The sequence below is a fragment of the Carassius carassius genome, chromosome 35 (assembly GCF_963082965.1).
Source record: "Carassius carassius chromosome 35, fCarCar2.1, whole genome shotgun sequence".
Taxonomy (NCBI): Eukaryota; Metazoa; Chordata; class Actinopteri; order Cypriniformes; family Cyprinidae; genus Carassius; species Carassius carassius.
Genome location: NC_081789.1, coordinates 16,092,922 through 16,237,100, shown reverse-complemented (window position 1 = coordinate 16,237,100; position 144,179 = coordinate 16,092,922). Strand labels below are relative to the sequence as shown.

Genomic DNA, 144,179 nt, shown 5'->3' with positions numbered 1-144,179 from the left:
CTGCAGCGTGGCCATGGTGTGTAGCGCAGACGCAGCCTGCCCAGCAGCAGAAAAGATCCGTGCGAGCAGAGATGACGTCATGCGGCAGGCTTTCGATGGCAACGGCGCTTTCGGAACGAGAGGGAACGAGAGCGGGGCGCTGGTGCAGACCACTCGAGGCCGAGGCTCGCCGCGGCCAGCGTGAGCACTCACATCAGCTCCTTCTCGATATCAGCCCGTCTGCCGGGCCTCTGAGCAGAAGGCGCGAGATCCCCGGAGCTCGCCCAACCCTCACTGCCCGAGGCTAGCAGAGAGCACGTGTCCTCTTCCTCCGACGCGGCCCTGAGATCCACTTCCTCGGATGACGCGGCAGCAGACAGCGGGCGCTGACCATCGGGAAGCGATGCAGGGGAGGCCGGTGAAGCAGGAAGAACCGGCGAGCTCGGCAGAGCTGGAGGCGGTTCCGGTAATCGCTGGGAGCGGTGCTTTTTACGGCGCTGCGGCGCAGCGGAGGATGCAAGCTCGGAGAAGAATGCCAGGCGAGTCCTCACAGTCACCATCGGCATTAGCTCGCAATGAGGGCAGCCGCCGTCAGCGAGCGCGAGCGCTGCCTGATCTTCACCCAGGCAGGAGACACAGATGACGAGACGGTCTCATTCGCTGAGCGGGGCTCTGCACGAGCCGCACGAGGGAATCTTCCCCCGCCTTTGTTTACGATCTCGACGCCGCCTGCGAGCACTTCCGCCCGGCCGGGTAGAGTGCATAGCCTCGGGTGTTCTAGCGATCTCAGGGATGAGTCGAAGATTGGTGATAAAACTGTTGGACAAGTCCTCACCGATATCCAAAAGCTCCTGTCGGGTGTATGATGTTAAAGCAAAGCTTTCGATAGGCTTGTGCAGTTGCCGCAGAGCAGCCAATGAGCGAGCGAGCCGTCTCGCCTATGGCTGTGTGCTGCTGCAAATGCGCTTTACAACAATACAAAATTAAGGATAATTTTTTGCTTCAGTATTTCGTGAAAAGAGACTTTTCCCGTAGCGTCTTAGCTAAGACGCAGTACGAGAGAACTCTCGTAAGAGAACCATGATATTGCAGTCCAAAAGTCTCTTACTGTGGGTGATGCGGAGTCGTAACTCATCCATTTTGTTCACCAGTGACCGCACATTAGCGAGGAAAATGCTGGGTAAAGAGAGCCGGAGCGGTTCCCCCGCCTTTGTTTACGATCTCGACGCCGCCTGCGAGCACTTCCGCCCGGCCGGGTAGAGTGCGTAGCCTCGGGTGTTCTAGCGATCTCAGGGATGAGTCGAAGATTGGTGATAAAACTGTTGGACAAGTCCTCACCGATATCCAAAAGCTCCTGTCGGGTGTATGATGTTAAAGCAAAGCTGTTCAGTACGAACAGACCCGAGATGAGCAGGAATAATACTGCAAAATTGCAAAAACTGGAGAGACGCTGAGCCTCGCGATGTGTTCGCGCCGCCATCTTGGTCTATTGTCATAGACAATAGTCCAATAGTCCAAAATAGTCCATGTAACATCAGTGGTTAAACCTTAGTTTTTCAAAGCCACAAGATTCCTTTGTACACAATGAAAACAAAGGATTTGGAATGGCATGAGGGTGAGTAATTAAATGACAACACTTTCTTTTTTGGGTAAACTGTCCCTTTAATCCTTTCCCTGAGAAAAAGAAGAGTAGGAATCAGAATGTGATGCCCGAGTCAAATAAAAAGAAAAGAAAATGATTAGAAAAACTACAGAAGCCTGGTCCCACTCATGCACAGAACAAGGCAATAGGATGGCCAAGAGAAGACTATGCTATAAAAGGCATAAATTACAGCCCAGTCATGTTTCTCCTTAAACTAGTCATTAAGATTTGTGTCCATGTTAAGTGTTACACTGCTAGTCTGGCACATCAGCACCTTCTTTCTTCATACAAGCTGCGCGGCTCCCTTAAAACATCTGGATATCTACCAGTTGGGCTGAAATTCAGTCTTTGGCCTCCTTTCAGGTGGCTAATCATGAGATCATCATTGAGGGATCCTGCTGCACCTTGTGAATACATGAATCACATGAAACATTTGATCCATGTGTACTTTGACTCGGTCAAACATCTCTCAGGACATTTCCTTCAAAAAGACCTCACCCAATCAAATTCGCTCAGTTCCATCCCACAAACTTGGAACTAGGTGGCCTTCGAGTCTCAGATGACCTCCTGAACACTGAGGAAGTTGACTGAGGCAAGCCCATTATGGTTACTGTGCTTCACGCATGAATAAATCAAAGAAAAAAAGGCTAAACACGCCTCTGGCTGGCCTCAAGAGGAGAGAATCAGTTAGGACACATGTTTTTGACATTCAGTCTGATTTCATTTAGGGGAAATGAAGAGACAGGAAAACCTCAGCACACCCAAAGTACAGCCATTTTTATTATTTGGTTGGACAGTTTGCTTCATAAGAACAGTGAGCAACACGCCTAAACCCCATTGTTACGACATCTCAGAAGCAAAAAAGGCACAATAAATGAGTCCGTCTGACAGAATCGTTTGCGAATCTGTCAGTAAAGTCTTAGCCAGTTTCATCCAAGTGATATTGAATAAGCTTGAAGACGGATTTGAAAAAAGGTTTCCACATCGCTCACAAGAAACTGAGGTCATGTCTTTCTTGCCAACATCCACTAAATTGCACATTAAAGCTTTGAAACTCTGCAGGTGCTGGCCAGCTGAAAGCTCTTTTCCACCAGGAAGCTGTAAAAGTCAACTACACCCCTGTTGTGTACTGTGGTGTTATGGTTTTGGTGAGTGGAACCACTTGTGGTTAGTAAACAAGCCTATTGATGGAGTTTGTGTTCAGCCACCTCATCGGCGTCAAGACACTGGGCCACTCCATGATCATGTCTGGAGTTACAACTCCATCAAACTGTTGGAAAAAGATATTCAGGTAACTTGATCTGATCTTACCTAAAAATGTGTTTTCAAGTAATTGCAATTTCATACCAGTCTGTACAATAAAAAAGTACTGTGCACTGCCACACAACTGATAAGACTAATGTTACCAAAGGGTCAGCAAAAGGCATTTAGACAAATAATCAAACCCGACACATTATCCTGTCCACTATTATTTCTGGCAATTACACAAAAGTATAACTTCCAAGATATTATCTTAAATGAATAGTACTGTAAAATATTAACTAAACTTCACTTAAACTATAACTAAAATAGATAAATACATAATTTAACTTATTTTATTTCAGACAGGACCACTTTGGCAAGTTACTTGAGTTTATTGAACACAATTTATCTTTGGCGGTATGGTTCCTTATGGGGGATCTTGCTCCCAAATTAATTGAACATACAAGAGCTTAAATATTAACCCCCGGAACCATCAGCTTGGAAATACAAGAGTTTTCAGTGGTGAGTTTAAAATGTTCTAGCGGTCCTCCCAGAGTGAGTATTTTTAAGGCGACCGTTATTTTAGAATAGGGTTGCCTCCTTCAATACAAAAAAATTAAGGATGGCTGGGGGGCACTATGACCAAAGGTCAGATGACGTGCCAGTGGTTGTAAAGTACAACTTAAAACAAGTTTTCATAAAAATATTTATTGCTATTGAACTTTAGTAATTGTATAAGGTGGCGTGAACACAGATTTATAAAGGATAAAATATTTGTCATTGTTTGCAGACAGTAACACCATCCAAACAGTAAAACCACAAAATAAATAACCAATCTACAAACATTTCTAAATTCATGTAAACACACAATTTATCTGGAGCAGCCTCCGCCATTCTTTCAAATCGACTCTCTGCCAAGAGACCCGCCCTCCTCTGACTCTGATTGGCCGTGAACCTGAAACAAACCAATCAATCCAACGATGGCAGCAAGTATTACCCAATCAGGGGCAGAATAGGACGAGTCTTCACAGAATGACGGAGGGATGATCTGCATGAGATGCTGCATTGAAGACAACTCTGAAAATATGGGACAACCCCCGTCCCGTATTGATTCCAGTGACTTCTAAAAAATAAAATAAAAACATTCTAAAAGAGATGGCTTTATTTCAAATGCCACGCTGTTATCACGGTTCATGCAGGTCTCCCCTGTACACAGATGACGGCAACAGTGAGTGTTTTTCCTGCTTGGGGAAATCCTACATGGAAGCCACGCTCGCGGGGACAGACTGTTCTCATTTTGAGAACATCAGTCTTGCCTCTCTGTGCTCTTGGATGGCATTCTTATCATGGTGCACCCCGACTCCACTCGCCTCCATACTTCCCCTTCATCCGCCCTCACTACAAAACGGCACTGAAGAAAATGGGTACAATAAGATGCCTCCCCTGGACGACTCAGTGGCTGTGCATCTTTGCCCACCCACAGCCATCGGCTGGAAGGCAAAGGCTGCTCACCCGTCCAAACCATCTAGGACCACTTCAGCACTCACTGGACGCTCCTACTCTTTGAATGGAAAGGCGGCTTCATCCCTCCATACTATGGCGGTCCTCCAGGTCTTTCAGGCCAAGCTCCTCTCTTCCATGGACAAGTCTGACTCAGACCCTGCTACTTTCAGGGAGCTGAGAAGTGCAACGAACCTGGCTTTGTACGCTAACAAAGACCACCGCTCAGTCCAATCGGAAAGTCCATGGCCAGCGTTGGACCTGGCACCTCAGGTGTTTTCCTAATCTGCAGGACAGGATGACGAGGGGCCAAGTCTTGCTATTGCTAGACCACCTCCCAAGCAGTCTCTTTTAAGCCTCCTATTACCCTATTCAACATCTGGTGCAGAAGGAAATTAGTTTGTTAAATTCTGTGACTGTTCACGTGTCAAAGCAACCAACCGCTGTTATAGTAGGGCTGTCACTTTTGTGAAAAAATCATTTTCGATTTAAGACATAAGTGTTCATTGAATCGTTTGTAAAATCGATTTTCCATGTCTAAAAAAAAAAAGACGTTTCCTTTTTCAACGTCAAAAACGGACAAACGTAAAGAGAGCGCTGGAAACGCACAAGTCAGAAATATTTCTTATTTATTGGCATGAAGTTTCGTGCAGAATAACAAACAGCAACAGGAGTGCAACGTTCTCTAAAAAATATATATGCAGAGGGGACGGCTGCCATAACAAAAGAAAAACATCACTGCGGGCATCAACCCGGCTGCATTTATGATTTAGGCAATTCAGAAATCTCCAAGATTATTTTAAATAATGATTCAATCCATTTCAAACAACTGTTAAAAAAAATGAAACTTATGTCCAGCTGTTGAGAAGACGTGCTCCAACAGCACTGATGTCCCAGGGACACTCACGTGCAGCTGCGCAAGGTGGGGGTATTACTGCAATTTTTCCATCACAAAAGCCGGTCGCTGTCATCTTGCAATGGTCCTTTTCATAACTCAGAATCTCCTGTAACTAGATGCGCGAATGAGGCGAATTTGCGTCTCCCGTGCCGCGAGACCTCCAGACGCGCGTAAGCGCATCTTTACATTGACTTAATCATTCGCGTTTGGTGTGAACACAGCATAAGAGGTCGCTTTCGACGTCACTGGGTCTTATAGGCGTGTAAAATTGCTGGTATTTTCTGTCTAGCTTTGGCAAGGCATTCTGCACTTTCGGAATTCTTTATTTTCTTTTTCTGCTTGTTTGTGAGTTTTGTTACATCTATATTTCTTAATTGTTTAATTATTTTAAAATTAATAGTGTACATATTTGATTAAAATCGATTCCCTATTTTCATTTTCGAAACTTTTTTTGGTTGGTCCGATCGATTGTGCAATCGATTTTCGAACTAAAAGTGACAGACCTATGTTATAGTGGGAATGTTATAGCGTTTCAGCAGCGTGGTCTCCACCTTAGTGCAAAGCAAGGACTTTCATGGTCTGCGCACAGAGGTGATGAATCTGCTGGCAAGGGAACCATAGAAATGGTTCCTCCAGCTCAGAGGTAGTCAGGCTTCTACAGCTGTTACTTTCTAATTCCCAAAAAGGATGGTGGCCTCCAGCCCATCCTCGATCTCAGACACCTGAATCACACCCTAGTGATTCAGTGATATAGCGCTTTATGTATTGCTATACACCCAAAGTGCTTTAAAATCATATGGGGGGGGGGTCTCTCCTCAAACACCACCAGTGTGCAACATCCACAATGGTGCCAGTCCGCTCACTACACACCACCTACAGGTGGAGAGGAGAGAGACTAATAGAGCCAATCAAGTGGATGGGGATAATTAGGAGGCCATGATTGACAAGGGCCAGTGGAGGTAATTTGGCCAGACGGGACCCGACGGGTTTGGTCGGGTTCGGGCTTAATTTATATCATCTTACGTGGGCTCGGGCTCGCGTTCTGGTTTGCGAGGTAAACGAGTGGTCATGTGATGTGTTTCGATTAGCGCAAGAAAGATGCGAAAATGGATGCTGAGTAGGTGTAACGGAGGCTTGCCTCTGCTTTAGTTGCTGGTGCAACCAAAACGTAATCACCAAAGTCTGAGGTGTGGAAAAGTTTTGACCATATTTTTAATGAGAATAATGAGTGAATAATGATGCACCATCAGTGAGCGCAGGAATGCGCTGAAGCCATCTACAGTGGATTCTATCATTTTCATACAAAAAAACATGTAGGCTAGTCTAATCTCTGTAAGTAAAGGTTTTTCAAATGATAACTAAATATTCATTGAGTAAATGCATAATGTGGACAGAGTATTTACGCTAATGTTGGCATTATTCTTTTATTAAATGTCAGCTGCTAGTGGCGAAGCAATCCAACGGAGCCTTTATCTTAATTTCGTTATTGCCGTTATTTTTATATATAAAATCTTAATTTAAAATTTATCTTAATTTAATTTGTTTTAAAAACTCGTTTTTATTGGCGCGTTGGCCTATTTATATTTAGAGTGCTGAGATGTTACGATGTTACAGAGGACATATTTTATTTCTTTATTCCAACTTCCAAGTGGCCTAATCTACGTTAGTTATGAATAAATTATGTTAAAACATGTATAAATGACTCATTCTTGACACAAGAAAAAAGAGCTGTGTGCGTGCGCACATTTGAATAATGTCAGGCCGTAAACGGGTTCGGGCTTTTAAAAAGCTGTCAATCAAAATGTACTTGTCGGGTTCGGGCCAAAACCTGTTGGGCTCGGGTCCTGTGGGGCCTAACTTTTAAGGCCCGATTACAGCTCTAGTCAGGACCTCAGCTTAAGGTCTCATTCGAAGGAAAGTGCTTTTTACATTATAGTGTCCCCATCACTATTCTGGGGCATTAGGACCCACACCGACCACAGGGATAGCACCCCCTGCTGGTCTCACTAACACCTCTTCCAACAGCAGCCTAATTTTCCCAGGAGGTCTCCCATCTAGGTACTGACCAGGCTTAACTCTGCTTAGCTTCAGTGGGCAAACAGTTTGGGCTGCAGGGTATTATGGCTGTGGAGGATGTCTACACTGAAGCAAATCCTCTCACGAATTCGCACAGGGGACCGGTTCTTTTCTCGGAGCCTGAAAAAGGCATACTTTCACATAAAGATAGCCCCCAGTCACAGATAATTCTGGAGAATCGCCTTCAAGGGAGTGGCTTATCAGTACACGGCCCTTCCCTTCGGACTGTCTCTGGCTCCCCACATACAGAAATGGCCACACTCTGGCCATACAGAAATTTGTGGGCTCCTTCAAGACCGGTGCCACTAACCCTCTCAAAATGTTTCAGAAGATGCAGAGCCTCATGGCTGCAGCGTCACCAGCACTAGAGCAGGGCCTGCTTCATATGCGGCCCCTTCAGTGCTTGCTGAAACTGCAGGTTCCATTTCATGCATGGAGTCATGGACGCCTGCATAGGTGAGCCTGGACCACAAAACCAGTCTTAAGTCACTGGGGTATATTTTTTGCAAAAGCCAAAAAACTGTTTGGGTCAAAATTATTGATTTTTCTTTAATGCCAAAATCATTAGAAAATTAAGTTCATGTTCCATGAAAATATTTTGAACATTTCCTACCGTAAATATATCAAAACTTAATTTTTGATTTGTAATATGCACGGCTAATAATTCATTTGTACAACTTCAAAGGCGATTTTCTCAGTATTTAGATTTTTTTGCACCCCCAGATCCCAGATTTTTTAAAAATAATTGTATGTCAACCAAATATTGTCTTATCCTAATAAACCGTACATCAATGGAAAGATTATGTAGCTTTCAGCTGATGTATAAATCTCAATTTCAAAAAATGTACACTTAAAACTGGTTTTGTGGTCCAGGGTCACATATTAGGGTGTATCAGGCCCGTGTAACAGCCCTGGCCCCTTGGAAGAACTCTAGCTGGATGGTCCAGGGCATGACCATGGTAATGGTTAGCAGGAGAAAGGTTGTCATGACAGATGCCTACAAAACAGGTTGGGGGGCCCTGTGCGAGGGCAAGCTGACTTTTGGCCATTGGTTGAAAGCGGAAAAAGAGCTTCACATCAACTGCTTGTAAATGCTAGCAGTGTATTCCTCCTGTGCTAATCCGCTTGGACAACATGTCTGTGGTGTCTGTGATTGTACTGGTTTCCCATAGTGTCTTTTAAGCAAGACGCAGTACAAGTGAAGTACTGACAGGGAATGTACTCAGTCACTAACGTAACCTTGGTTCCCTGAGATTCGGAAACGAGTACTGCGTTGCTGGCTGTGCTATGTAGCGGTTGTCGCTTCAGTCGAAGGAACCCGAGGATCCTGTGGCAAAACGCTTGCTTATATAGCCAGATTGCCCCACTAATTCTGGTGGGCTTTGTCACCATTCTTTAGTTTTTTAATACACTGCATGAGCCAATGGCAGTGCAGTTTCACCATGTGATTGAAAAAAAAAGGCTTCAGGAGAAAAAATATATATTTTTCCCCATAGTGTCTTTTAAGCAAGACACAGTACTCGTTCCCGTATCTCAGGGAATAGAGTTTACATTAGTAACAGTGTATGATATTTTTAATGATACTATTCATACAGGACTGATTGCCCTTTAGATGTACACATCATTAAATGACACTATGTTGATGTGATTATATTTAGCCTAGGCTATATAACAAAAGTTTAATTAAAAAAAACAAACATCAATGGCTTTTCAATATAGCCTGATATGTAGGCTATATCATGAAGTGAATGAGGCACCACTACATTGGTGTGCTTTGATTTCAAGCTTATTGATAGTTTTCGCTATAGAGATGCAGAGAAAGGAGGTGTTCCCTCCATTCACCCGTCACTGAAAACTATCAATAGAAGCATAGCCTACTATCCCATCCTGCTTTTAGTTTGTCATCACAGTAACATTAATGTGAAGATGTAGGCCTTAGCCTATGCTGGCCATCAGCCCTGCAGACATAAGCTTTTCTGTTGAATCTTTAATTTTTTAAGTTTGTTGCGTGATATAAATGTAATATAATTTAGTAAATTCCATTTTAATCTATAATATATAAATAGAAATATAACCCCGAACTACAATATATGAGCACATTATATTTAAAAAAAAGTTTTAATTTTTGGTTGAACTTTCCCTTTAACAATCACTTCTCAAATATGTCCTAATCATGGATAATCTAAAAGCCCCCGCAAGCCAGTATGACTAAAAACAAGGAGTCTTTGTTTATTCCAGTTAGCATGACAGAAAGATGCCAACTCACAGCAATAGCATCTAGATGAAGCCAATTAAAAATGTGTACTGGCCCGAGTTTGTCTTCAGAGAGTACATAGGCAAAGAAAACAACTCCAGCTTTCAAAGTATCATTGCCCTTTAAAACCGCCTGTTCATCTGTGGACAGATTGACTGCGAGCAAGCGAACAAACGAACGGCATGGCAAGCTGCAACACGAGGGTAAACGAGTAGTGTAAAATGTAGAGGCCTCAATCCCTAGAAGCCGACTAAAACATCTAAACCCATTTCACAAAGAACGGTTTAATAAAAATCCAGATGTGCACTTTATGTTCAAGGATATCTTTATAAAATGACCATGAAATAGAACTCAAAGGCAGATTTTCATCCAGATCTGTCAAGGCTTGCAATATAACGCCAAATTGTGGTAAAGGGAATACTACCTACAGTATGGGTTTCAGCTTAAGCTTGAAACGCTACTGCCTAGAGGGCTTTTAATGTGTGTGCGCCTGAGAAATGATGATTCCCTCATCAGTCCTCGATATTTTACAGTCAATAGAAACATCACCACATTGACCAAGTGTGCTGCATTTTGGCATAATGTATCATTTAAAAGCCATACAAATGAGGTAAGAAAAAATAACAAAACAGCTCAGTGACATGGAGGGCTGCACAAATAATCCTTAATCTTTCTACTTGAACGAAAAGCACAATTGTTCCCCTGCCTGCTGGATGAAGTGCAGTTGGTATATTTCTAGTAATTGTAAAAAAAAAATATATATATATATATATATATATAGCCTATATATATTTTGGTATGGTTCAAAATTATAGATTTTTTTAAATGCCAAAAATCATTAGGACATTAAGTAAAGATCATGTTCCATTAAGATATTTTGTAAAGTCCTACCCTAAATACATAAAAACTTAATTTTTGATTAGTAAAATGCATTGCTAAGAACTTAATTTGGACAACTTAATTTCAGTATTTTGATTTTTTGGCACCATTTAGATTTCAGATATTCAAATAGTTGTATCTCGGCCAAATATTGCCCGATTCTAATAAACTAAACATTAATGGAAAGCTTAAAGCTTATTTATATATGATGTATAACTCTTCATTTAGAAAAATTGACATTTAAGACTGGTTTTGTGGTCCAGGGTCACATATATTGCATGTTGAAGAGACCAACACGTTGTGTTACGGACAGTCTGAAGTTTTACGAATTGGTGATTTTCATATGAATTTGTATGAAAACATACAGTTTCTAGGAAAACTGCCATGATGCTTCATGCTTAACTTCCCCCCTTAACTTAAGTGGAGCAAGAGCAGATTGTAGTCAAAGTTCCATTCTGCAGAAATTAATGAAGTAGTTGAAAAATTTATCTTTTCATTTTCCATATTAGCAGTCAATATAAGCTACTATTACTCAAACTAGTAGTCACTTTGGAAGATTAACAAAATACCTTGAAAGATACAGTTTATGACTTATTTAGCTCAAAAATAGCTCTCATACTAAAATAGAAAGAAATCCCCATTGTTACTGAAATATGACTCACCTTCAGACATTTAGAGCAGCACCTCAAACAATCATCTAGGCAGCTGTGTTTGGTCAATACTTCCAGTAAATCAGTTCGCCTGAGGGTTAGCTCTCCACGATGCTTCTTCAGCCAAAAGACCTTCTGTTAAAAGCTTGATAAACTTCCTCCACTTTTCCAAATAATGGCCCAATTAGAGTGGAAAACCTCAGGATTCTTTGATTATCTGTTCTGTATGCCTTAAGGCAGGTGGACTGCATGCCCCATCTCTGCTACACAAACCATTAATGACGCTGCTCCTCTCAGTGGATTGTTAGCTTGAAGCTAATTAAGTGAATGGCAGCCATTTTGAAAGCTCCAATATAAAAGCTATCTGGTTTGTATCCTTCGTGAAAAAATGAAAACTAATTGCAGAAAGAGTTGCAAAATTATTGTTCACAAATTGTGGAGACCAGCGACATGTTAAAAAAAGACTATAGACTAACAAACTGAAGTAAACTTTTTCTACCAGAAGTTTAGATAGATAGATAGATAGATAGATTTTTTATATGTTATTTTAATGGTTTTGTTAATGTTGGCACACATATGTTGCTTATACCAAAAGATAGCAGGTTGATTTGTTGAGGTCTGAGAGTTATGAGGGTAAATGTGAAAAATTGTGATTTTGTTGACTTTAGTTCAGAACCCTAAATTGACAGCACATGTGAAGCCAAAGGCTGTGTCCCTACCTGTTCTGCTGCTTGTTTTCGGGGTTTGTCCCAAGGAAATACCATCAGAGCAGACCCTGCCACATAATGCTTCACTCATGCTTCTCTATGGTCTGACATTCTGAGAATAAAGAACCAAGCAATGTTTTTAATTTATCGAAAGGTCAGATGAAACCTGTTCTCTGAAAGGTCGCATTGATACAAATCAAGCATTGAAAAAAAAAAAAGAGAGAACTCATTAAAAAACAGACTGACATCCTCTTTTGACTAGCTGAATTATTTGTTTTGTATGGGGATAACAGCAAAGACTTTCAAGCAAGACTTTCTTCAGAAGGAACAGCTGGCTCTCCAAAAAGATGCCATTCAAATGCAGACATTGGATGACTTCCTAATGAACAGAAGTTCCACAGTTATGAGAGCTCCTTGGCCTGGCTTTGAAAACAGTTTCACTGCATTTACACACACAATGGAAACAGAAGGAGAAGAAGCTGTCTTGCATAGTGCTTCAAAGCATGCTTGTACCGACCATAGATTTATTTGTGCTTTATGTCGGGATTAATTTGTCTTAGTTCAGTCGTAAATAAAAGGAGCGGAGGCCAATCAGCTGACCACTGGTGGTGGTCCAAAACCTTCAGGAGAGGGAGAGATGGGAAAAAGAGTGAAACTACATAATGTTCTTGGGTGGCCTGGAGACTCTGACAGTATATCTGCTCATGGGAAATTCAGCTGCAATTCAGTGATGGTAGAATGATTATATATAATTTTTTTGTTTAAATATTAAAATTATTTATAATATGTATTATTATTATTACTATTATTATATTCTTAATGAACCTTTTTAGACCTGGATATATCAGTTTAATGCAACACTAATGCAATATATATATCTCCAGGTTCGACACTTTATTCAGACCCATTGCTCTGTGTTTTCCTCAAATGCCCTCTGAATCATGTTTGTATATGTTTCTTAACCCCTTACCCCTACACACCTCAAGGGCCTAATTTCCAAAATGTAAACTGTAACTTTATAGTTTAACTTAATACCAAAATAGATCACTAGAGAAAATCAAAACAGAATGGATAGGAGAGTTGGGAATTGATATATCTGAAGACACTTGGGACAAAGCTGTTGACAGAATAAATAGGACTTCATCTTTTGCACGATATGATCTGATTCAGATGAAAGTTCTCTGTACTGTATTCTGTACTGTATTAACTATAGTAAAACCAAACTGGCTAAACTATACCCAAATATAGATGATACGTAATTGTTACAATGCATTTAAGGCAAATCTAACCCATATGTTCTAGTCATGTACTAAGCCAATTACTAGACCAATTTTGGTCTTCAATATTTGAAAGTTTAAACTCTGCATTTAATTTAAGAATTCAGCCTAACCCAATAATGGCTTTTTTTGGAGTTGCAGGTAACAGCATTCACATAACTAAAGATAAAGAAAATGCCTTTGCATTTGCAATATTTATAGCTAGAAGAAGAATTATTTTAGAGTGGAAATCACCAATGCCACCTAAATTGTCACTATGACTTAGTGATGTAATGATTTTTCTAAAAAAAAAAAAAAAAAAAAAAAAAAGATTTATATACTTTCTCAGAGGATCAACCAGAACTTTTTACAACACATGGGATCCTTTAATAATCTATACTGAGAAGAATGTACTACTCCAACTTTGCCAATACTTTTATCCATATGGGGAAGTCGTGGCCTTATGGTTAAAGATTTGGACTTGTAATCCAAAGGTTGTGTGTTTGAGTCTTGGGCCGGCAGGAATTGTAGGTGGGGGGAGTGCCCACTGCTATGGGTGTGTGTGCACTTTGGATGGGTTAAATGCGGAGCACAAATTCCAAGGATGGGTTATGTCCCTTTCATATAGTGTAGATAGACAGACAGACAGACAAAATATGATGACATGCATGGGAGAGTCTCTTGGGTAAATGGCACACATTCAAAATTGTACATATGCTCTCAATCCCCTTCCTTTTTTACTCTTTTGTTATGGCAAGTTTGAGTCATGATTCCATTCAAGCACTTCCCATCTTCTTGACTCCCATTGTGAGAATATATCAGAATGGAATGGCAGACATACTGTAGTCAGTGAAATATTTAATTGTACACAGGGAACAGATGAAGATTTGTTCATAGTGCTTTTACTGGAATCACTCATTTTGTAGCACTAGACCGAGACAAACTCCTTTGACTAATCACGTCCTGTTTGAGAGTGGAGTGTGCAAAAAGAGTTTGAGGTTTGGCAGAGGCTGAAGACCCCAGGAATCAGATTCTTGATCTGGGTGTGGCTGCTTTGACTATATCTTATAGTCCATGAAGAAATTTAAATCCAGTGTTGACATTTATATAATCCCTTGAGCCACCAGCATATCATTTCCTGACCCTCATGTGTTACCCAAAAATAATTTGTATACTGCAGAATCTGCACACTGTAAAAAAAAAAAAAATAATAATAATAATTGCAATAATTTTTCACAGTTCCTTTTTCTAGCAATTCTGTGTTTATATCTCACAATTAATTATTTCTTGCAAATCTAAGAAAAAAAGGTACTTTCTCACAATTCTTTTATTAATATACCACTTTTTTCTGTCCACCCAAATTAAGAAAAAGGCAATTGCAACTTTTTATCTCACAGTTAGCAGTGTTTATTCATTAATAAAATAATATTATAAAGTAGCAAATCATCTAAAAGTTCATGCAAACTGATAATTCAGACTTTTTTTCTGGCAAATCTGAGAAAAAAAAAGTCAGTATTGCAAGATATAAACTGATTTCTGACTTTCTTTCTTGAGTGTATATCTCACTTTTTTCAGTCCACCATAAAATGAAATAAAAAAGCAATTGCAACTAACTTTTTATCATACAATAATGTATGAAAATAAATAATATAAAACAGGAAATCATTTAAGTTAAGGCAGATTAAAATATAACTATAGTGTACAGACAGACAGACAGACATACTGTATAGACAGATAGATAGATAGATAGATAGATAGATAGATAGATAGATAGATAGATAGATAGATAGATAGATAGATAGATAGATAGATAGATAGATAGATAGATAGATAGATAGATAGATAGATAGATAGAATGTGAAAACAAGATTCCATAGAAAACTGTTTGCTGGATTATTTACCCTGTCGTTGATTTTGTTGCATCCTTTCTGGCTTGTGATGTCAGGATGTGTTTTCAAATGATCAGTTTATCGATTGTTACTTCCTATGTTCCATCTACATCTACATCCACGTAACCACAGGAACCAGGGTTATTGGGTTATGGAACATGGGGTTATTTTAATAATTTCAGCTATTTTGTATTTATTTATTTTTTGTCTTGTGGACTAAATGTAAACATATTTCATGTAAAATATCTTACTCAGAACAGTACTAAATAAAAAAATAACGTATTTTGTATGATCTCTCTTATTTTGTTAAAATTATTCACATTTTCACAGATCCCCCAAGGGGTTGCCGAACTTGCGCATGTCATGCAATTTTTCTTTTGTGATGTTCTAAAACTTTAAGATAACAAGATGTTTTGATTTGAACATTTAAGAAATTGAACTCAAAATAAGACATTTAAACTATAACTTTTATTTTGAATTGTACAAACACTTAACTCAGTGTCTGGAAGACATGCCCATCACCAACACCAACTTGAAACACTTGAAGCATGAACCACAAAATGAGGGATGAGGATTTCTCAGTAGTCTCAGCTTTGAAAACAACATTTGTCACGCTGATGGGGAAAATGTGAAGTGTAATCAACCGTAAGCGGGAAAAGATTTCCAGAGATTACAGAAATTGTCAAACAAGTGCAGTTGTTTTGAAATATATCACCATCGAGTCACATCTTAAACACAGTTGGGTCTGGGTTTAAATCCAGTGAGATTTGAAGGAGATCTGGGTCTTTTCCACTGAAATTTATGGCCAGAAACAAAACAGATGGAGTCTGCCATATCTTACTGTGTAGTAGCGTAACTGCTTCTTAGTGAAATTTCTTCAGTCTATCTCAGAATTCATCAGACAGAAAGACTAGAAGATGAATAGAAGATGTCCCATTTTATGTCTGAGTCAACCTGATTCATTTTGCTCTGCATTACATTATCCATGCCTGTTACACAACAGGTTGTGACATAAATACATGAAATAATGACCTGAGTTGTTTTTTATAATATGACATGTATATTATTTAAAGTTCAACTAAGTAAAAAATAGTCTATTACAATGTACCATACATTAAGCCTTGCGACATCATGAACTCTGCAGTAAGATGCAAGATGTAACCCGTTGCGTTTAGGTGTGATATATTGAATTGCACTGAACAACAGCAAATATACAGTGCAACAGTCATGTTCCCTTTCGAAAGGGAACTCTACACTACGTCAGAATGACGCTTTGGGGAACGCCTCAGGCGTGACAGGTGTCTGAAATCACTATCAAATCACGGCAATCATAATGACCGGCGACAGCCCGTGAATCATTAACGTGAATGATTAACGTGCGACCTGCAAGTATAAAAGGGAGCCTTGCAAACATGACAAACTTCTTTTCGTCTTCAGGGACTGTCTGTTTGATATCGCTGGAAAAGTCGGCAAAGAAAATGAAACGCACGGAGAAGGCTGAAAGCTTCAGGAAGTGTGCGGATCCGTGCCCAAGGCATTTGACGCCGGGTGATTCACACGAACTGTGCGTTCTCTGTCTGGGCAAAGAGCATGCACAGGCGGCTCTTGAGGGAGCTGTCTGTGCAAACTGTGAGCGTTTTGCTTTGAAAACGCTCCGCTCTCGTCTAGCCTTCTTCTCGAGTGAGGAGGGCTCACCATCTGTACCTCGTGGCTCAGGTCCCGCTCGCGCTGAGGCAGAGCGGCGACTCGCGTCATGGGGTTCCCAGAGGGATCTCGCCGATCGTCTTGAGAGGGGTGTTAACCTCTCAGATGATTCGGCGGATGACGAGGGTGAGTTGCAGGTGGATGACGAAGAGGATTTTTCTCCTACTGTTCCTGCAACAGATGCTCTTCAGGACGGGCAGGTGATGGATGATGAGGAGGTCATTCAGGTGGACCCTGAACCCTCTCAGCCACCCTGCCCCGTGTATGCTGAGCTGCTGGATGTAATGGAACGCGCCACTGACAGGTTGCAACTGCCATGGCGGCGCGTTAGGGAAGAAGTTGTTCGTGGCAGGCTGGACGATCGATTTCTCCCCGGCCATAGACCACCAGCTCAGGCGAGCCTTCCATTTCTTCCTGATCTCCATACTGAGATCGAGAGGGCATGGAAGAACCCATACTTTGCTCGGATCCACCAACATCAGCGGGCTAGTTTCGCTGATGTTGAGGGGATCGGCGAGTATGGGTATGTGTCGATGCCGCCCATTGACGAGACATTTGCGAACCATCTCGTGTCTGGGCGGGCGTCGACACTGAGTGCTCCAGCCCTGCCATCCAAACCGCTCAAGACCACAGCGCGTTTGAATGGCAGAGCATACACGGCAGCGGGTCAGGCCGGTGCTGCCCTGCACACTATGGCGGTGTTGCAGGCGTACCAGGCCGACCTGCTGGGGGATCTCGACCAGGGGGCAGGGCTGTCCCCTGAGGCGGTGGCTGAGCTGCGCCGCACCACAGATCTTGCTCTCCGGGCCACTAAACAGACTGCCGCTTCGATCGGTCGATCGATGGCGGCAATGGTGGCCACGGAGAGGCATCTGTGGTTGAACCTGGCTGGCATCGGGGAGAAAGAGAAGGCCTTTCTCCTTGATGCACCGGTTTCGCCCTCTGAACTTTTTGGCACCTCCGTGGAGGCGGTGGTTGGAAAGTTCAGGGAGGCGAAGGCGCGCTCAGCGGCGTTTAAGACCTGTATACCGCTGAGATCCGGATCCGAGCCCAGACAGGCGGGAGAGCCTGGCCCTTCACGACCTGAGGGCCGTAGACAGGGCCAGAGAGCTAGTGTCGCCTCTCGTGCACCCCCTCCATGTAGGAGCAGGTCACAGAGGAGGCGTGACTCCCGCAGGAAAAAGAAGGATCTGAGGGAGGTGATCCAGTACAAACGATCACAGCGTTAGTGATGGATCATCTCCTGGAGGGCTGTTACTATCCTAGCCCTCTCCTCTTTTTCCCACTCCCCAGGCGTTTCTTACACCAGGCCTGGGGCTGGGTCTATGATAAGAACAAGGTTCTGATGGCCCGCCTCGGCTTGGTTGGTGAGAGCGCCTCTTTCAGGCATGTAAGGTGATGGCCCCCAGGTTCATAGAGAACTCTCTGGCGAGTCTTCACTCTGCACGCCGCAGGTGAACTGGTTGGTTTTTAATATAATTTCTGTGTGTATACTAACACTGATTTGTATTTCTCTACAGACCTTGTTCCCTGTATAGACCTAGGGAGTCATTCTTAGAGGAGCAATGAGGTAAGGTATTGGAACTTCAGGGCCCTGAAGCCCCCCCCCCCCCCCCAGCTTGTGGCTAGAACGATTTAGGGAGAAGCTCAAAAAAAAAGATTTGACTCCCGTGTGAGTAGGTGATGGCCTTCCTGTCATGACATTTTTATGCGTGGTGGGCCACCACTCATTTCTATGTTAGCCTCAGGGCTTTAAGCCGCCTAGGGGTAGAGTAGTTGGTCTTCCTAAAAAAAAAAAAAAAAACTTTTTTACTTTAGGTTTAGACTGACGCTGGCGCTTCAGATAGATCTTATGTCCTACCTTTCGGTTTGTGACATTGGTATCCTGAGTACTTCGCTCCCCTGGCAGTAGGTTGAGTGTTTCACAGCCTCTCAATCAAGTAGGCTGTGGCTCCTCCGAGCCCTCAGGTAGATCTATGCTTGTAGGTCGGCCCTAACCCGGGCCGCCTCTGTAGCTGGCCTAGGCTATGTTTGGGATGTTGGAGGCGTTTTGCTAAGTATAGCTGCCGCATTTTATTATGTGTAGGCTTCCTCCCCGAGATTTCAGCCTCCTCCCTTAAATGGGAGTTGTTGGCCAAAGCCCGCCCCTTTCACTGCATTCAGGGGTGATAGAGTAATGCAGGGTGGTAGTTGAGGTATGATCCTTCAGGCGGGTCAGGCTGTCTTTCGCTCTGCGATGTGATAGTTTGCCAGACCCTGCCGAACAGAGCTACTTGTTTTTAGGCCTCTAGAGCTGGCTCCACTCAGCCCGTTGAGCTGAACCGCTCGGACGATGGGTGAAAGTTGGTTGGCTTGCAAGCAAGCTCCGCTCCCCCAGGCTGGGCACAGGACAAATCCCTGTCACCCTTTGGAGCCACTTGCAGGCCCGCTCCCTGTCTAACATTTCAGGGGCATATGGTGTTACTCCCCCGCTAACGCAGGGTAGTTTTGAGTAATCCATTCTCAGCTCTGTATTATCTACCTCACACCATGATGGCTCCGGTTGAGCAGGGAGTTCTAACTACATTTCATTCCGGTATTTGAACTCCGCTCCCTTGAAGCCAGAGCATTGCCATGAGCTGATGCCCTTGCATTTAGTAGGTAGGCCCTTAAAATGGGGCCTCCACTAGGCAGAGTGGCGTATGTTGTACTCCCCTGCTATGAGGGTATTGCTTTTTGCTGAGTACACTGCCTTTGGCAATGTGATTAGGTACCAGGATGCTGTAAGCGCTGTAGTAACAGTTTTTCTGCCTTGAAGGCTGCACAGTTAGGTAGTAGGCCCCAGCAGGCCTCCTTGACTGGGTAACCCCTAAGATAGGGCTCCTAGGCCAGCTCACCTTTGGTGGTTGGCCCTGGTAGTTTGGGCAGAAGACTCACTACCGAGTAGTAGGTCTTAACAGGCCTCCTCGGAGGTGGGTCACAACATTGTGGAGCATACACTAGGTCAAAACTTTAGGAAAGTTTTTTATTAGTATGGTTCCAGCAGTGTTCATTAAAGTAGCAGAAAGACTCGCTATCAGCTAGTAGGCTCGACCGGGCCTCCCTGTTAGGCGAGTCCCCAGCAGCAGTACACATCCAGCTGATTAGACCGTTTCAGAAAGTAGGCCTCTTCAGGCCTCCCTGAAGATGGGCTCCCACATTTTTTGTGGAGATCAGGTAGTAGGCTTTACTAGGCCTCCCTGAGGGCTGAATCCCTCATACTGTGGTACTAAGTGGCCCTGAGGTTGAACTATCAGGTAGTAGGCCTCATAAGGCCTCCCTGAAGGCAAAGCCCCATAGACAGTCAACTGGACTGCCAGTCTGGCCCACTGTCAGCTGTGGTTTTCAGGTAGTAGGCCTCTCCAGGCCTCCCTGAAAGTAAGCTCCTTCATGTCATGGTTCTCTGGTAGTAGGCCTCACCAGGCCTCCCTGGAGTTGAGTTCCAACATACTTTGAGTTTCCACTTAATGTGGGTTTTCTGGTAATGGGTAGTAGGCCTCTCTAGGCCTCTCTGTAAGCGAACTCCTATGTACTGTGGTAGGCTTCACTAGGCCTCCCTTAAGTTGAGCTCCCAGGTTTTGTGGTTGTCATGTAGCAGGCCTCTCCAGGCCTCTCTGTAAGTGAACTCCCATGCGCTGTGGTTATCAGGTAGTAGGCCTCACTAGGCCTCCCTGAAGTTGAGCCCCCGCATACTGTGGTTGTCATGTAGTAGGCCTCTCCAGGCCTCTCTGTAAGTGAACTCCCATGCGCTGTGGTTATCAGGTAGTAGGCCTCACTAGGCCTCCCTGAAGTTGAGCTCCCACATACTGTGGTTATCATGTAGTAGGCCTCTCCAGGCCTCCTTGGAAGGTTAGCTCCCACTTACTATGTGTTCCACTGAGCATGGTTTTTCAGGTAGTAGGCCTCTCCAGGCCTCTCTGGAAGTGAGCTCTCACGTTTTATGGTTATCAGATAGTAGGCTGCACCAGGCCTCTCTGATGGTGAGCTCCCACATACTGTGGTTGTCAGGTAGTAGGCCTCTCCAGGTCTCCCTGAGTAGTTTCACAGTGGTGCTGGGTTTTGTAAGCTAGTGGCCGCTTACTTTCAGTTTAGCAGACCTTATCAGGCAGCTACCAAAGGTGAGCTTGCGCCCTGGCTCGACTCAAGTTTTTATTCTCTGCTACGGGTTCCCTCCTGGAACCTCTTTATCTTGCTACAGCCTGGTTGCCTACCAGGTAGATCTAATGCTCCCCTCACTGAGGGTCAGTATGAGTATGTGGTCTCCTGAGTCTGATCAGTCGGTCGTAGGCCTCTCATGAGGCCTCCCAGTTAGATCAGTCCTTAGGCCCTCACAGGCCTCCTTAGTGTTTTGAAACACAAACACTGGGTTGATCCGTGGATCGAGTAGAGAAACTCCCCTCGCTGGCAAGGGTTGTAATGCACTATGCTGAGTCATACTCTCCAGGATATCCCGTCTCTGAGATCTGGTCCGAGTGGTTCACTGCCTGCTTCGCAGTCCCTCGGGTTGGATGCCTTCCTAAAGGCAAGTGTCCAGAGGCTCTGTCTTCGGACAGACAGGAAGTGGCCAGACTATAGTGTCTTGTATGGTGACACCAGGTCAGGCCTGCCTGGTGGCATTTCAGGTGGCACGTTCCCCTGAATAGTGACTGGCTGGGGTTCCCTCAGGTTCCCTAGCCACATTCCCTAGAAGGGACCCCTTCTAAGAAGTTGAAGTTGTGGTCCTAGGCCCTTGAGCAGGCCCAGGTAGACCTTTCACTAAAACTATGTTTATGGAGGTTTTTCTGTGGTATCATATAGCTTGGGCTATGACCGTAGGGAGTGCTGTCACTGACAGCCCAGTGTGACCTGAGGGTGAGTGGTTCTAGCGTTTCATTTGAATTTGCTAGTTCTGTCAGTTGTCACTACCGCTTGGCAGGCACGCCCCTTAGCATGGTGGCATTGGTATATCGTTCCCCAAAGCGTCATTCTGACGTAGTGTAGAGTTCCCTTTCGAAAGGGAACGTCTCAGGTTACGACTGTAACCTATGTTCCCTGAGAACAGGGAACGAGACACTACGTCTTCCTGCCATGCCTCGGGGCCTGCCTGCAACAGTCCCTTCAGACGATAGGATGTTTGTCATGTTTGCAAGGCTCCCTTTTATACTTGCAGGTCGCACGTTAATCATTCACGTTAATGATTCACGGGCTGTCGCCGGTCATTATGATTGCCGTGATTTGATAGTGATTTCAGACACCTGTCACGCCTGAGGCGTTCCCCAAAGCGTCATTCTGACGTAGTGTCTCGTTCCCTGTTCTCAGGGAACATAGGTTACAGTCGTAACCTGAGACGTTTCCAAAGTAAAAATCATATTCATTTTCTCGAATGGTAAGAATTTATTTTTTATTTAAGATAACTTAAAAAATTTTTAAAGACAAACCTGAGCTATGAGGTATTAAATCAATGCCACATGCCTTTGTTGAATCCATCAGTCCACAATATTTCAACATAGTTTATATATATATATATATATATATATATATATATATATATTCATGTTTAACTGTGGAATTCCTGATGAAAAAACACCTACACTTACTTTACCCATGACTCTTATGCATAGAAATCACCAAACTGAGAAACACCCCCACTCCTATGAAGCATTTGAGTCAGTATAAATATTTCTATATACAGTGAAGAATAAAATTAAAGAACATCCTATAATTTCCTAAATTTCAAGGTCACTGCTTAGTCCTATTTGAAGTTATTTGAACGGGAGCAGAAGGGCAGTTTTTTAAGCAAATTATAAATTAACTGTATTCTGAAGCACAGTATAAAAAACTAAATTAGTCATTTGAAAAAGAACACTGATCAAAATTAGAGAACACTTACAGATACATTCAAGTTATTGACGTTAATCTGGCATAATTTCCTTAATTATCTGGCAAACCCTATTTGACTGGCAGCATTCCTCTAATTTTGACTTGAATTGCAAGATTGCGGGCCACTGAAACCCTGCAACAGGAGGCGGTCCACATAAAGGCCAAAGGGATGACCCTTACAGCCACTGCACGAAAAGCTGGTCTTCCAAATGTGATTTCGCGAATATAGCAGCTTTGCAATGACACTAATTCATTCAAGTCGCCCAAAACAGCAGGTTGTCCACATAAGACACATGCACTAGAAGACAGGATAATGTGGAGACTCTCAATAGGGAATCGTTTCAACACTGCAGCTGGAATTGCTCACTAGTTCAGCAATGAACAAGGCAAGGATCTGTTTCAGTATGTTTAAGAGAAGTCAGAATGAAAACGCACTCTGCTGTGAGTCTCTCATCAGCAGAAAGAATAAAAAGATTAGTTCACCTTTGCTGAAGAGCATGTTGTGTGGAAAGAGGAGAACTGGTCCAAAATTCGATTAGGGATTAGGGCAAGTTTAATTTATTTGAGTCCAATGTGAAAAATTTTGTTCGGTGAAAAAATTGGGGAAGACTGAACCCAAAGTTTGTAAAGACGTCAATGAGAGGAAAAGGAGGAAGTGTCATTGCAATTTTGAGTGATTAAGATTAACAATATTTCCATAAAATCAAATATTTATTGATTGTTCTCTAATTTTGATCTCATTCATATAAAATAAATTTGATTATATCTTCGTTTGATTCTTTCCCTCTCATCAAGTACACAATCTTATTTCTTTATCTTTTCATCTGATTTACAAATACATTTTGTTTCAACTCCAAGTTTGTGATGTTGTGTTTCATGTCGTAGCTGGCTGATTTAGTACATGGCTTAGAACTCTTTTGAAAAATCCATATGGGAAAATGAATAAAGAAAATACTTTGGGAACCAATGATGCAAAAAATGAAACTTATTTTGCAACTGATGAAAATACATGAAAACCTTTACAAATGTAGACAAATTGTATTTTATACAAAACATTTTATTTGGCATTATATAAGGATATAACAGGTGTAACAGGCTACATATATTTCTGTGGGTATAAAAGTCAAAGTAAGTTCTATAGAAATGTGTCGTCTTCAGGTATAGACACACAATGCTGTTGGGAATGACAGAGTGTCATGCTGAGGTCAGCAGGGGCAGTGCTGTGCATGTCCAACATTATACATACATTTCTAACATTCTTATTCTCTGCCAATGCCATAACATGTCCATTATAGTTGATTGTTATTGAAAAGAATTATCAAAAATCCCTTTATCAACCATTGATTTGGCACATCATGTGATAAATTGTGTTTATTAATGCAAGGCAGCAATAAATACTTTTAAGAACCAACAACTAAGCATGCTGACAGACATAAAAGTTCAAGTGCAGGCTTATCTTTTTCTGATAAACACATTACATTCTAGAATTTCAAATGGTCGTAACATTTTTATTTCTAAGAAATATTGGCCTCTGTGGAAAAAAGTACACAATCTTTCTTCTGGTCAAAATTAAAAAAATAAGAGTCTCTTGCTGACTCACAATATTCAAATGCCCCTTTAAATTGCATAAATGTTTGAATGGCTCGGTGTCTGCTGAACACACCATTACAAGCCTGTAGAAAGCAAAGACAAAAACATCAGTTGCCTGGAGACGAACGTCAGTTCCATACAAACCCCTAATAATCATAACAACCTCAGTAATTACCATAAAAACAGCCTTTAATATTTGAACATGTCAAAGATCAATGTGAGAATGGAAAAATGAGCCGATCCATGTCATGCTGCACATTCACAGGCGTGTGTATGGATGAGGTCAGAGGAATCGGCACCCAGCTTTGGGTCGGTTAGTCCAGTTCCACCACAAAGCTTAACTGGCTGCATGTGACTATACTAGCTTGTCTGCCCTCTTCAACTGTAAAACCTCGGCTGGGCACGGGAAGTCAAACCACAGAGGAGACACTTTCGTCATGACTCTCAGCTGTCACATGCTCGAGTGGCACCCAGCTAAGTCAACAGAAACAAACATTGGACGGCCTCTTTCCAAAACACTGGGACCTCAAGTAGTGTCAAAGTGATCTCACAGTGCATTGTGGGTGCTATATATTTACAATAAGTCATTCAATTGGGCCTGAGTCACTTTGATGATCTTAATGTGAAGGAATGCTAAATTCTGTCAAAAAAAGCATCATCGTCATTTTAAGTGAATGTCTCTAATTTTGTCTCTTAGGGAGAATTCATACGGCAAGACTACGACCCAAATCTTCTGTCAGACTTTTTTCAGAGGGTAAGATTTATAAGATTCATTCACAGGCAATTAGTTGGCCATCTGTGAGCATGATGGACTGATGTGTTGGAATGTTTACCTGAGAACACCGATCTCTTGCTGGCATCTCTCACTCCACTTGGATTACCTAAAAAGAGCCAAAATACAGAAGAAAAGCTTGTAAATGGTTTCATGCTGAGAATTTTCAAACATATAATTCAATATAATAGAATGAGACACCTAAACCGAAACCTAAAAACCACATCGAAAATCAGCAAAGGCAGGCAAGATTTTTGAATGTTTTTTTTAAGAAGACTTTTATGCTTACCAAAGCTGCATTCATTTAATTAAACACAGTAAAAACTTTAACATTGTGAAATATTATTACAAATTAAAACAACTGTTATGTATTATAATATATTTCAAAATATAATTTAATCCTGTGAGGGAATACAATATTCTGTCTTCAGTGTCAGATGATGCAGATTTGGTGCTCAAGAAAGATGAATTTCAGTGTTATTAATAATAATAACACTGAAAACAGTTGTGATGCTTGAAATTTTGGTGCAAACTGTAACAAAACTAGGAAGCTCATAAGAACAACATTTATTTGAAGTAGACATCTTTTCTAACAATGTAAAAGTCTCTTTTAAAAACTTGCTGAATAAAAGTATTAATTCTTATAAATAAAGAAATACACAAGCAAACATGCAAGCTTACTGGGCCCAAACTTTTTTAATAGCAGGACAAGCTAAAGCCAAATTTCCAAATTAGGTCTGCAATCATTTGGGCAGGAAATCTGCACCATACACTGTAAAAAATTGCTGTAGTTTCTACAGCAAAATTGTGCATAATTTTACTGTATAAACATTATACAAGATGCAGCTGTAATTCGCAATGCATTATGGGTCAAATAAGGTTTTACAGTTGTTAACAGTATATTTCCACGTAAACTGTAATTCATTTACAAGAAGCAGGTGTTGTCACTGTAGTTCCTGCTTTTTACACTAATTTACTGTAGTGTGGCATTATGGGATTGCGCGCGCATCATTCAAATCTGAAACCCAGCCAACTGGAGCAGCATGAGAAGACTGAAGATAAGAGGCTTTATTCATAATTCCTGGTAAGTTCACTTAATTATACTTGAGAAATATATCCTTTTTATATTTATTTGAGTATATACTTATAATGTATAAGCGATATCATGTCACAATAGCCTCCTATCCTGACATTTAGAGAAGTGGCCTTGGTAACTTCTGTGCAGTAAACTGGGAATTGCTATCATAGCATAGTTAGGCCAAATTTTCGATTTTTGGAAGTTACATTTTCTTATTGAGAGCATTTAAAGTAGTGTTTACCTAACTTTTATCATTAAGCCCAATGCGAACGATTGTCATAGTAACTATACTAACGTTATCTGTCGAAATAACTGACAAACAGCAAAATATGTGAAATTTCATTTGTTTATATGTGTTCATTTGTTTATATGTGTTCAACTGTCCCATGTTGACGTGACGCCTTACTATAATAAGTGAAAGACATCTTTATGTGCCCGACTGGACAAGTTAGCCTGATTAAAAAAAAAAAAAAAAAAAACGGAAAACAGAAAAAAAAAGACTGAGGAAGCATCGAAACGCGAGACTGATTCTGATTATATTAACGTTTCATTCAACATCAAAACAAGCTTAACGGCACACATAAACTCACGGAAAATACATGAGGTAAATGTTCAACTGTTGAGTTTATTTATAACATATGATATAAGTTGCATCACAAGTGAGCTGTTTGCGTGAGTATCACGATTGCAAATACATATTTCAATAAACAATTAGTTAACAAGTTACTTACTTTTTTAGACACAATATTAACTGTTGTTCTATTTCACCAACGAAAATAGTTCCAAACAACGATCCAATCAAAAGCGGTATTTTTGCTGAATGATTCATCTTTTTGAACGGATCGGTTCAATGAATGACTCAGTTGATTCACTCATTAAGTTATTTGCTGCCACCTAATGGCGGTTTAGTTTCACGTTTAAAAAGTATCATTGCATTTTTCCAACATTTATTAATTGAATTTTCAAAAATTAATGTAAAACATTAATGTCATTACACAGTTGTAATTTTGCACTGTAAATTATTTAATTTGATTGGTGGTACAGTTCTACAATGTAATATTATAATTTATAATTATAATTTATATAATTTATAACAGTTTGTTTATTCTAAAATATATGCCATTTTCGGTGTTAATTTTGGTCTCATTTATGTAAATGCTTTAAAGAAATCACAAGATTATTTTCTTTATGTCTTGTAGGTGCAAAGAATAGCAGCTGATGTGGAGAAATGTTCGATGCTTCAAGACTCTGAAGCTGATTTTATTAGGTAATGTATTAATTCTTTAAATAATTTGATAAACTTGTAATTTAGATTACATTTTATATTGAAATACTGCATTGTAGGTTACATTATTGCTTATATTTCTTAATTTCAGGTCCACCCAGTGGCTTTTGACTATTTGAGGCTCAGATGGTTGTGAATTCATACCTCATGCAAAAGAAAACAAAAAGAACAACTTTATTCAACAAAGACGTTATTTTTGTTTTCGTTCAAATCAAAGCGTAAATAAACATAGAAAGCGTGTCCATGTGACCCAGCTGACACAGAACAGCAGCTGCAGTTTGTGTCCAACAGATACTCTCCAAAATGGTGCTACACTGATGCGTAGAGGAGGCAAATTGTTGAATAAATCGTTATTTTTGTTTTCTTTTCATACAAAAAGCATTGTCGTCGCTTCATAACGTTACGGTTGAACCACTGATGGACTATTCTGATGATGTCTTTCATACTTTTCTGGGCCTTGACAGTGGTATTTACTTGGCAGTCAGTGGGACAGTCACAATCCTCCCAGTTGCATCCAAAATATCTTCAATTGTGTTCCGAAGACGAATGAAGCTTTTACGGGTTTGGAATGACATTGAGGTAAGTGATTAACGGCAAGATTTTCATTTTGGGGTGGAGTAACCTTTTAAGTACTGGTAAATGCTGATTGTATTGTATAAGTGGCATTTTGACATTTATTTTATTGAGCTAGTTTCATTCAATACTTAACTTTATCCTGATGCTTTTGCTTGTTTTTATGTGCAGATTTTTTCTTGGAATCACAACACTCACTGGATACAAGACGGACACATAGAGGCAAAACAAGTGGAAAAGTCTCAGTGAAGAGGGACAACCCTCATGTGTGTGCTCATCTCAGAAAGTTGATGGACTTTCAGTATGTATTTATTAAATTGTCTTTTGCAGGAATATTCTTAATTTAATAGAACATAAGCTCAAACAACATAATTTGTGATTTAATGTTGATTCCAGCATTTTATTTTAATCATTTTCTCTTTTTTTTCTTTTTTTTTTTTTACAAAAATTATACAAATTCTGTTGATTGACCTTCATTTTTATAGAGAGTTAATCTTCTACTCTGAATATGGCTTATTTTTTTTTTTTTTTACATGTATTTGTAGTTATTTGTGATGCTATGTTATTTTCATAAGATTTTAACTGTTGAAAGACTGAAATTTTTATTTTACCAGTAAAAGCTTTCCAATGTCTTCCTGCCAGTTTTAATAAATACTTATTTGCAACATCATTGACTTTATTCATTTTTATTCATTTGTAAATGTATTAAGATAGAGCTCATGATAATGCATTTATATCAGTATTTTATAGTTTACTGTTAAAATTATTCTTTAAAGCAGTTTCATTGTTAAATTATTACAACATCATATTGTATTTAGGGGTATTTACAGGATTTTATTGGCAACTTTAGTTGCCAGTTAAATACTGTAATTTAATGAAATCACAAATAAATGCTGTAAAATATATTTACAGGATTTTATTGGCAACTTTTTTGCCAGGTAAATACTGTACTTTAGTGAAATTACAAAATATTGCTGTAAAATAAACTACAAGTTAAATTCAATGTTACTGTAAAAAATACTACAAACTACTGTATTCCCCATACAGCAATTAACTTTAATTTGCTTTGCAGTAATTTCCTGTAATCCATTTTACAGCAATTAACATCATTTTAACAGGATTTTATTGGCAACTTTTTTGCCAGTAAAATCCTGTAAATTCTACAGTACATTTTTTACAGTGTACATTCAGAACAGATTTAAACATAATGCTTAAAATAGTGCTATGCTTAATTGTACTCGCAGCTGTAAACATTACCAAATGTACAAAAATATATAATAAATGAATATACAAATATCAGAGGGTTTGAATAACAGGTCTTCCAGTTCTGTGGATTTCTACATGGAGATTTTGTGCAGTCCTGCCGATCAGTGATAGTAAAATACACAAACATTTTTATACTGACATTAAACAACTAAAATATAACATTTGAGAAATCAAACTTCCCTACAGATCATAAGCCAGAGTTATCAGTTCGCATTAGGAAAGGGAGTTATTATATTTAAGGCATGAAATTCGAAATGAATGGAGCAGTGGCTGAAATGTTTTAAGGGTTAGTGGTTACCCCATTGTGGGCGTTCCTGCAATAACAGGAAATTGTTATGGAACTTGTTCTTTGCCATGCACTTGATGACTATTCAGAAACCTGTGTTGGCACAGGCTAAACTCCAACAGACAGCATCAACAGTCACTGTGGCAGCCAATCAGCAAATGTCCTGAATGCCAAATGGCATTTTGTCATGTCCTGCGGTTGGCAGTGCCAGGCGTTCTCACTAACAGACTGTGCCTCATGTTCCTTTAAATAACTGGGCTGGCATGACAGTTCCAGCAAGCATGCCTGTAGAGGCTGTTAGCACAATATACTTATTTTACGCAAGATATGTTTTTGGCAAAATGGAGCCTGTCATGTGTAGTTACATTTCATTTGATAGCAGGGCTTGGATTGTTTGTATAATATTTTGCTTGACTAGAAATCTTTGGACGTTTCTCTGGCAGTGTGATTGTTTGCTCCAAACATATGTCGAAATCATTTGTTTACCAAATAAATATTATACCAGATCTATAGCAAATATTTGCCTAGAAGTGCTTCTGAGCTTAAGTTGAAAAGGTAGAGAATCCACTGTAACATTTTCTCTGAACTTTGCATTTTGTTTTGCATCTGGCATTTTGTTATTATGACTGTAATGTATATCACAGACAATTGTCTTAATTATGATAAAAATCACAATCATTCTTGCATAATCCATGAACTCAAAGACTCTCTCAGGTCTACAGTTTTGATATGCTACAATACTGAGGTCATTAACAGACTAATGGCTCATGAGGGACATGGAGATTCTGGCCATGTCATGTTCAAAGAGTGAAAAATGAGGCCAGCAGTATTTATTAGCGATGACGGACCGTGATTTGGACAAATAATAATCCTCTTATGACTCCAAGCATGCTTAAATCTTTCAGAGATCCACTGGAATGGAGATCTAAGATATGTTCATGAGACTATATCAACATATTTAAAGTGTCCGGCGTTTTTCAACCTCAAAGCCACACATACTGCAGTCTTGCGTATGTGGAGACTAAGGGAAGCTGTAAAAGTGCTGCTTGGAACCGGCTCCCTCAAACTGACTCATTTATTTCCAAGGGACTAGAGCTCAGATATCATCATTAAAGGCCTTTACAGAATTTAAACCATAATGCACTGTAGAGAGATATTCACTAAATTCATAAGAATTACCATTTAATTCAATCTGTGTATCATCTGTAACTGTAAAATATATTTTAAACGGGCAAAAATAGTAATATGATACCTCCAAAGTAAATTTTTTTTCCATTAATGTTGAATATGAAATGGTACACTTAAGGCCTGTTCACACCAATAATGATAACTATAAAGGGATAAGTATATTAGTATCCACACCAACACATGATAACACGATTCTATTTATTATAAGTGTGCACCGTTTTGTCATCTGACGCTTTAAATGTTCAGTCTCTTTAAACTGGATTCTGATTGGCTGTTAATGCCTGTATCATTCATTAGCTGGAAAAAAGGAATCCAAAGTTTTTGAATTTCATTCTTCTGTGTCGTTATCATTATAGCTGTGGTGTGAACATTCCTATTCTCAGAATTAGAACAAATTTTAAAACTGTAACAATAATCGTTCTAACTCTATGAGAAGAGTGACGTCTGAGCCACAACTACAATGATAATGACACAACTGCATTGACAGCCAATCAGAATCTACCTGAATTTAAAGAAGCCGAGCATTTAGGTAGATGATAAACCTGCATAATAAACATAAAATCATTGTATGCTAATGTGGATGTTCATACAGATTTCATTGTAGTTAGAGTTATGTAGCCTTATTGCAAATGAGGTAACAACATACACACACTCACAAAAGCTAGATTTATATAGAAAGGAGGTATGTCTGCACTGAAAAGAATGACAGTTGCTTTTTTAGATTTATTTATGGATTGATTAAACTGGATGGTGGCTGCACTAAAATGCATTTTACATCAAAGTGGTGCATTTTCCCCCAAAATTTTGATGTCATGATCTGGTCAGTGGATGGGACGGGGTCAGAGATGTAATACTCACACTTGTCTTGCTCGGGTGGGTCCAGACAGTCACTCTCCGTGTCACTAGGGATGCGCCAGGGCTTCCTGACCGCCTGCAACTGCTGGTAAAACTCATCCTAGTAACACATATGATGGGAACAGAGAAATACTTTGGTTTGATGGTTTGATACTTTGCTATATAATGTAATTAATTTAATTCATTTTTTTGGCCTGAATTTAATTGTCCAGAAGTGTCTAAATGCTTTCAGGGTCTTGCTGAAGCCTAAGCCTGTGCCTGCTTGTATCACTACTTCAACAGACTAGTCTTTTGGCTGGTTTTGATGGGGTGAGGGTACTTTTTAGATGGTGAAGTTGGGAAATCAGCTAGCCGCCTAGCTTGACTCCAGTTTGGCCAGGCTGGGTTAGGGTTAGGAGTGTAAGAGTACAACAGCATATATATATATATATATATATATATATATATATATATATATTTTACAGATTACGTACAGATTCTTTTTTCCAAATTCTTTTTTTTAATTGAAATTGGGTAATATACACATTTTATAAAAAAAATTAATAAAACAGTTTTAACATTTTTAAAATGTTAATAATCAAAAAGCATGTTTAATCTATTTTAATTTATAAAAATGTAACAATTTAATACTTCATTAAAATTTAACAATAATAAAGAAAACATTTCCAATAAGTCAACAAATATAAGAATAAATGTATATATATATATATATATATAGCCTTAGTCATGTTCCAGACATGTTCCTTGATCAACTTCTTTTAATGATCCTGGATCAACATTATTGTCCATAAATATAGACTTAACCCAATACCCCTTAACCTAAGCCTACCCATAATTTATTCCTAAAATCAGTGTGAAATGTTAGCTGATTATTAACAAGGATGTAGAAGCACCTAACCCTGATTGTGAGCCTAAAACAGATATTTCCTGAAAAGTTATATCTCAATTCTGATTGGTTTATTGAAATGTTGTTCAAGGATGTTGATCCAGAAACAAGTTGTACTTGGTGAAATCACACTCCTCATATAGCCTAACAGCTACTATCAACTAAATAATACAACACTCCAATTTTGATTCCAAGAGTTCTTAGAGGAAATGATTTGCTTCAATATTCAGGGAGTGTAATGATGGATCAGCGAAAACTGTGCAGAAAGGTGGTGATTTGAAAAGCAACAAAATCCCATGTGAACTGGAAACCCAAGATGTAGAGGGCCGGTGAATGTGCATGTCAGACCCATTCGTTCTACAGATGTTTTTATATTCTTTTGAAATAAGTACACCTCTGAGTCGAATCCTCTGAGCCAACCTCTAATACATAAATTGCCCCCTGTTCGCTTCTCAAGACTTTTATGTGTTCTTAATTTTCAGAGTTAAAGGTATCGCTGGCACAGGCCTGACAGGAAGCATTCATACATCTACGTTGCATTTCAGTGCTAAATATGAAAACAGATGAAAAGGACAAATCATCTGATCTCTTCCTGTAGATCCCATTCTGAACTGAATGAGATGTACAGGTGAATATTTCTTTTTCATATTCAGGAGCTGAAATACTACAACAGCTGTGGGACCAGGTGGGTGCATTCAGAACATGATCAATGCATTTATGTTTTCATATTCTCATCAGTCATAAGAATATTAACTAACAATATGATTCCTTTTGTGGCTATAAAATACCTCAAAAGGAGCTTTGGATTTATTAACAAGCCCTAATACCAAAAAAAAAAAAAAACAAATGATAAAGAGAGTGGGAACCCCAAAATACCAGAATCCTTTCTTTTTCATACCAAGAGGAGTCATGTGTAAATCTGTTTGTTTTCCGTGGATCCTTTTATATTATATTGCTTAATCTCAATAGAGCATGAGATGAATGGGTCATAGTGAGACATGGACAATAGAATATAAGACAGCTTTTACAAACTTACCAGTACAATAACAGTGAGCGTGTGTGATTCTAAACCCACTGACCTAGAGGTTTACAGGGTTATTAAATGTGAGCTTTATTTTTTCTCAAGGCATGCATAAAATTGGACCTTAGTTTCCAAGCAGTAAGAGGCTTGTTAGATTAAAGACCTTTTATGACCAATTTTGAATATTTGGCACAAAAAAAGCTCAAAATATTGTACTGCATATATGTGTTTGCACATGTGTGTGTCCAAAAATATTTCTGAGATTGACAAATACTGTTCTTTAGACTTTGTGAGAACAGCTTTTGCAAGACAATTTATTTATATTTAAAAAGAAAAAAAGTTTGATGTTAAATATACTGTATAATGTATGATTTTACTGTGATAAAAAAAAATCCTACTTTTATTTAGCAGGAATGCATTACATTGATCAAAAGTGAAAGTAAAGACAGTTATAATGTTGCTAAAAATGTCTAATTTAGATAATCAGTTCTTCAAAGATAAAAAAAAAACCTTGAAATAGACACAGTATCATGGTTTTCACACTTAAGCAGCACAGTCTGTGTCAATATTGATAAAAGAAACCAAAAAAAAAAAACCTTTTATAATATTCTTTACATTTTAGATATGATCTTAAAATGTTATTTTAAGTTGTAATAACATTTTACAATATTACTTTGTTTATTACTGTATATAATAATGTTGATGTGATTATATGTGTATGTGGGTGTGTTAATGTGTACCTCTGTCAATGTGCTCCACAGTCCTCCATATAAATCGGTCGTGCTCAGGCCTGGCGGTGTGAGAATCGGTCTGGTTATCTGTCCCGTCGGCGTGACTGGTCTGCTTCTAGAACGCCCGTACACACGTTCTTTGTTCCCATGGCTTCCAGCAGTCAACGAGTGCATCATTAGACTATTGGGGGTCAAAGGTCTGTTGGGCGTCCGTGCTCCACTAGGGGTTTGGGCACGGCTGCTGGGGTTGCTGGGAGATGTCCGGCCCATGACTAGGCTTGTGGGTTTAGTGTTGTGAAGTGGCAGGCCTGTGGTCTTTGTGGAAAGGCTGCAGGGAGACTGTGGTCTGGACGTCTGTCCGAGCACAGGCAGAGTGTTAGTGGTGTGGAAAAGGGGGGTTAAAAGCAAACTCCTATGAGGGCTGTTTGGACTTCGGTTCAGCTTCCCTTGCTCTGCCAGCTTGGCCAAGTCCTTCTCCACCTCTGAAGAAATCAAGACAATAAAAGCGAAGAATCACCATCTAGGGGACAATAACAGTTATGGTTTGTAAACATTTCGGTCAAGGTTATGTGGGACATGACCAGTGTTGGGGTAATGCTCTTTCAATCACTTTTTTCAAGTAACTAGTAATGCCTTATTTGTAAATTTACAAGACATTTCTGAGTTACTTTTTAAATAAATAATGTCAGTTACCTTGTTTCCAAATTTATTCATTGACATCTCTTCTGTTCCTGTTGAGAGAAACTGTTCCTTCAGCCTGAGGCTTTTTAAATTCACTTTTGATATGAAAATGCCTTTACAGTTGCCAAAAATACAACTTTCGGGCTTTTTAGTTATTAAAAATAAACAAGCAAGCCCAGCTCAGTTGACAAAAAGTAATGCAAAAGTAACGTAATGCATTATTTTCCATTAAAGGTAACTAAGTAATGGAGTAAATTTATACTATGCATATGAGAAAGAGTGGACATTTAAGCCAAGTAGGTTTGACTTTTGTATTCTCAGCTATAAATCTATGTGCACAATAATTAATAAAAAATATAAATATTTGTTATTCTCAGAAATATTTGCAAAATTCATTTTTTTCTTTTCAGCACGACTCTGATTCAACACACCTACAGCCTTAAAACTCATCAGTGTATTGACATGGAGTACTGACTCACCACTCATAGATTCCCATTAACAAACCACCAAAACAATTTCCTGAAGTTTTGCCGAGGTCTTTTAACAGTCATGGCAGCAGTATTTATTGTCATCTGTAAAGTGTAAATTGGATGGCATGTTTACTTTGTACGAGTACAAGAGCGGTTTAATACGGCCTGCTTCATGCCAATATATTTGTTTGCTTGGTAGCAAGTCAAATATTTTTGTTTATGCAAGTCTGTTGCACATTTTCAGATGGAACATCTGGACGCGTCAACCAGTGTTCAGTCTGAGAGGAACTGATGATTCAGAGGAAACAACATCTGACATATTATAAATAGTATGTACAAGTTTGATTTGTGTTTTCAGAAACCTTGACTACTTGACTTGTAAGCAAACAGTTCTTTCTCTGGAGAAACATCATGATACTTTTCAATATGAAACACATGCACATTGTCCAGATTACTAATGTTATAGTGCAAACGCTCAGCTCTTGTAATTATTTCCCTGTACGGAAACTATTCCAGATTGTTGTGATATATGATAGAGTTAATTGTGTGAATGGATATTTAGAATGTTTTGTCTGTAGTCAATCAGAAGTAATCTCAAACACCTGTCGTCCCATTTAAAAAGCATACAGGAACTTATTCCAGCCATTTCTCTCCTAAACACATATGTGGCGGAAGGGATTTGCTGTGAAATTATTACACAGACATAAATCATTTGGGATGATGGCAACCCCTACCAAATAAAGACATGGATAAAAAATGTCTTTTTGTGTCCGTGTTTAAAATTTCCCACATGAAATTCAAAAGAGTTGCAGTTGAGCTCATGAGTCCTAATGAGTCGATGCAGGAGGCTGAGAACCCAGGAGTCAAAATTATGTTCACTGTAAACATTACACACACATAAACAATCATTAATCATGAACAGGAGATAGCAACATGTATGCTAATAAGCAACTTGTTAAAGGGATAGTTCATCCAAAAGTGAAAATTCGTCATTGTTTACTCACCCTCATTTCGTTCCAAACCTATATGATTTTCATTTAATGTTGAACATGAAGATATTTTGAAGAATGCTGGGAATCAAAAAGAAGATGGTCCCCATAGTATTTCTTTCTTCTCAACTGTTTGGTTCTTCAAAATATCTTTTGTGTTCACTCAACTCAGAACAACATGAGGGTTAGTAAACGATTACCAAATTTTCATTTTGGGGATAACTATTCCTTTAATAGTGAGAATTGTGTCACGGCAGGGATCCAATGAGGCACGGAGATAGAACCAATTGCAGGTAAGTCATTTATTAAAGGGTAAACCAAAGGGGTAAACAGTCCAGGCAGGGTCAAAACCAGAATATCGAACATAAACAAGACACGAAGACAAGGCAAAGCAAGGCAAGAAGCGACGGACATGAATAACTATAGGACATTAAACAAGGACTCCGTAACACAGACTCAGACAGACCGGGTATAAATACACAGAAGGATAATGAGGGAACAGGAGACAGGTGGGGAACAATCAATTACTAACAAGGAGGAAGGTGACCAAATAAGGGAACAGGAAGTGATAAGGTGACAGACACCGTGAGAAAGGGGGACATCTAGTGGAAACCCAGGGACACAACCCAGACACTGTGACAGTACCTGTGACAGGCTCCCAGACGCTCCACGACAGACACAAAACAGAGACCAGGAGGGAGGCGGACAGGTGGAGGCTCAGGGGGAGGGACGGAGGGCCAGAAAAAAAAAAGCCTCCCAGGGCGGAGCAGAAGACCACCACAACCGTGAGGTCAGGACGGAAGCCCCCCAGGGCGGAGCAGAAGACCACCACGTCCTTGTGGACGAAGCCAGAGTCCTCCAGGGCGGAGCGGAAGACCCCCACAACCGTGTGGTCAGGGCGGAAGGCCCCCAGGGCAGAGCAGAAGACCACCACAGCCATGTGGTCAGGACCAGAGCCCCCCAAGGCGGAGCAGACCTCCGTGCGGCTGGATCAATGGGACAACGAAACTCTGGTAATCCCCTGGTGTCCTTACTGGACTCCAGAAGATTGGTGCTGGCCTGACACTGCTCATGAAGATCATTGGTGACTTGCATTTGCTCATGAAGATCATTGGTGACTTGCCTTTGTTCATGAAGATCAGAGGTGACTTGACTCAGTCCTTGAAGATCAGAGGTGACTTGACTCAGTCCTTGAAGATCAGAGGTGACTTGACTCAGTCCTTGAAGATCAGAGGTGACTTGACTCAGTCCTTGAAGACCACCGGTGACTTGACTCAGTCCTTGAAGACCACCGGTGACTTGACTCAGTCCTTGAAGACCACCGGTGACTTGACTCAGTCCTTGAAGACCACCGGTGACTTGACTCAGTCCTTGAAGACCACCGGTGACTTGACTCAGTCCTTGAAGACCACCGGTGACTTGACTCAGTCCTTGAAGACCACCGGTGACTTGACTCAGTCCTTGAAGACCACCGGTGACTTGACTCAGTCCTTGAAGACCACCGGTGACTTGACTCAGTCCTTGAAGACCACCGGTGACTTGACTCAGTCCTTGAAGATCACCGGTGACTTGACTCAGTCCTTGAAGATCACCGGTGACTTGACTCAGTCCTTGAAGATCACCGGTGACTTGACTCAGTCCTTGAAGATCACCGGTGACTTGACTTGACTCTGAAAGGTCAACGGTGACCAGCCTAGTCTCTGGAGGATCCGCGGTGACTAGCCCTGACTCAGGAGGATCCGCGGTGACTAGCCCTGACTCAGGAGGATCCGCGGTGACTAGCCCTAACTCAGGAGGATCCGCGGTGACTAGCCCTGACTCAGGAGGATCCGCGGTGACTAGCCCTGACTCAGGAGGATCAGCGGTGACTAGCCCTGACTCTGGAGGATCCGCGGTGACTAGCCCTGACTCTGGAGGATCCGCGGTGACTAGCCCTGACTCTGGAGGATCAGCGGTGACTAGCCCTGACTCTGGAGGATCAGCGGTGACTAGCCCTGACTCTGGAGGATCCGCGGTGACTAGCCCTGACTCTGGAGGATCCGCGGTGACTAGCCCTGACTCTGGAGGATCAGCGGTGACTAGCCCTGACTCTGGAGGATCAGCGGTGACTAGCCCTGACTCTGGAGGATCAGCGGTGACTAGCCCTGACTCTGGAGGATCAGCGGTGACTAGCCCTGACTCTGGAGGATCAGCGGTGACTAGCCCTGACTCTGGAGGATCAGCGGTGACTAGCCCTGACTCTGGAGAGTTCACTGGCACCTGACTCGACTCTGGAGAGTTCACTGGCACCTGACTCGATTCCGGAGGGTCAACTGGCACCTGACTCGATTCCGGAGGGTCAACTGGCACCTGACTCGATTCCGGAGGGTCAACTGGCACCTGACTCGACTCCGGAGGGTCAACTGGCACCTGACTCGACTCCGGAGGGTCAACTGGCACCTGACTCGACTCCGGAGGGTCAACTGGCACCTGACTCGACTCCGGAGGGTCAACTGGCACCTGACTCGACTCCGGAGGGTCAACTGGCACCTGACTCGACTCCGGAGGGTCAACTGGCACCTGACTCGACTCCGGAGGGTCAACTGAGACTCTCATCCTGTGCAACGGCGCTGGGCAAGCAGCCATCTTGGGCCATGACTCTGGACAGGCGGCCCTCTTGTACTGTGGCGCTGAACCGGTGGCCAATTTGGGCATTAGCGCTGGGCTGGCGGCCATCCTGTACTGTGGCGCTGGACCGGTGGCCAATCTGGGCATTGGCGCTGGGTTAGCGGCCATCTTGTGCTGTGGCGCTGGACTGACGGCCATCTTGTGCTGTGGCGCTAGGCTGACGGCCATCTGGTGCTGTGGCGCTAGGCTGACGGCCATCTTGGGTTGTGGAGCTGAACCGGTGGCCAATTTGGGTATTGGCGCTGGGCTGGCGGCCATCTTGGGCTGTGGTGCTGGAACGGTGGCCAATTTGGGCATTGGCGCTGGGTTAGCGGCCACCTTGTGCTGTGGTGCTGGACCGGTGGCCAATTTGGGCTGTGGCGCTGAACCGGTGGCCAATTTGGGCATTGGCGCTGGGCTGGCGGCCATCTTGGGCTGTGGCGCTGGAAAAGTGGCCAATTTGGGCATTGGCGCTGGGTTAGCGGCCATCTTGTGCTGTGGCGCTTGGCTGTTAGCCATCCTGGGCAGTGGTGCTGGACTGGTGGCCATCTTGGGTTGTGGCACTTGGCTGGTTGCCATCCTGGGCAGTGGTGCTGGGCTGACGACCATCCCGCCGGAAGAGACCGAAGTGGCTGGGGCATCCCACCGAAGCCGATGCTGCAGGTAGCGCATGAATTCCCAGAATTCCAGTGTCTCTAACTGCGCCATCTCCTCATGAGACACTGGATCATCCAGCCCGCCATTGAAATAGTCCTTGAGGGCCGCATCGTTGTAGCCCATGCCCTCGGCCAGGGACCAGAACACCTGAGCCAGGGCACCCACTTCATTGCCCTCTTGGCGGAGGGCGATCAACCGAAGGTACTTGGTTCGCCGCTCCGCCATCTTGGCTGGGGAACGGAAAAATGACATACCGCTGGTTCCTAGTGTGACGGAGTCCTTCTGTCACGGCAGGGATCCAATGAGGCACGGAGATAGAACCAATTGCAGGTAAGTCATTTATTAAAGGGTAAACCAAAGGGGTAAACAGTCCAGGCAGGGTCAAAACCAGAATATCGAACATAAACAAGACACGAAGACAAGGCAAAGCAAGGCAAGAAGCGACGGACATGAATAACTATAGGACATTAAACAAGGACTCCGTAACACAGACTCAGACAGACCGGGTATAAATACACAGAAGGATAATGAGGGAACAGGAGACAGGTGGGGAACAATCAATTACTAACAAGGAGGAAGGTGACCAAATAAGGGAACAGGAAGTGATAAGGTGACAGACACCGTGAGAAAGGGGGACATCTAGTGGAAACCCAGGGACACAACCCAGACACTGTGACAAATTGGTCCTTAAAATAAAGTGTTACTGAAGCTACTGTAGTGGTGAAGGACAACAGCATATGAATAGTGACCCTAAGACTAAAAAAAGACAAGCTAACAAGTTAACAAGCAGCACATCTAATCTATTATAAATAGCTTGTGATAAAAAAAAAGCAAATGCACTTCCCACAAGGCTACAATCCTCAAGCACGCAAACCCATCATTTAGAAAATATGCAACCTTATTGATTCCCGACTTTCTCCCTACATATCTACACGTTCAAAACGTTCATCTCTGCAGAGGAAGAGAGAGAGAGATCTGAGGAATTCCAGCTAGCTAAAAGTGATGTTTTATTTATCCAAAAGTGGCTTTTCTCTGCCAAAAAAAAAAAAAAACTAAAAAAAACAGGCAATAACATTGTCCTTTGGGCACAAGTCAAATATCAAGCTCTTAAATTCCTAAAACAAAAACAACGCAGCCTGATCGTAAATTAAAAGGAGTCTTGAGGATTTAGTTGACCACATAATTGAGGTAATAATGAGATAAAAGAAGAAGCCTGGCTTTCAACACAGAGAACATTAACAGCTAATAAAAGCATGAAAGGGGTAAATTAGGCTGTTGAATGAGGCTAATGCCTGGTCCTATGGGGATGACTTTGTTCAGATATAATGCAACAGACAAACGGCTTTAAATCAATGCCATCTGAAAGCAGGGATGAATTTTCCCGCAAAGTGATGTCAGAATAAGCTTCTCACTGACTGAGTCACGGAATAACAAGCACACTAGATAAACACTTCCCACATACATGTTCATGTTGCCCTTTATTGTTTATAGCGGGAAATGTGAGAAAGAATTTACATTACAACAGGCAATTCAAGATAGCCTATATATATATATATATATATATATATATATATATGTGTGTGTGTGTGTGTGTGTGTGTGTGTGTGTGTGTGTGTGTGTATTAAAAAAAACTGGCTTTAACAAAACATTTTATTGTTAATAGACAAAAGGTCTGGGTAATTTATATTTACATTTATAATTTAGCATTTTTATACAATATTTAAAGGGATAGTTCAGCCAAAAATGAAAATGTGATGTTTATCTGCTTACCCCCAGGGCATTCAAGCTGTTGGTGACTTTGTTTCTTCAGTGGAACACAAACTGAGATTTTTAAAACAAACCGTTGCAGTCTGTTAGTCATTTAATGCAAGTGGATGGGAATCACAGCTAAAACACACAGTTTTCAACCTTTAAACAAGTCAGTTAACCATATGCCTTTTAATTTTAAAATGATAAAAATGATAAAATTATGTCATTTAATTTAATTGTGTGTGTGTGTGTCTGTGTGTATTTTATGAAAATTCTTTATATATAAAGAGTTATATATATAGAGAGAGAATTATACATATACAGTACAGACCAAAAGTTTGGAAACATTACTATTTTTAATGTTTTTGAAAGAAGTTTCTTCTGCTCATCAAGCCTGCATTTATTTGATCAAAAATACAGAAAAAACAGTAATATTGTGAAATATTATTACAACTTAAAATAATAGTTTTCTATTTGAATATACTTTAAAAAAATAATTTATTCCTGTGATGCAAAGCTGAATTTTCAGCATCATTACTCCAGCCTTCAGTGTCACATGTAACATCCAGTCTATCACATGATCATTTAGAAATCATTCTAATATTCTGATTTATTATGAGTGTTGGAAACAGTTCTGCTGTCTAATATATTTGATGAATAAAAGGTTAAAAAGAACTGCATTTATTCAAAATAAAAAAAAAATTCTAATAATATATATTCTAATAATATATTTTCTTTACTATCACTTTTTATCAATTTAACACATCCTTGCTGAATAAAAGTATTGGTTCTCTTACGAAAGCTCTCTCGTACTGCGTCTTAGCTAAGACGCTACGGGAAAAGTCTCTTTTCACGAAATACTGAAGCAAAAAATTATCCTTAATTTTGTATTTTTGTAAAGCGCATTTGCAGCAGTACACAGCCATAGGCGAGACGGCTCGCTCGCTCATTGGCTTGTTCTGCGGCAACTGCACAGCCTATCGAGCACAGGCTGATGCAACATCAGACCAATAAGGGCGCTTCGCGCCCTTCTTGCCACTTCCCGCCGAAACGGGTGTGGCCCAACCTATAAAAGGAGCTCGAAAAGGCTGACTCACCTGATTTTTCATCTCTTCAGCGAAGCTCACGCATCGCTGGATCACGAGGAAGCAAGCGCCGTCTGGAAGAGCATATCAGCAGGACGAGCCATCCTGAAGCCGCTGGCACTGCCGCCTTCCACTGCCGTTCCTGCTGCGCTATCCGGCGCCCATATCCTTTATAATCCTTGTTCTGTGATATTCTGTGTGTGTGTTCGCCCTGCGACGCACATTCACAAAAGAGCTGCGTCTTTTTAAAGATGCCTTCGTGCGGCTCGTGCAGAACCCCGCTCAGCGAAGGAGATCGTCATGTCATCTGCGTCTCCTGTCTGGGTGAAGACCATGCAGCGCTCGCGCTCGCTGATGGCGGATGTCCTCATTGCGAGTTGATGCCTATGGTGACTCTGAGGACTCGCCTGGCATCCTTCTCGAAGCCTGCATCATCTGCTGGGCCGCAGCGCCGTCAGAAGCGCCGCTCGCAGCGCCTACCAGAACCGCCTCCAGCTCGGCCGAGCTCGCCGGTTCCCGCCGCTTCGCCGGTCTCCCCTGCATCGCTTCCCGATGCTCAGCGTCCGCTGCTTGCCGACGCGTCATCGGAGGAAGTGGATCTCAGGCCCGCGACGGAGGAAGAAGACACTTGCTCTCTGCTTGCTTCGGGCAGTGAGGGTTGGGCGAGCTCCGTGGATCTCGCGCCCGCTGCTCAGAGGCCCAGCAGACGGGGGGATATCGATAAGGAGCTGATGCGTGTACTCTCGTTGGCCGCGGCGAGCCTCGGCCTCGAGTGGTCTGCACCAGCGCCCCCTTCACGTTCCCGGCTGGATGGTAGCTATCTTCCGGATGAGCGCTCTTCCTCAAGCTCAAAACAAGCCCCTTTTCTTCCTGAGCTTCACGAAGAAGTGGCGAAGGCTTGGGACGCTCCATTCTCGGCGAGAATCCGCTCATCTGTTTCGTCAGCATTCTCCACACTGGACGGTGCTAAGAACAGAGGCTACCTGTCACTTCGGCCGGTGGAACAGGCTATAGCAGCGCACCTTTACCCGCCCTCTGCTGGACGGCGGACTAAGGCGGCGTTGCCATCCAAAGCCTGCCGCATGACGTCATCGCTGCTCGCACGGATATTCTCTGCTGCTGGGCAGGCTGCGTCTGCGTTACACACCATGGCGACGCTACAGATTTTCCAGGGCGATCTTCTCCGGAAGCTGGATGAGATGGGACCTGAAGCGATCTGTCTCGCGGATCTGAGGAGTGCTTCGGATCTCTCCCTCCGCGCTACTAAGTCCGCTGCACAGGCCATGGGACGGGTTATGGCTTCCGCTACGGTGGCTGAGAGGCATTTGTGGCTGACACTTTCTGACATCAAGGAGTCTGAGCGCGCTGCGTTTCTTGTCGCTCCGCTAACTCCTGCCGGCCTCTTTGGATCTTCCGTCAACGAGTTTGTGGAGAGATTTGCCGAGGACCAGAAAGCTTCACAGGCGTTCAAGCACTTCTTGCCGAAGCGCTCCAGTACTGCAGCTAGTCGCTCTAGACCGGCCCCACAGAGCTCTCAGTCACGCCCACCGCCTCCTGCTGCGCCATCACGACATCACGAACGCAGCTCGGGACCCCGTTCTCGCTCTTCGAGCCGTCGCCCCGCGCCGCGGGAGCCGCGGCAGAGGATTGCGGTGAAGCCAGAAGCCCCGAAAGCATCCTAGCACTGCTGGGAAAGCGCCGGTGTTCGAGTTCCGCTGCGGCCGAGCTCTCACCCAAGCGCGCCGCTGTTGCAGTTCCAAGAGTTGCGACTGCCTCAGTGTCTTCTGCAATGCGCAAGCCTGCACGAGTGCCCGCTTGCCTGCACACAAAAGCCGTTATCACGGCTACCCAGATGTTTCACAAAAACAGTGTTTTTTCTGGTGTTCAGGCCCATACTGGATCTAAGACAGCTGAACAAGGCATTGATGAAACGCAGTTTCAAAATGCTCACGACCAGGAAGCTCCTCGCGCAGATTCGCGGAGGGGACTGGTTCATGTCAATAGATCTGAAGGACGCGTATTTTCAAATACAGATAGCGTCAAACCACAGGCGGTTTTTGAGATTCGCCTTCGGGGGCCAGGCATAACAGTTTGCAGTCCTGCCATTCGGCTTGTCCGTAGCTCCTCGTACGTTTACGAGGTGCATGGATGCAGCGCTCGCTCCTCTCAGACTCAGAGGCATACGAGTGCTGAATTATTTGGACGACTGGCTGGTTCTGGCCCAATCACGAGCGGAGCTCGTGGACCACAGGGCCGTTTTACTCGATCACCTCGAGAAGCTCGGCCTCAGTGTCAATTCGGCGAAGAGTTCGCTGATCCCCAGTCAGACGATCCTGTTTCTGGGTATAGTTCTGAACTCGTGTTCCATGACGGCGCGACTGTCACCACAGCGCACGATGGGCATTCAGCGCGCAGCGAGTTCTTTCCGCTGCGGCGCGACTGTGTCGCTCAAACACTGTCAAAAGATGCTGGGTCTCATGGCCTCAGCATCTCCGGTTCTGCGGCTGGGCCTGCTCCGCATGCGCCCCCTGCAGTTCTGGCTGAAGGCTCGGGTGCCGCGCAGAGCGTGTCCTACATAAATCGCCGGGGCGGTCTCGGGTCCCGAAACCTGTACAGGCTGACGGAACGCCTCCTGATTTGGGCTCAACGCAACGTGCGCTCGCTGAGAGCAGTGCATGTGCCTGGACTGCAGAATCTGGGTCCAGACAGGCTGTCCAGAGGCAATGTCCCTACGGGCGAATGGTCTCTACACCCGCAAACAGTTCGGCTGTTGTGGGAGAGACTTGGCATGGCGGAGGTGGACCTCTTTGCGTCCCACGAAAACGCTCACTGCCCCGCGTTCTTTTCCAAGAACGAAAGCGCGCTGTCACGGAAATGGCCGTGCTGCCCGCTTTATGCGTTCCCTCCCGTCTCCCTCCTTCCGCAGGTGATAGAACGGGTGAGAGAAACGAGATGTTCAATGCTGCTTGTGGCACCTCTTTGGAAGAACCAACCATGGTTCCCAGATTTGATGCAATTAGCAGATGTCGCCCCATGGCCAGTACCGTTGAGGAGAGATCTCCTCTCGCAGGCCAGGGGCTCGATTTGGCACCCTCAACCGGAGTTGTGGTCCCTCCATGTATGGGCACTCAACGGTTACCCGCTGATCTCGCAGTGGGAGTGCTAAATACCATCACTCAGGCTAGAGCTCCGTCGACACGATGTCTGTATGCCTCGAAGTGGTCGGTGTTCTCCAGCTGGTGCACAGCTCGAGGTTATTCACCCCTTAGTTGTGAGGTGACGGAGGTCCTCTCCTTCCTACAGGAGCTGTTGGATAAGGGCAGAGCCCCATCCACGCTCAAAGTTTATGTGGCGGCCATCGCGGCGTTTTCTGAAACGGCGTCCGGTCAGTCAATAGGAAGGAACGATTTAGTCATCCGGTTCCTCAGAGGAGCTAGCAGGCTGAATCCTCCCAGACCTCCGTCAGTCCCTATGTGGGACCTCGCGGCGGTTTTGGAGGCCTTGAAGGGTCCCCCTTTTGAGCCTATCCAATCGGTTAGCCTTCAGCATCTGTCGTTCAAGACAGTATTCTTGTTGGCTCTCGCTTCTGTGAAGCGTGTGGGTGATTTGCACGCGCTCTCGGTGAGCCAGTCGTGCTTGGAGTTTGGGCCCAATGACTCAAGGGTCATACTCAAACCTAGGCACGGTTATGTGCCGAAATCCCTCAATACACCGTTTCGGGCTCAGGTTATTGCCCTGTCTGCCCTGCCGGTGTCAGGGGAGGATGGAGACTCGAGTCTTCTTTGCCCTGTCAGGGTTTTAAGAGCTTATGTGTCTCGCTCTGCTGCCTTTCGGCAGACGGAGCAGCTATTTGTCTCGTTCGGTGGACGTTCCAAAGGAATGGCTGTTTCGAGACAGACTCTATCCAGATGGATAGTTGACGCCATAGCGTTAGCTTACGCTTCCAGGGGCCTTCAGTGCCCGTTGGGCGTCAGAGCACACTCCACAAGAGGCGTCGCCTCGTCGTGGGCGTGGTCTACTGGGATCTCCTTGCAGGATATATGTATGGCGGCGGGTTGGGCCTCGCCGTCTACATTTATCAGGTTCTATAACCTGGAGGTTCCCGCCTTGCAAGCAAGGCTGCTGTCGGTATAGAAGAATCAGGGCCCTGAGGGGAATTCTGAATTCATGAGCGCTATGCGCTGCCGACTGTTATATGGGCAGTATTGCGTAAGACCCGCATTGCCACATTGGTCAGGCCTTGCCTCGGCTGTGTGATGTCATATTGCCGCATCTACGGATGCTGCTAGATATGGGACGGAGGGCTTTCCCCCTTTTCTGTCCCGGACTCTCTGTGAGTCCCTCAGGTGACTGTGCACTGTAAATCCTGGGCGTTGCTTCAGGTTTATTGGTGTGTGATCCCTGCGCGCACGGCGTTTTACATCGGGTTCCCGTAGCGTCTTAGCTAAGACGCAGTACGAGAGAGCTCTCGTAAGATTACTAAACGTAACCTCGGTTACTAAACGTAACCTCGGTTCTCTCTAGAAGAGCGAACGAATACTGCGTTCTCTGCCGTGCGTACGATTCACTCTGGTTCGCTTCGGCGATGAAATAAATCAGGTGAGTCAGCCTTTTCGAGCTCCTTTTATAGGTTGGGCCACACCCGTTTCGGCGGGAAGTGGCAAGAAGGGCGCGAAGCGCCCTTATTGGTCTGATGTTGCATCAGCCTGCGCTCGATAGGCTGTGCAGTTGCCGCAGAACAAGCCAGTGAGCGAGCGAGCCGTCTCGCCTATGGCTGTGTACTGCTGCAAATGCGCTTTACAAAAATACAAAATTAAGGATAATTTTTTGCTTCAGTATTTCGTGAAAAGAGACTTTTCCCGTAGCGTCTTAGCTAAGACGCAGTACTCGTTCGCTCTTCTAGAGAGAACCGAGGTTACGTTTAGTAACCGAGTACGTTTTATTAAGAAAAAAAAAGATTACTGACTGATTTTTTTTACAAAAATTACTGACTGATTACAAAAATTACTGACTGATTTTTTTTTTTTTTACTTTTTTTTTTTACTTTTTATTCATCAAAGTATCCTAAAAAGTATCACATGTTCTGAAAAAATATTAAGCAGCAGAACTGTTTCCAACTTTGATAATGAATCATCATATTAGAATAATTTCTAAAGGATCATGTGATAATGATCCTAAAAATTCAGCATTGCATCACAGAAATAAATTATAATTTAAAGTATAATACATTTAAAAACAGTAATTTTAAATTGTAATAATATTTCACAATATTATATTTTTTGTCTGTATTTTTGATCAAATAAATGCAGGCTTGATGAGCAGAAGAAACTTCTTTCAAAAACATTAAAAATAGTAATGTTTCCAAACGTTTGGTCTGTACTGTATATATGTGTGTGTGTGTGTGTGTGTGTGTGTGTGTGTGTGTGTGTGTGTGTGTGTGAAACCTTGTACCACAAAACCAGTCTTAAGTCACTGTGGTATATTTTATATAAAATTATATTATATTATATTATATTACAAAATTATATATTTTTCTTTTATGTCAAAAATCATTAGGATATTAAGTAAAGATCATGTTCCATGAAGATATTTTGTAAATTTCCTTCCTTAAATATATCAAAACTTAATTTTTGATTAGTAATATGCATTGCTTAGAATTCATTTGGACATTTTCAAAGGCGATTTCCGTAGAATTTTGATTTTTTTGGCACCCTCAGATTCCAGATTTTAAAAAATGTCTATCTCGTCCAAATATTGTCCAATCCTAATAAACCATAAATAAATGGAAAGCATACTTATTCAGCTTTCAGATGAAGTATAAATCTCACATAACACTACACATAAGTGTGTGTGTGTGTGTGTGTGTGTGTGTGTGTGTGTGTGTGTGTGTGTGAAACCTTGTACCACAAAACCAGTCTTAAGTCACTGGGGTATATTTTATATAAAATTATATTATATTATATTACAAAATTATATATTTTTCTTTTATGTCAAAAATCATTAGGATATTAAGTAAAGATCATGTTCCATGAAGATATTTTGTAAATTTCCTTCCTTAAATATATCAAAACTTAATTTTTGATTAGTAATATACATTGCTAAGAATTCATTTGGACATTTTCAAAGGCGATTTCCTTAGAATTTTGATTTTTTTGGCACCCTCAGATTCCAGATTTTAAAAAATGTCTATCTCGTCCAAATATTGTCCAATCCTAATAAACCATAAATAAATGGAAAGCATACTTATTCAGCTTTCAGATGAAGTATAAATCTCACATAACACTACACATAAGACTGGTTTTGTGGTCCATGGTTACATATACAGTATATATGTATATATATATATATATGTATATATATATATATATATATGTATATATATATATATATATATATATATATATATATATATATATATATATATATATATATATATATATATATGTATATATATATATATCAGTGGTTTTCAACCTGTGGGCCGCGGCCCACTAATTACTAATAAAATAAATAATAATATATTTCATATATATAATTAAATAACAAAAAATAAATATTAAACTCTAACTATGCTTCCACTATTGGAGCTTGCTGATTGGTTTAAGAATAAACCGCCAATTTATCTTAGATATTTTTGCTGCATATGCTACAGAACAACAAATTCAAACATGCATAAATGCTTTCAACATGTTCCCTGACTGCTTGCTCCGCTGACTGTCTACCCGCTGCCGAGCTCTGCCTGAATCTGGTTTTCCCGTTTTGCTGAGCGGTGCCAGTCCGAGTTATTTTCTGTTCATTGCCAGTTCATTCTAGGGCTGTGCGATTAATAGAAATCGTCATAAAAAAACGATTTGAGCCTGCGCGATTTCTAAATCGCTTTATAGCAAGATTTTCCGCGGCTCTGACCTCCCGCATTATGCTATCTGATCCAATCAGAATGCAGCGCCTACTGCGAGAACAGAACAGACTGGGCATATGCCTAATTCCAGGTTCACACACTGTCTGCGATGCGCCTTTTTTTCCGAGCCCATGTTGACGGATCAGAGCGTTCACACTGCACGAGGTAAAAGGCTTTAAATAAAAACGTGCGAAAATTAATATCTAGCACATGAGCATAGAGAGAGTTGTGAGTGCACAGGACACAGTTTAAGTGTGATGAGAAACGTTTTAAGTGCGCACACTCTCTCCGGGTGAGAGCAGCGTGTATCTGAGCAATCTCGTCTGGTTTTGTGACAGAGCAAAAGGAAATCTGCGTGCGAGCGGAGAGATTCGCTCTCGTGCATTATTTTAATGTGCTTTCGCGTTACAATAATGCACTCTCTCTGCTGCTTCTGCACCGCACACATAACTGTATATATTTATAGGCCTATTTTATTTATTTTTTGCCATAAGTCTATAAATGTTGTTACACCTTTAGTGATTATTTTGACTTATGTCTGTTCTAGAGACGTTACAACTTTTTGATAAAGCTCTAATTGGTTTTCTTTTGGAAATATGTTTCAAATTCATCCTGAATGCATTTATGACTGTAAAGCATATAGGCCTATGTGTGCGTCAAAATTGTGATTAAAATCTAAATATCAAAATTGATCAAAGAAATCGCGATGTTTTTTCCCCATATCGCACAGCCCTAGTTCATTCAATAAATACAGTTAACAATCTAGCTTCTGAGTACTAAGTTATTAACCGTACAATAGCGGGGTCAGTTATTATTATTTATTTTTTTTGCAGTGGGCCGCGCAAACATATATGTTTGGATGTGTGGGCCGCGAGTTGAAAAAGGTTGGGAACCACTGATATATATATATATATATATATATATATATATATATATATATATATATGTGTGTGTGTGTGTTTATATGAAACATCAACAACAATTATAGTGTTTTCTGATTAGCTAAGTATGCGTGCAAAAGCTACATATTAGAGTCTACTTTGCTAAAGTTGTTAACTTTTCTGGTTTAAATGTCAACCTCCCACATCCACACACACATACACACAGCTGTTGCCCTGATGACTTAGTGAGAGTGCCCTTCTTAAATACTTAATGCGTTTTAAATGTATTTGGTGTGCGACAGCGAATAGAAATAAAAAGCAGTACATGTATAAACAAACAACTGTGCGACACATGTTGGAATGCTTGATGCTGTTTGAGCCTTTGGTTTTGCCCAATGCTTTCAAGCGGTTACCAAACTAAATGAACGTCGCTCACACACACAACGTCTAACAAAGGTCTGCGAGATCAAACCATCATCTGAGTTTGATCAACTACAGACAGAGATTTGTCACTTCACAGTGACGCTAACAAGCTTGTGTGGTGGTGGCATTATTAAATGAATCAAAGATGGTCACCGTTTTTTAACCACATTTTTGAATAGGTGGATCAGCTTTTAATTAGCCAATCAGACACCTTCATCCCTGTGTTCGCAGACAGACTTTTACATGTGTGGCCTTTGACAGTGTCAGACTGTATGGAAAGGTGGCCTGTTTTATATGCATGTGGGTGTCTGTGTTAAAAACCTACCAGCAAGATGTTTGCCCATATTCTCCAGTTCTTTGGAGAAAAGCGAGTCCTGGAGTTGCAGAGCACGTCTGGGCGTCTGGGGGCTCGTGCCTCTAATCGGCTTCACATCCGATGCCCAGACAGGGTGACGCTATGGCACACACACACACACACACACACACACACACACACACACACACACACACACACACACACACACACACACACACACACACACACACACACACACACACACACACACACACACACACACACACACAAAACAGAGTCACATTAGCTTTGAATTTCACTCCTTTTTACATACGACTTATGGTTACAACACTGTGCCATATCTGTTATAATGAGGGCCAATTATTTTTTAAGAGAAATAAGAAAAACACTGAAACCACAGTTCTTTGGGATGAAAGTCTGGATGGCGGCAAGGACTGAAATTTTATTTGTGAACACTGTGATAGATGTTCAGTAGTGGTTACAGGATTTTGAAGTAACAATCAATAAACTCCGAGATCCGAGAATGGATAACAGGCAGCGTAGAGATCCTGCTATTTTGCGATAATAAACTTGTGGTTTGGGGATCAAGAATACAGCCTTTCAATTCAAGATTAAGGAGAATAAACCTTAACAACAGATGAATCAAAATCATATTGGTGTGTAATGATTTTGCTTATTGCTAACATGCATACTTGCCGGGCAACGCAAGAAACACTGTTTTTATAACAAATCTAGTCTTATTACTGGACTGGCACTGGTTTGTGGGATGCAAATGCTAAATGTTGTAACAGCAGGGCACTGAACATTACACATCAAAAAGAATTATATACAAATATTCGGTCACGCTTTATTTTAAGGTCAAATTCTTGCTATTAACAAACCGTTAACTATGACTTTTGCATCAATAAACTCCTAATTCGCTGATTATTAAAAATTAGGTAGTTGTTAAGTTTAGGATTGAGGATGTAGAATATGGTCATGCAGAATATGTGCTTTATAAGTACTCATAAACAGCCAATATTTTAATAATAGGCATGCTAATAGTGAGAATTGGTCCCTTTACTAAACAGTTACCAAATATTTAATAAATTAGCATTTCCACCTTCTCCGCTGGTTCTTGTTTGGTCTTGATTGCAGTATCATACTAAATCTAGGCAGATCTGTGGTATATTATTCAAACACATCCTTAATGCCCCAAGGAGAACAGATGGACTTGAGAAGTCACAATTAAAAGAAAGGGTAGGTAATCAGTTTTTGTATCCATAACATTTTAAATAGCAATCTGGAGCTGTTATACGTACTGTACACATCATGCGTGTAGACTTGGGAAAGAAGTAATAAATAAACACTCAATATTTCTAGTCAATGCAGTTATAATGTAAAGTAATGTCAGTATTGAATGCAATAATTATTGTGTATAATAGTTTTATTTGCTCAAAATTAAGCATTTTAATTCTGGAGGTGGAAAATAACGAATTACATTTACCCACGTTACTGTAATTGAGTAGCTTTTTTGTGTACTTCTACTTTTTAAAGTAGTTTGTAAAATCTGTAATTTTACTTTTACTTAACCATATTTAGTTTGAAGTATTGTCCTTTGCTACATTTCAAAACACATTAATTACGGAGTTAAAAAAAACAAAAAACAAAAACAAAAAAAACAAACGCTCTCTGGAAACTACTTAAGCAAATATAGGAGATCAAACTGGCGCTAAAATCACACGAAAGATGCAGACGGACAAGACAGGCGTTAAGGTGCAGACCCAGCTGAAGTTGAACTCGAAGGAAATTAAGTGAAGCCCTGAGCTGGCCATATTTAAGCTCTATTATGCAATGTAAGTTGTGTTTGCCTAGAAAGACTAAACTAGCAGCTTATAAAATCTCAACATCAACCCTTTGCAAGAATGTAGAGGTAAGGAAAATACTTGCAATCACTGCATTGGTGGTTAAAATTAAGCTTTGACAGTTTAGCAAAAGGTTTTGCACAAATTAGCCAAAAACACAGTGGTGCAAGGTGTGTGATATCGTCTGTGATAATATCGTAATTGCTATTTTAACGATGTGCAATTTGACATTATCAGTATTTTGCCAAAAACCAAACAAATCTCCTACAGTGCCATGAAGTCTAGTAGATTAGACTAGTGCGCATGCATTTAGAGTGCGTTCTTTCACTGCGTGATTTAGTCTGTTAAAATGCATTTAGAATGATCACAAAACTGAAGATATAGGGGCAGAAAATTTATATAATTTTATATAGTAAATCAATATCACACGAAGAGTGACGTTTTTTCCTTCAAAAATCAGCATGATTGCATACAGATTTTTTTTTTTACAACAGTTCAATAAACAACAAGTTAATAAAGAGATTTTAGACACCATATTGCCTTTTTTTGGTCTATTTCGACAATAAAAACTATTCCAAACACAGCCACCATAACACAGTTTTGCATCTCTCCGCAATGACGGTGTTTCGTTCATGAATGAGTCACCAGTTAAATGATTCAGTTTAATTGCAATGCCTCACTTATCAACAGTGACTTTCTGAATTTTCCTACTGGCTGTTTTAATTTTACATTTAAAGTATCTACTGTACTGATTTTATTACTATTATTTTTAAATTTTTTATTTCAAATGATTATTTAACATTTTATGTATCTTTTATATCAAAACATTATTTCTGCATTTGTAACTGCAGGTTAAATGCATTCATGTCCTGCATTAAACAGTGGGTAAATACATCAAAATCCCACTTCAGATGAAGCTTCTGTGTTTTAATATAATGAATAATTTATATAGTGAATATATATTTATATATATAGTGAATAATTTTTTTTTATTCTAAATAACTGATTCCTTTAATTAAAAACAACTGGTTTGAGATTTATAGGCCTATCCCAGGGGTGTCAAACTCAGTTCCTGGAGGGCCACAGTCCTGCAGATTTTAGTTCCAACCCTGCTCCAACACACATACCATGTAGTTTTCGAATAAGCCTGATTGATTAGATTAACTGGATCAGATGTGCTTAATTATCGCTCTTGGTCTATCCCATTTTTGCCTCCCTCTCACTGTTAAAATGTGATGGTACTTATACTTGAGTATTATATTTTCTTACCTTAATGAACGCTGCCCAAAAAGTGTCATTTTTTGTTCACAATACCGTTTTTTTTTAAGCTGTTTATGCATCCTGACATGTTTATACTACTGCAACTTTCCATTGCACAAGTGCTGAAAAGTATCTATAAATAATATAATCTAGGAAGAAACAGCTAAACAATGAATTGTTTGTTGGTAATTGTGGCGGACAAATCAAGAAGATAAACATATGACAGCAGTATTGGCTGAACGTCTGCTTCTAAACGGTTTATTTTGAAGTTTGATGCCACAAGATATTGATCTATGAATAAAACAAATTAATAATCTAATAATTTTTTTAGAATTTTTTTACTTTCTCTACATCAAAAAATCATGATTTCAAAAAAAATCTAAACCCTTTAAAATGTGGTAGCAATAAATTAATATTTCACAATATTACTGTTTTTATTATATTTTAAGATCAAATGATGCCTTTGTGAACAACTTTTAAGAGATAGACAGACAGACACATAGGTGGAGAGACACACATTTTACACCCAACACACTAACAACATAAACAACGAAGGAAGAGTATATTAGCCCAATAACCCAAGATACATTCATATAAACAAAAACATATCTGTGATTCCGGCATCCTGGCCCATAATGCACTTATAACTTAAACAGAGCAAGGTCAGATCATGTCCATACATACAGATAGAGGACGATAATACAAACAAACACTAATTTTAACTCTGAAGAGATTCTCCGAACCTCACGAAACAACGAAAGCGCCATCCATCCAAACATGCTGGAAAGAAAACTCTTCCCTCGCAAATATTTTGACATTTCTCTATAGACATGCGTCTACATTTACAGTAACAACAAATAAATATGAATGACAGTTAACAGAAACTGTTTCATAAACGATGAGGCTGCTGTTAAGAGATGCATGTCAGTGTTAATATTCGCGGATGATTTATTTCTGATTCCGCCGTACTGGCCAATCCGTTCTCTTGAGGTTTATTGGATCCACTTAGAACCGTCATTGACTATACAAACCCATAATAGATCTTAGATACTTACGAACTGAAGAAATATTTGGGAAGCACACTGCCGTTCCCTTCAGCACGCCTGTGGTTTACAGCGACATTTGTCTTTATTGATTGTGATGTGTGCGTGCGACTCGGAAGAGAATGAGTCAAACTAGTTTCAACAATTCAGTTTCGTGTGCGTCCATCAGAGACAAGCTGTTTACCGGCCAAAAAAAGCAGCTGTTTTACGTTTTCTTTGAGAAATTGTGGATTAAGAGCAAGCTGACTGGTCCACCAAAGCTTGCAACCACTTTTAAAGGGGCTTCTGTCCACTCACAAGCATGGTTCCAATTGCTTAAGAAATTAAATGCAGATTGAGAATAAATATGAGACCACTCAACAACCGTTCGCATTTTATGTACTCACGTTGTGTTTGTGTGCCCATATTTAGGTCGTGCCACTGGCGACCGATCCACCATTCACCTCAATCCTCACAGGAAAAGCACAACACTTCACTCTCAAAGGCTATTAAACAGGCTAGTAAAGCTGCGGCGTTTCTCTTACGCACATCAAATGGCATTATAATTGTTCAGAAATGTCCAACTCATTGGAAGCAGGTTCAAAAACCACAAGGAAAGTCAAGGATTTAACATTTGCCATTGCTGCTGGCCTGTGCATATTTACCGCACAGGGACAAAATTGCCTTGGCTCATTGCCTGCTGTCACATCTGCATGTGCAGGCTCTTTACGGACATGTTGGAGGCCGCAGGCTTAAGCCACAGTGATGTTAAGCATGTACACAGATCGCTGAGGCTTGTGTTCTGCCCACACCAACCTGCCACAAGGGAAGAGAGTCACTACAAAGAGCGGTGTCCCACCCTGGCACAAGGAAGCAAACATCACTGACCGCATTGCATCAGTCCCTTTGGGCTGGGCTGCTAAAACCAGTTGAAAGCCTCTTCCACTGTTTGTTTGCTAAATGTGAGAGATAAAAATGGCCACAAAACAGTCCAGTATATAATTTATCTTTTTTTTTTTTTTTTTTTGCTTTGTCTTTGAGTTCAAAGTCTGACAGATGAAGATAATGATGTAATGCTTAGTAGTGACTTTCATATATATATATATATTAACATTTTTCGGATCATCAGTCATCAAAGCTCTGTATCAGTCACTGTATGCTGGATTGTCCATTATTGGACAATATTTGTATAGACAAACAAATTATTTATACTTTTTAAAGTTATATTTGATAATATATGCATTGTTTTTTTTTTTTTTTTTTTTGGTGGTGGTGGTGGTGTTTTTTTCATTGATTTATTTTCAGTGTCTTAATATTTCATTTAGTTGACAAAGCAACATTGGTGCATTTTTCATCTAATATTTATATATATTTTATTATCTTTATTTCTATAATCAAATATTTTTAGTTTTAGCTTACAAAGTACAGTATAAAACCCTGAATAACATTTGGTAATGGAAAAACTCATAAATTGAAAACATAAGAGACAACTCTTATGTTTTTAATTGATGTGTTTTTTCATATCTATTAAGAGCCAATTGAAACATCTGCGCACATCCATTTTACCCAACGTCCATTAACAAAATCAAATATAATTTCAGTGCTAACAGATTTAAATCGTACACAAAGACACAAGCAAACCTCCCCTCTGGTGCTATAATAGAGCGCATAGTAAACGGAAATGAAGTCTAACACAAAGGTTTATTAAATCTACTTGTGCTGGCAGCATGTAAACCCACATAATGCATGTTCATGGGCGCTGTGCCAAAATCAAAAGGGAAATGGACAATAACAAATTTATTATATGATTAAACTCTAAACCTCTAAACCACAGAGCCCTGCAGCATGACATACTGTGTGCACCTGGATTATACATGAAAAAAAAACACAAACCCGCAGAACTCACACAAACCACACGTTACCTGTTGAAATAACTTCATTCAACCAGATCACTTCTGAATATTTAGTTTATAACAAAGTCAAACATGTGAATCACACTGAAAACATCCATCTAGGCAGTGAGCATCGTATATAACAGGCTTCAGGCAGGTGTGTGACATTTAAGAGTGTGTTTCTCTGCATCTTGCCTGACAATAGTCTTGGTTCTAGAGGACCACTGAACAATTTGTTAATGCTATCGCTATATTATGTTAGCTGGACAACATTTCAGAGATTTGTAATGAGTGAAAAACATGAACCAGATGGCTCGCCGGAATATATGGGAGAGTCTGTCAGCTCCTCTGGCATATATCTTATAAATTGCCTGAATTACATTCAGTGTTTGAATTGAGGGGGAGCTGCAGGGTCCCAGACCCCCATAAGAGCTCAGGGACCCCATACAGAAGAAGAAATTGAGGCCACCCCTGCTGTTTCACTCAAGAAAGCAATAATACAATGCTATTTTCTTCAACGTGGAGTTCTGAAAAACGTTTTACAGACAAATGAAACAGGATCCTCATTATCACCTGTCAATTAAAAGTTAAAATAAAAGTAACTCATGACTCTTCCTAAAGTAAGAGCAGATGGTTTACAGTATAGACTGCTACAAAAGCAGATGCCAAGAGAATGAGCGTATCCATACTTACCTAATTAAAGAAACATCATCAATTTCCTGCTGAACGCTAAAGTAAATGTTTAAGAAATGTCTTTCCAATACTGATAGCAAGGATTGCAAAAAGTGCATTTGTGAGCAGTTAATAACCAACCAATGCACTAAGAATAAATATCTAGCTATAGTAATAGATAAGACAGGGGCCAAAAACAAAAGAGCGCACTAAATGCTTCTGAAATGCTTTGTGAGAATCAGATTTGTGTGCAATTTGAGAAGTATGCTTTATTTCTCCACTGATTTCATGTTCCAGGATGTCTTATCCAAAAAATATATACTTTAGTTTGGGAATTCTCACTATTAAGTAACTATAACATTCGTATCTAAAAACTCCTAATTTGCTGCTTATTAATAGTTAGTAAAGTAGTTGTTACAGTATGTTTAGGTATGGGGTAGGATTAAGGATTCTAAAATGGAAGGAAGGCTAAAATGTGTTTATTTTCGGGATTGAATTAGATTTTTGAATCCTTGATTTTCAATGTGGATTCAGACTTTAGGGCCCCACTGTGTATTAGAGGTGTAGAGGTAAATTCAGACTGCAGTAGAGGACTGAAACGTACTCGGTTACTAAACGTAACCTCGGTTCTCTCTAGAAGAGCGAACGAGTACTGCGTCTTAGCTAAGACGCTACGGGAAAAGTCTCTTTTCACGAAATACTGAAGCAAAAAATTATCCTTAATTTTGTATTTTTGTAAAGCGCATTTGCAGCAGTACATACGCGAGACGGCTCGTTCGCTCATTGGCTTGTTCTGCGGCAACTGCACAGCCTATCGAGCGCAGGCTGATGCTTCGCGCCCTTCTTGCCACTTCCCGCCGAAAAGGGTGTGGCCCAACCTACAAAAGGAGCTCGAAAAGGCTGACTCACCTGATTTATTTCATTGCCAAAGCGAACCAGAGTGAATCGTGCGCACGGCAGAGAATGCAGTACTCGTTCGCTCTTCTAGAGAGAACCGAGGTTACGTTTAGTAACCGAGTACGTTCTCTTATGAGAGCTCTCTCGTACTACGTCTTAGCTAAGATGCTACGGGAACCCAATGTAAAACGCCGTGCGCGCAGGGATCACACACCAATAAACCTGAAGCAACGCCCAGGATTTACAGTGCACAGTCACCTGAGGGACTCACAGAGAGTCCAGGACAGAAAAGGGGGAAAGCCCTCCGTCCCATATCTAGCAGCATCCGTAGATGCGGCAATATGACATCACACAGCTGAGGCAAGGCCTGACCAATGTGGCAATGCGGGTCTTACGCAATACTGCCCATATAACAGTCGGCAGCGCATGGCGCTCATGAACTCAGAATTCCCTCAGGGCCCTGATTCGACTATACCGACAGCAGCCTTGCTTGCAAGGCGGGAACCTCCAGGTTATAGAACCTGATAAATGTAGATGGCGAGGCCCAACCTGCCGCCATACATATATCCTGCAAGGAGATCCCAGTAGACCACGCCCACGACGAGGCGACGCCTCTTGTGGAGTGTGCTCTGACGCCCAACGGGCACTGCAGGCCCCTGTAAGCGTAAGCTAACGCTATGGCATCAACTATCCATCTGGATAGAGTCTGTCTCGAAACAGCCATTCCCTTGGAACGTCCACCGAACGAGACAAACAGCTAATCCGTCTGCCGAAAGGCAGCAGAGTGAGACACATAAGCTCTTAAAACCCTGACAGGGCAAAGAAGACTCGAGTCTCTATCCTCTCCTGACACCGGCAGGGCAGACAAGGCAATAACCTGAGCCCAAAACGGCGTGTTGAGGGATTTCGGCACATAACCGTGCCTAGGTTTGAGTATGACCCTTGAGTCATTAGGCCCAAACTCCAAGCACGACTGGCTCACCGAGAGCGCGTGCAGATCACCCACACGCTTCACTGAGGTGAGAGCCAACAAGAATACTGTCTTGAACGACAGATGCTGAAGGCTAACTGATTGGATAGGCTCAAAAGGGGGACCCTTCATGGCTTCCAAAACCGTCTGCCCTCAAGCAGCGCTCCCCATCCCGAAGTGGAGGCGTCCGTCGACACCATCTTCACATTCGGGGAAGTCCCCAGGCTTACACCTGATCGGTACCAGCCGTTCGCTGTCCAAGGTGCCAGAGCCGTGACACAGCTCTGATTGACCTTGAAATGCAGCCGGCCAGACGCCCACGCTCTGCGCGGCACCCGTGCCTTCAGCCAGAACTGCAGGGGGCGCATGCGGAGCAGGCCCAGCTGCAGAGCCGGAGATGCTGAGGCCATGAGGCCCAGCATCCTCTGACAGTGTTTGAGCGACACGGTCGCGCCGCATGGGAAAGAACTCGCTGCGCGCTGAATGCCCATCAGGCGCTGTGGTGACAGCTGCGCCGTCATGGAACACGAGTTCAGAACTATACCCAGAAACAGAATCGTCTGACTGGGGTTCAGCGAACTCTTCGCCCAATTGACACTGAGGCCGAGCTTCTCGAGGTGATCGAGCAAAACGGCCCTGTGGTCCACGAGCTCCGCTCGTGATCGGGCCAGAACCAGCCAGTCGTCCAAATAATTCAGCACTCGCATGCCTCTGAGTCTGAGAGGAGCGAGCGCTGCATCCATGCATCTCGTAAATGTACGAGGAGCCACGGACAAGCCGAACGGCAGGACTGTAAACTGGTATGCCTGGCCCTCGAAGGCGAATCTCAAATATCGCCTGGGGTTTGACGCTATCTGTATTTGAAAATACGCGTCCTTCAGATCTATTGGCATGAACCAGTCCCCTCTGCGAATCTGCGCGAGGAGCTTCCTGGTCGTAACCATTTTGAAACTGCGTTTCATCAATGCCTTGTTCAGCTGTCTTAGATCCAGTATGGGCCTGAGACCCCCGTCTCTCTTGGGCACCAGAAAGTATCTGCTGTACAGCCCCCCCTCGCTTTGAGCTTGAGACACAGGCTCTACAGCCCCTTTGCTCAACAGTTTTGATATTTCGGCCCGAAGTATGTGTGCTACTTCTGTTTTGACCGTAGTTTCGACGCACGCTGAAAAGCGCGGAGGGCGTCGACAAAACTGTAGCGAGTAGCCTCTCTTTATAATGCCTAGCACCCAAACCGAAACCCCTGGAAGCGCTGACCATGCATCTGCATGAATGGCTAAGGGCTGGATGCGAAGCGCGCTCTGTTGACCGGGCAACAGCGGTGCTCGGGTGTGCTGCGCATCTGAGGCGGGGAGCGCGCTGATCACAGCGGGCAGATCGCTCCTCCTTGACCCCGTCTCGGTGCTTAACCGACTGGGGGAAGGCTGAGCAGGTCCCGTGGGACTCGATATGTTTGCGAGTAACTGTGGGCTGCATATGTGCACATTTACCACTTTCAACTCACTGTCTGCTTGTGCAGAGCGCACATGCACGAGCCTCGGTTTTACAGAGGCCGCGCGCCGTATGTGACATAGTGTATGTGGGCACTGGGGAGTGGGCACGTTTACTATGCGGCGCGCTCGCCCGATCTGTGTCGATCTTATGTGCGCGAGCCCTGTGTGCAGGGCTGTGCTTACATGTGGAGATGGGCACTGAGGAGTGGGCATCGACACCGCATTTATAGCACCATCGGCCGTGGCCGGACGAGCGTGCACGGGTTTTGTTTTTACAGAAACCACATGACGCGTGTGACATAGTAATTGTGGGCACTGAGGGGTGGGCACGCTTACTATGCGGCGCGCTCGACCGATCTGTGTCGATCTTATGTGCGCGAGCCCTGTGTGCAGGGCTGTGCTTACATGTGGAGATGGGCACTGAGGAGTGGGCATCGTCACTGCATTTATAGCACCATCGGCCGTGGCCGGATGAGCGTGCGCGGGTTTCGTTTTTACAGAAACCACATGACGCGTGTGACATAGTAATTGTGGGCACTGAGGGGTGGGCACGCTTACTATGCAGTGTGCGCGATCGACTTGAGTCACTTTTATGGGCGCAGGCCCTGTGTGCAGGGCTGTGCTTACATGTGGAGATGGGCACTGAGGAGTGGGCATCGTCCTTACATTTATAGCACCATCGGCCGTGGCCGGAACACCAGAAAACACACTCTTTTCGTGAAACATCTGGGTAGCCGTGATAACGGCTTTTGTGTGCAGGCAAGCGGGCACTCGTGCAGGCTTGCGCATTGCAGAAGACACTGAGGCAGTCACAACTCTTGGAACTGCAACAGCGGGACGCTTGGGTGAGAGCTCGGCCGCAGCGGAACTCGAACACCGGCGCTTTCCCAGCAGTGCTAGGATGCTTTCGGGGCTTCTGGCTTCACCGCAATCCTCTGCCGCGGCTCCCGCGGTGCGGGGCGACGGCTTGAAGTGCGAGAACGGGGTCTCGAGCTGCGTTGCTGACACTGTCGCGAGTACGCAGTTGGAGGCGGTGGGCGTGGCTGAGAGCTCTGTGGGGCCGGCCTAGAGCGGCTAGCTGCAGAACCGGAGCGCTTCGGCAAGAAGTGCTTGAACGCCAGCGAAGCTTTCTGGGCCTCGGCGAATCTCTCCACAAACTCGTTGACAGATGATCTGAAGAGGCCAGCAGGAGTCAGCGGCGCGTCGAGGAACGCAGCGCGCTCAGATTCCTTGATGTCAGAAAGCGTCAGCCACAAATGCCTCTCAGCCACCGTAGCGGAAGCCATAACCCGTCCCATGGCCTGTGCAGCGGACTTAGTAGCGCGGAGGGAGAGATCCGAAGCACTCCTCAGATCCACGAGACAGATCGCTTCAGGTCCCATCTCATCCAGCTTGCGGAGGAGATCGCCCTGGAAAATCTGCAGCGTGGCCATGGTGTGTAGCGCAGACGCAGCCTGCCCAGCAGCAGAGAAGATCCGTGCGAGCAGCGATGACGTCATGTTAGCTAAGACGCAGTACGAGAGAGCTCTCGTAAGAGAAAAACAAATCTTGATATGTGGAATGGAGGATTTTTCTTCCTGCAATAATGTATAATGAAACAGACATCATCTGTGTCAAGAACAACTAAATTTTTCCATGTTATAAATGAGCAGGTCTAATCAGAAAGATCAGGAAGGCCAATACGCAGCCGTGACCAAACTTTACTGTTTTAGCTCACGCAGTCAAAGCAAGCTCTCCTCAAGGCTGTTTTTTTAATATCACCCCAGTACTAAGACAATCAAGACCGGAAACCACATGAGAGAGAGACCCATTAATGTGTGATGGCTTATATAGCAAAGCATGCCAATATTAATAGAAAAGGTTGAAGCTGAAATATTTCTGATCTGCCAAGGTGGGAGGCTGTCACAACAAAAGTGAAGCCCATAGGAAAAAAAAACCACATATCCACATTTTCCAACCATTCAAAAACAAATATTTCAGTAGTACAGACATGGACATAATTAGCATACGCAGAAAAAAAAAATACTTCCTTCTCAGTCAGTTTAACAATGAAACTTCCAGGCCAGGCTCAAGAAGTTCAATTAAATTATTCCATCTGATTCTCATTTTATGAAAACAAAAACCGATTATTTTTTAAATACCTGATTAGAGAATTTCTAAATTATATCCTAAATTGACCGGCAAAGGGTAGAATGAATAATACAGTTTTAAAACTAAAATATTTTCTGACATTTTTCTGACTTCCTACTTTCTGCAGGGTAACTATTTATAAGTGAAATGTCAATTTGTCACATGAATTCACTGTTATTGACAATAAAACACACACACACACACACACACACACACGTACACACACACATAAACATACACACCAAGGCAAAAACAAAAAAATGAATTAAATAAAATTGCCCAACTTAAGCAGAGCCAATTATTTAGGTAATGCAATTATTTGCAGTATAATATATATATGACATTAACTTTTTTGGTTTTCCAAAGTTACTAGCCACACAGCATTTTAACTAGCCACATTTTTGTTTTTGTGAAATTACCTGATAAAAGTTGACTATGGCGTGCTAATATTTACTTTTATCTTCATTAAAATTTGAGCCGAACGTTCCTCTCATCATAAAGAACACATTTCAGTTTGTGTCATTTTTGTGCTCAGGCCCTAATAATGACTACTGTTTAGGTTACAACCCTCTGCAGACACCTTGGCAATTGAATCGCCATTGGCTAGTAAATATTTTAGTTTACTCGCCAGGCTGATTGAGATATATATGACTATATATATATATATATATATATATATATATATATATATATATATATATATATTTGTAAAATGGCACAGTTTTTTTCTGTCATTCAATGTTTCTGACAAAAATTTTTGGAAAAAAAACTAACAAAAATACTGATAGGATAATAATGATACGAATTCTAATAATAAGAACTATAAAACACACTAAGGATTACTAAGGATTAATGAGCTGCTGGATTCATGAATATTAATCAGGTTTTGTCCGTTCGCTTGAACTGATTTGCTGAAATCAAAACAGGGACGACAATAGGTGAGCGCCGGCCAATGGGATTGCTGTTTGCGCATTAACACCACCCACTACCGGAAAACCCGACTGTTCTTAAAAGCTGAAGACTTCCATAGGAACGCCGTTATTTTGACAGGAAAATACAACAAAGAATATTGTTTAAATGTAGTGAGTCAATTCTCTCTCTCTCTCTCTCTCTCTCTCTCTCTCTCTCTCTTGGTATCTGCGTGTGTGTGTGAGAGAGAAAGCGACGGCGTTTTGTGCACCTTCACACTAGAGTTTACGGTACATCAAATACAGGTGCGCTGCGTATCCACTGATGAACTGAGAAATATCACAAATCGCTTGACAGAGAGAGACACTCTGAAGCCCTCAGTCAAAGAGTTCACGAGTGAAAATATATCTGTGCTAAACTTATACTTAGCCTCCAACTCACACACTGGCAATTATTCAACCCGCCAAAGTGGCTAGTTGGAGTCACTGTGTTACCCTTATATATATAATTGAATTATATACAATAAAATACATCAGTTAAATAAAGTTCATAATAATAAATAAAGGTCATCATATAAACAGATTATAAAAACCAGTAAGAAACAGTAAAAAATTAATTAATTAATAAAAATGTATGTAAAAATACAGGTTGTATTTTCAAGCAAACTGAAGTCTCCCAAGATGCTCTATGCAACCTGGAGTCCATAAGCAGCTCTGTTCATCTTATGAGGGTAAAAACACGAGTTACAGCCAGGAGGAGATCAGCACAGATACAGCCCCATGACTATTGTTGTCCCAAGAAGTGACTCAGCTCATAAAAGTATTACGTTTGTTTTCCCTGCCATTCTGGGCGACAAGACGAGAGAACCCCTGAGGACCAGTTAGTAATAAGATATTAGGAAGACAAATCGCATTTGCCTTTCAAATAGAGCCCAAATAAGCAATTAACCAGAAATCAACCACATTAAGCTTTAAAAAGCAGCAGTAGGTGATCTGATCCTTTCACACACGCCGCTCCATGTGGGAAACATTAGCCATCTCGCTCTTAGCTCACTGGCACTGTGTAATCTATAGACGATGGGGCCTCCTTTCACACTTTCTCTGTCTCTCTCTTTTCAGAAAGAGAGACAGGTCTTTAATATGCAAGCCAAAGTAAAGAGCATGTTTCTGTGTGAATGAGAAAGCAGACGTAAGTGTGTGTGAGGCCCTATACGGTGTCCGGACGGCATTGTTTACTCTGTGGTACGGTTTCTCAGGGTAGACACAGCTCCTTGGGTGTCCCCACTGGGCGACGAAGAAGAAGCCTCACATGTCTGATGTTGCCACTCTGTCTGGAGCTCTCAGCCCATAAGCTCCACACACGACTCCTAAAAGATTCCTAAAGAGATTTTTCCAACACTTTTAGTCTGTAATTACAGCTGCACTCTCTGTTCTGCTGCTGATAGAAAAATAACCACTTCACGATGGGTTATAGGGAGTTTGGGGCTGCTGTAGTGACAGAAACCTGTATACAGTTAAATTCCCATGAGATTTTAAGAGTCAGGCTCTGAATGCAAGGAGACTGGTTGCTGTTCACATAGGTCTGAATGATTTTTTATTGTTTTTCAATGGCAGGGTTCCTAGATGACAAGAACACAGCTATCAGTCCAGTTGTAGAGTACTTAAAAAAAATAAAAAATTACGATCTTAAAGACCCATTTCTCAACAATTTTGACACTTTCTCCAAACTCTCCACACAGTGAGCACAACAGCAGTCCATGTGGGCTAAACTGCATACCATGTTTTAGTAAAATGAATGAAAATTATGACGAATTTTGGAATTTCTTATATAATTTGATTTCTCCCCCTTTTGCTTTAATGTATGTTCACCTGAGCTGGCATCCTTGTTTCTTTGTTTTTGGATTTAAATTAGACTTTGAATCCCAGATTTTCCAAACTCAGAACCCAATTCTATATTCAGATATGGAGGTAAATTCACACTGCAGATTAGAATCTAAAATTTTCTTGCAATAATACATAATGAAATAGACATCATCTGTGTCAAGAAAAACTGCATTTTTCTATCTCATAAACGTGCCAAGCTAATAGGAAAGATCAGGAAGGCCAATGCACAGCCATGACCAAACATTACGGTTTTAGCATCTATACAAATGGGGACAACTTAGGAATATAATTGTACAGTAATGTAAATGGTAAATGGTAAATGGACTGCATTTATATAGCGCTTTCAACAGACCACATGGCCATCCAAAGCGCTTTACAAGTTGCCTCACATTCACCCATTCACACACTCATTCATACACCGACTGCGGTGTCAGCCATTCAAGGTGCCATCCAGCTCGTCGGGAGCAGCTGGGGTTAGGTGTCTTGCTCAAGGACACCTCGACACTTGGTCAGGCGGAGCCGGGGATTGAACCACCAACCTTCCGGTTTGTAGACAACCTACATGAACCACTGAGCCACTGCCGCCCCATCATCTGTTGTAAGTATGGATCATAATGTAAGTATGGATCATTTAACATATTTTGCAGTGAGTTCTAAACAGATGAGAATTGTCCTTGTTTTTAAAAATGAACTTTTACAGAAAAAAAGTATTGAAAAGCGTCTCCTAGTGATGTAAAAACTGTAAATACCTGGGTTGTGCACCTGTCAGAACTGAATTGAGAATACCTTTTAAATTCCAATAACAATTTGAATTCTCTTGTTCTACAAATTTTAATGAAAGAATAGTTTTCTGGAAGAAATTAGCTCATTTTAATTAGAAAGTTGTTGACTTATCAACAAAAAAGCCCTAGAGTTTAGATAGACGGATGGATGGATGGATGGATAGATGGTGGATGGATGGATGAATGGACAAAAAGAATGACATACAGAGAGATGGACAGATGAACAGACAGACTTGACCTTTGCATTCTGTTCAGCTGTCTTTAAACACGAGAACGTGTTTTGTGTGAACGGCTCCAGACTCCTGTTCTTGTGTTCTATGTTGGAAGTCTGTTCTGCTCTCTGGTGGCTGTTGCTGACAGATTTGATGGAATGGGGGATTTCTACAACACAGGTGTCCTCATTGACCTCTCTCTCGAATGTAAATGAACACCTTTCCATCAACAACACGATACTCTGCGAGAAGAGCTTGAGTGTTGTGTGCTTTCTCACCAGGTACACAGCCAAGACTGTGTTCATCCAAACCCTGCACCTTTTTTAATAGCTCTTTAATCTAACATAATGTACCTTTTTCACATGATAAGCTCTTATTCATGGTTTGGCTAGGTGAGCTTCCCCTCTAGCTTGACAAGCATGGAGACAAATAGTCAAGTCACGCTGGGGCCGGTCCTCCCTGGAGAACGATGTAAGTGGTTTTAACTGTCCCTCTGACAGCGTTCACAATGGAGGTGATGCTGTAGATATTAATGACTTGGGAAAAGTGATATATAGACTGTTTTGCTGGGTGAGGATCACCTACCGGCCCTGCCACCTGAGAGACCGTCTGCAGATCTTCTGCTGCTGTGAGGATTTCTGTCACCGTGGGTAATGGACCTGATCCAGAAGAAAAAAAACACAATAAAGGCTTTGCCACACACACACACTCACAATACACTCCCACATTCGCCACCAAAGGGCCCCTCAAGAGACAATGGATAGATTAAATTTCCTCAGTAAGCTTGAGTGAATCTTGAACTAAAAGACTAATTTTTTAACAGGCTGCCCCTTTCAGCAGATTCCATAACATGATACATAAATCTGCTCTTTCTTGATATGATATGTGATTTAAGGAGACAAGAGGATGGGGTGTCTATGGAGCTACTTGGGAGGTAATCTCGATGTGTGTCGAGAGGGGCCCACTAAAGTCCTTTACTGAGATTCATTTTAAAAAGTAAATATAAATAAATAAATGAATAATATTAAAATAAATAAATGAATGAATAAATCAATGAATAAATAAAGTGAATTTAATTTTAAAAAGTATACATTTGCAGAGAAAAAAACATTTAATTTTTTTTTAATGTATAATGTATTATTTATTTATTAGATTTTTTTTGCATGAAAAAAGTTCGGCTTTTTGCAGTTAATAAAAAATATAATAGTAATATAAAATACATTATGCATAGGGTTAATAAAACCTTAACCTAATTAAGGTTTTTGGAAGAAATCTCAGGCTAAATACAGCAATAGAGCAATACAGCAATATATATAGAAATATTATTACAAATGAAAATAACTTTTTCCCTTATGATTTCTTGTTGAAAACAGTTGTACATTCTTTTTTTTTTTTGGAAACAAGATTTTGGTAAGTAAAAGTACAAATAATAATACTACTACTAATGTATATATATATACACACACACACACACACACACACACACACACACATATGTATAGAATTGGTCTTTTGTGTGACTTTATATGCTGTACATAAATGCTGTCCCATGGTCCATGATGACTGTAGGTACTTACAAGGTATTTCTGGCACAGCTTGCTCTGGGACATGGTGTGCTGGTTCCTCTTCAGACCTTGCAGTTAAACTGTCCCCTTGAAGCCTTAAAAAAAAGAGCATTACAAGTTTTAATTTCAAATAAGTGGCTTGCATTTCTCCCACAGTTATGATGGCTGAGGAAGATAACCGTGAAAATACTATCATATTCTCCTTTCAGAGTAAACTCTCTGCTGAGGCTATGAAAGAACTCTGTGTAATGGATCAGTATCAAATAAAATCTCTATTTTTACCCAGTGTCTTTGCTGGATGAGAACAAGTGGAGACAGTGAGTCTCTATTCATAAAAGGTGATGAGACCATGCCAAAGCAGTCTATTTGTCTTATCACTATCAGGGGAGGATGAGGATATGGGCAGGCTGGAATGTAGACAGAGCGTAACATAGGGGAACACTTAAGACCTGACAGCAATCTACTAATCGCCAAACTGTGCAGCTGTCTCAAACACCCATCATTTATGATGTCCTATATCAGAGGATGCTGGGGTTAGGAGCTTGCCTAAAGAGAGCTTGTTCTTAAAAGAACAGTTCATCCAAAAATATGCTAATCATTAACTCAATCTCAAAAGCTGACATTTTTAATGGGCCTTTTTTTCATTTTTGGGAGCTTGATAGCATGAACATAATGTCTAACATCTTCTTTTGTGGACTAGGAAAAGAAGAAAGGCATCAAAGTCGTTATTTTCAGGTGAATTATCTTTATAGCCATCTTGTATACATGATCCTAAAAGAAATACTTCACACAATTTTTTTTTTAAATATAGTCATTCTCAGGCCATCCAAGATAGAGATGAGTTTGTTTCTTAACCAGAATATATGAAAAAAAAAAAATTTGCTTTATATCACTTGCTCAGAAATGGATCCTCTGCAGTGAATGGGTGCCATCAGAATGAGTCGAACAACTGATAAAAGCATCACAATAACCCACAAGTAATCCACATGACTCCAGTTAAAGCTTTGTTATTAAAATAAATATATGATTTTAACTTCAAACCACTGCTCTATCCATGATATAGCTTTCTACTGTCTGAATCAGTAGAGAAATATGCACAGACAAAAAGCCCCATTTACAAGCACAACAAGTCCAAAACAAAATTAAATATGGTGGATTTTATGTGAAAGGACAACAGGAAATTGGCTTTTGGATGTGTTTGGATTAGGACTGGTATTTTGGCCAGATGTGACTGTTTAAATTTAAAATGCCATAATAATTTTTTTTTTTTTTTTTTTTTTTTTTTACAAACACACAACTTTTTGCTTCACAATATTTTTACTGGTGGACTGGAGTTGTGTGGATTACTTGTGGATTATTGTGATGTTTTTTATTAGCAGTTTGGGCTCTCATTCTGACGGCACCCATTCACTCCACTGGTGAGCAAGTGTATTATAGCTAAATTTCTCCAAATCTGTTTTGATGAGGAAACAACTAATCTACATCTTGGAGTAAACGTTCAGCAAAACTTTATATTTGAATGAACTATTCCTTTAAGGCAGGGAAAATCAGTGTGCTTAAAAATATACTGTATATATATTTTGTGTGGCCAAGATCATACCAGGTGATTTAAGTAGGTGCATCCAATTAAAACATTCCAGCCTCACAAATTTCCTAGAGTGGAAAATAAAGACCTACAGCAGTGTAATTGTCATACCTTATTCTTCAACAATGCCGTATTCACAAAATGTTATTTTGGAGTGGTTTCATTTCAGAACTGTAAATCACCAAATGCTGTACTTAGCAAATGATAGGCTTCATTCATTTCACATTTTTCGGCATTGCCATTGCGTGCCTTTTCCCATAAGAGAACAGGGCAGCTAATAAGCATAATCATCACAAAAGAAAACACCTCCTTCTTTTCCACTTTACCTGACTTGCTGTTTCACTGAAGCTTCTACAACTTTATTTTTCTCTCTGTCTATCCATATATCACATACACCTATGACTTTCTCCCTCATTCTTTCTCATACGTACAGAAGCCACTTAAGAAAAAAACTGATCTGGCCTAGTCCACCATCTGAGGCAGTTCCTTTTCATACAGCATAATTTTTGGAATTAATAATTAAACTAATGATGGTGAATGACTCACACAGCTGTGCTTGATCGGGTCAGTCCCCCCATAATAACAGAGAGGGCTCGGATCTTGGATGCTTTTGGCAGCTGGGGCTCAGGTCTTCTTCAAAAGGCTACTCTGTGCTTCATAAATAATTATAACATATTGCCTTTTATAATACCCTCTCATGTCCTGCAATGGATCAGATGCACTTTTTCATTCATACATAATATAAAAGTGTCATATCTGTTGCCAATTTAAGGAGCAGATGAAATTGGAGAGCGATTGTGCTACTGCCAGATGAGCTGTTTCCAAAGCATGTGTGGCTTTAGTCTACCACCTCATCCATCACATGAAGAGGACAGACACTGGCAGATAAGGAATATATCACATGACCTTTTCCAACATTGGTGTATTATGGGTCAGTAGATCCTTGCAGAATATTCAGTAATACTGAAACACATAATTTCAGATTTCAAAATCAATTTAAGTTTCACTTTGACTGATGTGTACTTGAATCTTGTGAGAAAACTTTTATATACATATATATATATATATATAGTATATCTTAAATATATACATGTATGTGTGTGTATTTACTGTATATACATCCACAATACACATACATATGTTATGTAAAACTTTTATTTTGGATGCGATTAATTAAAGGGTTAGTTCACCCAAAAATGAAAATTAGGCTGTTTTTTACTTACCCCCGAGGCATCCTAGGTGTATATGACTTTCTATTTTCAGGAGAATCCAGGCAGAGTTCTGTTTGTCTTTGATCTTTCAACCTCTATCGTTGCAGTCAGCGGGTGTTGCATTTCTTCAGTCCAAAACAAGTGAAATAAAAAGTGTAAAAATGGAAGCAGTTCCAGTGGAATGACGTACGAGGTCAGATTTGTGCATGCACCTCTCAGAAGTGACACAAGTGGAAATGCAGTGGAGAGATCAAAACAAAACTACAGTCACTTATTGCAAGTACAAAACGAGGATTTTTAGAGAAGAATGTCTGAGGATTTCGATCTAAGCCTTGAGACTGGTTTTCCTTTGCTAAAGTAAGGAAATTTAGCTTCTTTTGATCCTCTAAACAAATGTTTTGCTTTCACGAGACTCACCGGCACATGCGCAATGCTGACCTCATACATCATGCTCCCAGAACTTCTTCCACTTTACAACAGTGAATTCAGGTGATTATAACGTTTTGAATATGGATATTTTTCTTTAAAAATAGCATTGATTCACTAAAGGAGGCCTTTGTTCAACCCCAGGAGCCATTTATTTAACTTCTTCTGGAATGAAGCAATGCAACACACGCTGACTGCCATGACAGAGCCTGAAAGATCAAAGACAATTTCTAATATAACTCCGACTGGATTTGTCTGAAATAAGAAAGTCAAATACACCTAGGATGCCTCAGGAGTAGGTAAAACCCAGCCTAATTTTCATTTTTGGGTAAACTAACCCTTAAATAATAATATTTAAATGTTTAATAATAATACATGTTTCTTGAGCAATAAATCAGCATATTACAATGATTTCTGAAGGATCATGTGACACTGAAGAATGGAGTCTTCATTTTAATGGTTGCTGAAAATTCAGCTTTGAATTAGGGCTGCCCTCGACTGAGGATATTTCTGGGTGACTAGTATTCGTTCATTTTATGCATTAATCGACTAATCGAATGTTTATTAATAAACCATTTTAATCATTATAATGAGCCTGTAATCGCCTACGTATCCTAATAAGCGCTAAAGCACATGCATAAAGCTTGCCACAGCGCACAAGCAGAAGTAATGATTATGAATGTGTCAGGGGAAAACGGTAAGGAGACTGCATTTACATTTTAAAGGTCCCGTTTTTCGTGCTTTTTGATGCTTTGATTGTGTTTACAGTGTGCAATATAACATGTGTTCATGTTTCGCGTGTAAAAAAACACAGTATTTTTCACACAATTCACCTATCTGTATACCGCTGTTTTCACTGTCATAAAAACGGGCTGATGTCTTCCTTGTTCTATAAAGTCCCTCCTTCAGAAATACGTAATGAGTTCTGATTGTGCCAGCGGTTCCTGTGTTGTGATTCGACAGCAGCTTAGCCCACGCTGCACTCCTGGAAACACGATTGGACTTTAGACAGTAAAAGAAAGCACGTGCTGGAGATGTACTTATAATAACAGGAGCGTTTTTACTGACGAGATGCACATGAAAATCGCATTCGATTTTTGTGGTCCATAGACAACGCCTTCTCCAGACAAAGAGGGAACTGCTCCATCTTTCAAGAATAATCTTTGTGCGAATCCGGCATTACACTGATTGAGATTGAGGAAGCTCGCTGTCCTCAGCAAAATGTGCTGCACATAGTTTTACATGTGGATTATAATTTTCGGGAACCGAGTTAAACATAAATTGTAACCATTAATCTCCAAGTACAGCATCCCTGGGAAGCCCAAACAAAGGTGATTGGACTCCAAGATGAAAATAACAGCGTTTGGACGACATGGCGACAAACACAAACGCAGCTCTTCCTCTTCTCCGTCGGAGCGCATCAAGGCCACGCACCCTTTTTTGTGTATTCCTGTGGGCTAGTTAGTCAAAAAATTGTTTTAGTGACTTCATTAATGCAGGAACTAGAGGGATGTAGTCTAAACGGGTCGTTTTTTGTAGGCGAATTCTGTTAAATAAAATATCTTGCTTGGCATTGAACTTTGAGCTTTATAATTTTACAGATATTATTTATACTCTGACAACAACATTACACACTAACTAAAGTTTAAAACATGGGATCATGAAGAACGGGACCTTTAATAATTTGATAAACTAGTGCTTTCTTTTCTTCGTTGTCTTTAAGTCAGGTGATTAGGTCGGCGACACTGACTCGTCATCTCAACAGTAGTGGATGCACCTGTATGAATGTTTCATTCAGATTACAAAATCTGAGAATTTGTTTTCCATTTGAATTGGTTCATTTGAAAGTAGACATTTCCCTCCCTACAGATATATTTTTTATATATAAAAATAGAATAAATAAAAAGCATAAACACAGCCCTAAGTGAGAAGTAGCGGTCCGCCATTTATGTTTTCTTGCAGTAGCTGCTGGAGGTACAATGTCAGCGCAAAAGAGCCATTAAATTAAAAGTGTCGTGTGCTGGGATGCACCAACGAACATAGGAGTCTCCATAGACCGCTGAGGACACAGTGGTTAAATTTCATTTTCGAAGGAAATGTCCTGAAAAAAAAGAAAAGAAGAGTCCTATACTTTGTGCTAACATTTTACACTGGACACGCATCATATTTTGGTCAGTAACATGGTCATCACCAGTTAAAACTGTAACACAGGTATGCCCACGAGCATGAACTCTTGAAGTCAAGATGACAGTTAAGCTCCACACTCTTCTGATAAAGGGAGGCGGGAGCACCAGCTCATTTAATTTAAAAGGGACATACACATAAACAGCGCGTTTTGGCTCATACCCTAAAAGTGGCAATTTCAGCAAGCTATAAAAATTGTAAGAGGGTATTTTGAGATAAAACTTCACATACACATTCTGGGCACATCAGAGAACAATTTAAAATGTTTTCTATGGCACCTTTAATGTCTGTAAGGCAAAGATATACACAGAGTTCGCTTAAATTCACAGAGATAGAGACAGCACAAAGTGCATGTTTGCTTTCATTATTTTACAAAAGCACAAAGTGTTTTGTTGTTATTGTTGTGATTGCACTCAAATAAACGTAGACTAGAGCCTTTCACACATATAATCTTTTAACAAATTAAAATAGAAAAGTGAATTTTAAAATGTTCACAATAATGTTTTACTGTATAAAATAAATACTGTATTTAAACAATTGCATAAGAGACTCTAAGAGACTCAAGCTATGATGACTTTCACCTTGATATTATATAACCGACTGGCTGAGGCCAGCCTAAAAAGATGCTCAGGACAGTTGACGGTCCACTGCTGCGCATCGTCAACGAAAGCTTATCTTTTTCAAGTGTTTTTAAGCCTTACCGCTTGTCGATTTAAACATTAAAGCATCCAAACACAAGACGCGGAAAAGCTGAACAGAGTAGCTGGTTACTCGCGCGCTTGTGTTCGGTGCGCACGAGAGAGATCGAGAGCCGCGTATCACGGACAGCGACTCTGAACCGAGCTCTCTTCTGCGAAGTTCTCCTCGAAGTCCCTCCTGCACCTGAACGAACAAATACAACTCGCAGTTTGAACAAAGAAAAAAATGTGAAAAAGCCCAATTCAGTACTCGCGATGTTCTGGTGTTCAGGGCTCACGCAGTGAAAGGCGTCTCAAAACACTTGAACACCGAATTTGCTTATTTTTGCTCTTGTGCCGACAAATACATACAAAATATGTCAAAATATCCACCTAGGAAATTATGCTCGAAAAAACTGTCAGTTATTTCTTAAGTGAAAGTAAACAGTTGAGGAAAAAAATGGGATGTGTATTATATTGGATGCGTTCATCGTCTCTTAAAGTGATTTCTTAAATTTAGCTACTGGCTGCTGTAATGTTAATCCAAGAAAATTAAAGAAAATCACTCACTGCTCTTGACTGAATTACTTTGTAGTTTTAACAGTCAAACCAAAAATTATTCAGACACCAGATATAATTTTTTTATATATATATAGCAAAACTGTAATAATGTGAGAAATGTTGAAGGTGTCTGAATAAATGTAGGTTTGATTGTATATTTAATTTTTACATTGAAGACTATCCAGTGCTATTTTACATTTAATTATTTGGTTTCTGTACCTTGACACCTACAAACTTGAAAAAAACTTAAACATTGTGTAAATAGCACAAATAAATAAAAATAAACGAACATACAAATTAAATTTCAAACAGGGCCCACTGGTACAACCTTCACCGAGTCCCCGCTGACCCCAGCTACGACCCTGCTCACGCCTGTTTCACACATACTCCATCTGCAGTGCGTATGCAGTCCTTGTGCGTTACGTATGTGGTGCAGCACGGACTCGATGTGCTTTCAAACAGGACGCGTTTGCAGTTCGCTACTCGGTACGTAAACGATCGCTGCTCTGCTGCAGACGCAACGCTCCTGGAACGCAACTGGAATCCGTTAACATGGGTGCGTAAAAAATGCATAAGCACTGCAGACGGAGTATGTGTGAAACAGGCGTAAGGTTGTTTGCACCTTGTGCAATGTGGAATTAGTTTACAGCTTTCTCAAGCACTTTGTGATGCATTTTGGAAACAGGAGATGAGCCCCTTTTCTAATGCACCACCTAGCTTGATAAACCCCTTCTCAAAGACTTACTGTTTGTCAATATTAATTGGATTAATTCGAATGAGCCATTTTAATCTAGATTAATCTAGATTAATTTCAGGATTACAGTGAGATTAATCTAGATTAAAAAAATTAATCTATGCACACCACTAATATTATATATATATATATATATATATATATATATATATATATATATAACACTTAAATTATGTATTTCTTAGAATTTTCTTTATAATAAAATTTGCTTTAAGATTATTATCCATATAGACACCACCTATAAGTCTTCGAATCCACTGAATGAACTTGACAGGTTTAAGTATAATATTACATCTTTTAACGGTGTCTGACATCCAGACTTTCCGGACTGCTGTTAAGTACTGTGTTCTTCACTCATTGACCACTTGAGATAACAAATGTCCAGATAAAAGGATTCCTAAGTCTGAGCCTGAGAAAATGTGAAGAATGCTACCTGGGTCTTCCAAGTAGCCACATGCCCAGGCAAAGAAACAGAAAAGAAAACAGAAAGAGAGAGAGAGAGCGATGGGCATCTGTTTCCTCACATTATATAGCTGCTGCTGTTTGGCAAGTCTCCTGTATATGAAGAGCTTCCAGATGTACAAACAGAACTTATAGGATCTGTTAGAGAATCACTTGGACTGATTCAATCCAATTCATGAATGAATTATTCTGATGAACTCTTTAGGTTTCCGGATTCAAAAGAATACTGTGTTCATGAAACAGACATCACTGACAAAAAAAAAGATCAATGCAAGAAACCCAAGCTCTGATCTAAATATGTAACTGGAGTGGGTTATATCCACAATCCTGTGCTTTTAACCTGTGATATATACAATGAACGTCCAAATCAATGTGATAAACAGTGCACAAACAAACAGTGATTGTGTGATAAAAGTGCAAAGATGTGTTCAGCATCTCGTAGACTGTATAGAATGCCTAAAGTATCTGTGGTGAATCTGATATGGGGCAGAAATGAAAAGCAAAAAAGAAAGGGACAAACAAAACAAATGTGGGTGGATGTAGGAGCGTGGCAGCCATTGAACACAACAGATTGTTTCTTATCAGAGCCTGGCATCGGAAAAGAGCGCTGAGTCACCCTATCACTGCCAACAGTGTGAAATGTGATCATACTGCCCAGCCACAAACTACACACCAGGAAATAAAAACAGAAAACAAGAGATAATTAAGATTATCTGTTTTCTAGAATGCTTTTAAGATATGTATTCTTTCTCTTCCATTGATGGGTGTTTTTTCAACTTTTGACACTTTGATGTCATAAGGAAATTTTTTTTTATCTAAAATAACTAATTTTTTTTGTTGTTATTGTTGTTATATGAAAGTCACATTATAACAGTCTTCAACCATTAATGTGACAATGTGACCATTTCCTTTATTTCTGCTACTTTTTAAATGCCTTCTTTATAAACAACTGTAAATAATATGAATATAAGATAATTATTACATTTTTAAAATATGATTATCTAAACAAAGAGAAATAAACACTTCTTCTAAATTGTAATAGTAAAAACGTACCAACCCCAAACATTTAAAGGTTGTGTGCATAAACAGAGTTCAGTGAAATTTCATTAAAATGTATGAATAATAAGACACAGTGTGTAAATAAAAATATGCTAAATGTTATTTAAATATAACATATTTTTATTATATTTTTAGATGTTATTATATATTTATTATTTATTATTTCTATTTCCAGTCAAGGTGTCAAATTATACATAAAGTGAGATTATATTTAACTCTGTATTTAGAATGTATAAAATTGTAGCTGTGAAATTTACCTTTACGAGACAAAGGAGTCAACCATTTTATGAAAAAAAAATATTTATAAAATATTTTGTAAATGACGGCGTGGTGGAAATGATCATGACTTACAGAAAATAATAAATCACATAATTCTTCTGTCACAGTTAATCAGTGTTCATTGACAAATTAATTTAACTAGTGAGAGCATGAAAAGTGTGTTTTAAGAGAGTTAAGTTAATTTTCAAACAATCCAAAGGGCCAAAAGTTCCCATAGTTGAAGAAACACCCAGATGCATGGATTTAAGATGACTGCACATATCATAGTCACCTCAGTAAGATGAACGCTGTGCATTACCTCAGCATGTACTCATTCACCTTTAGCTCTCAGAGTTTTGACTGTAGATTGCTGGAATGCGGCGTGTGGCCCTCATATCCGGCTGAAAGGGGTTCGGCTGGGGCCTCTCAGCAAACAGAGGTCAGGATACGTGACTCGTGACTTGACTAAGATATATGACAGTGCATTCTAGATGATGACATTTTTCACATTGTGTTTACCCCTTGACTTATTAAATGGAGGTCACAGGTTGAGCTTTACTGGTGTGGTGAAGTCATTGAGTAGAGAGCTGTTGGTAAATATTGAGCTGTGTAAATATTTACCTTGCACACCTTGAGCAGATGTTGAGAGTGACTTTGGCCTGGGGCTCTGAACAGTAGGAGCTGCGGCCCTGGCTGAACTTACTGCCCGACTGCAATAGGCCAGTGACCCCCTCCATTCGCAGGTCATCCAGATCCTCTGAGAGAAACAGAGACAGGAATGTTTGGAGTCACAATCATCCTGACAAAGTATGTGTAAATAAATTCAATTTATCAAGTTTTTACAATAATATTAATTACACTTTTATATGATTTTTTTTATATGCCAATGCTATTTTAATCATCATTTTTTAAATAATAACATTGAAATAAAATCATTTAATGATTTATTTATAATAACAATAACAACAATTATTATCATTATTACTATTATTTAAACATGCACATTATTGTTATTATTATTATCATTATCATTATGCATCCATCATCTTCCGCTTATCCGGGGCCGGGTCGCGGGGGCAACAGTCTAAGCAGAGACGCCCAGACTTCCCTCTCCCTAGCCACTTCCTCCAGCTCTTCCGGGGGAACCCCGAGGCGTTCCCAGGCCAACCAGGAGACATAGTCCCTCCAGCGTGTCCTAGGTCTTCCCTGGGGCCTCCTCCCGGTGGGACATGCCTGGAACACCTCCCTGGGAAGGCGTCCAGGAGGCATCCGAAATAGATGGCCGAGCCACCTCAGCTGACTCCTCTCGATGTGGAGGAGCAACGGCTCTACTCTGAGCTCCTCCCGAGTGACCGAGCTTCTCATCCTATCTCTAAGGGAGCGCCCAGCCACCCTACGGAGAAAAGCTCATTTCGGCCGCCTGTATCCGGGATCTTGTCCTTTCGGTCATGACCCACAGCTCATGACCATAGGTGAGAGTAGGAACTTAGATTGACCGGTAAATCGAGAGCTTTGCCTTACAGCTCAGCTCCTTCTTCACCACGAAAGACCGGTACAGCGAACGCATTACTGCTGAAGCTGCACCGATCCGTCTGTCAATCTCCCGTTCCATCCTTCCCTCACTCGTGAACAAGACCCCAAGATACCTGAACTCCTCCACTTCAGGCAGGAACTCTCCACCAACCTGAAATGGGCAATCCACCCTTTTCCGACTGAGATTAATAATTATTATTATAGTTTATATAATTAAGAAAACGTCAAATGTAACCATTTTAATAATTTAATTTGTTTCTTTATAATGACAACGACAATAATAATAATAATAATATATTATTATTATTATTATTAAAGACAAATCATTAAATCAATCAGAGGAAAAAAATTTCACTGAATTTAATCATGTTTTATACACTGAGTTCTCTGACATTTTTGGTCACAAGTCTTGGTGACAAGTCTTGAAGCATCAGCCTTATATTTCAATATTAAGTATGTAAAAAAAAAAAAAAAGTCACACTGATGGCAGACAGAACAAAGTTAACTCAACAGACTTTAACCAAGTTTATCTAAAACAAAACACCAAATAAAATAAAATTAAATAAAAAAAAAAAATAATAAAAAAATAAAATTAAATAAAATAAAATAATAAAATAGGACATCTGCTGGGTTTGATTAAAGGTCCACACAGGGAGACAGACAATAACAACAACAAAATGCTATCTATCTAAAATCTATTCAAATCTGTTTGAATCGTCGTGATTTATGCAGTTTATATTATGCACTTTAGGATTTCATCCAACACTCACTGATTACTGGCATCCCAAACTGATTGAGAGGTGGAAGTAATAGAGGAAAGAAAATACATGTGGAGAGATAAACAAAGCTAACAGCACTTAGATGGGCAACTCTATACTCCGAGAGGTCACTGGTGCCTATCTCACAGCATGCTCGTCTGCGCCTAGATAACCGGTGCAAAGGGCTGGATCTGAGAAATGTTCGTCTCCTTACACTACAGCTGTTCCTCTTCAACACGCAACAGGGCCACTGGTTGAAAGCTGGGAAATTTCAGAGTTTGGCTCAATTATATGAATAAGCAGAGCTGACTGGGTTTTTAAGCTATAAAGACCCATTGTACTTTGCTGCTTCTACTTAAAGCTTTAACATTATTCATATATTAATGTGTGTATACAAGCATGAACCAGTTTATGTACAGGATAATAATCAGGTGGTCATAATTGCTAAATCAAGGCCAGCTGGACCCTGATGTAAGGCAGATACATACCAAATAAATAATAAATGAACATGATTGATTTAAGTTAAAATTATTTCAAAGAGAGTGCTGTGAGAACACAGCTTTGCCATCACAGGAATAAATTATATTTCAAAAAATATATTAAAATAGAGAACAGTTCATGTAAATGTACATTTTCATAAGTTTTTTTATTTATTTTTGAAACTGAGTAACAAAACTATGTAAGAAGGCTAACAGCAAGCAGAATTGTAATACTGCAAACCAATTTAACGGTTTGTAGCAATTAAATGTAGTTGTTATATTATTCAATGTGTGGTCAGGTGTGCGTGTAATAGCTTTGGCATGACTCATCAAATCTGATTTTAAAGCCAGAACAATCTGTTTCATAATGCCACTTTGACAAAGCATGTTTCTCACAGGGAGTTTCGTTCTCATGTCACAATCATTAACATTATGATCCAGCAAGAACTCAGAGCAGCGGGGTAAAGTGAGCCGCATTCTGTGAGGTCAGCGCCTCCCACCCGTGCCTGTGGCTGTAGGTGTTATATACCAACTGTACCACTTATGCTGGTTATGTACCACAGCCGGCTGACAACGTGTGGAAGGACACAAAAAAAAATAGCACCTTGTAAGACAAGTAACTGTAGCTAATGGCAGGGATTAGACTTCATCTATTCATCCACGAAACTCTTACTCGACTCACTTTACATCTCTCAATTGCCTCGTCTTTTTGTTCGAGCTGCTGATGTGGGAAGGGGCCCTGTGGGAAATAACTTATCAGTCACAATTAAAAGCCTCCTAAACGCACCTTTTTGTGTGCGAACGCTCCATGGTGTCAACATGAGATTTCTCCCATGAGTCTTTGTGCAAGCACGGAAAGCATGTGTTTGGGTAAAAAGGAGGTCTGCTTGGCACGGGAATGCGGACACTGCCTTGTTCGTGAAATACCAACGAGTGTGCTGATATTACATGCCTCATTCATCATCGCAGGTCTGATCCAGCCGAGAGAGAGAGCCAGAGGCCACTTCATACACACACGCAGCATTGTACAGGAGAACACAGCTGTCCGTCGTGGGAAAGTCTGTCTTTTTGGACTGGGCTGCGGGGTGTGTGGTTGAACGCTGAGGGGGGCACTTGTGGCAATATGGCAGTGTTTTTGTTAATGCTGATGTGAGTTGGCTGAGACATAGCATCTCAGAGAAGTACAGATAGATGCAAAAAGAGTGTGGCTACACTCTAAAAAAATATGTTTAGGGCTAGATTTAAGATTTCTGTATTTAAATTGCATACAAATTGAATTGCATAAAAAAATTAAGTTTTCGGGGTTGGTATGACTTTTTTAAGGTTTAAGAGGTCCTTATGCTCCCCAAAGCTGCATTTATGTGATAAAAAATACATAAAACATTAAATATTGTGAAATTTAAGGCCTAAATAAATATTTATGTATTTGATATATAAAATGTTAATTCATTTGGATTACACAGTTTTAACATGAACAAATGAATAAACCTGTTCTTAAAATGGGATTCATTTTTGTCAGCCATATAGTGTACTGTATTAAACAGATCTTAGATCTGATTTAGTTAACAACATTCATAACATTCTTCTGTCATGCCTGGAGTCCTGTGTAGGACCTATTTGTCAAATAGATGTTTTACTGTTCGACTGGGGCAATACTCATCTACTATCATTCCTCTCGGTTGTGGTGTTCCACAAGGATCAATCCTGGGGCCTGTTGTTTTCTGTGTATTTGCATGTATTTTTATTCATTGTAAAGCACATTGGTCAACCTTGGTTGTTTTTAAATGTGCTCTATAAATAAACATTTATTGATTAATTGATTGATAAAACATACTCAGTTTATAAGTACTGTTACAGAAATCTTACCCATTTAATTTATGTATGACTCCAATCAATGTATTCACTGCACTCTCAGGTTCCAAGACCTATAAATGTAGAAAGATTGGTCTCCAGTCAATGTTGTATTTACTTCTTGCTTTAACTCAAATAAAACATTTTTAGAGTGCAGACCAATATTTGTATGACTAACAAATATGCATCCCATTAAATTTAACTGTTTGTTTATGTTAAAATAGCATAATCCAAATGAATTGGAATTTTATTAGCAATTCAAATACATCTTTATGTATGCCCTTTTTTGAGTAAACTCTATCAAAGAATTTGAAAGACCATGAAAAATCAATGGCTCATATTATCAATGTTCCCTGAGCATTTTCTATAAGTGAGTCAGTGTCCAAGAAACTATGTTCATAAAAACCCACCCTAATTAATTGGCCTTCCATTGGAAGTCTTTCTGTAAGTGTTTTCCCACAGAGCTTTGGCTAATTTCTTCTTTTATGTGGGCTTAAAGCTGCTTGTTTCACTAATGTGCCAATGTCCGAGCCAGAAGTGGACTTTCAGAATTGGAATAGTCCTTCATCGGCCTGACAGGGATCTGAACTCCTGCCATAGTAAAGCAAGAGACTGCAGAGTGGGCTTTTCTTCTATTCCATTTGGAAAGAACTGAAGCAGAGGTAAACAAAGGTGTCTGCAGGCTCTTTAAACGGTACACTGCCGTTCCTTAATAAATCTGCCAGGACTGCCGATCCAGCAAAGCTGCAAAATAAAGCATGACATGAAGACACAAATTTCATTGTGATTTGAGAATTTAGAGCTTGTCGACATAGTAAGACAAAGAGGGTGGTGAGGCTTTGAAAATAATCTTGTTAACGATGCACTCAATTTAGTCTGATGTATTTTAAATCCTTTAATCAGATGGACAGTGTGAAAAAATGGTCATTATCTTTGCTGGCTTAATGTGTTGTAAAAATAAAAAACCACCAACAACAAAAAAACCTAAGTTGGCTCCGTAGGCGGCATTGTAAGCATCACATGGAAGCATAGGGATGCCTCCTACTTTTTGTACTTTTGCACAATAACTACATTGCAGAATCGATTATATCCATAAAACAATTCCAATAAGCAAAGAAACAGGTGAGAAAATTAAATATGGCAGACAATGCTTAGAGAAATGTTTATAAATACACACTAACAAAAAAAAATAAAAATCCAGTATTATTGTGAATGGGCCCATCCTTAGGGGTTGCAACTGGTGCAGTTGCACCAGGCCCCGCAGAGGAACATGATCGTAAACGGACCAAGGGGGACACAAATCCCCCCACACACCACAGAACGCAATCTGTTTGAGAAATTACATTTAACAGAGCACATTTAAGAGAGCAATTAGAACAATAAATTACTTATATATTTTTTTTTAATCTTAATGTGAGGACAAAGGTAATCTATATGTAACAATAGAAGAAATGAGCATGCACAAATATCCAATACTGACTGATACCGATAAAAAAAATGAATAAAAATAAATCTAATAATCTCTGACAACCGATATGATACCAATATATTCATTATTGTGTAATACTTACAAGTAACACAAAATCTGTCCTTCCAATTACATCAAAAAAAAAAAAAAATATATATATATATATATATATTGGAACAGACCTAAATGCTTAATTCAAAAAGGGCAACATCAGTCAGTCATCAGCCAAAACTATAGACGTTTACTGTATGTAACCTAGGGCTCTACAGCATAAACATCCTTTATATCACACAAAACATTTTGATAACATTGAAAAGCAAAATACCAGTGGCTGCACACATCCAGACAAAACAAGAGCACGGCATCTATGTGAGTGTGCATTTGCAGCAGTCATCCGTTACTGTATAGTGTCACTGCATACCTTCAGTGTGGAATAAATCAGCTACCAGGGATGCTAAACCCCTGGAAAGAGGTGGAAAGTGTTATCCAAACAAAGACAGGAGTGATGACAAGGAATTTCTGTCTGTAATTGTTCACACCCACCAAAGCAATGGGCTGGAGTGTTTGTGTGTGCTTATTCAAGACAAAGTTTCCATGTAGTTTAAGGCATCAAAGACAGTCTACACAAATGATTGTGGTGTATGTTGAGGTTGTTAGTCACTATTTGTAACTCCTAATTGAATAAAGTTCTTCAGACTGTTAAATGAATCCAAACCAAAAGTTACATATGTGTATATTATATATATATATATATATATATATATATATATATATATATATATATATATATATATATATATATATATATATATATATATATTATTATTATTATTATTATTATTATTATTTTAGAAGATTTTAAATATATAGTTCCATAATCACATAGCCATACCACAGTTAACTATAATAAACGCAGACTACGCAGGCAGACATGACGTTTCCCGATTTACTTCAAAGTTCTCCATGGGTTTATGTTCCATCTTTAGCTCATAATTATCTGAGCCGGGTAATTGACAGAATTCGCCGTCGAGAAGCTCTAGACGTCTCAGACTTTGCACACTTTCTGCATTTGTGTTTCATTAAGACTAAAATGCTACGTTCCTGTGCTGTGGTTTAGTCCTCACATGCATGCAGCACTTTGAAGTGAGTGGGAAAAGCACTTTTGTTATGCTTTGTAATGAAAACAATATTTTAACTATACGTTTATAATTACGGCACCGGGTCGCCCCTTTCATTCTCTAAAAATACTTTTGCCTACCGCGCTGCAAAAAGTTCATGGCGGGTGATAATAAATGATCGTTCAAAGTTTATATCTGGAGTTAATGAAAGATGGGATTAAGTGGAGTTACACACGACGCCGAGGTTGATGAGGACTGGAAGACTCCGAGGCGCTGACACTTCAGAGACACACACTCTTGTTTAAGTATTAATGACTTATTCAGTTTACGTACAAATCACAATTGTTATAACTGTTTGTTATACAATGAATGAGTGATTGTTAAAATCCATAGCAGATATGTACAATATTGCCACCTGCTGGTCAGTTATAATTATACAGACGGTTCTTTGGTAATGCATTGAAAAGAAGAGAGATTAATTATTCCAAAAAGATAAAGTTCACTAAAGCAGAGGTTTACAAACTTTTAGATACACTATACAAATTATGCACTATAGCACTATTTTTTTTTTTTTTTTTTTTTTTACTGTGCATTCATCAAAGAATCCTTAAAAAAAATAAATTAAAATTAAAAAAAAGCATCACGGTTTAAAAAAAGAAAAATCAACAACTGTCAACCTTAATATTAATCAGTAATGTTTTTTTTTGAGCCCCGAATCAGCATATTAGCTTGATTTCTGAAGGATCATTTTACACTAAAGCCTGGAGTAATGAAGCTGAAAATTCAGCTTTGGCATCACAGGAATAAATTCTATATTATAAATAAAATACATTAAATTAGAAAACCGTTATCTTGTATTGCAATACTATTTTAAATATTACATTTTACTGTATTGTGTATTGTAGTTTTACTGTCTTACTGCATCAAATAAATGTAGCCTTTGTGAGCATAAGAGACTTTTTTTAAAACATGAACAATTTTTTTCTGGACCCCAGTTTGAAAACCTTGGCCCTAAAACAAGTAATTCATACAACTGTCAGACATATTCAAGCATCTCCTGATGGTAAAGGTAAAAGAAAAGCCAATAACTCATTCAGCAACCCCTACATTTATTCTGCAACTCCGGCATACACACCATGCTCGACTGCAAAAATGCTTGACTGTTGATAGTAGAGCTGATGTTCCTGTTATCACACCACGAGGACCAAGAAACAAATCCGAAGAACACAAATGCAAACAAACTCTCAGATAAAACTTCCAGGAGCATTGTGTGTAGAATAAGATTATTGCAAGATTACAAAACAGACCATTCATATCCACGATGCCTGGACTCAAACGTGACTCACTGTTTGTTACACATCTGATTTTTAGATATGTTTGTTGTTAGGTCTCTGGGTTCATTCTTACAATACATCATAGTTTGAGGTTTTCGCTCTACTGTAAATCCTCTAGGGGTCTGTGGGTTACATCATACTCTCACTGGATCTTTTCAGCTGTCATTCAGTTTTAATAAATGGCTCACTGTGGCCTACACAATCAATCATTGAGCTGTGGCTTGCATAGTCTTGGCACAACTGCTCACAGTTAGGTAATGCATCTGCAAGTGTGTGGTAAAAGCCACGTAAGAGCAATGATTTTTCATGAGGGACTTTTTCCCCCTCTTATCAGTGTATCAAAGATACCATATAGCTGCCACAGCCAAGCCTTCATATAAAATACTGAAGATCACTATAATTTACACCAGCATGTTCCATCACACCAGCATCCCTGACAAACACTGTGCATATACTGGATACAGTGGTGCATCTCTGTTATTTGTTTGTGCCATCACCAGGGCAACTGTTGTGTCTCTGCATCCTGGAGAAAGTTCTTGGCGTCAGGGAAGAGCAGAGTGTGGCGACAGTTGCCAAGACAGGCTGCCATTACATCACAAACAAAAGCATTGCCCTGATCGCTTAATCCACTGCGATCACACCACATCTATAAAATACCAAGAATCCGCATCATCTGAGTTAAAGTGAAATGGATCAAAATGATAACCCGCAGCTTTGCCATAAAAAAAAAGATAATGTAAAACAGGATTTATCGCAGCATAATAAACAAGAGTTTTCTTAAAGGCAAAGTATTTAAATGCTTTCTTCTATGCTAATGTGAAATGATTAGAAAACGCTTTACTATAATAAAGCCATTTATATAGGTTAATTTGTCAGAAATAACACACCTGTCTCAGTTGTCACAAGGCTCATGGAATTACATACAGCGCGACAAGTGTAGTCTGATTTAGTCCGAATCTTATAAACTGGTTCTTTTTAGTTCTTTTCTGTGCAGTCCCATTCAGAAACAAATGATTTGTTTTGAGCTTTAAAGCCACATTATGTAATAATGTGTACGTAATAATGTGAAATATCATTACAATTTTCTATATTTTAGAATGAAATTCATTCCATTGATGGGAAAGCTGAATGTTTAGCAGCCATTACTCCAGTTTTAAGTCTCAAGTGAACCTTCCGAAATCATTTTTATACAGTATGGTGATTTGCTGCTCAAGAAAGATTATTATAAATGTTGAAAACAGTCGTTTTCAGGATTCTTTGATTAATAGTTCAGACAAACAGCATTTATTTAAAACAAACATATTTCATAATATTATGTCACTTTTGTTCAATTACATTAAAAATACTTATTGACTTTTGCATGGCCGAGAGCCTCTTACATCTTTTTCAGAAAATGGAAAAATCGAATTATTTTCACATTTCAATTCAATAATTGCTGTGTCCCAATAAAAAAAACACAGAAATTACAAACTACTGATAACTCTGTTTTTATATAAATCAGTCAAAAACCAATAAACCAGAGCACAATATTTCCCTCAGCACTTGGAGATTCCCAAAAATTCCCATATTTTCACATGTTTTTATTGTCAGCCAAACCAACAAACCACATTTGAGAGATTCACGGCTGCTATGTCATCTGGGTCTCCCTGAGCGAGACGAAGTGGGTGTCTCAGATACGGGTGGGCATCCAACTTCATGAATCCCTCCATATGTGCATCACCCTACACACAATTACAACTCAGGATCTGTGTGTAACCAGTGCACCATTTATCAACTCTGTCTCCTCACCCCACATGAACCCCCCTTCATAAATCCATTTCTAATGTTTGAAAGGTGTAAGATGTGACCCGACTCCTATTCAGAGTCTATACCAGATAAAAAGCTGCCGACACAAAATCCGAAACCCTAAACCCTGGAAGACATAGCTTATTCATCCCACTGGCTGGCCACAGCTCAGACACATAAAATAACCTGAGAATAAATCTACACTATTTCTTTTAGTTTCACTTGCAGACATCTGTCATCGCTAGGATTGACTAGCACAGCAAAAAGGCAACCAGTGTCCCGTGAGCGCTCTCTCCAGACATCATTTACTGTAAATGTGCGGCTTCATCTGTATCTTCATCAAGTTCACAAGGCCATGAAATTCATAATGGCAATCTTTAGCATTGCTCTGGCATGGGAGCGCACTGATGTCTTGGGAAAAGGGCTTTCTACCATGTTGGTTTATTAGCTAACCAAAAGACAACAAAATGCTGCCAAAAACAGGGTTTTGCTTCAAAAACCCCATTTGAAGAGTTGAAAATGTGGTTGACTGTGTGCAGACGATATATGATGAGTGGCCCCACATGTATTTATCTCATATACAAAAGTTGCGAGTCATTTTCCACTGAGACTGCTTTTGTTTATTGATTTGTTTATACAAAAGAACTTCTTCTTTCGTGTCAGTAATCCCAGAATAAAAGGAAACTTCGGGTTGGCAACAGCTTTATGCCTGTCATAAATAATTTTCCAGATAAATAAAGTGTCATATTTTTGTAACCCTTTACAAATAATGTTATGTCTTTGTCAGCGAATGCACTTTGGTTCATTTTCCTTCAAGTTCAAGCAGTTCAAATAAAAGGATAAAATAACTATGATGTCCCTCTAGTGGTAAAAAGCTGACATTGCCAAAGTCAGACTATAATAGTAATATACTATGTCTAATAATAATAATAATAATAATAATAAAAACATATACTTATATAGTGTAATTTAGTAATTAAATATTAAGTTTTATATTAACTATATATAAAACTTAACTATATATATATTATTAAATATATATAATCATTTTAACAGTTATTTTGAGATTCCAAGGTTTTAAAAACATTAATCTAACAAAATGACTGATCAATATGCATGAACAATATAACTGTTACTACAGAGTAACATAGCTGACAGGCAACAATTAAAAAAGTGAATGAATGAATAAATGAATAAAGAAACAAAAGAAAGAAAAATAAAAGTTAAAGAGTTAAAAAGTTTGAAGCTCAGTTAAACAAAACAAACAAACAAACAAACAAACACGGATGAATGAATGAATGAATGAATGCTAAAAATAACATTTAAAGAAGAGTTAAGCTTTTTTTTCAGTTTTCCCTTGAGTCATTTAAATAATAATAAATAAAATAAAATTTGATGTGGTAAAGTGATGGGATATTTTTATATGGTACAGGATGGACAGATATTACTATATTAATAATACATACAAAAAAAGATTTAAATGTTCATATAGTTTGGCCTGGAAGACAAAATGGACAAAATGTATGATACTATATATATATATATAATTAACTTACTAATTGCTAATGAAACAAAAGCAGCTGCTCAAGCTCTGATGAACAGTCAGTGGTTGGATTAATGTATAGAATATATTGTAATATCACATGTATGTTGTAAGGAGATACTAGTAATAACTTTGTGTATCCTGTATATGCTTTTTTTGTTTCTAAAAATGACAGTTGCTGCTGACTTACATTTTATGAATCACAGAGGTCTACACTTTAAGCTAAAAATCTTCTACTATTGAATAATTTATTTTTATTTTATTTTTTATTTATTTATTTCTTTTATTTACTTTTTATCTCGGATGGTCTAATGGCGAGTAAATTAACAACAAAATTGCATTCTCGAGTAAACTATTCCTTTAAATCCAGCCTCAGCTGAATTCCAGCACACCTAAAGTTGACAGGATTTAGGGGCAAAATTAATCATTACTTACAGTATACAGGATGACCGTATCAGTAACTTTTACTTAACTTAACTTTAACCCAGCTCTGTTGAAAGAGAGAGAAAAAATGCAGTTATATTAAATATTGTGTCCAACATTTGAGTGATATGAAAGCATGCTATTGATAAAATAAAATAAAAAAGATATAGGGATGAATAGAATTAAGTAGCTCTCCTCAGTTTTCCCTGAAGCTGTGTTATATTAAAAATGAATTTGATTGCAGTTTTACCAAACTGCCAGAGGAGCAAGACAATTAGAGCAGCACAACGGCTGATTCCCTCAAGTGCCCACAATATGTTCAGCAAACAGCCTGAGCAGCACCTCCACTGAATGCATGATGAACTGAGGAAAACCAGTGGGCTGAAGACATCAGGTACAAGATTCATTCATTAGCATAATTACATTCTCTTGAATTGCGTTAATTTCTCTATAGAGCATTTTGAAAGCTGGAGTGAGGGTCTAAAACGCAAATTACACCGCATTTTCTCCAGAGACACAGGCATCAGTGATGGATGGACTCAAATTATTCTCACAGCAATGCTGCACTTACGCAAAAGCTGTTTATGGCAAACAAGAGGGAAGGAGAGGATCGATAAGAAGCTTTAGAACAGAACAGCATCGTCAAGAATACAGAAATGCTGCTCGGATCTGCACCACTAGAGGTCAGCATAAGCTCATGCAAACTTCAGATATATCATTTGACATGGATATGAAAGACAATTATTACAAAGAACTTGATTTCTGAACGTATTTGTATTGTTTTCTTTGTATGTATGGATTATTTGGGTTGTTACCGACATCTGGTGAAAATTTCATTTTTATTATTTTATCTGCTGTGAAAAAAACTAAGTTGTTTTATACAACCTATACTCTAAATAATAACTGATGTGAAGTGATGATTTTGAATAAAGACTACTAATGTAAACTTGATTTGTCTACTGCAATCAAGTTAAGGTCCATTGTTTATTCATCTTAATTTGTTAATTAAATTAAATTCAATTCAATTTACAAGAACAACAACGAAATTGCGTTGGAGCATACAACAACAACAGTACATGATATATTAAAGTGCACTAACACCAGTGCAGATCCCCTCCAAGTATTAGATAATAATAAATAATAAATAATAACTACCCCCTATGTAAACATGGCACATCAAAAGTATGTAGTTGTTAGAACACAGAACCAGTGACATTCGCTCTTGATAACAAGATACTTTACAAAAACGAAGGGTATGGTCAAAGTTGGAATTGATGTAGTCAATGCAACAGTGCAAAGTCTAATAGTGACAAAGGGCACGATTTAGCAGCCTTACTGCATAAGGGTACAGGCTGTTAGCCAGTCTGGTTTTACTGGCACCAATTGACTTGTACCTTCTCCCTGAGGGCAGCAGGTGGAACAGGTGATAGGCCGTATGATACCGGTCCCGCAGAATGTTCTGTACTCTCTTCAGACAACGTGTGTCATAAATGGTGCTGATCTCTGGGAGAGTGGTCCCAATGATTCTAACCGCTGTTTTTAACCACGCGTTGGAGTGCCTGTTGATGGTCCTTAGTGCAGCTAGAGTACCACACCAAGAAACCATATGTCAAAACACTGCTGATAGCACAATTATAGAAATTGACCATCAGCTGTGTTGGAATCCTAGCGTTCCTCAGTTTCCTCAAATAGTAGAGGCATTGCTGGGCCTTCCCTGTCACTGCATTGATGTTGGTTCCCCAGGACAGGTCCTCATTCATAGATACTCCCAAAAATGTGAAATGTGGCAGCCTCTCTGCCACCTCATTGTCAATAAAGAGAGGATTGTGATTGGGTCTGCTTTTGCGGAAGTCCACAATGATCTCCTTAGTCTTTTTGAAATTCAAAGAGAGGTTATTACTGACACACCATGACACAAGATGTTGCACTTCAGTCCTGTAATCCACCTCATTGTTATTATTGATGAGTCTGAGCAATGTTGTGTCATCGGAAAATTTAACAATGAGATTGGAGCAAAAAGAAGCAGAGCAGTCATGTGTGAATAGAGAGTATAGCAAGGGGCTAAGCACACACCCCTGGGGGGCCCCGGTATTAATTAAAAGGGTGGAGGACAAGTGCTTGCCTATCCTAATAACCCTCTCTGTTCGATTTGTCAAAAAGTCCACAATCCAGTTGCACAGCGAGTTGTTTATGCCAAGATGGTACAGTTTGGCTCAGAATTTAAGCGGCCTAATTGTATTAAAGGCCGAGCTAAAGTCGACAAAGAGGAGTCTCGCATAGGTGTTCTTGTGCTCAAGATGTACTAATAATGTGTGGAGCACGGTGGCGATGGCGTCCTCAGTCGACCGGTTCTGTCTGTATGCAAATTGGTGTGGGTCAAGTAATGGTGGTATTGCGCTCTTAATGTAATAGGTGACCAGCCTCTCAAGGCACTTGGCAGGAATGGAGGTGAGTGCCACCGGTCTATAATCATTCAGATAGGTGGCATTTGACTGCTTAGGCACTGGGACTATTGTGGCTGCCTTAAAGTTGTTAAGTTTTATTTCAAAATTTAAATGGTTTAAAGCTTCAACACAATCAACTAATTTGGATTGAGAGTGTAACGTCTCCTTACAGATTTAAAACTGTATGACCAGAATAAAAGTACAATGTCTCCTCTGTCAGATTATCTTTTTGGATTATCTTTTAATAGGAGCACATTTATATTCGGAGGTAATATTGTTTCCAGCATGATCAAAAGGGTGATAGTGGTTGTGACCTTTGCAGCTCTCTGTGATGATGCTCTAATGAGACTGAGGGTCACACTGTTGTCTGCTTTAGGTCAGGAGGGACCATAGGACTGACACAAGAAATGAGATCCAAAGACGCTGTATCTCACTCCCGTCTCGATAACTTTCTCCCATCTGTTCACTGTTTGTCTGAGTTCATCTGACAGGGTGTTCGATATGAGTGATGAGCCCATGCCACTACCAGACACCAGGAACTCCATCAGCCTGCAACTACTGAGAGCGGTTCATCTGAGAGCCACATATCCTAGCTCTCTCTCTCTTATCAAATCAATAAGTCTGTAATCATTCGGAGAAAAATATGATTTATATGGCTTTTTGTCAGCATATAGACTGTTACAAAACATCCTTGTAAACCATATCCAATATCTATTTAAAGCACCAGAGCAAGGGCTCCACAGTAAGAGGAGTGTTTCCTACTAAGCAGAAAATAACAATGGGAAATGAGGCATAGGCCTCATTAACATTAATGTAAATAATACATTAATGTATGGTTGCTGTTGTTATTATTACTACCATAACTACTAATATTATAGCACATTTCAAAATATTATATATATATATATATATACACACACACACACACACACACACACAGACTGCCCATTTTAGAGTGGCCTTTTATTAGGCACACCTGTGCAATAATCATGCTGTCTAATCAGCATCTTGACATGCCACACCTGTGAGGTGGATGGATTATCTCGGCAAAGGAGAAGTGCTCACCAACACAGATTTAGACAGATCTGTGAACAATATTTGAGAGAAATAGGCCTTTTGTGTACATGGAAAAAGTCTTAGATCTTTGAGTTCAGCTCATGAAAAATGGGGCCAAAAACAAAAGTGTTGCATTTATAATTTTGTTCAGTGTATATTCCAAATATTATGAATATCACTTTATTAATGTGATTTTAATTAATAACCTAATTAATGAATCTAAATTAATTAATCTAATTAAAAGTACGTAATATTTCTTTAGATCACTGATAATTTACTATCATATATTTTAAAGTGTGCACAGGCCAATTCAATTTGTATTATAATAAATAAATATATATTTATATATAATTTATTTATAAATATATTTTTTAATAACACTACATTTGTATAATACATAACTTGCACATAACTCTTCATTTATAATTTTTATATAATATGAGTTTCTAGTCACACATATTTTATATATTTATATATTCTCTATGTGGAAATACATTGCTATTTAAGGAAGGGGATAATCATATTTGAAGGTCCTTGGGATTAAACATTTTGAAAACCTTGTCTATTGCACAGTATGGAAAATCTAGTTATATATATACACACTGTATAATGTGCACATTGTACATAATGTACTATATACTTCAGAAAAAAAGTACTAGTAGTGTAGTAGTATAGTATTCTGTACGTAGCCATATACATTTACTTTTGCAGTTATTGGGTTATTGGGCTGCTAAGGGGCTAAAGAGGCTTTCTAGCAGGCACTCAAGTGAACTACTTTAATGATGACAAGTGCAACTGGAAACTTTCAGGAGCTCTACAACATGCTCTCTCAGTCAAAGAAGTCAAACTAAACTTAATGAATTGGGAGTTTTAATGAGCAATCACTAACAGTCAGAGAAAAGACTCAAGGAATGATGGAGAACAGAAAAAGGTTGTTGAAATATCACTAAAGTACTCCCATCCCAACATCCCAGCTCCGCACTCCCTCTCTGCTGCGGCCTGAGAGCACAGAAAATCTCCTTATCTCCCAGCATCCTCTGCAGGAGAAAGCCTCAGTGCAGCAGTTCAGCTCACCAGGTCGCTGCTAACAGACACACACAACCAAGGGCACACCGCGTCCCACAAAAAGAACAAAATTAAATCAGCCCCAGACAGCTCGCTGTGTGGAGTGTCAGAAGGCAAACTCTTTACCCTCACATACAAAACAAGAACACGACCGGCACTTGATGAAAAGCTTCTTCAGTACCACTTTCGGGAATAAACGCTGATGTTTGAAAAGGTTATTTAAAGGGATAGCTCGCTCATAAATGAAAAGTCTGTCATCATTTCTTCATCCTCATGTCATTCCAAACCATTCTGTGGAACACTATATAAATGCTATAGATGTTGTAGCATTTCTAAGTCGCATTCATTGAGAGTGAAAAGTGACCAGAAAAAAAAAGTTTCTGAAAGAATCATAATATTTAAGTCATTATTTACTCCAAAATGTATCTTGACAGTCTTGCATTAGAGTGATGGTCACCATTCACATTTGATGTATGAAAAAGAGCAGCATGAACTGTGGTGTCCTACATAAGACAGAATGTAGGTTTTAAATCAAAAGGTTTAAATCAAGAGGTGAACTACCAAAGAATGAGGTAAATGAAAATGTATTATAGTTTACACTTATATTAAATGCAATTTATTTTCACTGAATAAACTTCGGTGAACCAGAATTAATTTTATATATAAACTGAATGCTTCTTTTGTACAGGGATATCACTGTAAAAGTGTTTTCAAATTAAGTTATACATCATAAAAAATAATTCAGTTATAAGAGAAAGTTGTAAATGGCAGATTTGCCACATGCAAGCACAGGTTGTGTTTTGTGTGGGAGGCTCTGGGTTACGTCTTACACCCATGTAGGGACCAACCTGCTAGCACCACAGAGCTAAACTGCTACAAAGCTCTGGTACCTGAGGGGTGGTCTGGCACCGGCACAGAAACACGGACTTAGGATGTCACGCTCATGTAATCATTGGAGCAACGAGGATAAATCATAGTGATTCATAGGGATTCTAAACATAACAATCTGTTGAGAATAGTATAATACAATCCCCGGCCATTTGTCCTTGTTTTTCGAAAGCATAATTTTATGACCGTGTTGTTTACTGCTCTCTGCTTATCAATCTATAAACAGTGGTCTATGATCACTGATTTACACTATAGATTACTTTATTATTCATATAACTGCAGTATGTATAAATCATTAATTGGCTTTTATTTGTATATTTTTAGTTTTCATTTGATTTGATTTTTAGTTTTCATTTAACAATTCAAGTTTGAGTAATTTTGAGTTCATTTTTAAATTTGATTAGTTCTATCTAGCTTTATTTTATTTCATTATTAATTTTATTACTTATAAATATTCAATGAAAAACTTTTTTTTATTTTATTGTATCTTAGCTTTATTTCAAAGACCAAAAATGATTTTTTTTTATAGTTATGTGTAACTATTTAACAGTTATAATAGTTTGACTCTACAATAGCGCAACACTGAAATAGTGTAATATATGTAGAATTTATTATAGCAGAATAATCTGAATTTATCATCAACAACAATTTGAGTTTACATAGCTGAATCTTTTGCACAAGATTATTTTTATCACAATTATTATCAGATAACACCCAGTCTTTTAAATAATACATGTTACAAGATTTTTATAAATAATATATGCTACTTGTGAGCGCTGTCTCTCATGAAAAAAATTAAATCTTGTTAGTAACAGTGCATATATGAGGAGATATATGAATGTGCTTCAGCAATCACAAGGTATTCAGCACTCAATTTAATTGCTTTAAAATCAGTGGTGATATAGCAACAATTGTAATTGTGTTGTGGTATGCGTGAGAATATGATTGCTATAGATTATGTGTGTGTGTTCGCTCATTACCCAGTAGCTCCATTGCATCATCCTCATCTTCCATCTCATCTTCAGTGACTGAGGGGGCCGAGTCAGGCATGGAGTCAAATGAGTCCTGAGACAACATGGCTGCCAGAAGTTTCTTGTGATTCTGTTGGTGCTGTTTTAGGCCTTTACCCTTAGTCTCCATTTTCAGGCTGCAGACAGAGACAGACAGAGAGAGAGAGAGAGAGAGAGAGAGAGAGAGAGAGAGAGAGAGAGAGAGAGAGAGAGAGAGAGAGAGAGAGAGAGAGAGAGAGACAGAGAGAGAGAGAGAGTGAGTGAGTGAGTGGAAACTGATTATAGCTTTAACATCTAGAACAGTGGTTACTTTGAAGAGGTCTTAAAACCATATGAAGTAGCTTAATTAAAAAAAAAAAAAAAAAAAAAAATTATATATATATATATATATATATATATATATATATATATATATATATATATATATATATATATATATATATATATATATATATATATATATATATATATATATATATATATGATTTTTAGCTCTGGAAATATCATGCAAATGACTAAATCTATTAATAAAAATGTCAGGAAACTGACTTAAGATCCGCTGAAATCAACAGGCTGTTCTGTCAAAAATTGCAACAGTCATTATTCTCCAATCTTTCCTCCACATTTATCCTCCCTAAGAAGTCTATGTTGTAGTGTACTGTTCACTCATAAAAATACATCTTAATTGGCATTTATGGTTCTATGAAGAAACTTTATCACCCATGGGCATGGGCAATGGATCTCTATATTATTAAAATGTCCTGTCCAATAAGAATTAATCTATGAGGAACCCAAAATGGTTCTTCTATGGCATTACTTTCCACTTTTGGAATGATTGTATGTCAGGAAAGATGCAATACCGTAAAATTTTACTAAACTACACATGATACCCTAAATGTATGAATATAACAAACATGAGAAAATTGTGTTAAATGTTATTATCTATATAACAAATATTTCAATCATTAAAATAACCAAGAAATAGGGTTCACTCCAGAACCAAAAATACCATATCAATTACTCGATGTTAAAGCTGCAGTCCGTAAGTTTTGCCTCTGTGGCCATCTATGTTTGAAAACCTGGAATTGCAGTTCCTTATGGAATAATATTCGATGGGTGGATTGTGATCCAGTGGATGAATCTGTTTTGAGATGAATGTGTTGCCGGTTTGGATATTCACTGTACTTAATCACAGATTCTAGCCTATGACTTGGAATATATGTCCCAAATAAAAATATGCCATAAATTGTCATCTGAACAAGTAACAAGTCTACCAGGTTTGGTCTGACCAACTGAGGAAAAAAGCATTACAATCAAATCGCACTACAAATTATGATTTAATCTAATGATCGATTAGCTCATCATATCACATCAAACCCTGCAAATTATAGTTATAGTTATACTTTTTTAAAATTATTAATGTTAACAACATCAGCATTGCGTGTATTAGCATGTAGATTTCAATTTCTGTACAGTCTAATCTCTAATTGTCACATCATTTGAATTTCATATTAAGAAATTATTTTAACCTAAAAAGCAAACTATGCTCCCATCGAACTGGTTGTCTTTAAAATGCAAATCTTGTGTTAACCCAGGCTTTCTGTAAAAACATTTAAAACTGGAATATAATTCAAATGCGTTTTATAATCTTTCTTGATTACAATCCGCCATCAAAATGATTTTTTGACATTTAATTAATCCAGCTGCTGTGGGAATAGGCTACAATTAAACAATCCGCCACCTGCAGGATCCTCACATGCAATAGCCTAGTAGCCGTGACAATTTCTTTATGGCAAAATTATTCCCATGTCTTAGTGACAAATAGCGACAAAAATAGTCTGCAGAGGTTTAATTTGATTGTAATCCTATTGGAATGCCATTATTCACAGATAATCGAAAGGTTAAGGCCAAAGCAGAGCTGTTTTAATATCCTTAGATGAACATTTCCATGCTAATGGCTATACGAATACTGCACATCTCTCTACTATGAATCATTTAGCCCTTTTCACCTTTTTTCCCTAATTGGGTGTCACTCAGCCATTTCCCAACTCTCCAGTAGTGTACTACAGTGTCAGCAATGCTGAGACACATGTCCCCGTGCTCATAAACATTCATGAGAACATATTTCACTATATGAAACAACAAGAAACAAGACATTTTCACTGTTGTTTTCACTTTTGCAGTTTTTCCACAGTAGAGAAGGGGAATGACCAGGATCAAGACAATACTGTACAAGCCAGATTTGAACCTGAAATTCCCACATGAGCACTATAGCTCGATAAATAGGCAACAGCACCATGGTCATGCGCGTAATTTGCACGGGGGTTACGGGGGTCATGACCCCCCCAAAAATCAGATCCAGCTAATATAACCCCCCCAATATCATCACATCATTCAGATTAAAATAGATATGAAATATTCAGAATGAATACCTTTGTTCATTTTCTTTATTAATTTCATTTGCCAGCAAGAAAGATAGTATCATATTTTAAATAATCTGTAATGTACCCCCCGCCCACCGCACCGATTTGGTATTACCAAAGTCTCTGGTATTACCCAACCCGCTTTCAGTACCAAGTTTGTTCACTATTTTGCGCAGTCGATGGGATGAATGGTTGGAGAAAGCTGACGGAAAGATGAAAAGGACACTGAAAGGCAGCCAGACAACGATTTTTTATTGTTTGTCGACACCAGCCAAAAAAAAAGAAAAAAGAAAAAGAAAAACGAAAAATCCTGACCAAACGGAGGTACCCTTAAGTTAGCTGTTAAGTTAGCTCAGCGTTTCTCAAAGTGTGGGGAATAGAAACATGACAAACAGGTTTTGTGCCCATCTTTTAAATTCCGTTATTTATTGACCATACACTCAAAACAAAGACACATTTAAATGTAAGCCTTGACGTTACTTAACCTCTTCACACGTAAGTTTAAAAGTATTTCAAGGCTACCGTTATTGATCGTAGTATCGCTTTATGGTTCCCATGGAGACGCGCCATTCATTGCTTGTCACACCGTAGCCACAATAGTGCTGAATGACTGATGATCTGCTTTTATTTCCTTTTTTATTCAAAATTTCACAAATGTGTTAGCTATAGCAGGATATATCTGATATTCCGATTGTCAAATATGTGCAAGTGGATGTGTTTTGTTGTTCAAACACCTTTATAACGATCGCATTACTTGAGCTGTATGCGCAACGTATTTTAGGTATCTATCTTATTAAAATACCTAAAAATACCTAAAAAAAATACGTACATTATTAGGAATTTACCACCTCTGGTTCAATTTGGGATTATTTTTATTTTTGTTTGTTTGTTTGTTTTTTTGTTGTTCTTTTTGCATGGATTTTGCAAAGTGTCAAAATGAATCAAAGCACAACTAGGTTAATGTTAGTCCACACTTGTATTGATGTTATCAGAAGCTAAATGCAAACACAATTATTATTATTTTTCAATCTAATTTTGAGTCTTATTTCATGCAAAGTGATAATATAATTGCACTTTCATTTTCTTTATTTGAAATTTTTTAATGCTGTTATTTGATGTTAAGTTTTTAAAATGTGATGTTAATAAAATACATTTTAACAGTTAAACTTAAAGCCTAGTTTATTAACATTTTGTTGGGGTGATTGGGGACAGGTGGGGCTCGGAACCCTTTCCTACCTCTGAAGTGGGGAATGGCAGAAAAGTTTGAGAAACACTGAGTTAGCTGATGATTTGTTTTGTTGACTGGAGTTGGCTGGCTAGATGTTCGTTTGCCAGTGTCCTATGAGGTAAAGCCAGAGGGTGCCAGGGACTGTGTAGAACCAATGTCACTGAATTGTAACTGCTGTTTGCTCCAATACAGTCACCCGTTTTGGGGGGGATTGCATAATTAAATTATGCAAATTAGCATGTTACCTTTTACACAAGAAAATAATACAATAAATTAATAAATAAATAAATATGCCGCGAGTTTAACCCCCCCAATGGTAGACCCAAAGTTACGCCCTTGACCATGGTAAATCAGTACAACTGTAATATATTTAAATAAAGCTAACAGACCATTACAGTAAGAGTAAGGAGGAACTGATGAAAGCTCTGAAAACAAATATGCTATTCATTCTGTGGGCAGAGAACTGTATGAATCAATCACTCCATTATACCTCTATGGCACTACATTAATTGTTTCATGCATAAAAGATAATAATTTTCACAATAACATTCAGCCCACAATATTTTAGTCTAACAAACATCCACAGTACAGGAGCCTGGTAGAGTTTCACATAAATACAAATTTTACAGTAGTGACAACTGGAGCTCAGTCTGGCTTAATTACACAGAGGTGGAATTAGTTACCTGATTTATCCTGTCATTTCACTTAATAAGGCACTTGTTTTAGTGGAGGGGAATGTGGTAAACAGACCGCAGTGAAGCACAGCTGATACAAATAATAATTTAGAAACAAGCTTCATAAATGGAAACATTCAATTTCCTAATTTCTGTTCCTGTCATGCAGAAGAACTTGTCTCTCAGATGGGGCCTGACCAGGGTTCAAATCATTAGACGGTTTAAAACAATGAATCTGAGGCTGCGCTACTAAAATAAGATGAAAGTGAGAACGTATTTCTTCAGATTAATGCAATTCAATGAAACTATGTAAGTCCTTGCGTGGGTTGGAGAAATGAAGCCTTGTTAGACAGAACTAAAGTTGTACTGCTGCTGCGTTCCTATGGGATGAGAAACTCTCCACAACCTCCTTCTGGCAGAACAGATTGTATCCACAGAATCGAGACCACAAAACCAAAGCTGAGAATGAAGTAATATGGAATAACCATGATGTAAATAGCTTGAAATTACACACCACAAGGGCCATGAGAAGTCAACTGGCTGTAAATGTAAAAAGAAATCCAACAGGAATAAAAGGAAGGGTGAATGATGACCTGAAAAGTTAACCAAACATAAAGCTGCAAATAGGTCAATATAATAAGGGTGACGCATGTCATTCTCGATCGGTTGCCGACAGAAACCTCAATATGCCTCAAGATGCACATGGCAAATGTGTGGTGACTGCAGATTCACTGATCGCAGGTCAGCTGGTGGTTTAGTAGATGCATCTTTTACAGATGGCAGTGATACACAATACTCATTAGTAGTGAACTCTCTGCCTCTACTCTTGTATTTGCATATATAATGCAAAGCCTGCAAAATCTAATTTTCCTGAACTTATTTTTTTGTATCCAGGTTTATTACCCTCCCTCCAACAAGGCTTAGAGCAGGGTTCCTCAATTAGTTTTAGCAGAGTGCCAAATTCTGCCAACAATACCAAGCCAAGGGCCATTGACATACACACACATATTATATATATATATATATATATATATACACACACACACACACACACACACACACATATTTTGCATGATCTTTGACCTGGCTTAGGGTATAAATAAGAAAAACTCTAACAATGATAATTGCAATCAATTGTAATCAATTTATAAAAGGGAATACAATTTATGTTGTTATGTTGTTTCAGTAATAAATAAAACACTGATAATGATAATTGTAATCAATTCCAAAAATTACCAGATGGATAAAAGGGAATACAATTAAACATAAAAAATAAATAATAATAATAAAGTTTAAAATTGAATTTTTGGAACTGACAATGATAATTGTAATTAATGCTACCAGTTGATTAAAAGGGAGGAAAAGGCTACTTCAGTCATGATCTACTTTTGAATTAGACTTACAAATTTTGTGAAAAAAAGACTGAGTGAGTACAATAGACACTAGTTGCCACCTACTGGCTTAATGATGGAAGCTTTATATATATATATATATAATTTTTTTTGAGCCAGTCATCTGAGCTTTAAATGCCATAAAACTAATCATTCTGTAGCTGCTGCAAATAAGGTCATTACAACACTAAATATCTAATGCCACCACAAGAATAGCAGGATTAACTCCCAGCCCTTAATCAAAACTAAAGTAAGCACTTTAGGGGCTGCGAAAGTGTCAAACGGTCTGCGCTGAGTATACTGTACATCTGAGCATTTAGGCCCTTGAATGTCTTTGACTGGATCCCTGCAGTGAGAGTGGGTTGATGGGAATGTTTATGAATGTAAGGAACGAAGAGCGATGTGGAGCGTAGGAGTTAGATAGAAACGGAAAGGGAGGAGGGTAGAAAAAAAGAGAGCGAGAATAAGGGGGTTACGCTTTATAATATGTTGCTTATGTGTAAAGGGAATGGAAGTCCCACACTGGAGCTTTATCATCTCTATAATCAGTCACAATAACCTGTTCCCCATAATCCACCTCTGCCTCCACCTAAATTCCCAGCAGCTTTGTCACTCTGCAGCGCCTAAAGACCGACAGCTAACGAGAGTCTCGTTGTTTTAGGGTGAGGTTATGAAGGAAAAACAGTGTTTTGTTCCAGAAGGAAGGCGGTGGTCATTATACAGAGCAGCAGTATTTTTCTTCCTCTACTTTATGTCAAATTGCAGAACAGGTGTTGAAAAGAACCCTGCTGTGTGTTAACACATGTGCAGGGATATTGAGAAAATCTGTATCCCCTGCTCATGGGGTTTTGGACTTGCAGATTCATGCCTTGAATGACAAAGCAAGGTTTGGACTAGAGCTGTCAGACTGACCAGACATCCCCGTTATATGGGGACAGTCCCAGCTTTTGGTGTCTTTTCTCCGGAAATGTCATCAGTTCAAAACAGACCGTAAATACACTCAGAAAAGCCCAACCAAAATGTACTTGGACTGTAGTGATTATTTTTACCAACAGAGAACAGAGCACTATTATCATCAATTATCAAAAGAGACACTGTTATAGGTTTCAGTGTACACAGGAAACTCAGAGGTATAAAAACTCTATAAAAACACCATAATAAGGGCTAACAAGGTGAGAATACTGATATACAGACAACAAAGAAATGTATAGGTGGATGCCACATTCAAAAGCTTCAGACACAATGCGTCCATCATCTTGGAAGGATCAGTGGGTCGTCACTTACAATAAAAATAAATGAGTTTTCAGATCACAACAATGTGCAGTCTCTGGTTGTAAAAACTTGGATGAACTTTCAATGGTAAAAATTTATTTGATTGTGTTTTTTTTAATGGTAAAAAAAATATATTTGTGTTTTTTTTTTAAATATCTATAAACTATTACAGTTTTTTTTTTTTACTGTGGTAACTTTTTATATTATGTTAGCTAATTTATTTGTCTTGTTGTATTGTCTTAGTTTAACAAAAATCATCTGCTGGAGTATATTGCAGATAATAATAAATGTGTATAGGGTTGCATATACAATATACAGGCAACTTGCTCTTAAGTGTTCACAGATTGTCTTTGACTATTCCAATATGGCAGACACTTTTCATATAGTGGCCCAAAGAAACAGCCACTAATAGGGAATCTACCTATGCATATGTATGGTGGCAATGCAACAAGCGACACATGAATTAAACAGAAAAAAATGAACACAGAAACAAAGGGAACAAAACTATACTTCAAAATAAGAGTCCAAAACACAAAGCCAGACAATAGCTACACTGACTTAAGCGGGGTTTATACTTTCACCTGGCTCCGCTTTACGAGCCTCCGCTGCACCTTCCCAAACAGACGAGGCTTTTATACTTGTTGCGTTTGCCATTGTGCTATTCTTTGAAATAACGGGGCAATGTAGAGTAATTGTCGTCTAAATCCGTAGGGAATCACAGGTGAAAAGTAGTAATTTGCTGGTACAAGTCTCGTGATGAATGAATTGATTAATTAATAATTTTTTAAATGTACAAACTTAAACCAATCTTAAACTATTGGCTTTATTTTTCGCATCAAACAAAAGACAAATTTAATCAAATAGTGTATAATTAGTATCTAAATTAATTCTACAATAAATATAAAATGTACATCAAAATAAAAAGCCTTGAAACAAAAACACTATGGCGGTGTATTTTTGGTTTAATAAGAACCATTCATTCAAGGTTACAAGTGTGTCACACAAATCCTAAAAAGTGAAGCAAAACCTGGCTGCAGTATAGGTCATATACTGTACATACAGTAGGTTTCTAATAAGTTTGCTTTTAATTACATATTTGATGTTGCAAAATAATTAAATTCCCACTTTTCTATAGCGGAAGGAATTTTTTTGTTTGTTTTTTTTTTTTTTTTCTCAGTGTTCAGGAGTAGAAATACGCTTGTTGCATTGCATATTTTCGATTTCCTAAAAATGGTTAATAACAGCCATTTGTTCAGGAATCTGGACACACTAGTTGCATTTTATGTCTCTGAATCACTTAAAAAAAAAAGTAATAAAATAAATAAAAAAATCATTACAGTCATTTGCTTTGGTATCAAAGTACACTGAGCGTTTCTGATTAATGTATGTTTCTGATTTACTAAAAAGAACCGGTTCATAAAATACTATTTGTAGTACTTTATCGTTCAAAAGGTTGGGGTCAGTAAGATTTATAAAAGAAACTAGTACTTTTTTTTTATTTAGCAAGGATGCATTAAATTGATCAAACTTGAGAGCTGAATATAAAACATAAATCAACTCTGTCATTTAGTATTTTAGTGCAATATTACATCAGCATCAGCAGAAGAATTCACATGCAAAAAAAACATCAACGAAAGTGTTTCTCAATTGCTACACAAAATTAAATCTTCAGCATCCCCACATCCTAAACGTGCCTTAATAAATATATTCAGTAAAAATCAATCCACTACTCAATATTTTGTTATAAATACCATAGTCATCTAGCATCAAGTTTAATGAACTGTTGTACCTTCAAAAGTCTAAACATGCATAATGAACAGCAGGAGCCCAACGGCTCATTGCTAGTAGAGAATGTGTTTCCTCCTGTAATGATTCATTTATACTGACGAGGACTAAGTCTAGAGATCACAGCAGCATTGCCTTCGTCCTTTGTAATGAAAGTCTCTGGCAGCACTTGTACAGCTATGTGCACTGGGGACGCCTGCGGTATCGACCCGAGGCTCCATAATTTACTGTAATCAAGAGAGAATATTTTAATGGAATGAAGTCTCTTCTGTCAGCCAGCTTCTGAATATGATTTATTATTTAATATCTGATCCTTTCTAATTAGTCGCATTCTCTGCAGCCGGCCTCTGCCCTCCACTCAAACACCAGCCAATTAAAAATCACCCTGGTAACGTATTTAAAGGGTCGAGGAGCTGCAATTGCTTTTTTAAAGATATAGCGGTGCGATGCAGACACATTCAAAGAACTTTTCCCCTCCAGGGATTTATGTGGGGTTACCAGAGGCTACAGCATTCTTTGATTAAAAAAAAAAAAAACTGACAAAACATCTCAGCTTTACAGATATATTGAGAGAAAGTACATTATACAGTATGACATATGCTTTATTAAAAACTGGCTCGCTTTATTACAGCACTTTTTATATGTAAATAAACTCCCTTATCTTCTAGAACAAATTAGAATGTGATGGGCTGAAATGATCTTTCCTTTCAACAACTTAACAGGAAGCATAAATGCAGAGAAACACTCTCATACAAATACAATCTCTTATATTCAGTGAAAGTGGATGGGGATGTCAAATGTCAGAACAAAAATGCAACAAAGGATCATAATAATCTACAACACATGCACTATATTCTGAAGTCATACTGTACAAAATGTTAATTTTAATCAGTGAAAGACTGTAAAAATGCTATGGTAAAAAAAACATTACTTTATAGGTGAAAAATTATAGATCTGTAATGGTAGGTTTCAAGTAATTTTCATGAAGCAATCTTATCATTTACTGCATAAAACCATAAATTAACAGTTTTATATAAACTTATATAATAAAATAGTTTTATATAAACTTTATGCCTATTTTTTTTTCAGTTGTGCATTGCATTATTTTAGTTCCATGTGTTAAAATGATGGTGTCTTGTATAACATTATACTACTTCTAATATATATATATATATATATATATATATATATATATATATATATATATATATATATATATATATATATATAGTAGTATTTACCTCAGTTTGTGGAAAAGCTACATGTACTGAGCTGTATATACAATGAATAAAAGGGTGTCTCACCTTCCAACAGGGCTGTTATCTTTGCTCACCCAACCCTCAGTTTTGGCTCTTGGGACGGGAGGCTGAAGCATCTCAGCCGCAAGGGGGTCAGAATCTTCCTCCTCACGACCCACCCACTCACCCACCACCCGCGGCCTCAGTATGGAGCTATACGCCCGAGGGTCCTTTGAAAAGGAGGCCAAGTTGTGACGAATAGAAAAGGAGAGAGGAACAGAGAGACAAACCATGTGTGATTATGCAAAGGAGTAATCAATTACAGAAGTGATAATTAAAAGGACTGATGTTGAAGTATGACTCATTATCTAAGCTACTTGTGTGGCCAGTCATTTTTACGGTGAATAGATTTTAATAATGGAGGACATGCATGGTGAGCAGTAATAAAAAATTCAACATTTTTTGCAGTAGTTTATCAGCAACAGGCAATTATGAGAAAATGTCCTCTATAACGGTGGTACAGGAAGAAATTCATTTGCATTAATAGCTAAATGTTTTAATATGCATTTGAAACACCAAATTGGGAACAGAGGGAAGCCTGGGCAAATGGCCAAAGACTATTAAAGTTTAAAAACTGTACTGTATTCTGAGAAAGAAGTCTAAGGCAGATGTTTTAGCTGGATTCTCTCTTCCTCTTTTTGATTTCATTTATTTTTTTGATTTGACTCTACACACAAACCACAATTAAACTAGGCTTTTCTTTATCTTCTAAACAAATCCATAACAGTATTGGAGTTCTATTACTGCAAGATAGCATATCAGATAAAAAGAAATAAAAAGCATCATACCAGGTCAAAGTCATCAGAAACAGCAATGCCTGTGCAAAGGAAATAATTCACAAATCAATGTCTTCAGAAAATAGTTTATAGGACACTCTAAATAGAGGTTCTCAATTGGTTTTCAGGACTCAGAATTTATGATGGTCCAACACAGTACCTTGAATATATTTTTTTTAATATGTAGTTTATTGACAAGCCTATTTATTTAGTGTATTTATAGTTAGCTGTATTTTATTACAGTATTTGCTTCTGGCATTGCTTTTTGCCTGCTGTCAGAACAGACCTCAAACTCATTTTGGGGTCATGCCCCACCAGTTGAGAACCACTGACCTAGAGAGCCTTTAGCTGCAGCACAGTGAGGTTTAAAAAAACAAAAAAAATCAGTTACACAGTTAATTTCTTAAACGGATAGTTCACCCAAAAAATGAAATACTTTCATTTATTGTACACCCACATGTCATTCCAAACCCATTAGACCTTCTGAACACAAATTAAGATATTTTAAGATAAATAAAGAGAGTTTTCTGACCCTCCATAGACAACAACACAACTGACACATTCAAGTAGTAAGGAAGGGCATCATTAAAATAGTCCATGTGGCATCAGTGGTTCAACCATATGAAGCTACAAGAATACTTTGTGCACAAAGAAAAAAAAAATAACGACTATTCAATTACTTTTCTTCTGTGTCATTTTTCCGGGTTCTACATCAGAATGTCGACTACTGTGTCATCAACACCACATGTACTGTATGTGTCGTGGTACTCTCGTGAATAGTGGCAGAGTTTTCTTAGTGCACAAAAAGTATTCTCACAGCTTTACAGTTGAACCACTGATGCCACATGGACTATTTTAAAGGTCCCCTGAAGTGCCTTGAAACACACAGCCTTATTCTGTGTGGTGATGTAATTTCAACAGAAACATTAAAAAAAAAAAAAAATAGCGTTTTGTTTATATCCGCTGGGGCCAGAGCCGTTGAACTCAGTAAAGCCACATTTGACAGCCACAGTCTAATAGATTACCCCATAAATTAAGTTAAACAAAATAGTGGTCATAATCATGCTGAGGCTATTTTTAATATATGCTGACTCATGCATATGATCCACTCTGTGCGATCGCGTCTCGGCACCGGAACCAAAGTTGGGATCAAACTGTGTGCGCTGCTGCAATTTGCGTGAAGTAATGTGAAACCAGACCTCATTTGCACCAAACTTAAGCTTATTTACACTGTCTGAAACTGTCCCTATTACCTGCAATGTGCCCTATGAGCCATATACTGTTACAGGAAAAACTACACTGTGAACAAGTGACCGATCTCAGCTGGCACTTCAGCATCTATTTATATTGCAGGAGGCGGGCACTTCGGATTCTAGAGAGCATTTGATTGGTCAGAAGATTTGATGAAAAGATTAAAAATCGTTGAGCCATTTCGGCAGAAATTATGAACTGCAAGCTTTAAATGCTTATAGCTTCTAAATGCAAATTTTGTCACTGTTTGAGCATACTAACCTTAAGACTAACATATTGATACTAACACCCAAAAGAACTTTAACAATGTCCTTACTACCTTTCTGGGTCATAAAATGTTTCAGTTGTGTTGGAGAGTCAGAAAGCTCTCGCATTTCATCAAAAATACCTTAAGTTGCATTCCGAAATGAATAAAGGTCTAACGGGTTTGGAACGACATGAGGGTGAGTAATTAATGACAGAATTGTCATTTTTTGGGGGAACCCATTCCTTTAAGATTTCCATGCATGTGTTTCACTGGGTAGTTGTCCGTTCACTTACTGCGGGACAGGTTCTCCAGGGCTTTGCCAAGCTTCTTGCTCTCTTGCAGTATGTGATTGAGCTCATCAAAGTCTCGGCTCTCAGGTTTAGTCCTCCAGTCCCAGGTAGGGCGCAGTATTGAACGAGGCACTGCAACAGAAGACAAATAAAACGCTTTCAAAAACATAATAATGAGAACAATAATAAATATTTGTATTTATCATTAAAATTCTAGAAATTAAACAAATAAATAAAGAAATATTACTACTTTACTGTTCAAATAAATAAGTATTTAACAATGATAAAGTTTAGCAATCATAATTGTTTCATTTTACTATAACTGTCACGTTTTGTCCAAGATGATAAAAAAGAACAGTCGGTTATAAATAAAAGTAATATTTAATATAGCAAACTCCAGAGGCTTAACAAACTCGAGACAACATGCAAACATTAACACAAACGATTCCAGACAATGAAGGAGAGGAAGTGAGCAACTTAAATACACAATTGGTGATGAACTTAATATAAACAGGTGTGGTCATTAATGAACGTCCATGGTAACTGAAACTGACTCAAACTCAATCATGACAACAACAGTCACAATTACAATACTAATATGGCTGTCTAAATTTCTATGCTTGTTTTTTTTTCCGCAAATTTGGCAAAAGTTGGCATCCCATAAAAAGAAATAATCACCAAAACTAAGCCATTCGTTAGTGCTACATTTATGCTGATTTTTGCAACAAAAGCAAACATTTATGCTGCAGTGACGTTACGCTCCACCCCATGCCTTCCAAATCCATCCAAACCGGTGCCGTTTGTTTGTGTTTGATTTGGGCTGGTTTGTGCCATTATAATAATATAACCATGACCTCTTCTTAAATACCGTATAATGAAAACTTCACTCTCCACCCCAGTGTTAATTTTTTGAATTAGTTTTCCTGCTGCCTTAAAACTTTAATTTTCACAAAATTCATCGGATGCGCGCCGGCGTGTTCCCACTTCTGCGATCAGTTCTCTTTGAGCCTTAGTTGTAAAAGACACAAACAGCTGTCAAAATGTCTATCGTATGGAGTATCTCAGATAAATACAGTCGGTTATGGCTTAAGTGAATGTAAACAGGGTGAAAACCGGATATGTGTCAGTATATTACATCTATTCAGTATTAAAGGGACAGCAGCCTAATTAAATACCTGTCTGTCTCATTAATGTTAATTGAACAATAAAATATGTTAAATAAAGTATACATGTTGAACCTACTGTATTAGAAAAACTTGTTTATTTAATATTTAATTTGTATCTATTGTATTTGTCTTATGGTGTGCAATTTGCTTCTTTTTCATATAAAAAATAAGTATGTACAGTATGTGTGTGTATCTATGTAGGCTATATATATATATATATATATATATATATATATACATATATACATATATACATATATATATGTACTATATATGTATATATAGCATCATTAAATAAAATTTGTCATATCGTGGTATAAAAAATAACTATTTTCATGTGTGTGTAAACTATAGATAGATAGATACTGTAGATAGATGTCAGGAAATAAACTTTCTCAAAATCCAAACGTGCGCAGATTGTCAGACATACGCAATGCCTCTGTGAGTCTGACTACGAGCACTTGCAGCAAAAAAGTGTAACACTGAATAATTTAAAACACTCACAACGTCAAGCTAAATGTGTTTGCCACTGCTGTGACTCAGGGGTATTTGCTTTCAGTGTAGTGCATGTTTTGCAAATGATTTCTGTACAGGGTTCATCCCATTTTCCCATCCACATCCCCCAAGCCTCTGTAATTGCTTTAAACGTGACCTATGCGGACTATGACCGTGCAATATGATGGCACACAGTAAGAGTTGCATTTTCACCTGTCAAAAAAATTAAATAATAGTATGACAGCATAGGTTATCTCAGGTAAAAGAACAAAATAGCTCATTAGCTTTTGTAATCAAGTGCCACAGTGCTAAGGCTGGACGCTGGATACCCAGAATGACCAATTAGTGAATGTTATCATGATCTGGGAGATAATTTGGATTGTTCTGAAATGAGTATTTTGATGCCTTAAGGAATGTGCTTTTACGCATGAGCTTGATTTGCATAAAATCATGACAGAATTATGACAATAAATCAGGTAGATCTACAACATATATCAGAGTACCGCGCAATTTGTTGCTTAGAAAGAACAGATTCTGTCTTCCATCTCATGCAAGAGCTTGAAAATGAGAGCTATTATGCACACTGCAGTTTCCATGTGTAAATTACACTTTTTATTTTGCATGTGTTGCAGAGTAACCTCTGGACTCATTATGTGAAATATTACTGCCTGGAAACCAAGAGCCTATATTTTTGTGAACACCAGATGTAACTCACACTTCAAAGATGCTAAATGAATAATTCACGCAAAAAAAGAAGTAAAATTTACCGCAGCTCTCAAATCTCCTACACACTTGCGAATGTCAAAACTTGACGTCAAGAAGTGAATTTACATGTACTAACCGAATGTTTATTATAAAAACCCAACAAAGAATGAAAATGCTTGAGACTGAATATTTTTCCAACGATTTAGTTAATTTACATGCACTACAATTAACCCTGTAAAGACCAGCATTTTAAAAATCCATATCTTAAATGGAAAATTGAATGTTTTGAGCCCTGAAAAATATAAAAAATGCTTGCGTATTTGTTTTTATTTGAGCTTTAATGGCTTAAATATATTATGATATAGTGAGAATACAGAGCTCTACTGTATATATCAGATTTGGAGCATATGCTGTTATTTATATGGCCAAAAGTAATGAAAATTATAATTACCTGTAATGTAAATCAATGAGACCTTTATAATAGACTTATATATCAGTTATATTCAAGGGTGTAACTTTGGTTTGAGAAGTGGGGGGGACACAAAATGGGGGAAAATGTTTTCGATTTGAATCCCATTTCCTCCATTTACATACAGTTAGGGACTATGGTGATACAAAATCCAGGAAATAATTAAGTTGTTTATAATGATAAATAATGCCAAAAAGAATAATAGGCTACTATGTATAAGAAAAAGATGTCTTACTTTATTTATTGTTGAATAGCCAAGACTTGAGGGAATAATTATTGAGGGAATAATTTTTAGTGAAAGTCAAAAATTTTCACGTTTTGTGTGTGAATATAATTTAAATAATGTGAAACACAATTTCCACCGTTAAACAAACTTTTATTTCAAACTAACTGTTAAATCTGACATTTGTCAGAGACACATCCACCAAACCGCAGGTGCACAAGATTGTTACACAAGATGCAAAATTGAAACACAATCAAACAAACATAAAAACAAACATGTAACTTTAATATAAAGATATTTTTTCATTGTCCTCCATCTATCAATTCAATCCCATTTCTCCATATACTAACTATTCAACCTTCTATACTGTCCTGTCTCCTCACATGTAAGAACCAAACACATGCTTCCTGTAGTCATTTGCCATGATGGACTCCTGGCAAATGTTTTCCTTGCTGACTTTATCCAGCATTTCTTTGTGGATGTGACAGACTGCTACATTGTTAATGCGAATCTGCAACATTGTGCTTCTCAGCCAGGTCTTCAACCTCCTCAGAGCACTGAAGCTCCTCTCTGCTTCCGCAGAGGCAGTAGGAACAACCATAAGTAGTCAAACAAGTGCTTCAATTTGGTTGAAAAGTCCACGGACTTCAGGCAACTGCTTCCTCAGAATAGTTGCGGCCTCTGAAGTGGTTGTGTATGAGTATTGGAGCTTAAACATGTTCAGATGCACCTTCAGTGACCTTTCGTTTAATTCAGGATACTGGTCCACCACAGCAGTGTCTACATCCCCAGTTAGGAGGGCTTCCTCCAGCTTCGTCAGTGTTTTCAGACTACCCTGATCAAACCTCTCCTTCAGCTGGATGTCCACAGTATCCAGCACCTTGAAGAAATCAGCTCTGTAGTGTTCTTCTGGTGTTCTAGGTGTGAGTGCAGTAGTGACATTACCAATGAAGCGTTTTGGTGGACGGCGGATGTGGGGCATGGTTATGGGCTCAATATTTAGCTTGGTAATCATCTCTGTTGCATGGCTGTATATCTCCTGGAACTTCTCCTCAGTTCTCTTTGCCCTCAGGGTGGTCCTTACACAATCTGCTGCAGAGATCATACCAGACACTGTTTCTGTTCGCTTCTGCAGTGTGCAATTAAGGCACTCAAACTCTTGAATTACTTCAGTGGCCATCGTGAGCCCTAAAACTGTGGTACCTTTTCCAAACCTCTCCAGGAGCCCTCTTGCTGTCACACCAGTGTTAGAGGCATCTGTTTGGGCCATGTCCTCTAAGCTGAGTAGCACGGACTCGTACTGACGTAGCACAGACCAGATTGCTGGAGTCCTGGTCGTCCATCTTGTTTGACACAAGGGTTGCAGGTTGCTAAGTGTCCCAGATGCTGCAGCTGCAATGTTCACAAATTTTGTTTTGTATTTGCCTGACATTTTGTACAGACAGCCAAGCTTGTGGACCCAATCCAGGGAATCAGATGTCAGTGATGATGCTGTACAAGCAGCCTGGGTGACCAGATTTGCACAGTGGGCGCCACAGTGTACAAACAAAGCCAGTGGCTGCATCTCCCTTATCCTGGCCTGTGCTCCCTTTCTGTTGCCTGACATGTTCGCTGCTCCATCATATGTCTGTCCACGCAGACCAGACAGTGGAAGATTCAAGCGCAACAACACATCTGTGGCAACTTTTGCTAGGTTTTCTCCAGTAGTGCATGAGACCTCGTAAAACCCCAAGAAGACCTCGTGAGGGACCAAATCATGGTCTACATACCTGACACATATGGCTTCCTGTTCAGTTCCTTCAATGTCCTGTGTTCCATCAATAATAATGGAATATTGGAGGAGAGGCAGCATGTGAATTGAGCTAATGATTTCCCTAATTATGCTGTTTGCAAATAGATTTAGAATTTCATTCTGGATTTTGGGGGATGTGTAATCATGTTTTCTTGTTGACAGCCATTTCTCTAAGCCAGGGTCATCTTCACATCTTACTTTCAGTAATTGGTTTAAGTTACCCTCTTCAGCTTCATGGCCCCTAAGAGCAGCTCCATGGCGTGCCAAGAGCTGTACAGAGCCTGCAATTTTCAGGAGACACCGTCTTGATTCCTGTTGCTGTGCAGCTTTGGCTGAAGATAACTGGACATCTACTGGTTTTGTTTTTTGGCAGTGGGTAGTGATAGCAACTTTGTGTGCATTGCTTTGGACATGTTCTGCAAATTTTTGAGTTGCCTTTTTCCAGTTTCGGAAACCAGTTTTGACAAATGTTGGATCTGCATTCTTGGCCAAATTTGATTTTTCATGCCCAAAAGCTTGAGCACAAAAAAAACATAGGATTCCATTGACTCCTGAACTGTAGTGGAGCCAAGGAAATTCGCGGTACCACTTTTCTTGGAACCTTAGCGTTTTGTTGGTGAGCTGCTGCACTGCAATGAGCTTCGGGGTTAGCATGGTTGGGTTCAGCATCCTGCCTGCCTACCTGCACTTCTTCGCTTGCGCCTGTTCCCTGTCTCACCTATGAAATATGAAAATGTGCTAGCCTGTTTCTGACATGACATAATTAAAATTAATTACCTGACCCTTTACACAGCACATACCTGCATCTCTGAGCTACTTCTCCCTGTCTCACACTCCCTGTCTTTAAGCAGCTTCACCTCATCTGTTCTCTGATATGAAAGCATGGCATAAAAAAAAATAAACAAAAGTTCATCACAACTGAAACTATATTATAACAGTCAACAGAAAAATATCAGGGCCCTGATTCTGTTTCTCTCCCACCACACAAGTGAGCAGGTAAATAATATGAAACCACACCCATGTGATGATGTGACCATGTTAAAAAAATATTCTAAACAAATAACAACACGCAATTTGGCTCCTACATGAAGAACATTTAATTTGATAATATTCAAACTGTATTCACTATTTATCATGTACACTTCCCTTCCCTTTTATCACCAACAAATCAAAATCACCTGGCCTTTCATACAGCACATAACCTACCTGTAACGTTGTGCTGCTACTGCTTTTCCCTATCTCACCCTCTCTGTTCTGAAGCAGCTCCACCTCATCTGTGCTCTGATATGAAAACAACTGAGTTATGATCATATTGAGTCCACATAGCCAGAAAAGAGTCTCTGGATGTACATTTTAAAAACTGGGTGTGCCACATTCATTTTCAGATTAATGTGTAAAAAAAACCCTGACTGCGTATCAATAACTTTACAGACTAGACTGGGCTGATGTGTAAAACTATACTCAGGCTCACCACATAACCATAACACTATATAAAATATAGGCTAACTCAGGCTAGCTCGACATTAAGCCTTTTCTTTGAACAAGTTAAACAATTTTTACAAATTAACTTCCATTTTAAATGAACAAATATTGTAAGTGAACAACAATAGCTCAAGTTTAGAAAAACATTTATTATTAAGACTTATTTTATTTCTGCATCTAAGTATAATTAGTTGAGTAGCCTATAACAGCATCTGTTTGTCATACATTGCTGACAGAAAACGCTGCTGTTTAAAGTGGACACAGAATGTTCTAGGCAACATTAAATGTTTAGGTTAGCTAGCTAACGGTCTGAAGTTACCTAGCAATTGTGTATGTTAACGTTAGCTCATCAACAGGTGTAGACCATAGACTGTAAAAAAATAAGTAGACAGACATTTTGATTACCCTGACCTGAGCTAATTTGCTGAATCAACCAACTCACATCTCCTTTATTTTTTTTTTCATCCATGAAGACATTAAAGTCATTTGTTGCTGGCGTTTCATGACTGACTGCGATACCGGCTGCTCAGTAGAACTTTCAGTGCGCTTACACTATTTAGAGTGTGCACGAGACGTCCCTACCTGTACACGGACGCGCGCATCGACACAGACAGGCAGGATGTCTGTTCTGCTCGGTCCTGCTCCTCCGTGATGATGACGGCGCGGGGTAAAAGAAAAATCATAACAAACTAATTTGAAAGTGGGGGGGACACGAACAGGATTTTGAAAAGTGGGGGGGACATGTCCCCCCTGTCCCCATAGGAAATTACGCCCATGGTTATATTTATCTCCAAATGTAAATAAATATCATTCCATATCTCCCAATACCATATCTTAGTAACAAATTACATTGAAATTCTTAGTTTTATGATCAAAAGTCTATTCTGATGTTTAATTTATAAAAATTAGTAAAGATTTCACAGCAAAAAGACAACAACATCAAGGAGGCTGTGTTTTAGAATTATATTAAAAAGGCATTTTATTTGCTAAAAACTACAAAACATTAGTCAGAGATTAATGCATGTAGTATATTGTTGATAATATAGATGACTTAAAAATGGCATATTGAATATGATAAAGTATGCTTTATAGGGTTAAGCATTATCTACATATGACTGTGCTGATAAATGATAAATGCACTCAATGATTTTCGTGTTTTTTTGGGTTCCATTATCACAGTACACAAAACTGATAAATAATAACTCCGTTCATCCAAAAATGAAAATTCTTTGAAAATTCTTTGAACAAATATAGAAACATAATCACAGGAGTTGTGTGATAAAACTCACTGATGTGAAAACCATCTAAATAAGTCAACTGGAAATGGGCACAGGCACACATCCACAGTTTAAAATTGGGTTACATATATTTACAATCTCCCTTCACATTTCCCCAAAACTGGCCAACAGCTTGCACTCAGTCAGAAATAGAACCGCTGTCAGTAACAGAGCATCATATTCAATTATTAAAGACGCTGATACAAGTAACTCCCTCAGCAATACATATCACTCAGAGCTCATGCTGATAGCCTCCATAATGGCACTATCTAAAGATAGAAATCGTCATTGTTCACTAATGTACAGACGGTCTCCTTTATTTCTGATCTCTGAAAATGCTCAGCTGATCTCAGATTAACAGTCAGCCGAATCACATAAAACTGATGTAATGACACTAGCTTTTCTCTTGCAGCAGGACTCACATGATTTAGACTCAGGAGACGGAGGGGAAATGTTGGACACGGCCAGGTCGCTCTTTGATTTCTTTGGCTTCTTGGGATGGATCTGCCAAGGTTTTTCATAACCCCTGGAATCCCGTCGTGTGCCTTTGTATTCTACAGAGAGAGAGAAATCGATAGTGATCTACATTTTCTCTATGTGTGAAACAGCTTAAAGGATTCTGAACTATACCCACCTGAGGAGCTCTCGGCCCACAGCGCCGCAGATCCCGACAGGGTCCTCTGAATCCTGCCGGGACTCTCCTGCTTGGTTTGCAGATGGCCAATGAGGAAAGGAATGGGATGGTCTGGTGTCTCAGTTATCAGTTTGGTCATCATCTCCTATCAGAGCCAAACAAAAAGCTATTAGAGTACAGACATGCAGCATGCAAGTAAACGCCAGAGAACCTGTGCTAAAGAAGCACATTGTCAAGCCAACTCATGTCGTGCCAACCTGAATCAGCAATGTTGGCAAGCTTTCACCATCAGGAAAACTAATTAGGTAATTGGTGAGGGAAATATTCTCACTCTGATATTGAGTATTATATGAGCTATAGATTGCAAGAGGATATTGCTGGAGGCTAACCGGCAGGATGGAAGGATAAAAATGAGATTTATGTTTAAAAAGAAAATGCTGGTAGGCATCATCAAAATTAAATTTCAAATGTATTCAGCCTTATTCGGATATGATCCATTTTCTAAACCGAGAGTTTTGAACTGGGGGTCTGCAAATGAACACTGTCCATACAGAACAAACCAAACAATATAAACAGAGACATTCGCCTGCAAAACAGTGTAACTACAAGTTTAAAATGCTCAAGACATTCAACATATACATTGCTATGTATATATGTATTATTGTTGTGATATATAATGTAGTGATATATAAATACAAATGAATTAGAGGTTAATCAACATTAGATTTTGCTCATATGATAATGTGTTTAAATAAAGGCGATACTGATAAAACCTATCTATTAAATTTTTTTAAATAATGATAGAATTTTTAACATGTTTACACAATTTAATGTCATTATGGTTTCATTCATTCTGTTTGGAAGTCATTACTCACAATTGTTTTATTCTAATGACAGCCCTTTTTTAACTGTATGAAATGTGAACAAAAGCCTATTATTAAGTAGAGAAAAATAATGTTAAATTAGTTGAAGGTAAATATTTTCAAGTTAATGAAATAGAAATGTATTATATATAAAAGAATCTAAAATAATATAATAAAAACCTATTTTTTTTTAACTAAACAAAAGTAAAAACAACAAATTGTCAATAATATCATGACTAACACTATTATCATACTGTAAAAATGGGTATGCTTTATATAGTTTTGGAAGATACCTTGTAGAAGAGCATCATATTTAGAGGTTTTTGTATCAGATTGTTTGAAACTGATAAGATATTGCAATCACAAAAAAAAAAAAAAAAAACATATTCGGACAGGATCAAATTTCTGGAATTTCTTTTAATGATGAAGAAAAATGTTGGTAGGCATCATAAAAATTGCATTTACAATGTGTTAAGCCTTATTCAGACATTCCCAAACCAGGAGTTTCCAAACAGGGGCTGGAAAATTGGGTTTTAGAATTTAGGTTTTACAAAATGTGTAACAATCAGGGTAATCTGCATAGTTCTAAAAGCAAATTAAGACTTTCTCAAATATGTTAGAAACCACTAATACTGTAATCACAAAAAAAATCTAATCCGGATGAAACATGATTTACGAGAGGAAGCACTCCTCAGATGCAGTTTGCTCCGTTATTAGCTAAAATTGTGTCGAAAACAAATGACCCCCTTCTCTGGAAAAACAACTTTTGTCCAATTATGACTTTTTGAGTTGTAAAAACTAAATTAGGCATTTTGTAAATAAGTCTAGATCATGTAAAAACAACTTTTATTAGTTTCCACTTTAAGTGTAGGCCCTACCCGGAAACAAAGCGTAAGTTCTGTGTTACAAGCCAGACAATCACAAATCAACAAGACGTAGTAATTACGACACATAAGCCTTGTGGGGTAATTAAACTAACCTAGCAACAGGGGGCACATAAAAGAGAGCTGTAATTTGTGGGTTTAGCAGGAAGTAAATTGAGCAGGGCTGTGTTACTGTAACTACCCCAGACTCCCCAGTGAGTAATTGCCCTTGAGGTAAACAGGAAAGCACGGTGTGGATTAGCACACACTCGTTTCAAGAATGTCAAGCATTTGATGCTATCTGAGAGGGGTTTTCCCTGCCTGCTTCATGGACCTCTTTAATCCAGACGTCAGCAGGGTGATGATACGGTTGGAACTTGAAGCCAATGAGGAAGGCTTACTTACAGTGATTAAGATGCTAATCTGCATGATGGAGAGCATGTACATACTGAAATTTAGGTCAAAATCCCTGCAAAGAAATAAGCTTTTCGATTGATTTTCTTGCATCATCAGGATGGAGAAACACAGGATCTCTCGATCATGCTGACAGACTAGGGAAATTGGCAGGGAGAGGCAAACTTAGCCTTTCTAATAGACAAACTGACTGGAAGACAAGTTCAATGCCAGTTCTAAAGAACAAGCTCTGTTGTGGACGACATTCCCAAAGCACTTCCTTTAGCCACTGACATTCTGTGTCAGACAACGTTTGTAGTACTACTCTTAATATTTCTGCAATAGTTTGTGAAGCATGCACGTAAACACATTTTCATGCATAAAACACAAGGTGATCTAATACATCTGCCAAAATGTGCAGGGTACAGCATAGGTAAAATACTGCATCCCACAATGCATTTTGCTTGACTTTGACCTTCCTTATCCAACCTGAAGAGTGAATCGAAAGTAATATCAGCTGTGAGTTCTAACTTACTCCAACACTTACAAGGGTAAGGACTTTTTTTACTAAAAATATATTAAAGATTTGCCATTTTTAAACTAATTTGTTGTTTTGTTTTACATGTACATGCTATTAAGATTTTTTTTTTTTTTGCATATCTTAAATTAATCTGATTATTATTAATATTTTTATTTTTTGCACCTAAAATAATCCTGCAGGTTAAGTAGAAATGCCCTGAAAGGGGTTTGAGATTTAATAATCAATCTTATTAAAGTGTTTATTTAATGTTATACAGTATAACTAAATTAAAGTTAACTAAACTTCTAATTCTATATCAAGCAGAAGCACTTATTTTATAAATCTGAAACAACACATTATTACTTATTCTAGTGTTGAATTTCAAGTTGTGATAACTAAGCGCAGCAATCATTTTTATGCGATTTCAGTCTAGAAAGCATTCATTACATTTCTTGAATTCTAATGCAGGATGTGATTATGCTTTTTTTCACATTTTTTTTTAAATTAATAATAATAATAATAATAATCAAATAAATATATGTTACCATTCAGATGAACAGTTCAGATGCTGATGATGTAAACAAATAGTCCTTCCTGACTGGTTGAAATAGCATCCAAAATGTTTACATTAAACATATTATCCTTGCTCTTGCTGACACAAATTCTCTTGATATCTTCTGTTCTGTTTGCGTCCTTGAAGCCTCTTCCTTTAGCAGAGTTCATGAGTGTTTCCAGTTGAGCTATCATGAGTCATGAGGAAACTGATACTGTGTGTTTACCACAGATTGTTTCAGTCATTGCCAGAAACAATTTAGAAAATGAAGCAACGATTCCTTGTTAAGGGATTAAAATGAATTATTTACTATAGTCTCCTGACTCACTGTCTAGACACAGTGTGGATACAATACGTTGTTAATATGTTGCCACTTTTGATCTTATTGTATATATATGGTGATTTTTTAACCAGAGCTGACAATAACCAGACTGCACTCTCGTTATTCCTCTGATTCCTTCATTTATGCCTTACGTCACAGCAGGGAGACTCTGACTGAAGGCTGGGACAGAGTTCTGGATGGGTTCCAGCCCTTGAGACAGGAGGAGGAAGGAGGAGGAAAGGCAAGGAGATGTACAGCCGCAAAGAGCAACACATACCACATAACAACTCATTTATATATAAAATATCAAATATGAAGAATGCTAAATATATACAGTGGCATGTATTTATTTATTTGTTGTGAAATAATATTGCAATTTAATAGTACGGTTCCTATATGAAAATAACTGGTGATTTTAAAGTCATTTTAAAATGCACAGTTTGTTTTAACAAAAATATTAAGCTGCCAAAATTTTTTACGCTGATAATAATAAGAATTGACTGAGCACCAGTTAAAATAATAAATGCAGTCTTGGTGAGCATAAGAGATTATTTCAAAAACAAAAATATAATTTTGATTAAAAAAGCAAAACAATAAAGTGCATAATTAAGATAAGACTTGGTTACATTGTTACCACATCATTCAGAGCAGTCTGTGATCAGACTTTCTTTATTGCTTTACCTTTCTTTTAGCAGTACAGTATGTTGACTAAAACCACAGCTGTTTCACAAAGATAGAAAGTTGCTGAAAAATTTTTAAAACCTGTGTTGAATGTGCATGAGGCCACCCAAAGAGGGATTTATCTTTAATTACAGTGTTCGAATAAAAAGGTCAATATATTTCAGAAGCGTTGTGAAAAAGAAAATGTGATAATCACAGACTTTCCCATCTGGATGGTGTCACATTTCTTAATAAGGAAATGCTACATTTTCAGACATGTCAATTTGGCCATGATTTGATCATGGGATGCACTTAAAATTGTTTTTTTTAACTTCTGACTATCAGGTGAGCTTGTCTCGTAACGTAGGGCATTTGCTCAAGATCAACGGAGGGGAGCTCATGCTGCGCTGACGCCTCGGGTGTCTGTGGGTCACTGAAACATTAATTAGTGCACAGACCGCCAAGAAACCTCTATAAATAAAGGCAAAAGAGGGAACTCTCTATATCCTCTCCATTATCCCACCCTGCTGTGAGTGTGTGTCTCTCCTCAGGGTACTATACAGAGCTGTGAGCGTGTGTGCATCCCCTCTGCTGTAATTAAGTCTCAACAAGACCTACACAGTTTTGTCTCATTTAAGGTTCTCTATTGAATGATAGAAAATGGTTCCCTATCATACATCCCCCAAAATATCCCATTAAGTTATAGGCTCCCAATCCCATCTGAACATTTTTGCTGAAACTGGATAAATCTATTTTACCCACTGAGATATACCAACACAGACTTAACAGTTCTTGAAGTTTCAATTGCCTGTGGAAGGTGTCATTTTCAATTACAAGAGGGAAATGCAATGATTCTCCAGCCAATTGGTTTTATCGATATTCTGTGTGCTGATGTAGCATTCAATTTGTCACTTGTGGGACACAGGGGAGCTTCATAATGACAGTTGCAGCTCAAGAAATCTAGAGCCAGAGGACCTCAGACATAATAGTCCATACAAAACAAAGCCATGGTCGACATGTGCACAATGCAAAATTTGTTATTCACTATTTCCTTGCATTTTTTATTTGGACTCAATACAAATGCTGACAGACCACCAGCACAATTGTGTGATGTTGCTTATATATTTGTCTATTTTTAGTATCAAATGAAGTCAAAGCAGTTCAAAACAGTAAAGGTGCTTCATTCTTGAATGAATCAGTGTTTATGAACGAATTGGTTGAGCGAATGATTTAATGACTCACAAAATCAAACTGTGCAAAATCGAATACGCTTTTGACTACATACTTATTTTTAATAAGTAATAACTTCACAACTGTTAAAACTTACTCTTAAAACATTCTTTATAGTGTGAATGTGTGAATTCTGAATTTAATCCAGAATTGTAATTGTAACACACCGGTAGGAGTTGTGTTGCTACACTGCCATTCAGGGACGTGCACAGACATTTTGAGGGGCAGGGGCTCAAGTGAAATAAAGGGCACTTCTCATAATTAGGTTTTTTTTTTTTTTAAACAAAAAAGTGTATGTTAAGCTATAAACCTTAGTATCCACTAGGTTTATAGAGCAGCAAAGCAAACCATTCCACAATGTGCATGTTTTGAAAACATTTTCTATGCTACTAGTTTCAAGTATATATGAAGAGTTCAGATGCAAAAGCCTCTAAGTGCCATCTGAAATTTTCTTATGAGCTTTTTTTTTCAAGCTCGTATTTAAGTTCAGTAATTTAACTTAAATGACAATTAATAGGTAATTTTCATTGCCAGTAATGTGAAATAAGTGAACATAAACATACAAGCTTGATAAAAATGATCATTATTGAAGGAAATTTCAGATGGCACTTAGAGGATTTTTCATCTGAACTCTTCATATTTACAATAACCTAAATAACTGCATCAAACAGAGGGGCGTGTTTTACTAATAATTTGTTTATTTTTGCACAAGGCACTACATCGTTTTAATTATTTTGGTGTTATCAGAATACATAACACTTTAAAATTAAACTTACCAAAATAATTGAGTAAAAATTCAATAAAAGCCAATGTCATGTATGTATTTGTGGTGGTATGGAATACTATTTTATAAAGGTTTTGAGGAAATAAAAAAAGTTAAATTACTTAAATAGTTAATTTATAAATATTGTTATTTTTAAAGTTCAATGTTAACTTATTTCTACTCAGTTTTATTTATTAATGTACCAGATGCAGTTACTCAGATTTACTACATGTTTTAGAATGTATCCTCCATCTGTTTGCATCTGTAGATTTCTTCTAAATTCACCAATTTAGATTTCTAAATTTCAGGGGGAAAGACTCTTGATGTAAGTCAATAACTGGGGACGTTCTGTATGCAAATTAGGCGTCAACTAGTTAAAATGCGCACATTTGCATCTAATTGACAGGGAAATGCAGGTAAATAGGATAAACAAAATAACTAAAGCATATCACCTGGTGGTTATATATATGCTTATTTTATTAACTTATTTTATTACATGGCTTGGTTGAATTCCAATGTAGAATGCGGTCTGTTATAACCAACAGACCGCTGTGCGGAGTATAACAGACCGTTGCCATGAAAAACAGAGCGTTGCTATGGACTCACAGGATTCTAACCGTAGAGACGGAGCGGACTATTTTCTTTAGCGGAAGCAATACAATCGGGTTTAACAGTCGGGGGAGAGGGAGCGCTTCAGAACTCCTGACCTGATGTTTAGATACTATATTTCAATAAATATATTTGTTTGACAGGGAACCCCAGTGCAAACAGAAATATATATTATTTTTCAAAAATAAAAAAAGCATCCCAGAAAAAAGGGCACTTTCTCTCCAGGAATAAAAAGGGCAGGTGCTCAAGCCCCCTTTCATGTCTATGTGTGCACGTGCCTGCTGCCATTTACAAACCCTCCCTTGTGGCCTCATGCTATAGTGAAGTTTCCACTGGATGCACACTTTAGAATCTCACCAGAAGTAGTTTAAGTTAGAGTTACAAACCTGCATAATTTTACACAGTATATAGAAGGGAAGTATGCAATGTGTTTGATCAATACGTTTGAACTAATCATTGAATAAATTATTGAAATGACTCACTCAAAAAAGTCACTAGGTTAGACTACTGCAGCAGCGCATTTAGATTTCAAGCTTTCAATGCGTGATTTAGTTTATTAAAATACATTTAGAATGTAAAAAATGCCACCAATATGACTTTTATATGTATTTTATATTTATATCCTCTGATATAGTTGATATCATTTAAGGAGTACAGTGCAAATATACTGATTTGATGAACAGCTCAGTAAACAAGAAGCTAAAGTGACTTACATTTAAGACACAACAAATCTTGTTTTTTGCTGTATTTCGTCAACAAACATAGTTCCAAACAAAGCCACAGCAGAACTGTTTGCATCTCTGAGCAACACACAATGGTGTTTCATTACTGAATCAATCAGCTGTTTGAACAAATTGGTTGAATGAATGACTCACTCATGTAGTGATTTGGCAATTTAAGGTTTATTTTTAAAGTATATTTTCCCTTTTCTTTCTACAAATCATTTCAAATAAAACTAATTTGATTGCCAAGAGTCTTTCTTACTATATGAATTTATCAAATGTAAGAATTTGACACAAAAGATGATGCATATATTTACTTAGGTTAAAAAATTGGTCTTATATAGGTAAAAAAAAATCTCTATTTAAACATAATGAAAAAGTTAATTTCTGTTACACCTGCAAATTAATCACTGCACAGAATATAAATAATATCAGAAACTTTGGGAGTCAGCCATCCACAGCAGTCCTAAACCTTAGTACCAACACAATAACACACTTCGCAAAGTATCATCTAATTATCCTAATAGAAAATATTCCAGAAAATATCGAGATATTGTTTTTTGTCATTACTGCACACCCCTAATGATTTAACCTGAAGAAAAACCCCTGCCACTAATGCAAAGACACAGTCAGCATACAGTGCTGTTGAACTAAATATCACTTCTGAAAATGACATTATCAGTGATGGGGTAACTGACATTAAATTCCTTTAGGAAGCTGACATGCTATAATCCATATAAAACTATTTTGGTATCTCTTTTACAATTATTATGCAACCAGCTTTTGACAATATTATTTGAGATTATATTCATTAGTCAAACTGCATAACCTTTTAAAATGAACCACTGAAGGCAAAGAGTGTGAACAAGAAAAAGGGTAAATCACTTCACATAACATATTACGTTCCTTATACATCCTGTTTGCTGATTTTAAGGGTGCAGAAATCACACACTGCAGCTTTAAGACACAGTTACAGCAAGCTAAGGAGAAACTAGAAGAACAGAAATTACCAAACAACCTTCAACCCCTAGTTCCGTAACACCAAGAGTTCAGTGAACATCGGCTGACACTATTTCAGAGAGGTCTAGGCTGTGATCCTTACACAGAGCCCTGGAGAAGCTGAGCCGCACAAATTGCTCTATACACTGAATGACTTTTCTAGAACAAAGCCATGCACTCTGGGCCAGTGCACCCTTGTCTCTGAAATGCATTGGGATGGTCTAAGCGCAAAATAAATCTTTCTCATATATCTTGTATTTACATCCCTTATGCTAGGCTAGACCCTATCAATATGCATCCATGCCATAATTTCAGTCAATGTACTGTACATCAGGACTCTTAATGGAGTAGTTCACCAATAAATAAATAAATAAATCAGAAAATTTACTCAACCTCAAGGACATCCAAGATGTACGTTTGTTTCTTCATTGGAACAGATTTGGAGAAATTTAGCCAATTATTTGCAGTGAATGGGTGCCGTCAGAATGAGACTTCAAACAGCTGATAAAAACATCACTCAATTAAAATCTTGTGCAGTGAAAAGCTGTGTGTTTGTAATAAACATAATATATTTGTAATGCTTCTGGACAAAATATCAGTCCATAATTTATAAAAACACTTCCCTCATTGAAAATGTCCAACCTCTCTTCAGAAATCAGAAATCCACCAGCATGTTTGTTTTGAACTGCTTTTGGACTGTTTTTGCTTGTAAACTGAGCTTGATCTGTGCATATTTCTCTCCTGATTCAGGCAACTTTTCCAGTGGAGAAAGCAATATTATAGATAGAGGACATGTATTTTAGCTTACAGAGACAGTTTAAAAATGAATTTGTTTATTACAAACATGCAGGTTTTTGCTTCACAATTGTAATTGAAGGACTGGAGTCTTCTGGATTACTTGTGAATTTTAGTTTTGTTTTTATCAGCTGTTTGAATTCTGACAGCACCCATTCACTGCGGAAGATCCATTGGTGAGCAAATGATGTAAAGCTAAATTTCTCCACATCTGTTTCGATGATGAAACAAACTCATCTACATTTTAGGTGGCCTGATGTTCAGCATTTTTCATTGGGTGAACTATTCCATTAAACAAAACTGCTTCCCCCCACTGTGAGGGAGAGAAATTGGGGGTCATTAAAACTACAAGATTTCTACAAGAGTTTTTATATGGCTCAGTAAACTGCGAGTACTGTCTTTGACAGCCACAAATCAAACCTCCAGCAATAATGATAAGATTCCACTATACACATAAACACATACTGTCCAAATAAAAAATATATTAACCTATGTTCTGAATACTGAAATGACTAGTGTGTTGTGTGCCTGTGGTTTTATTGCTTGAATGCATTAGTATGCTAATCAAACCTCCATTTGCTCAAGGTACAGTGTATTTTGTCTGTGAATGCACAGTTCTCACAACAGAGATAAATTATGCTACTGCTTTACAAACATTTTACTCCCTTTATTGCTCTGCCTACAACCATTACACTGCGAGACGGCCACTTTGATTGGCAATTGATAGCCTGTTTTCCTGTTCCTGCCCCAAATTTGTTCTCGTCACAGCTGAGTGAAACAAATAATCGCTGCAACTGCCTACGAGGCTATGAATTCTGCTGTCCGCTTCTCTCTGCTTCCTTACGTTTAGGCTTAGGTTTGTTTTTACCTGAAAACACTCATTATTTATTATTTTTATTACTAAAGCTTATAGAGCAAAATTAGATTAAAAAAAAAAAGAAGACATCTCCCAGTACAAAACTTGGGCATCATTAGAAGGCGAATCTTCTAGGAAAGTCTTAAGAAGATGTAAATTAAAATATCTCTTCACTGATTAATGCAAAAAATGCACTCAGGCAAAACAGTTGAAGCTAATCAACACAGCTACACTACATCTCAAACCCCAATGCCCACACAATATGTCACTCTACTGGAAAATTAAAATAGTTAAAGCCTTTAATTTAGTGCAGGTAGATTTAATTATATTACTTTGAAAGCATATAAGTATGCAGTAAGTGTTGTCTGTTCTGTTACATGTATTCAATTTTTCCCCCATTTTTTTCTCCAGGAGAACTTCCTTATTAATTCAGAGCAGCCAGAGGGCCGATCAACAGTTAACTATGTCGACTCCCATCCAATCTGGACTTAAGTTAAGCGATAAGGTCTTAAAAATGGTAAAAAATTGCTCTTCTCTTCTTGCTACTGGTGACACGAATGTGTCTATGTGATAAGTCAGTTTAAAGAAAGAGAACTAGTTTTATAGCATGAATATTCATATAAGTGGCCAAATTCTGTGGCATAGAAATGTATTTCACATTTTTAAAAATACTGACCTATAAAATATTTCAGATCTGTGTTGCTGTGCTTCAGTGAGGAAGGTCTGACACTTTAAAGATGCAGCAGCTACAGTCGTCGTCTTATTCCCCAGTCACGTGCATATTGCATTCACAGTGACCTCAATTTAAGTTTACTTGGTGACTTAGTTTTTTTCAAGAACTGGAAAAGAAGCTTTAGAGGGTCATTTATCTTTTTTTTTTTTTTGTACAGTATGTCTGTGTCGCTGTGCCAAAGCGTTTGTAGTGAGCACAGTTAAAGTGTACAGTGGAAACACACCGGGCAAACACACCTGCAAAGAGATACTGATAATAGTTATGATGTGCAAACAAACTGAGGCTCTATATCAGCTGTTTGCAGTGACATTATAAATTAACAGAGGCAGAGCCTGATGGTCAAAACTGGTGTCCCTGCTTAATATGTTAATATTTGTCAGTTCAGTGCAAATGAAAATCTGGGGTCACACTTTATATTACAGTATTTTTGTTACTGTATACTAACAAACAAATAGTAAGACTGGGGCAAGTTGTCACACTTTTTTTTTTTTTTTACTTCAGTGAAAACTGTATAAATGTATATATATTCACTGAAGTAAAGTAAAAAGTGTGTGACAACTTGCCCCAGTCCTGCTATTTGTTCATTAGTATATAGGATATATACAGTACAGACCAAAAGTTTGGACACACCTTCTCATTCAAAGAGTTTTCTTTATTTTCATGACTATGAAACTTGTAGATTCACACTGAAGGCATCAAAACTATGAATTAACACATGTGGCATTATATATGGAATTATATACATAACAAAAAAGTGTGAAACAACTGAAAATATGTCATATTCTAGGTTCTTCAAAGTAGCCACCTTTTGCTTTGATTACTGCTTTGCACACTCTTGGCATTCTCTTGATGAGCTTCAAGAGGTAGTCACCTGAAATGGTCTTCCAACAGTCTTGAAGGAGTTCCCCGAGAGATGCTTAGCACTTGTTGGCCCTTTGGCCTTCTGTCTGCGGTCCAGCTCACCCCTAAACCATCTCGATTGGGTTCAGGTCCGGTGACTGTGGAGGCCAGGTCATCTGGCGCAGCACCCCATCACTCTCCTTCTTGGTCAAATAGCCCTTCAGTGTGGCTCTACAATTTTCATAGTCATGAAAATAAAGAAAACTTTTTGAATGAGAAGGTGTGTCCAAACTTTTGGTCTGTACTGTAAGTAAACAGACAGACAGACAGATAGATAGACAGACAGACACATTTAACATTTTCATTGTTCATTCATTGATGTCCAGGAAAAAGATACAGTACAATTCACAGGATAGACAATGACCAAGATTGGGTCACATTGTAGCACTACGTAAGTGGGGTTAGTCGTCACAATACAAGCTTTTGAGCAAAACAGTAATACATTTAATTAATAAAAAAATAAAAAAAATGTATAAAAATAAAAGTAATCCTTGTGGCTCTAGCCTCCCCACAACCCTACACAGGACAAATGGTGGATGGATGGATGGATGTATAGGGAAATATCAATAAACAAATAAATAAATAATCCCTGCCTATGGCTGGAGCATCCTCATGATCCTACACAGGACAAACAGAGGATGGATGGATCGGTGAAATAATAATAATAATAATAACAATAAAATAAAATAGAAAAGAAAATCTTGTTCTGAGAACTACAGTTAAAAAAATATAATAATAATTAAAATTAATATCAGTAAAAAAATATATAATAAAAAAAGGACTTTCAGTTTCACAAAAATTATATAATTTTAAGACTAGATGTTCAACCATACAAAATAGATATTTTGGTTAGGACGTTTTGACTCAAAAACGGCTAGTTATAGGATACCGACTGTTTGACAACTAGCCCCGTTCTAATCTAGCCTACTTTCAATTACAGTTACATGTTACTGTATATTTGTGCACTATTATATAAAGTTTTACCATCTTTAGAAGTACTATTTGAACTGTCAGACTAACCTGATATGAAATCAAACCAACAAAGAGAAAGAAGGCGACAGACACTCGCCCAAGCCACTCACTCACAGCGTTGACTGCGCGGCGCCGCTGTCCATGGTACTAGGTCACACACGCGCTGCTTTTAGCTTTATTGCTGTTTAATATTCAGCGCATACACACAGTCCCGGCTACAAGACAGTTGATACATCAGCAGTTTGACTCGTATGGACTGTGCTTCTTGCTACAGATGCATCACGGAGGTAATAGCGTTGGTGGATGACAATGCTATTTTAGTTCATTATGGTGTGGAGCAGAAAAGTCATTTTTCTCAAGGTGACTGGCGTGTCCAGTTTCTGTTGTTTCATACATATTGGTCGGCTACAGTATAATGCATTGCCTGATATTATTTTCTGTTGCATTTATTATAGTTTTTATTTGGTCCATCACACCATTCTCGTTATCCAATGATGCTGACAGTGCAAAAGTAGAGGAGACCGGGGAGTGTAGCATTTATTTAAACGTCTGTAACTCGGTGGATTTTTGTGCTGTGTGCCCCAAGTTTCGATATAGGTTAATATTTCCATATTGTATATGTCTATTATTGATTTAAGCAGTTTAGAAACCTACTACTAACTCCTAAACTTTTTAAATCAATGACAAATACATATAGAATGTGACGCACGTCCTGATTTTGCTGAGTTAGATGTGTTCCTAGGTCAACATATTTTGTTGACCCTGGAACAACATTTTATTTTTTACCATATCCCTACACCTAAACCTAACCTTAACCATGAGTAATCCCTAAAATCAGAGGAAATGATAGATGAATGACACTGATGTACAAGCACCAAACAGTGATTTTAAACATAAACTTCACAAAATCTATAAACTGGTTCTTCAAATCTGATTGGTTAATCACAATGTTGTTCCAGGGACAACAAAGATGTTGTCCCAGGAACAAGTCTCACTTGGTAAAATCAGGTTCTGCAGAATGTGACGTTAATCTAAAACATGAATTTATTGTAGTATTCAAATGTAAATGTTTAAACATTATTATTAGTAGTAGTATTAGTAGTATGCTATAAACATTTTAAAATGCAAACAGATACACTGTCTTTTCACTGTCTTATCCTTTGTGGTTCATTTCCAATTTGTTGAAATCGTTACAGCTCCTTACAACTCACCCCGTGTTACAGCATTCCCATGTCTCCATATTTACAGTAGGCTACAACATTCATTAGATTGGCAAAAACACATTAACCATATATTACAAATGTAGAGAAATAACACAGGAAGAGAGCTCAGATGAACCTGACTTCCTACCAAAAAATAAATAAATAAATAAATTATATATTTTAATAGGAAAATCTTGAATGCAAAAACAAAGGCATCAATTTGGGTTACTGAGAGATATCGTCCAGTCAGCAGAAATATCTTCCGTCAAAATATCTCAGATTATTTCTAGACGAGGCTATTATGAGAGTTGAATGCTTTAGTTGCTACTGCAACAAATCAAGTCCAACATCTCTAGTTTTCCACAGTTTAACTGATTGTATGAAGGTAAGTGAATGCATGAGGCTTTATAAGCGCAAATACCCTGGTTGCATTCATACACTTCCCAAATCAATAAAATGTTCTTACAATGCATTTTACATTCATTTAATTACAATTCAAGCCTAAATCACATCTCAATGTGCGTTCGAGCAGAGTCAAGTAGGTCCTGCCTCATTCATTTGCAATGCAGCAAAATCCCGAGGTGCCTCACGAACAAATGTTTTTATTTTTTTGTGAAAAGTTGTAACATACCTCAAACAAGGGTCCGATCCTATTCTTCTCCAGGTATGACTGAATTCTTGACTGCTGTAGAGACGCCATGAGAATGTGTTGCGTTAAACAGCAAAAGGCTTGGATATCGTTAAATATCGCCAAGCATCTTCAGACGTGCGGGATTGCGGACGGATCCCTTGCGGGCAGAGAGCGGACATCCAGCGCTGAGAGCTCGGCTGCTGCTCCAGCACAAGCTGAAAGTAACGGGCTTTGCGTCCTCCCTCGGTTTTTGCTCACTATCTTATCTGATGGGACTACCCCTCCTCCGGTCTCGCAGAGTAGCTGACGACGGCTTCTTCTCAAAGCCAATCAAAAACATTACACCTTACATGAATGTTTATTCATTGGCTGTCCAGGTCTGAGAGACCCGCCCTCGTTGTTTACACAGAGTAAATGTCGATATAAAATTCATATGCACGTACTTTGAACTAAAGTTACATTATGAAGAATTCTTATGACTTCCTTGTGCTTTATAGTATAATCTATATACGTAAATAAACCACATTTATAAGGCTTACCTATGCCAGTTTCAAACGTGTAAAGCATTAAAATACATAAGCAACACATTTAATTCTGCAGTGCATTAGATCTATACTTAAAAAAAACATGTAACCATTAATAATTGACCCATTTTTTTTTAAACGATGATTGCTGTCAAGAATGGGTTAAGAATCAAATAAATAAGTCGATTATCACATACTGTATAAGGGCAATTCACACTGTGAAACGCAGGGCAGTAGAATGAAAAAACAAATGTAATATTATATATATATATATATATATATATATATATATATATATATATATATATATATATATATATATATAGTTACAGCCGAGACTTGCCTCCCTTCTTCCCATTGACTTAAAGGGGTCATATGACGTTGCTAAAAATAACATTATTTTGTGTATTTGGTGTAATACAATGTGTTTATGTGGTTGACGGTTCAACTGTACATTATTGTTGCTCCTCTATATGCCCCCCCATTCTGAAATGTGTCGATTTTTAAAAAGCTCATGGTTCTGAAAAGCGAGTTGTACTCTGATTGGCCAGCTATCCAGTGCGTTGTGATTGGCTGAATGCCTCAAGTGTGTGACTCCTCTTAACACTGTGATGCCATGTGTCCCTGCACAATGAGAGAAACCCAGTACAAAGGAAGCATTATATGAAGAGTATCATTTTTTATATAATTTTAATATTTTTATGCATTGCTTTGCGTATCGCGCCGCATAAACATAAAACCATGTCTGCATTTGTGATCGGAGAAAAACAACAAACAACAAGCTCTTACAGTTACTCTACGCTGCTCAAAACTCACATTTGAATCATCAGCGGCAAATCCTTTACATATGAAATCGTACTTACAGACTGTGTGTTAGAAGCGCCAGACTGTCCTTGCAAAGTTGGAGCTGCCCAACTTTATAGAAACAGCCACCAGCATTGTAAGCTACTCTCACAGGATACAGTCCTCGTTCTCCGTAAAATGCGCTGCACACATCTGAATATTTGGGTTGAAATGTTCTGGAACAGTGTTGTAAATACAACTTAACCACTGATTTCTAGTCGTGTCCTCTTTTGGAAGGCCAAACAAAGTAGCTTTGCTTTCACAATGAAACTAACAGCGTCTTCACAACATGGCGCTGGCAGCAACAGCGAGAATAAAAGTTACATCTTCTTTCTTTACATGAATATTTGGGCGGTGTTTAGACCCATGACGTAGACGTGGGGGGGGGGGGTTAGAATGAGCCGTTTTAGGGGGGTGTGGACGAGTCTTAAATTTTGATAAAGAATATCTCTTTGGATTTGAGACTTTAGTCTTTGCAACTTTACAGATCTTCTTTATTCACCAAGAGCTTGTAACACTCCAAAGAGAAAAGAAAAATTTAAATCGCATCATATGACCCCTTTAAAACAGAGACCCCTTAGCATGCCATGGGTTTAGTGGGAGGTTATTGAGAATGAATGGCGGAAAGTCACGTGAGGGGAGCCAATGATTGGATATGACTAGTTATGCTTGGCTGTGATTGGTTCGTGCGATAAATCCCACCTCTTGTGTTTGTGCACGTTCCAAGTTCGCGAACCAGTCTGAATGGTGGAAGACTGATTTAAAAAGTAAATAAACAGTTCACATACTTACACGTTGTTACGTGAAAAGAAGACTGAAATGGGCTGAAAACTTGATCTGTGGGAGTGTGCAATCAGCTTGGTTAAATTTGAAGTAAATCTCTCTGTCTATGACTAATATTTACCGAGCTCTGATGACTAATGATCCAAAAAATTAAAACATAGTTAAAAGTTGACAACATAAGTTTACAATAAAATATATTGTTTAAATTGTTACTGCCTTGAGTTATTATTTTGGAATAAATGCAAAATGCCTAAAAACAATTAATGAGATTCATACATGACTTTAATAAATAGAATATTCATTATTGTTAATGTAAAAATAAAAAATATATTTACTATATTTTTTCTGAAAGTGTAAGTAATGTCTAACTAAGAAAATGTGACTGGGACATGAATTTACATTCATTCTCCTCATTTTAGAATACCACCGCACACCACTGATATATAAAATATATATAATATGTTTTGTTTTGCGTGTTTTGTGTGAAGTGTGAATGGCCCCTTTTTTTAAACAAATAGTTCTGGAGTTTGCTTATTTACAATACAGCACTCCAGACAAGCTAAAACGTTTGTTCACCACATGTATAAATAATGTAAAAATACATATAAAACACATTTATTTTTAATTCTGCACTGGTTCTTCCATGCAGAATCTTTTGGGACTGGAAATTCTATAATATTATTAATAATACTATTAATAATTGTAATAATTTATATTTAAAAATATAATAGCTTTCTTTTCTTCTTTTCTTTTCTTTTCTTTTCTTTTTTTTTCTTTTTTCCAATTTAAACATAGGCACCATTGTTGTTACTATACAGTATATTGGTCTCACTAAGTTATTACAGAACATCTGGAAATCATTTACAAAAACTGCAAGTGACAATGAGCCCAGGGAAATTATGATAGGTAAACAATTTTTTTCAAAGACAGTTGCCTACATAAAGAGGCCATTATTGAGATTCCTGAAGACTTTAACTGGTCTGATACCAGCTGCACATTTAATGGATGACAGCATAGCATATAAAACAGCTGGGAGTGTGTGTGCCCTCACATTCACTGGAGAGATCTGTGACAGATTTGCAGCACAAAGTTAAATCAAAATCACTCTTAAAGTCTTTTGCATAAATGTTTAGTCACACAGCTCCATCAAAAACGGAAGACTTTTTATATAAGGAATATGATTGTGTTTTCTTTTAAACATTTTTATTTGAAATGACAATTTATTGTAATAATGGGGAAATCAACCTGGTTTTCCAGTATATATATATCTTAATTTCTAAAAATAGTACTTGTGGAGTTAATAAACAATTCCTGTTTAGAGCGGTTTCTCACTATTGCATAGTAATGATTGATTAATTTGTTATTTTAAGCAACATTAATATAACATATAACAACAACTCCAGTCCAGAGTACTGATTTCATTTTAAATGTGGAGACAAAATGACTTCTAAACCTATGTAACCTGTGTCAAATATATAAATCTATAACACTGGTGACTGTGTCGTATGAACGTTCCAGTACTGTATCTCACTCCATATTCACTGAGACTGCAGCACTAAGACTGCAACATGTAGCTTAATGCACTATGGTGTTAATAAACTCTAAGTTGAGAAACCTAATTATGTGAAAGCCAAACCTATACATATGTTAAAGATTTATATGAAAATAGATTAAATACAAATGCGCATACAGTTGCAATGACTTGCTTTTGGATGCTATGCCCAAATAGTAACTATAAACAAAAGATAAGCTTTACCATACATAGACTTAAGCACTGTGCAATTTTTTTAACATGAAGAATAAAGTTATTTGAAACAGACATTGTGATTGACACTATCTTTTGTAAATGAGCATCTGGGAGATCAGGCATCCTGTTTGTTTACTCTTCAGGTCTAGAATAAGATGCGCCGTAGCAAAGCATGAAATAGAAAAATAATGGTGCCTTTAAAAAGCTATGACAAAAGTCAATAGATATTATGCTGTGAATCCTTTGAGCTGGGAGGTGACAGATCTGCCTCTGAGCAGGAGAGAGGGTGAACGTCCAGACGCTCTCATGACGTGGACAGTGTGTGTGTGTGTGTGTGTGTGTGTGTGTGTGTGTCATCTGGAGTTGGACCAAAGATTGTCCAGATCTGTTGAAGACGGGGGTTCAGGGGTCATCGTCAGGAGGTGGAGGCTGGCACAGTTTGTACAATCTGTTAACAGAATAAACATATTTGTAAAATAAAATAAAATACATATATAGTACCATATATGTAAAAAATATATATGATTAATAAGATTTTTTTATTTATTTTTATGATTTTTAAGATTTTTAGTTTAATTTTTTTTCATTCATTTATGCCTTGTAAAGTTGAATTTATTTAACCTAAAATTTAAAATGTTATTTAGCCCTGTGATGCAAAGCTGAATTTTCATTTGGCATTTAATCAGTCTTCAGTGTCACATTATCTTTCAAAAATCATTCTAATATGCTGATTTGTCGCTAAATAAACAATTTAAAATCAGTTAAGTTGCTTAATTTTTTGTGTACAGTAAATGTTGATATTTTTCCAGATTCTTTGATGAAAAGAAAGTTAAAAAGACATTTATTTCAAAAAGAAATATTTTTAAACATTTAATTTTTTTTTAAACTTTAGTGCATCCTTGCTCAATAAAAGTATTAGTTCCATTAAAAAAAATTAATAACAGAGTTAAAATTTTTAACTTTAAAACATTTTGTTTAAACCATAATTTTATAACAGCTATAAATAATTAAGTTGCAGTGGATTAATAGCAATTGTTGAATAGCCCAGCCCATGGTGTATATTTAAAATCACATGTTTTAATTAGTTATGATTATGTCACGTTGCATTTGGATAGACTGTCAAATTGTGCCTGGTTGCAATGGCTGAAAAAATGTGGCCTGTTTCTATATTTGACATTCACTGTGTTTTTTACGTAAATGATGTAAGAAACTGAACACATACACTTAAATTTATGCAATAAACAAACTAATAACATTCTTCCTGAGCTGCAGAGAATTTAAAAAATGTTTAACACAAATCCTTGGATTTAGGCAGCATTTGTTATATGGCAAATAAACATAAGCCACACAGCAATGATCACATGCAACACGCCATGAAAAGCTATGAGTCAGTGTCTTGAGGGTCATGATACAGTTCATCTCCCTACAGACTTCAAGTGACTGTGACAGATCAGAGTTTACGCTGGAGTTTGTACCTGCTGAGAGAGTAGGAGTGGGTCTGTTTTTAACGTATGTCTAATTCTGTTTTCCTGCAGGAAACAAAGTCGGGCTCTCGTACATGTTCTCTCTTTTATGCATGCACATACATACACACACTCGCACACACCTGCAGTTATGTGATGCAAGAGGACATGCATTTGAAGCTAAATAATATATTTTGTGGATTTAATACCCCAGGTTTCTGTTCAATTTTACTGCATATGGATGAATACAACATGATGCGCACATTTGCAAAAATGCTGTATCTTTTGTTTCATACGGCTGTACTGCAGGTTTTTTTTTTTTTTTTTTTTTTAAGGATTAAATTAGAACAGCTGCTCCCGAGTTTCTGTCTCCAGTAAAACTGCGGGCCACATTTTAATACACTAAAGGATATTTAAAAAGTAGACATACATTTACTTTACTAGATTTGCATTTGCAGAGAGAAATATCAGCCCTTATAAGACAGCGAAAAATCATAATATACAGTAGCTGTAGGTGAGCTTTATATTTTACATTTCTGCCCAATTCAGAATGCAAAAAGATGCAACAAAGAAGCTAATTACAATTGGATATGCAAATATTACAGTGTTGTATTTAAATGCTGAATATTCTGGGAAGTCAGGGAGATTTTCAAATGTTAATCTTAAAGAGACAGTCCATTTTAAGCAATCAGTTTCGGATCCTATTGACTTCCATAGTATTTTTATTTTGTTTTTATATATATTTTTTGTCTGTATTATGTAAGTCAGTGTGACCCAACACCATTTGGTTTCCAGCATTTTTCCAAATTCATCCACAACCATTCCAAACACTTTTTTTTACAGGTTTACAGCAAACCCTTCATCAGAATGTTTGTGGCCTGTCAATATAATGCTATAATAATTCTGGAGGCCTAAACATTTTTCTAAAATGTGTAAATCTTTGAACCGTGGCATTTAGGTCTAAAATTATTTCATGCACATTTTATGAAAGGTTAGTGAAAACCATAGTGTGAATGTGAGGGGACTGAAATGATGTGTGTGTAGTGATGGAGGAAAGTGGTGTGTGGGCCGCTCTGGTTACCTTGGCACTGTTGATGGGGTGCGGTCTCTTACTCCCAGGTTCTTGGCTGAATTCTGCACTCTTGCTCCCTAAAAATAGCCATAATTATAAATGACTTTCAGGCCAGTCAGAACAGTTATTCTTTAAATAAGCATGAACATATTCTGTGTCCAGTCGATCAAAGGTGAGAAGTGGTGTCATTTAGGCTGTGTTGTTTATTATGGAAGTATTATGAAATATACACTTAAAAAGAAGGTAAAAAAAACAAAGTATATATATATATATAAAAACTTTAAAAAACATTAAAAACATTAAAAATAGTAATGTTTCCAAACTTTTGGTCTGTACTGTGTCTATATATGTATGTATGTATATATATATATAATTTAAGGGGAAGTCGTGGCCTAATGGTTAGAGAGTCGGGCTCCCAATCGAAAGGTTGTGAGTTCGAGTCCCGGGCCAGCAGGAATTGTGGGTGGGGGGAGTGCATGTACAGTTCTCTCTCCCCCTTCAATAACATGACTTAGGTGCCCTTGAGCAAGGCATCGAACCCCCAACTGCTCCCTGGGCGCCGCAGCATAAATGGCTGCCCACTGCTCCGGGTGTGTGTTCACAGTGTGTGTGTGTGTGTTCACTGCTCTGTGTGTGTGCACTTTGGATGGGTTAAACGCAGGGGAAAAATTCCGAGTATGGGTCACCATACTTGGCTGAATGTCACTTCACTTTATTATTATTTATTAGTTTATGCTGTCAAATACAAATATAGGCCCAACATCATGCATGTACTGAAATTAATGATCCAATTTCTTTTAATGTACTTCTATTTCTGTACCAAGGATAATGACTTTTGAAAATATGCACTGGTTTTTCTTCTATTTTTAAATAATTAAATAATTCATATAATAATTTCCTATTCTGAAAAGAACATCTGTTTTTTCCTCTTCAGTTGCCCAAGTCAGCCTGCTCTGCCATTCTTCAAAGACGCTGTGGCTCATATTTCATAGAAAAAGAGCAGCGGTAGAGTCCTGCCATCCAGCTGAACCTGTGACTTACAAACCCCATCCATCGTCACAGTTCACGAACACTGGCCTTGTCAGATATGTTAAATGGACTTGTTTTTAATCATAAATTAGGATATAAAATATACATATTCAAAGAACATCCAGAGCTGTTTGCTGTAAGTTACATGCAGCCAACTAAATCAATGTCTAATTTTAAACGAAATGCAGGACTGTTTAATGGAGAGCATCTTGACTCCGGAATCCTATCACGTCAAAATGAAAAATGGCCACCTGTGCCTTGACGTAAGAAGGAAAACGTCTATCTTGCACATTTTACAAACATTAGCTGTTTCCACAAATAGCTCTTCAGATTTGTTTGACGTGAGGCATCTCGGCAGGTGTGTCTGTTGTGGGCGAGATCAGCAGTGGGGGACGTTACTGCCGCATAAACACAGCTGTGATTGTGAGTGCAGAGCTTCAGAGTACAGGTACACTGCTGACGGGTGAGTGGTTCAGACATGGGCGGCACCATGGTCAGTCCCTTATCATATCATGATAACATCAGCAATTACACCACCAGAGGCACACACTTTCGCCTACTGCTTTCCTCAGACTTTGAAAGATATGGCTGGACGTTGAGGAGAAGAACTGAGATATGAAAGGGCAAGAACAAAAAGAGTAGTTGTCTACAGACACCGAGAAGAATATTCATCCTCTTGATAACTTTTTTGTTTTTACAATCACTTTTATTATATATATATATATATATATATATATATATATATATATATATATATATATATATATATATATATATATATAGTTAACTCATTTTGTCAGTTCAGCAATTTAGTGTATATACACAGAATCTGCATGATGGATCTATTTGTTAGTGTCCCTTTCTGTACCTCGATGAGTTCCAGGCATTATGATGGATGAGCCTCTTTTAAGTCTTGCTGTGAGGTATGAATTACAGTGAATAATAATAAATAGTCAGCCAGGGGGAGCTCTGATGACAGTCATTCATTTTTATATTCATAAAGTCATTTCAGAGCCTGGACGGTGCACATAAGGAGTCATCACCCAGAGGCGGTCCAAAACATCACATATTTTATGCCGCAACACATTATAAATTCAACAATTTTAAAATCAAAGGTGAAATGCAAATATATATTATAAAAAAGTATGGCTGTCCTCAGGTGAAAGTTAAATATAAAGTTACTTATAAAGTCGTTTTAATACATACATTTTAATGGCCTGACCTATGAATGATCTGTTCCCTAATGCAGTGGTTTGCAACGCACAAGCAGGTTACCAGATTGACAACACCAACAAGAACGAGCACACTTGACAATGAATGAAATGAAATCCACTGTGTTTTCCGCCAACTGGCAACCGGGGGGTGCCGAGTTACAATTGGGTAAACTGGCAGTGGCCGGGTTTCACAAACCAAAACAACTACAGACATTCCGGCCTGGAATGCACATTTTCAAAGGAGAATTACTGACTTTAGAATGTTCCTTAAATATCTGCAAACATATTATGGTATTTTTATGCTTTAGTAGAGTTGAAAACTTACATATAGCACCTTTAAAATCAAACATTAAACATTAATATCACAGATTACATAGTTTTAAAATTTGAATTATTAAATTACCCATTTATTCTAATTTATTTAATAATTAATTACTATTTGTATGTGTGTGTGTATATATATATATATATATATATATATATATATATATATATGCACAAAAAACAATAATTTAAATATATCTATCAATTTATTTTTAATAATTATTCTTAATTTTTATTTTAATTAATTGTAATGTTAGTTAAAATTACTTCAAATACATAAAATACTACTTTTATTATTAAATAATGATAGAAATTGACAGTAAATGCATAAAAAACAAGTGGAATTCTTGGGATTACTTTATTTATATTACAAATTTTACTATTAAATAAAAATGAAAACTAAATCTAAATGTATAAATGGCAGCAGAAGTGAAAGGCATGGAACACACATTGGCCAATGCCCCTGATATGAGAAACATTGCCCAAATGTACTCTTTTGAAAGTTATGTCTCGACGTGACTGAGTTACTGTCAAGGGCTCTCTAGTCTTTGCCTCTCATGACTCAGGGCCACCTTGAAGTTTCATTTCTTCAGAGCTGACACAGCAGCCGTCCAAGCCCTCTATTATACAAGTCTCACAGTGCCTAATGATATCAAAAGAGCAGACCCTGTCAGTTTCATCTATAACTTCATGAAGGACGCTTCAAGACTAGGGTGAAAATGGGTAGAAAAAGACTAACAATCTCTCACTTTCTAAATGAAAGGTAGGGAGACTTCATTTCATGAGCTTCTATCGTCCTTCTTCCAGACTGGCTAACCAGAGGGAAGAAAAGCTTAGGCTAATAGCCATGTAGAGAAACCAAAATGAGAGAAAGCAAACCAAGGCAGTTAAGCTTGTTACATTTCCCAAAATAATTAAACAGGCCTTTAATAAAAATAAATCCTCTTCGAAATAAACACGGTGGCCTGATGTTTAGATTTTTTTTGCAACTGTAATTCCCAATAAATTAACTGGGTCAGTACAATTCAGAAAACATTAAAAGCAGAGGTAGATATTAGCTGATCTTTTTTTCTCTGCTGGAAATGGCACTCCAAAACCAAACCATATTAATGAATTTCCCAGTAGAAACTTTCAATGAGAAACCATGGGTTTATAAAATCATAAAAATGTTCCATTCTGCAGAGAGCTAACTGTAATAAGATATATCTTCAAACTTTATTAACATTATATTAAAACTAACAGATTTCAGCATTTTTATTTTTTTTTATACGAAGATCACATAATAATGCAAAATAATGCAAAGAGTAAAATAAATATTAAATATGTATTTTCAATAAATAAAATGCTTGGTAGATATATATATCGTGTTGTCAGGCGGAAACCTGTATACACACAGTGAGTGAGCAGGTGGGTTAATAACGAGATAAGCGATTATGATTGGCTAAGGCAGAGTCATGTGTTTCATGGTAGCCAATCAGAGCCAGTGTTTTTACACACACGCGCCAGCGGCGCCAAAAACACACAGTCACACACACGCAACAGCTACACAGAGATTCGCAGCAGCAGGAGAAATGGCGAGTCAGGAGCAATCCAATGAAAAGTTGGCATTTTCAAGGTGGAGATATAAGCACTAGCCTACTTCAAATTCATTGTAGTCAAAGGCAAGAACGTGCATGTAATGTGTACATTTAATGTGATACACACGCATCTACAAAGCTAGTGGCCAAAAACACTTTTCTTACAAAGAGTGCAGGATAAAACTCTTGCTGTCTGTTGACGTGCAATAAATATTGAAAACAAATTCTTTGACATATAGCAACTTTTTTTTTTTTTTACAGTAACGCAAATAGTTACTTTCCCTGGTAACGAGTTACTTTTATTATAGAGTAATTCAGTTACTAACTCAGTTACTTTTTGGAACAAGTAGTGAGTAACTATAATTAATTACTTTTTTTAAGTAACGTTCCCAACAGTGGTCTCCACTAGTGGTCTCACTTCCTCATAGGCACCTCACCGTAGGCACTACAATTCCCTCAAGCCTTGTCCCTTCATCACAGTAATTGCACTTCTGTTAATTGCACTCAGGTGTCTTCACTTGATAGTCTTTACCCTGCCTATATTTACCGGTCTTTCTCTGTTTTTCTTCATGGAGTCCTTTCTTTCCGTCACCCAGTTTCCTGTTCCAGTTCCTATTCCCGTTCCTGTTCCTTCCCTGTTTGTTTGTTGTTGGATGGATTTATGGTTTTGACCCTTGCTTGTTGGATTCTGATTTGGATAACCCATTAAATACCACACTGCGTTTGGATCTCTCGTCTCCTGTGTTTCTCTGGGTTCCGATCGTAACAGAAGGACTCCATCAATGTCGAGATCCAGCGGTGTGGGACTTCATACCCGTTCCCAAGCCAGTATGGTGGAGCAAAGGGCAAGATACATGAAATTAACCACCCTCCACCACAGAGCAATGAGGTGGGTGCTATGGCACATGTGTTCTGGACCCTGGCAGATGGTATGGGATACAATGATGCGGCCCTAAAGGACATTTTCAACACCGGTCTGGATGACCCAGTGCCTCAAAGGGAAATGGACCAGTTGGACGCTTTTAATTTCTGGGAGTTTGTGTTCTACCTACAACATCGGTCTCCGTGGAATACCCCAGCCACACCTGTCTCTCCCGGTGGGATGGCCGATTCTAGACCGGGGTCTACAAACAGGAGGACCGCCAGCCCAGCACCACTGCACAAGATGGCCGCCAGCCCAGCCCAGCACCACAGCACAAGGTGGTCGCCAGCCCAGCTCCACGGTGCAAGATGGCCACCAGCCCAGCGCCACAGCACAAGGTGGTCGCCAGTTCAGCGTCTGGGCACAAGATGGCCGCCAGCCCAGCGCCACAGCACAAGATGGCCGCAAACCCAGAGTCGGGATGAGTCACCATTGACACTCTAGAGTCAGGTCGAGTCACTGTTGTCACTCCAGAGTCAGGTCGAGTCACCGTTGACACTCCAGAGTCAGGGCAAATCATCGGTGATCTTCATGAGCAAAGTCAAGTCACCGGTGTTCTTCATGGGCAAAGGCAAGTCACCAGTGTTTTTCATGGGCAAAGGCAAGTCACCATTGATCTTCATGGGCAAGGGCAAGTCACCAATGATCTTTATGGGCAAAGTCAAGTCACCGACTATCTTCATGGGCAAAGGCAAGTCACCAATGATCTTCATGAACAAATGCAAGTCACCATTGATCTTCATGAGCAGAGTCAGGTCACCAATGATCTTCATGAGCAGAGTCAAGTCACCAATGATCTTCATGAGCAGAGTCAAGTCATCATTGATCTTCCTGAATCCAGTCTAAACACCACGGAATTACCAGAGCCTCTCCTCGTC

General features: G+C 38.7%; 3 protein-coding genes across 10 annotated transcripts in view; all 3 read right to left on the bottom strand.

Moving 5' to 3' along the window:
- sulf1 (sulfatase 1) overlaps positions 1-11,431 on the bottom strand; it is a 107,094-nt gene extending 95,663 nt beyond the window's left edge. For 3 of the 7 annotated variants that reach the window (XM_059524609.1, XM_059524612.1, XM_059524613.1), the window contains exon 1: positions 11,133-11,429. The gene's annotated coding sequence lies outside the window, so the exon portion shown is untranslated. Of the gene's footprint in view, positions 1-11,128 lie in introns of all 7 variants that reach the window. The other 4 variants (XM_059524615.1, XM_059524611.1, XM_059524610.1 and 1 more) reach the window with 4 other exon arrangements.
- Positions 11,432-23,589: 12,158 nt separating this feature from the next.
- On the bottom strand, positions 23,590-132,219 carry c35h8orf34 (chromosome 35 C8orf34 homolog). The gene is made up of 15 exons (XM_059524608.1): positions 131,804-132,219; positions 117,218-117,362; positions 117,006-117,137; positions 108,978-109,106; positions 107,199-107,227; positions 106,417-106,580; positions 96,310-96,476; positions 78,206-78,341; positions 68,420-68,502; positions 67,428-67,501; positions 50,889-51,018; positions 34,094-34,566; positions 31,450-31,546; positions 24,977-25,024; positions 23,590-24,226 (listed from the first exon to the last, which is right to left on the bottom strand). The coding sequence occupies exons 1-15, from the start codon at positions 131,870-131,872 to the stop codon at positions 24,219-24,221; spliced, it is 1,884 nt and encodes a 627-aa protein (XP_059380591.1). The 5' UTR covers positions 131,873-132,219; the 3' UTR covers positions 23,590-24,218.
- Positions 132,220-135,821: 3,602 nt separating this feature from the next.
- The window catches only part of prex2 (phosphatidylinositol-3,4,5-trisphosphate-dependent Rac exchange factor 2), a 149,047-nt gene continuing 140,689 nt past the window's right edge, over positions 135,822-144,179 (bottom strand). For both annotated transcript variants that reach the window (XM_059524606.1, XM_059524607.1), the window contains exons 39-40: positions 138,245-138,312; positions 135,822-136,148 (exon numbers count right to left, since the gene is read on the bottom strand). In XM_059524606.1, the coding sequence (XP_059380589.1) occupies positions 136,103-136,148; positions 138,245-138,312 (114 nt within the window). In that variant the 3' untranslated portion in view covers positions 135,822-136,102. The remainder of the gene's footprint in view (positions 136,149-138,244; positions 138,313-144,179) is intronic.

Bases quoted from the DNA above. Each gene is read 5' to 3' on its own strand.
- c35h8orf34 (XM_059524608.1), bottom strand. From the start codon at position 131,872: ATGGCGTCTCTACAGCAGTCAAGAATTCAGTCATACCTGGAGAAGAAT. The intron at 96,477-106,416 runs GTGAGACACCCT...CTCTGTCTGCAG, and splicing joins GATAACAGCCCTGTTGGAAG to CCTGAAAATGGAGACTAAGG. The intron at 51,019-67,427 runs GTAGGTGATCCT...TGTGTGCCATAG, and splicing joins TCTCTCAGGTGGCAGGGCCG to CGTCACCCTGTCTGGGCATC.